At 32.7% G+C, this 144179-nt stretch overlaps 2 protein-coding genes across 4 annotated transcripts in view; both read left to right on the top strand.

Annotated features, from left to right (window-relative positions):
* The first annotated feature begins 36859 nt into the window (after positions 1-36859).
* MS3_00005463 (uncharacterized protein) lies at positions 36860-120917 on the top strand. Of its 2 annotated transcripts, XM_051213535.1 has the most exons (15): positions 36860-37285; positions 44898-45538; positions 47399-47701; positions 50240-50431; positions 53719-59316; positions 59964-60114; positions 62188-62333; positions 63797-64261; positions 100253-101376; positions 102527-102650; positions 103715-104075; positions 112546-112883; positions 114125-114175; positions 116641-116783; positions 118171-120917. In XM_051213535.1, the coding sequence occupies exons 6-15, from the start codon at positions 60038-60040 to the stop codon at positions 120274-120276; spliced, it is 4935 nt and encodes a 1644-aa protein (XP_051069524.1). In that variant the 5' UTR covers positions 36860-37285; positions 44898-45538; positions 47399-47701; positions 50240-50431; positions 53719-59316; positions 59964-60037; the 3' UTR covers positions 120277-120917. The 2 variants fall into 2 exon arrangements, with proteins under 2 accessions (XP_051069524.1, XP_051069523.1); XM_051213534.1 differs by lacking the exon at positions 53719-59316.
* Positions 120918-128939: 8022 nt separating this feature from the next.
* MS3_00005465 (uncharacterized protein) overlaps positions 128940-144179 on the top strand; it is a 23354-nt gene continuing 8114 nt past the window's right edge. The window contains exons 1-7 of one of the 2 annotated variants that reach the window (XM_051213538.1): positions 128940-128984; positions 130845-130996; positions 131036-131256; positions 131304-131442; positions 132044-132627; positions 136196-136554; positions 140595-141111. In XM_051213538.1, the coding sequence (XP_051069526.1) occupies positions 130966-130996; positions 131036-131256; positions 131304-131442; positions 132044-132627; positions 136196-136554; positions 140595-141111 (1851 nt within the window). In that variant the 5' untranslated portion in view covers positions 128940-128984; positions 130845-130965. Of the gene's footprint in view, positions 128985-130844; positions 130997-131035 lie in introns of both variants that reach the window. The other variant, XM_051213537.1, reaches the window with a different exon arrangement.

A 144179-nucleotide genomic window follows, 5' to 3' on the forward strand; every position in this document is an offset into this window, starting at 1 on the left:
TTAGTGTCATTTTTATGCTCAATAAGAAGTATAATGAATGCAAAGGAATCAGTGAATTCGTCTGAGAGGTCTTTAGACATATAAATATTTTTGGGATTCGGAAGGTTGGATATAGTTAAGAAATATATGTTTATATCATGATTCTTAGGTTTATGATATTTCATTGCAGGTCGTGATTCTCAGATATGCTTGAAATAAGTCTCATCAACTTTTCGTAAAGATGAAATTTCATAAATAATTAATTAATTCGCACATTTATATTGTTTTATGTGATTTATCCTTTAATGTTAGGTTGTCGCAGATAGTTGACAAGCTAACTTACTTTCTCCAACATTGACATAATCTAAAATCAAAACAGAATAAAAGCCTGATCGCTTCACTTCAGCTAATATGCGTATTAAAACATGATCGATAGACGTGGATCAATAATGAAAACTTGATACGCACGACACTAACCACTGTTAAGTGATCAGTCGTTGTTATCCTTTAACAAATGAGTTTACAATTTCATTTGAATGGAAGTTTAACAAAATACTTATATACAAAACTGCTTGCTAGGACATTTTTTATCGCATTAAAAAGGTCATATTGAGATATCTTTATATTCAGAAATGCCTTGTTGTCAAAACCAGTCGATACTTGCTGTTGACAAAATTCATGATGTATAAAAATGATCTTACCATTAAATAAAGAAAACAATTAATTTTTATTTATTTATTTATATTTAAAAAACACTAAGGGTCAAATCACATTGAACTCACTTTATTTAATCTTCGTGTAAGATTATACTATTAAAATATTAGCTGGTTGAAATTTGACCAGGGAAATTTTGCTCAAAGTTATGTGGTTTCTATTGGAAATAGGGAGGAAATTATAAAACAGTATTACATCAAGCGAGCATTTAGTGTAAAAGTTGAAATTCTATAACAGATTAGCTGTTGCTATAATAAATGGATGGAAAGATCTTGGCATGTTGAATAAAATCTTCACAGTTACATAGCACCTTTTAATAACCTGGGAATATGTTGTTGATAGGCTTCAGTGATCAAATAAAAGAACCCTTTTTATTTATTCTTGATACTCCTAATCACCGAACATAAAAAAGTTCACCCTAATATAGAGTCACTCATAATATTAATTGAAGTTTGATCAGAACGAAGGATTAGATTATATACTACTTGGTGATCAACTAGTCTATAATGTTGTAAATAACATCTTACCACTACATATAATAAATTAATTTTGTCGATTGGTAAGAGTTCTTAATTGATCTTATATATTCTTATAAAATATATTCAGTTACTAGGATTTGGTATAGGAATTTATTTTATTTGGATTCAGTGTGCTGAAGTTATTTATTTTCAGATCAGTCGGAAAGCTTAGTTCTGTTAAATTAGTCTTTGATCATAATCTGTTGGTTTTGATGTTAGTAATTATATGAGGAAGGTACTCATCTAAAACGCCGTAAGATGATCAGAGACTATCATGAATTGATTCGAGTTACTTTTATATACCACTGGATACCAGCTCAGTGATTTAAAGTTTGGCCATTCGTGCACGCGATAGGGGATATTACATCCGATTCCCAGTTGCTAGGTAGTGGATCTGCAATGCTTAAAATACCCATAAAAGGACGAAACGACCATCTAGCGTATCTGAATTTTTTATAGTTGTCTAACCTATATCAGTTGGTGATCTCGACCAACTTCAACAATCTCTACAAACCCATGCTAATAATTATGCAATACCAGGTTATTTAAGTTGATAACTTTCCATCCTAGTGGATCTGTGCAACATTTTACAGAAAACTAAAACATTGTGAAAATTTTCCCACAGGACTATATTCATTGTTTTCTACAGTTCACATTCATTATAAAATTGTATATTCAACCAAAAATTAAAGAAATTTCACAAAATAATTATCGATTTTGTACGATATGTATCTATGCAACAAAGTAAATTGATTTCATGTATTAAAAAAAGAATTATCAGCTGTTTGACGTTCATTTGCAGAAAAAAGAAATAGGGTTCTATCTGTTTGCCAATTGTCTATAGTTTGCTTATTTTTTTCCCTATAAATTCGAATATTTTCTATCCACAACTGTCTATATTATGATTTATTCAAACCTAAATTTAGACCGTATACATTTTATCATAATTTCCTTCTTATCTCTACAATAAAAGCTTATGAGAAAAACATTGTATTTTATTAAGAAGAACTATGACTTAAAAAGAAATAACTAGATGTGAATGATCTATTTATAGCCAGTTGTACCATTCTTTATAAGTTCATATTTATATCTAGAATAAATAGTTTAAATGAAATATACAGATGGTTGTCATTTACAAGTTTAACAATTTCACTCTAAATGATAAGTTTTATGCAATTAGTTCCCTTTATAAATTTAAATAAAGCAAGAACAAATATTGATGCAGAATAGTATAAACTCATAGTATTTCGAGGTTTCTCATCAGCTGCTTACAATCAAATATGTAATAGAATTTTACATTGAGATAAGAAATAGTGTGAAACAATTGACATAAATGAGTGTAAATAACTGGAATGACAAAGGTTTAGAATAATAACTATATATATATATATATATATATATATATATATATCTACATGCCAGAACAGGTCAGAGATTAATTGGTGTTAGAAATAAGGAAATAATTCAGGATGAGTGGTGTAATGGTTTAGTGGAGTTCATAAATTGTGTGATAATTTTAGAGGTAATGAAGGATTCATGGAATTAAAACAGTGATAAGATAGGTTACGTAATAATTAAATAAAATTTGAAAAGCTAACATAATTTAAGAGGACGAGAAACCTCGAAATATTATGAATTCATACCATTTCCATCAATATTTGTTCTTGCTTTATTTAATAAGTTTTATTTTGTAAGCAGTGATGGATCGTGGCCAGCAGTGGAATCTAGGACGCGTGTTTCGTCCTATTTGGGACTCATCAGCTGGTTGTACCTGCATCTCAGAGTTGATGTGTACTCTGGGACTCTAACCCAATACCATTCGCTCCAAACGCCATCGCGTTATCCACTTAGCTACTGAGTCCTGATAACCACTTGCTTGTGCAATGGGGTGAATTTCAATTCACTTGGTATTATTGGGCTTGTATCTTCCCATTGAGGTTTAAGATGGCAATTGATCAGTTTGTTATCGGCATATGTACATATGTGTTTTATCCAACTTATTTGTAATTTTTTTCATATGTAACATAGCCTAATGAATTATTATACATTGATGAATGATTTTATTGTAATCAGACATAAATTACGTAACATTACATTTCATAATGTTGACATTTAAAAATTACAAATGTTATAATGAAAAATACTTTTAGGGAAAATGTAATCAATAATTACTATGGTATAATAGTAAATTTATGGTGAAGAGTTAAGGAAAAAAAGAAGATATCGCATAATAAGTTACTAAGTAACAATGAATAAGTTAAAAGTAATATCGTTTTATTCATAAAGCTTTGATAACATTTTCTAAGTTTGAAGCAAAATGCTGGTATGCACAACACTTTTTTTACTCATGACAAATATTGACCCTACTTTAGTTAAGAAGAATTGACTTTAACAGATTAAGAATTTGTTTTGTTAGCAGTAACTCCCACTATGTGTTAAGTAATAGTTTCATAGTTTAAAGTAATTTAATTGAAGGGAAATTTCAGAGATTATTTATTTTATGTAGTATACATACTTCTTATTCAGAATCTAAATGCAAAAGAATTATAAAAGAATGGAAAATAATATTTGTTTTACATAACACCTGAATAATATCAGGAACTTTGTAAATTTATGGTTCAGATATAAAGTCACAATACATATCTAAATATCTCTGTGCAATTTTATTTCCCCTTTCAAATATCATAGCTGTCTCCGTGATAATCAATATGTGTTGTTTGTCTTACCAGGAAATATTCCTCATTTTGAAATGATGTATTGTTTATTCATAACTACTTCTCTACATTTTTATTTGTTGGGCTGATTAATCTTATCATAAAGATTATGAAAATCATAATTTATTTAATCCACATTACGATTCTTTTTATTAGTATCTTAAGACTTGGTAAAATAGTTACTATTCAAAAATACCAAAGAATTTAATGACAATGATTTTTGTAATAAAATGACTGTCCTGCTTTTATGAATATTTTCACTAGTTAACGACGATCTAATAGTTGAAAAATTAGAAGTATATTGATATATTACTAAATAATATTAGATATTCGTTGTTTGTGTGGAGATCTGAAAACGGTTCAACTTTTCAGAAAAAACATATATAAGAATCTTCTCTATAGAACATTTGTCAGTTATGATCGTTATAGTGGCAAAATATCATAGTCGACAATTAAAAATAGGTGACATATCTCCTTGAAAAACAATGATGAGAATATGAGACTGAATTAAACGACAGCTTTGGTTGTGAAGAAATATTAATTATCCTAAAGTATTTTATCTTCAATAATGACTGGGTTTAAAAACATCATAAAGTTATTTGATATGCTTATCTCAGAATTGCTTAGACAAATGTGGTGTCATGAAGGTAGCAAGAATTCAAAAAGCAGGAAGTGAAGGGATTAACTGATTTTATCTCAGAATAAAATAAAACTATACGTAATTTAGTATAGTAATAGCTGATTAGAAAAGCAATTAAGTAGTCACTGCCTATGGGACTATATTCCAAATCTGAAAGTACAACGGTATAAGAAGGCAACTTAGTCAAATCAATCTATGGTGTTCATACTGACATAGAAAATGCCAAATTGTTTCAAGACCTTCAACAAATGTATTCAAGAATTATTAATCATTATATTTTAGGAATAAAAAACTGCTTTAATTTGGCTCTTATTCATTCAGTTAGTTTGAGACAAGGATATTGTGCATTATAACAAATATCTTTTAATAAATAACATTCAGTTATTGAAAACCTGAAAAACAAAAAAGAAATCATCTTGTAGTGAGCAAGAAGAACAATGGGAACAACCTCATGTACTTAAATACAAAATTACAGAACGTATTACTAAAATCTGCAAACCATACCGTAAATACTTCATTTACAAAATTTCAATCAATTGTCTCAGACTTCATTGTTCCTTCATTTCCACACCAATCACTCTGTGTTCCCATTCTCTTCTCTCCGGTATTCTTAACTTACTGCTACCAGGCATTTCATTTTCGATTGGTGATAGATACTACTTATAATTGCCAACAATAGTAGCACACACCATAATTTAGGCAAAAAATAGTGAACTGTAAGTTGCATATTTGATTTCAGCTGTGTATATACAACTATTTTTCAGTAGAATGAATTTAATTGGCTAATTATTAGTTTCTCCCCATACGCTTTATTAATTAATAAATAAATTAAAAATTTGTTTTTGGCGCCAGCACTAATAGAACTGTTATCTAATATACTTAGTAATTTTATTGGATCCATAACTCTCAAAACTAGTTTTTAAAAAAAGTTTTATAGTCAACTGTGTCGACAGGTGCCATGCTAAATTAAGTCAACAATTCAATCAACAGAAGAAATCTTATAAGTGCAGATATGTGACTACGTTAGATTAAGAGGAAAATTGATGTATACAGGCTCTTATTTACATGTTTGTAATATAAACTATATATGACTCCTCTCTGCTTTACGCATTATTTATGTCTCTTTGAACCAACCAACATTAAAATTGATGATAACTAGATTTCAGTGTATTTTTCTATCAAGAGATTGATGTATGTTTGTTGTTTAAAATTAGATTATCCTGAAATAACCTTGATATTTCATAAACTTGTCCCATTTATTCAGGTTTGAAAGAAAAAACGAATAATACCTGTCATATTTTGGCATTTTAGATGTGTATACATAGTTTATAGTAATGTCAGTATTTCTATTAGATGATTATCATATTAAACGTAATTTCTTTGAATAATAAGTGAAAAGTAGTACTTCTGTCCTATTTATTCATAACAAATAAATTATGAAAAACCAGAAAACATTTCTAGTTATTTTTATAATAAACCAAAGTCTGTTGGCATCAAGATTAAACTACTTTATTAATTGTACTAACGATTTATTCGTGGAATATTCTTTACAGATCAACGTAATAGTAAACAGATTTAGGACTATTCTTGGTTATTTTCAACTCCAATGAATTATAACGCTTTTTAATTCTCATAGGAGGATATTTTTAGTTTTTCTATGTGTAACGTGAACAAACAAAATTATTAATCTGTAATGATGTAATCTAATTGATATGAAAATGTATTGTTCAAGAAGATTATAACAATTATATATTACAATATTTGAAGTCATGAGTCAATTGAAGCTAGACCAACATGGAAAATTTGCAAGCACTGGATGGCCGTTTCGTCCTAGTATGGGAATCCTCAGCAGTGGGCGTCCACGATCCTGGGTTCGAATCTCGCGAGTGGTGGGATCGTGAATGCGCACTACTAAGGTGTCCTATACTAGAACGAAACGGCCGTCCAGTGCTTCCAGTTTTTCCATGGTGGTCTAGCTTCAATCGACTCATGAGTTCAACTATTGAAATTACTGAAAGCTCCACAAAACCTCCTCTGAAAATATATATTCATTGGCTCAATTTCAAAACGGGATTGGTAATAGAAAAAAAAACAACTTAAAAATTATTGAAAAGTAAAGTTTCTAAAAGCTAATTATTCTGATAAAGAGCTGGGTAATAGATGGATAAGCGAATGTTTTAAAAATATATTAACGTTTTAGTCTATAAACTAAACATATGAACCATGGAGATAGTAACTGATTGAATTGCGTTATTTTAAGTTGCCTTGCTCTTATCAACTAGAAATTTAAGATGAATTTACTATTGGCTGGTTCAATGTTCAGATTTGTTTAATGTTCTTTTGAAATAATTTAATGTGTTTAACCGAGTATGTAAACTATTTAAAAATGATTTATTGAATAGAGTCTCTTTAATATTAATTTTTATCATTATATTCCGGTGTCATACTCTGCGATTCAAAGAGAACAGGGTTAACTTAATTGTGGACAAACCTTAATGCTGGTAAAAAAATATCGTTAGCTTATGGTTATCAAACAGGAAGAAACAAGCATTGTGCATACCTTTGCTAGCCACTCAGTGAATTTCACAAACAATCGGTCACGTGTTTTGCTGAAGTTTATCTTTACTCAGTTGAGTTCATTCATATCGGATATGAGACAGTTGCAAAAGATGGCATTAGAAGTTGATTACTCAATGATAGAATTTGACTAAATTTAGAAATGTAACTACCACAGGGCTATTGACTCTTCCTCTTTCTCTTTCTCTTGGTGATTGACTGAATTATGAAAACCTTCACATCTAAGATGAAGCATGAAATACAATGGATACCTTGGATGCAATTAGACGACTCGGACTTTGCAGATTACGTAGTTCTTCTATCCCATACAAACGAATAAATGAAGGTCAAGACAACCAGTATGACAGAAGCTTCTGTATCAGTAGGCCTCAACATACACAAAGGAAAAACCATGATCCTCAAATACAACCCGGAGAACATTAACCCAATTACACGATGGCAAAACTCTGGACGACGTGGAAACGTTTATGTACCTGAGAATCAATATCGATGAACAAAGAGGATCAGATGCAGACGTAAAGCCGAAGATCGGAAAAGCAAGGACAGCATTCTTACAGTTGAACAACATATGGAATACAAAACAACTCTCTGCCAGCCAACATCAAAACCAGAACATTCAGTACGAACGTCGGGGCAGTCCTACTGTACGGAGCTGAATTTTAGAGAACTACTACAACCATCATCAAAAGAGTACAAATATTTATAAACAGTTGTCTACACAAGACACTCAATGTTTGTCTGCCAGTCACCATCAGCAACAGTATACTGTGGGAGAAAACATACCAGCTTTGAGCTGAAAAGGAAATTAGGAAAAGACGTTGGGAGTAGATAGGATACACATTACGGAAATCCCGAAACTGCATCACGAGGCAAGAGCTTATCTGGAATCCTGAAGGGAAAAGGAAAAGAGGAAGGCCGAAGAACACACTAATTCGGGAGTTAAAAGCAGGCATCTAAAGGAAAGGATTCCCCAGGATAGAGTTGAATAGAGAATGCTAGTAGTAGGCCTATGCTCCTCCATCAGAGGTAACAGGCATACATAGGTAAATGTTATTTTAATGGTTTTAAAGTTAACTACGCACCACAAGATTCAAAGATACTGTGCTCAATCATATGTGAGTTCATGATTGAGTACCACTTTGGAATCCCATACTAGAACTGAACATCTAATTAATTTCTATTGGTTTTGAATAGTCGTCTAATTAAGATCAGTCTGTCATGTAAACTATGAAATTTCCATATAGTTGTGCCCCTACATTTCACTTCTCTACAAAATCTTTGAAATATATAGGTAAGACATTCATTGTGTAGTTTACAAAATGCATGACAACATTATCAAATCTAATGCAAATATTCCTTAATATTACAATAAATAGTTTGATTAACATTAGACTCCGAGTATATAGAGAAAACATTATTTATAAAAATTATATTTAAGATAATCTCAACAATTGAAATTTGAATAATTCCAACGTTTCAACCAACAAACTTGTCTGTTCGTCTACAAGGTAATATTCATTATTCTGATTTGATAAAATGTTGAGATTATCTAAATTTTAACCACTAAGACTAACTATAATTTCGACAAATAATGTTATCATTATCTTATCCATTGAAGTTTTGAAACATTCTTTATTACAACTAGCCATGAACATACATTTATAATCTATTACGTAAATATTTCTTCAAATTGTTTGTATACCTTATCAGTGAGTAGGAATTATTCATTATTTAAATCTTAATTCTATGATTTTCCTATTATGGATTTTATGGCTGGAACTTACTAATCTGCTAGTATATATATAATTAAAGCTTGAGATTCATATTTATATAAGAAGATAGTCTTTGTAAAAAGTTTTATCAACATTTTTTGTTGGTTATAAGAATACATTCGTCTGATTTTTCTTTAAAGTAATATGTTTGTAATATTACATAAGACTGTCAATATCCATTAATTCCTTAAAATTTAACCGTTATATGGTTTTATAAGCGTTACTATTGTGTTGTTTTTTTGTTTGGCCTCGTTTGATAATTAATTTTCAGTGTATAAATTAACTTAACATATCCATTTTAAAAAAATCCGATTTCGTATCCAGGTATAATAGAATAATTGGCAAGAGTCCAATTATTGTCTATTGATTATTGAGAAGTGTTTACTGATTATTTTCTGTTTTAACTAAAGCCTAGATTTTAACCATTTTTGTTATTATGAAAGTACTGAAGTAACTAATTATGATACAGTTAAGTCTTCATACCCATAATAAGTAGGATTTCTTAAATGAAGAAAAAGAAGAAGAAGAAGAAGAAGATTCATCTTCATTTAGATTGATAATATTGTACTAAATATCTTAGAATAAAATACAATCCTTCAAATCTAAATTAGTTTATTACTCAATTGTTTATACTCTTAACAAATAAAATACAGTAATTTCTTTTCTTTTGTTCTTTCTTTTCTTTACAAAACAAAATTATCATACAAAAAGATAAAATGTATTCTTAATCTTCTAAGATATATTAATCCAATAAGTGGTTAATCTATTTCATTATATTGCTTAAGGTAATTACAACAACTTCAGTGAAGGATTCAGTATATTTTTGACCACATTCATATATAATCTTGATTAAATTATTATTATTATTATTATGGGTTTTTTATATGAGAACTCATGCAACTAAGCACATCAAATTTATACTGAATTCTTCAAAGATTATCTATTTAGATGTATAGACATATGGAAGGATAAGCAAGAATCTTAATGGTAGATAGTATTGTATAAGAAAAAACAAATAATAATTTTTTTATTTTGTTTCAAATCTCTTTCTGAAATTTCCGACTGACCTAGATAGAAATTCTCGTGAGCTTTGTTACTATTACACATGATTCTTTTTTTCTTTTAAATATTTTTCTTTCGTTTTTTCTTTCTCATACAATCATTATATCACCTCAGGGTAAAGAAATAAAATAAAAAAAACGAATCAAATCTAATGGGATAAGTGAGAAATAAGTAGAAAAAATATTTTTTGATAAAAAAAGAAAAGAGGCGAAAATTAACTAATATCATTAGTTTACTTGTAATGACGGAAATATTCATAGTGAATAATCAAATGAATATATCAGTTATAGACAGGCGTAGATGTATGTATCACTGCAAATCGATTCGTTAACGAAATAAAACATTAACCTTTGAGGACAATACGTTAAAGTTATTATATTTTTTTAAAAAAAGCACAATACAGAATATATTGGATAGTTGTTATTATCACAACTCATTCGATAGAGCTAGTCATAGTCTGTATAGTTATATATAAACGAACAAAAAACCTAATTTCTATTATATACTTGAGTAAATTAATTTTGACATGGGATTATGTTTAAATTTTTCATGATTTTGTTTCTGAGATTAATTTTTACTATAGAAAATTTAGGTCAGAAAAAAAAGAATTACAATATGTAGTTGAATAGATAAAGAAATAGATAACGAGATTAAAGTATAATTCATTCATTCAATTGAAAAATGAATAGAACATTTCAAAAGATAACTTGATCAATAATGAATATTTATGGAAGTGGATTGGTCATTATGATTATGATTATCAGTATATAGTCCAGCATAAGAAAGTGACGAGTACACTTAGTTCTCGTTGAGTATTATCTTAATGAATGATAAATTATAGCATCGAAAATGTATATAAGATCATTCAATTTATTGATGAAGCGTGTAGTTTATTGTAGAACTTTGAAAAGCTGGCCTAATTTTTTTTATATGATCTTAGGATCTAATAGTAACAAATACTAATTTTTAAGCATGATTATGATAAAATTTACTGAACTCATCATATAATATACCGAGAGCTCATTTTTTTATATTTTACAAGTAAAGAATGCAAATATATTACATCATAATGGTTTATTAACTAGAGTTCTAGGTTGCAATCCAATACGCTAAGAGAATGTTAAATTTAATTATATGAGACATCTGGATGTAATCAAGCATAAAGTCTTTCAACTTGGTTCTTCACTAATTAATAACGGATATTCATAGTCGTAAAGGAACTCCTGTTCTATGTAGGATTTGAACTTGTATCAGCTAATATCATACTTTGACACTTTACTACTGAACTATCTTTGTTGTGTTGTAAAGTCAAAATGAGTACACTGATAGATTACTGAGTGATTTTATTGTTATGCTTTCTGTTTATAGATCAATGAAATTAGATCCTCATTAAATCTAAACAACATAACAGTAATTGCTACTCACTGATAAATTAGTGTAAAATCTTCATGAGATTCACTTATTTTAAATTTTTTAGATAAATCTATTCAGTTTTATGAGTTGAATTTAGTTTACCCCCAATGGTGGTCAAATGTCATTAGTTGATTGGAGGTTTTGATGTAAACCGTTAGGTGCCAACTTAGTGATTCAAAGGCTTACCACACATCATGTGGCCAGAAGGTACTGAAATCAATTCCTGTGATGTCATGAGCAAACACTAGTGAGGGGACCTACACTAAGATGGATTAGCTATCTAGTGACTCATAATTATCAACGATATTCTATTTAAGATTAGTCTGTGACGTGGATAGTAAAGCTAAGTAGCCCTCTGATTATTAGGATTGTTTGTAGGAATGTTAATATCTTCTGATTTAGTATTGTAAGAATACTTTTGAATGTCAAAAGTGTATAAAATTGAATTTTTTCATAAGATTTATACAAAAGATAGGAAAAATGTTAAACAGCTTACTAAAATGTTTTTTCACATACTTTAATCAAGTTAAAAATATAAAAAAATGTGGAGCGATATTGTGATTTGACGTCATGAGTAGCATTTTGTGTGGAATAAGGAAAAAAATGAGTATTCACAGTGGTCATACTTTGTCAATATACTCAGGACTATTGCATACAACTTATTGATCAAGTAAATACTATTATTTTTACAAGTTTCATCAGTATACAAGATTTTTGAGTGACTACATTTTTCATGAAGGCCCTTTTTCCCGGGAAATACCTATAGGAACTTGAGACAGTTGGAAAGATTTTAATTCTATTACAATACTTCCTACATGTTTAAATAAATCACCTGGAAGTATGAATAATACAAAATGTAAATAATACTTCAAGATCGTAGGAATTTCAGAAAGATTTAATAAATAACCAAGGTTAAAGGATTATCGGTAAAAGGGTTTGCGGCAACTACCGATTGTTATTAAGGTTATGATTCGAGGTAAGTTAGATTCCCATCGAAATCCAAAAAATTCAAGACAACTTTTTCATCCTACTAAGAGACTCACCGGCAGTACCTCACCAGGGATCGAACCTAACGATCTATTATTTGGTACACCACTGAATGAAGAGTAAGCATCACTGCTTACCATTCGTCTACCATATTTAGTAATATTTTTGATGATAATACTTCTAAATTCAGTCAAAATAATCATTTCATACTTTACTACTCTGCCATAAAGCTTATGGATCCTGGATAGATATCTCACAAGACTACTTGACAGTTTACTGATTCACTTATATAGAGAAGCAGTCATTTATTTACTTCATGAAGTTTTGATAAACGTTAGCATAATGCTGGATCAAGAAACGTTACTCAGTTTTTTACTTTATATGATGACAATTAGAAACAATCGTAAAATAACGTTCACCGGTATGCTAACATATACAATTGATGGGTCAAGTATATAATCAAACGTATATTCTAGTTTCATTGAGATTGTTAAAACAAAATCATTAATTTGAGATGGTATAGAAGATTTGTAGCTCAGGTGGATGATTTTGGTGGAGTTTTGTTCTCTGAGCTGGATGGTTTGGTCAGCTCAGAGAACAAAACTCCACCAAAATCATTAATTCACCAACGATTTGGTACAATATCGACGACAATTTACAAAAAATGACAATATATCAATACAATCGGATAAACGTTTTACAAACTTTACGATAAATCAACCAAGCAACTTAACCAGTTTTAATTTCTTAAAAAATATTATATATTTTGTAAACTTTTTGATATAACTTACAATGTGTATCAGTTAATTATGCCCTAACTTAGTTCCAAGCACCTAATATGTGGCATTAAGTAATATACATAATCATGTAGTACAGTTTGCCTGCAATCATCAGTCAACAAAACTTTCTAATTACCAGAAGTAAAGAACAATAACATTTTATATATCTCTCCCCTACTACCTCAATCGAACATTATCCTTAGAAAACACCAATAAAACATCAATATATTGATGAATTTCTTTTTAGTTAGTATAAGTCTGTTTACATTAGTAAGTAAACAAATGACAACAGATGAGAAAAAATTTCATCTCTTCAACTGTTATTCTTACTAATTCATTTAGTCACTTAAAATATATCCTTCAAGAGTGTGTGGTTTGGCGGCATAGATAATTAAAAATATGTTACCGGAGATAAAATAATTCTTAATTAAGAGATTAATTATATGTGTAATTATTGTTAATAATAATAAATCGATATATTTGAATGTTAACTATGTTAATTTTTATATTTGCGCCAAAACGTATAATTTAAAATTTGTTAATTATTAGAATAAATGAATTATTTGGTATATTATTACTTTCTTTATCTCTTAAATGATCTAAATGATCAGATCCTTAGTATAATTTTAATCAACATAAATAGGTAGTTGTAAGTGGCGATATATTTAAAAGATGTTTTGTATATTTGGGTCGTTGTTAAATGATTGTATGAATGTATGTAATAAATTTCAAAACTAGATTCGTTTTGCTATATGACACTCATCCACATGATTTTTTACCATTCTAAGAGTATCAAATAATTGTAACTTTGTGCCACATTCATTCACTGATCAATATTTTGTGGAACGTAGTGGATTTGTAATTATTAAAAAAATTACCCCAATTATCATTTATAAAGTTAATGATTAATGAAATCAATATTTTAACAGACTTGAATAAATTTATAATAAATAAAATGGTTTATCAAAAATCATCATAATTTTGGAGGATAGTTGAATCACTAAGTGAAATTTTGTAGTCACTAAAATAAAAAAAAATTGTAACATTTGAAGATAATAAGCTTATATTTACCAAAAAAATCAAGTTCATTACTTCTAAACGAAAATGTTCTTGTGAACAAGTGACTGTGTCATTTTTGAAAACGGTTCATACTTGATGATATATCTCAGAATACTATGTTTGCACACGTTTAAAGCCCATGATTACTAATGAACCTTCTGAAACTTAAAATTACATCATTTCACGATATTTTTAATAGTGATAAAGTTGAATAATGTCGAAATCGAGAACTTAAGTGAAGAACTATATTACATGTTCGTCATAATATGTTCAATTGTATAATGTGTACCATTTTATTAGAAATCAGTGATCTACGTGTATACTGATTATCAAAAAAACTAGAACATCTCATGTTCGATTATATTTGAATTCGTTTATATGTATCACCGTGAAAGTGTTCAATCCTATCCGGTTTGTAACAGTTCTCTGAGTTCATTCTATGACAAAAATAATCTACACACATACTTAATTTATTTTATTAGTCATCCAACTAATCAGTTATTAAAGTGAATTCGGAAACAAGTTGACGAGAATGTAATTCACAGACAAATCAGTTAGATAAAAGATAAAAAGTCTTGGATTTCGGCGCGGAATTCATTCACTCATTTGGGTTTTAAGCTGATGGCAGTTCGTGATGGAAACTTTAAGTCTAAATCCTATCACTAACTATCAACTGAAAGTCATAACTTTGATTCTTCACATTGGTTTAAAACCTTCATTTAGTCCTAAGTATTAGGTGGGCACTCTTAAGGTCATTTTATAATCGCTCAAAGATCATCCATAAATCATAGTCTCACCAAAATGTCAAATGACTTTCTTTCTCAAAACTGGTAATAGAAATTTTGTCAACTTTGTTGTTAAAATGCATAAGATATAGTTAGCTTCAATAAATTCACGTTTCACTATTATGGCAATTCAACTTAAAGAGTTTAAATGTACCGCCTTTGTATATATATGATCTTACTAAAATACCTAGAAATATCAACACCAACTGTATCCATAAATATTGCCAAAGTTTATAATATGTATTTTTTTCAAAGAATCGAACACATTTCAGTCTGGTTAAAAGTCATAATTTATTCTACAGATAACATATGTTGTTCGTATGGGGTTGTGGAGATTATTATGTAATTGATTAAGATTATCAACTGATTGATATTAGACCACCATTAAAATTCTGAAAGCACTAAACAGCCGTTTCGTCCTATTGCGGAACTCCTCAGCAATGTGCGTCTACGATTCATAATCTCAATTAAACACATAATAATCTCCCCAACCCCATACTGATAATTAACATGTGCACACTAGTGACTAGCTAAGTGAAGGAATCCTCGGAGTTCTGGTGAGAAGCCGTGACCAGTGGAGCTAATCCATGTCGCTTGAGACATGTATCTACCTCAGTACAATGGAAGTTGGTCACATAATTTCATGGATTGTTTTATGTTAGACACTAACACCATTGGATACCAGTTCAGTGATCTAGAGATTAAGCGTTCGCGCATGAGATTGAAGGCCCTGACTTCGAATCTCGCCAGCGGGATCGTGGATGCACAGTGCTGAGGAGTTCCACAATAGGATGAAATGTTCATCCAATGCTTCCAGGTTTTTAATGGTGTTCTAAGATTAATCAGTTCATGATTTTAATCAAAAAACCTATGTTGTTCCAAAATTATCAAGATTAATGATATCAAAGAATTTGTATGAAAATTTTCAATTCGATAACATGTCATAATAAATTTACATTTATTTAGTTTAAAGTTGTTTTTCAATTGTAAAAAAGAAAAACTTCGTAATTATTGAAAATAAATATTCGTTATTTTTAAATTTACTTCGTTTTTATTTTGAGCATCAATCACTGTCAAGTAGAATATGAATTTTTTTTCTTTCTTTTTGATTTATTGTTAGATAGAGATAAATGAAATGAGAAATAAAGTGACATAAAACTAATAAACATAAAAAGAAACATACAATGATATTTAGTAGTTTTATTGAATTTTCTGTAGTGATTTTCTGTAGTCAAGTCTTAATTCACAGTTGGGGGTGTAAATGATGATCTATTAAATTCTCATTACGTGATTTAATGTCATTGATTATGCTGATAAAACTTGCAAGTTATGAGTAGTATATCATGCGAATTAATCATTCAACAGGAATAATATGAATTTATAAAATATTAAACCGTTTAAATTTATAGAAAGTGATATTTCATTATACGATGACATTATTATTCTGGCCAAATTATCTGTTAGTAATTTGAATAAATATAGGCTAACAGTTAAGTCAGATTTATTTGATACATTCTTATTGTAATGAACGAACTCTCAAGATGTGAGACCACCAATTTACTGTTTAATACAAAATTAAATACAAAATAGTTAAAATACAAGAACCATACAATGAATACTTCATTTGTAAATTTTCATCAGTTGTCCTTCATATTCCGTATGATTCTCCTAGTTGACAATTTCTTTCTATTCCCTTCAACTCAATAGTTCTTAGTCTTTTGTTGTCAGGTTTTCTACTTCCGATCGGTGTTACATATTACTTATAGCGACAAACATAAGTAACATACATCATATTATCGCTAATTATTGTGAATTATGAAAATGATTTAATGGAATTTATTAAAGCATAAAATAACTGAATATCATCAACAAGAAATCTTTATGGATTTACATTAAATTAAACTTACTGAAAATTGAATGACTGAAGATTTGATAATATTATCATGTCTGTCAGTTATAGTTAAAGTGAAATATAGAGCATAAATAAATATTTATCTAAATTTACTGACATATATATATAGTCCCTGTCAGTTTTAACAAAACTTATGGAAATGTTTATGATTATATTATCGACAATAAAACCGTAAAATGATGAATATGAAATGGCCGCATTATATGAACATCGATTGTTTCCCTCTCTTTTATTATAACATAAACAAATGATGCTAAGTAGAATATAACTAGTTTCCTTTCGCGATTAAAAAAAAGACTTTTTTTTAATGAAGGAAAAATATTCCTCAGTCGATTCAAAACATAGAACCAGGAAAGTGACATTTAAAATAGAAAACAAAAACGTGTACACGAACAGATTAAATCAAGCTTATTAAATTATTTATACAATAATATGAAATGGAACAAAATAACTAATCACAGTTTCTTAACTTTTAGTGATTCATCAGGAAATGGAGGTGATTATGAGACAAAAACAAATGCAATTTATTCATTATTTATTTCTAGAAATTATTTATCTATTCGATAGTCGGAAGCAGTCATCGAACTATGTTTCATGTTAGTTGCCACTTGTAATTAGGACTTTTCTTTGATTCTAACCCATACAAATTATTTTCACAGTGGGATTGTTCAAGCTAAAGCATGATTTGATTTATTTTGATTAATGTATACCAAAATCCTAATTAATAAATAATGTGAATGAATTTATCTTTAAAAATGCATCCAGCTGGTACAGTGTTACATTTACGTCGAATTATAAGTAGTTGGTTAACTAATATCATAGAAATTAAGTTGCTATCGCTTCAGTAAAACTGTATTAATATAAATCAATGAATGATTACAATGTTTATAGGTATCTTCAATAGTGTTTACTTCTGATCACAGAGAAATATCTACGAAATTTAATAAAAATTAGAATCATACTACTTAAATGTTTACTTACCATTTATCAAATATATACTTTTAAAAAGCTATATGCCTGTTCACATTGTTAGATTATAGGTTCATAAGAAGTTAAGTGGTAGAACAGAACAAATATTTGGGGCATCTTAGCATTCATTAATCTTTTAGTCGAAATCAAATTGTAATGAAAATTACAAATCTTTCTGTAAAAACTATTTTAAATAATAAAAATAATTAAATAATTCAGCAGTGTAGTTCAACTCTCATCATAAACATAGTACTTCAAAAGCTTTAAAATTCAGCATTAGTTGAACGATGACTACGTTCAGAGTCGTGTAAATTGTACATAAAAAATTGTCCATTTCATCATTTTAAATGATTATCAATATTAATTTTGAAAAATGACATTTTTATCAGTTTCATCGAATAAATTTAAACAAACTCATTAAAATACTATGGTAACTGGTGAGCACATTGAAAAGTTGAGTTATCCTCAAATGCCAGCTTGGTAAATCAGTAGATTTAACACCTCCTGAAGTCTATATCTGCATAGGTCCTAACCCCACTTCTAGCAAGTGACTCACAGTTTTCACATAAACTTTTCTATTACATTACATTCAGTTGTCCCCGCTTGTGTTCTCGTTCACTACACTACTACTATTATTATTTACACTGATACTGTTTTATTTCTATGGATCTAGGATTTATCTAAGTAATTCCATCTTCCCTTAGTGATATGTTAGGAAGATCTGAATTGAGACACTTATGTTCTGGGTTCTATATTACTTATTAATAACTTTCTGGGTGAAACGTTTGAAGAACAACAACAACATTTTTAAAAATGTATATATGAAAATTACATTAAATATGTAAACGCTGGTTGAATAACTGGAAAACTGATTATTTTTCAACTTGAGCGGATAGAATGATCGAATATAAATATAAACAAATATAAATAATTTGGTGTTAAACCGAGGACTTTAATCCAAGTAAGTTCACAATTTGTTAAATGCATATTTTGAGTACATATGATGAATGTTGTGTAACCCAGAACATAAATATTATATTAGTTCTATTGTGAAATACTATTAGGTACTGGTAAATAATTCTGAATTATAAAAGATAAGATTACGTCTTCATTGAAGTGAATAATTTAGCTCGACAAAGTGCTTAATTATCGACATTTAATTCTTTCTAATTAACCAAAGTACAATATATATTAATGATATTCAAGAACGTTGTGAACACTAAACAATGCTCATATGATAAATCGCCAAACTGAATATAATTTTATATGATGCTGAGTGAACAAATAAGTGACATAATTCTCAGGTGATATGATTACATTGCTAATTAAACTGCTTAAATTTCAATATTTATAAATATGGTTCTGTTATTCCGAAAATCTAATAGTCCTCTAGAGTTTGACATTTTCAAAAGTGACTTTAACGACATTTTTTACTAACTCTGTGAAACAATAATTCACAGAACAGCTAAATTTTATTGGTTAGAACATAAACATAGAAAAAAACAACTGTATTTTTAAGTGTTTACTACTCATTGGATTATGTATCATTCGCTAATTCATTTGACATTGAGTTATAAGTCATGAAGATTCAAGAGCGATCATGTACACCGATAGTACATAAACATATGGTCTACAAGTCACATGATAAATCGGTTTCTTTTAGAAGTATTGAAATTCCTCATTCAATCATTTATGTCTGTTAATTTGTCACCATTCATCTAATATGAAGGTCATAGATACAATGATAGGTTTATTGTTTACATTCTTAGCATAGTATAATTGATGTTCAACTAAAGTTATTTTCAACGAAATTATTTCAGATCACCTTTATTATTAGCTTTATTTTAAAGATTCCAGAGTGGAAGATTGACCAAATAAAAATGATCATTATGAAACGGTGGAGAAGATTTGTAGCTCAGATGGATAATTTTAATGAAGTTTTGTTCTCTGAGCTGAATGGATTGGTCTTGATGCTTTCATCGTTCTTCTGAACGACATCATCAACACAAACGTCTACTTGAACGATCATTATGTTTTGTTAAAAGAGCTACCAATCATTATGATTATCCGGATTCATTAATAGTTAAGTTTCATATTAGAAGTGTTAAATGATCTTGACTTGTTTAAGCTCATAAAAGTTTTAATATCAAATAGACGAAAAAAGTGTACATTTATTTCAGCAAAAAAGCCCCGGATATTCTGTTAATTTCAGTTTATTACATTTCTGATATGGATCTTAGTTCATCGTTCATAGTGTACTGTAAATTACATAAAGGTAACAATGATGTACTAATTAAATAAATGATCTAATGCTAGTGTAATCCAGATTGGTAATATTAAGAAATAAATCAGGAGAAACCAAATTAGCTGTTGACGTGTATTACGTCATTAGGCATTTTTAAAGTAAATACGTTTTTTACTTAAGTTACTATAAAACAAGTTGATAAATACTGATACTTTGATATGAAAACTTTAGATACTTTGACTAAACAATATACTTAACAACGTGCTATTTATAACTCGATTTTAGTTGAGTTTCTTTTGATTTCAACGGAATATATGTTCAGACCTTCGCATATTGTGATATACGGTTAGATGTTAGAATTATTCTATATTCTTGCCTGATGAAAGAACTTTATATATGTATAACTTTTACAAACAAATGGTTACTATTAATGAATAGCTTATTTTACAGATTATAATTAAAGTATAACAGCCAATAGTAAAAATTGTCATTCATTATATATTTCAGTTATCTTAACAACATTTTAATTAGTTAAGTTTTATCAAATTATCCGTGCTATAATCTCATGAAGAATGAGCTTTAAAGTAGACATGATACATTATCTAGATTTTTTGGAACTTTTAGTAATGGGAAATTAGTGTTTGTTTACTCAATCTTACATCTTTAAATAGAGATGCTGTTTGCATATTGGCGACGTATTTATTCAGTTCATGAATATAAAAAAGGGATAGTTTTTTTCTTTTAAATCATTGAGCCATGAAATAGGAAGTGTTTAATTGTTTTAATTTTGTAACTAAGAAATCACAATGATATTCTATAATATATTTAGCTTTACTAAAGTATTCTAAAATATTGTTTCAAGATTTCTACCTCTGCAGTGATGGTTTGAGTAAATCGAACTCATCCCACATAATTGACTCATTTATTTAATAAGGTGTGGGAAACTCAAAATCGACAGAAAATAATCAATACTAATGATTTGATCGGAAACATACCTTAATAGAATCAGTTACAAAATTGTAAAACCTGAAAAAGCATTAGTTATGTTGTTTTTGGTTTAAACAAAGTTCATTGATGTTTATATCAAAAATGAATTTCATATCCAGAGAAAATTAGATATCTGAAACTTTGCCTTATCAATAACTAAATGTTTTTCAGTTTGATATGAACCATACAATGTGAATTTATTAACTATCACAGATAACAATATGAGATACTTAAATCAGAATATTTAATATTTTGTGGAAGTCAAAAATTTAGAATGAACCTTTAGCTGATCCAATATCTACGAGTAACATTAAAATTAATCAATTTACTACAAGAGATAAGACGTTAAATTAATAAGATGGATTACATGAAAATATTTTTGAAATGGAAAGATACAACAGTTACAAGGCGGCCTGCTTGAATATCTGGGATACCTGTCCCTGCCATCTGGATAATTCAACAAGTTATCTGTTTTCCTGTTTGTTTTAACAAATAAGTATCCCTAGTAGTCGCATAACCTATTCAGGTGTGTTTGTGAGAAGTTTACCACATTTCGCTACACAAGTTACAAAAGAGTCCTATCAGAGACATCGTGATTACTGGCTATATTCATCGAAAAAAATATACATTATTCAGATGTCCATTCCTGAACTGATAACATCTAACTGACGACCACTCAATATTTATCGCAACGATCGGTCAAGAAATAAGAGAAGGAAACTTGTTGAAATACATTTTACTGAGAATTTTATATTGTATCAAAAATATATTATTGAATAAAGCCACTATTAATAATAATAATACATGAGAAAATTTACCGAACAATATGTACATATATGTAGTTGTACACCCTGTTGTTTCTTTTCTTTATTCTCTACACTCTTTATTTTCATGTGCAATTCTATGTTTTGCATAATTCTGGTACAATGTAATTAATTGTAATTATTACTAATGAAAACAATGATTTTCAATTAACGATTTACCCCTCACTGTTTATTACTAAAAATTAATGATTATTACAATAATGAATATAAACAAACACAATGTGATAATGATATATTTGACTAAAATAATTACTCATTATGATATAAAGTATAACTTTTTATATATCTGCTGAATAATTGTTATGAACATAGTTTCAACACATTCAAATCATGTAAATTATGGGGTAATTTATTCATTTTTAGTACTTCATAATTTGTCAGTCCATTAGAATAATTGATAACATGGAGTTAAAATAAATTAGGCAACAATTAAAAAACCAATGAAGAATAAAAAGGATTTTTCAAATCCTCTACGTTTAAGCACCCAAAATCTCCTTTAGAATTGAAATGGAAGAACTCCAATAGTCATAACGTCTTTCACTGAGTTTGAACGCAATCACATCTATTTTATGTATTGGTTATTTTATAAAATATTACCATCGTCATCCGATTCATACTAGCCTTCAACAAATAAGTTCTTTCAAAGAAATTATTTTATATTTCGGCGAGACTTTAATTTATGGACGAGCCAATCAGGAGCGTTTGAGGAATTTCAAGGTCACGGAGCCAATTTCAACACCTGATGCTCACATACAATCGGTTTACCGCGGATTTTAGAGAAGAGGTGATTATTGAGCGGCTACAACAAATGGGACTACTAAGAAGTTCCTGTACCTGTGACTGCGGTTATCAACTGACTGTAGTACGGTGTGGAAACCATCGTGATGAGATTGTATTTCGTTGTTCTTTATGTTGGAGAAAAAAGTCTGCTCGAACGGGGACTTTCTTCGCTCGGTCGCGACTGAAATTGAGGCGAATCGTGATAATAGTTGCAAATTGGATTATAAAGGCACCAGTAACACTTTCTGCGGCGTTTGCAGATGTTACTGAAACTTTAGCCATCCAGTGGTGTGAGTATTGTCGTGATATATGTGCACTTAAAATGACACATCTACACCAATCATTCGGAGGAGTCTGAAGTATTGTGGAAATAGATGAAACAGTGGTGCGAAAGCGAAAATACAATAGGGGACTTAGTATCAAGGGAGATTGGGTAAGTAGAGCTATCGTAAATATACTTGACAAGTACTTGGAATTTATGATCGCTCAACGCAAAAGGGGCATTTCCAGAGGGTGAAAAACCGTCAAGCAAGCACAATAATGCCAATTATAAAGGAATACATGCAGCAGGGCACTACGGTATATACAGATGATTGGAGAGCGTATAGATGTCTTCACAGACTTGGGTATGTCCATCATGTCGTAGTGCATAAACGCCATTTTGTCAACCCTACTACCGGCGTTCATACTAACAGGAAGGAATTTTTAAGACCACGGCTCCAGAGGACGACTATTATGGAACCATATGGACGAGTTCCTATGATTTCAGAACATCTGAACCTTTATCAAACCTTAGCACGTTTTTAAACACGTAAAAGAAGAATATCCACTGTAATTCATTAGTTTCTTATAATATATTTTTACTTTATACCAACTGTCTTCTGATTGGCTAATAATTGTCAAGGTCACTTAAAATTCGTTCAAGGTTCGTCCATAAATGAGAGTCTCGCCTATATTTCTTCTTATTCTATCTTAGTTCTATTATAATAATTTTTATTTTACAAGACTAAATTGGAATTATCATGCTGAACAGAATGTTATTTAAATTAAAATAAACATTTCATCATTGTATAAAGAAGTCTCTAAAAATAAACAATTATACATGATCTTATAACATAGAACTCATAAAATCAAAGCATTAAATTATCACGTTTCCGATCACATAAACATTAAAATAAGCTAGTTACATGTTTAGTAAGTTATAGGGAGCTTATAACAGGCTTTTATTTATTTGACTGAATACTATACTAATCTATTATATCTCAAAGCACAAACAATACTAATAAACAGCTTGTAAAATGAATGTGGTTGACTAAAATTAGTAGTTTATCAAATGTTTTGTCATTGACAATGTTCAGCTTCTATTGTCCTTTAATGCTTTTTTTAATGATCTGTGAGCTACTTAACTGGTAATAAAGTGTAAATGAAACATTAAAAATTTAATGATACGTGAAATTCCTGGAGTTTCCGTTGAATATTTAACCGACCAAAGATCACATTGTTCCGGGAATTGGTGCCACATATTAATTGAATGAACAGCATTTAAAAACAGCTGGAAAAAGAGCCCAGAATAGAGTTGGCTCGCGAATTCTAGTAGGAGGTCTATGTTCCTTACTAATATAACACTTTTAAACAACCGCGTTCTTCATATATCAAGTTGTGGTGTGGATTCTAACCATCATAGTTTTCGTCATTAATGTTACTTGAAGATCAACAAATCCAAGGAGTATTAAATAGCTTTTTTCCATAGTACATACCCTTGAGCACAAATGTAGTAAAAACTATATTTTTCAGGTTTTGTAATCTGGACGGAAACATGAAATTACTTCATCAGAATTCAATAATTAACGATGATATTCCTCGGTTTGTTAAGTACTTACTTAATTACTTGCTTACACTGTTACTCCCGATGAAGTATAGGCCGCGGACCAGCATTTTCCAACCCACTCCGTCCTGGGCCTTCCTTTTTAGTTAGGTCGTGCAAGCGAAAATATAACGTTCAAGAAATTATTGAAAGATTAGGAACGCTTTGGTAAGAAATTAGGATTTTCGGAGCTTATCAGCTGAAAACAAGGATATTCACCACCCTAAACATGATTTGATCGTTACATAATACTATAATTTAACTCGAGTTCAAAATGTGAAGTAATGGCTTCCAGCCTCGTTACTTAGATATATGTTTTTCTTATCAAAACCAGTTTTCAATGATAAAATATATTTCGATTTCAATAATATCACAAGTAAGAAACAATTGACTGTGTAGATTTATTGAATTTTTTAAATAAAATCTCTGACGAGACTATGGACTACCTTTGAACGAATCTTAAGCAACCTTGTGAAATATTAGCCAATCAGCAAACAGTCAACATAGAGTAACAATATATTATGCACAACCAAAGAAATGAGATGTACACACTTCTGATATATGGTTCAAAAACTTGTCAAGGTTAGAAAGAGGTTCAGAGGTTCTAAAATCGTAATGCATGCAGTAGAGGAAATCATCCATATGGCTGCAGAATAGTCAGCCTCTGGAGCTATGATAAGGTCGCAAAAACTCTTTCAGCCTCGACCACATAGCATCAATATTGTTAATGTGCATTCCGGTTGTTGAGTGCACAAAATGCTACTTGTGAATAACGACACGATGCACATAACCAAGCCTATGTAAGTGTCTGTACGCTCTCCAAACATCCGTATATATTGTAATACCTGGATGCAGCCAGTGTTACTGGTGCTTTTGTTATCCGGTTGGCAATGATTGTTGTAATTTGCCTTAGTTAGGAATTTTATATGGGGTTTTCATCACGGACTGACATCAGCTATAATGCCAGAAATTTATTTAGCCAAACGGATGGAAGACTTTCGCGCCAAAATCCGAGATCTATTATCTTATACCTGATTCGTCCACAAATTATAGTGTCACCGTTTTATCTGTTATAGCCGCTCCATTATCATGTTTTGTATAAAATCCCCTGTGAACTGATCGTACGTTAGCAGTAAATGCTGAAGTTGGCGCTATGACCTTGAAATCCCTCAAACGCTTCTAATTATTATAATGATAATAGTGAACAGCATGATGAAAAACAGTACAATTGTAAACTTGGTTGAAAGTATTTCCTTAATACAATTCATATAAGTAATTTGCATTACAATAAACAACACCATACATTTTTTTACACACTATTCATTTGATCTTCTGTGTGTTTTTATTTATTAGAATTTACTGAATCAAATCAAAATCTTTTTTTTTTTTAATATTTTGATCATAGTGTTCGATAACCAGGAGTATGTAAGTAAACAAATCCAAATTATAATTATAAATACATTTATGAAACTGTCATGATATATTTCATTGTTTTATTCCAATTGAAGTGAATATAAACATTCAAATGATAATTTATTAAATCCTAAATAGTTTAGTATTTCAAAAATGGTAAAAATTATAAATAAAGAAATGGTTAGGTTATTAGCTTACTTTTATTTTGCATGGAGATTATAATGATTAGGTGTTATAATAACAGACTATACTTTAATAATGATTTTATGTTGAATATAATCGTGACCAGTAGAGTCTAATCCATGTCGTGTAGAGACAGGTATCTACCTCAGACAATAGATGAATGGTTGCGCAAGATCATGGATCGATTGAAATTAGACGTTAACACCATTAGACTCCGGCTCAATGATCTAAAGATCAAGTGTTCACCCGCCAAATCGAAGGTCCTAGTTTTAAGTATCATGTGCGACATCGTGGTTGCGCACTGCTGAGTAGTCCCATACTAGGACGAAACGGCTGTCCAGTACTTATAGAATTTAAATGTTGGTCAAGCTTTAATCGACTCATAAATTCAACTACTAAAAGTTCTTAGCTGAAACTGGTAGCATTTAATGAATTTTAAATGATCGGAAGCCTATAAATAATGTTCTGTAAGCAGTGGTAATTCTTCAACCTCTAATGAAGAAGAATTTTTGACTGATTTCTAAAGAAATACTTAACTGCCGTTCCTAGGTTTCATTATGTAATCAATTATCAAGCATTTGTTGTTCATAATTTTATCATTAAGTAATAACGATTTATATCATTATAGGGATTTGTAGAGATTGTAGTATTTTCACAGTTGAATTCGTCAGTCAACCTAAGCTAGACCACCATATATGCTTCAGGAGAGAAAGATATCAAGTAATAATAACCGCAATAATTGTAATCAGTATTGGAAAAAAAATATTCCCAGTTCTACGTTTTGTGGTAAAATCTTCCTTTCAGCTAATTTTGTCGAAAATAAGAAAAAATCCCTGACTGATAGTAAATGCGAATAAAAAAATAAGCCTAATGTTAATTAAAACAGGATAAAAGGACAAAAAAAGACGAATAGCTTAAGTTTATATTATATAAGATGATAAAAGCATTTGTATATTTCTGCTCATATTAACAGATGTGGTTTCTATAATTAATGTCTCAGATGATATTTATACTTGTATCTACTACTTATTATAATTGTACATCATTAGTAATCATGCATTCAGAACAAAGAAATGTATATGTTATTAGATGATGAACATGTTTATAAATAAAAGACAATAAAATGTTTGCTTTCATTGCTTTCATTTTTGTCATTTTGTAAGTAGTAATATTAATAGGGATCATTTTTATGATTTACATCTTTTGTTTACATCATGAAGTGATCTTTGTCAAACAACCATTAAAGATCAGAATTCATTAGACGATTGTTTAGTTTTAATATGAGATTACTTAGAAATTCACATTCACAAGTTCAATATGAATTGAACCGATAATGTTTCAAGATAGTGAGCAAAATTTGAATTATTCATAGAAATGAATGTGGATGTAGATTACTATCATTATTTGATAAAACGTTTTATAAATTAGAGAAGACTGAAGAGTATTGCAAATTTTTACTATACCTGAGAGAGGATTCTAAAGCATACACTAGGATAGTAACAGAAGAACATTGAGATGGATTTAGTGGCTACCTAATGAAACACCTTAAACTAAGCTACTGATGAATTAAAATGGAATAAATAGAGCTTAACTGGCTAATCATAAAACGTGGAACTAGGAGAAAATGAAAGGTGATGCCTTAAAATGAGGGTTATGTAATTGAGAGAAAGAAAAATTAAAAATTATTACTTTTTGGCACATAAATTAGGTCTCAAAGGTTTGATAACTATAGGTTTAGTAAAAGTGAGGCGACTAGATTTTGGTTATTTGGTTCTATGGTGTTCATCTGATTCCTTCTAAGTGCGAACATACTTTCAGAAATCCGTTATGTTATTACTTTCACTTTCACGGTCTGACTTTTTAAGATTACCCATACAAATATCTCGCAGTACAAAATTTAATGAGAAACAGATCTTAATAAAAAATATTATTTAAAGTTGACAAAATTGACATTTTTAAAATTAGTTATCCACTCACATCCCAATTGAAATAGGTTTTCTTACCCGACTTATCTAATGATAGGTTTTTTCTCAATCGGAAGATAATTCTGAGGGAAATGAGAATGGATGAAATTTCCATATTCTGACTTACACTACTACATAGTCTGGGTCAGAACAATTTGCAATAAAACATTCGAGTAACTTTCCAATTTTAATTTTAGATTATACAAAATAGCATCTATAAAACAAGTTTTTTCATGTTTGTGGAGTATAAAATGCCTTATACTGTTTGTGTTACTCAATCAAAGCTGATGATTTCTTAGTTCCTTCTGTAAACTTGAGTATCAACTGTAGTTTCTCAAACAGATTCACGAAATACTAATACTAATTGAGTTTAGTTTTTAAAATGGTAAAAATAAAAAAATTGTCAGGGTAATTATTCCTTAAGCAATTAGTCTCATAAATTTGAACAGAGTAATAAAAAAACGTAAACTATCAGAGCCATGTGATATATTGTACACTTAAACCGCAAGAAATGAAATGATCAACTTCAAAATCCGAGATGCAAACTTCGTAGATACCTAGAAATCAGTTAAAAGCAAACTATAGTTATGGTTATGAAAAACATGAATTAAATTGATCATAACTTAGGATCTAGAAAAATGTACACCTTTATTGGTTACTACAACACATCAGTAAAATGAAATGAAGTTCATCAGACGATTAGCAAATTAATTTTCAAAGACGTTGTATTGATAGTAGTAAAACAAACTAGAAATGTAAAATATAGTCTGGATAAAAGTTATGAATTCATATTTATTCCAAAATGTCAAAGTTACATAGAATCAACCGTTGAGATGTTCAAAAGTGATTTGCTTTAAACATATTTGAAATTTGAAGAAAGTGGATGTTATTTCTGTGTACCGAACAAACACTACCTACTATCGCAAGTCTGAACAATATTAAAGAATCTTTCATTCAATAAAATTCCCTTTATATCATTTTTACCTTAAAGTATTTTAATGAAGTAAGAACATATGTTATTTACCGATCCCATTAAATAATAATGAATAAAATCTCTTTATTATAACATAATGACCACAGTACAATATGTAGAAGGCAATTGTAATGAATGTTCTACTAAATTTGTCTGAATTTAATAGTGTTTTATTAAGTGAGAAGTCATCTCTAATAGTTGAAGCAACTATTACTACACTTTTTTTATAATCTTAAAATCATTTATTCAATAAGTAACCTATAGTGAAAACGTTTTGTGTCTAAATAATTTTAACATACAATATGTTACATCCGAACAAAGAATAAATGAATAGTAACAGCTAAGAATTATATATGGACTATTATTACATACATTCTTACTGAACAAGTAATTATATGTATATTCATATTCCTTTTACCATAAGCTTTTATTTGACTTTTTGGCTATTATTATACGATTTACTGTTCTTAAGTTATTCCCAATTTATAAGTTACAATCTCTTACAATCGCAGTCACTGTTGGAATGGTCATGTATAATTGCTACTTTTTATGTTATGGCATTATGCGATCTGGTTTGCTTTTATACGAACCACTTATATCTGAAATATACTATTCATACAGTTGAGATTGTATTCTGAACTCGAACGGACAGTGTTGGACAAGAAGAACCAATAAGGACTCAAAGTTAAATCTAGGCTGCACATGCAGGTAACGTATCATTGGTTTGATATAGTACTATGATCATATAAGTCGGTGTTCTGATCAGCAATTTAGTCACATGATAATTAACAGGGCAAAAGTCAAAATACAATGTTATTTTTTTATTTCACCAATAGAATGCTAAAGATACATTTAATATTACAAAGATAATGAATTGAACTTGCAAACATAAAATAATTCCATACATTTAAAAATCAAACTTACATGAGAGTGGAAAGTAATTATCATTAATCTACTTAAACATATCATGAATAATACACATCACAAATATTGCTTTCGTAAAATAGTTTATTTATACAAGTCACTGCGTATAGTCAAGATCTAAAGTACAACCAATGAAACTCGTTCACTTCACCTTATTTGATTGTTTTTTTCCTTTATTGTACCATAATTTATACTTATTTGTTATAAATGTACCATTTAAACAATTAATCATAGTGATTAGTTGGCTATTGTTGAAAAAAAAATTTAAAAAAACAAGTCAATATTCAATTATAAGAAAATATTAATTATGATGATTCTCTATTATATTGTCCAAGAAAGGATCATTGGAATAGTTTTTATTATTAAAGGTTATCATAGAATAATATAAAACTCAATTGTCTGTATGAGAAATCTTTCAGATAAGTTTTATTTGATAAATAACTTTTCGTCGGAAAGGGTTTTGTGGAGATTTTAGTAATTTCAGCTGTTAAAATCATGAGTCAATTGAAGCTAGACCACCATGGGAAGCCTAAAAGCACTGGACTGTCGTTTTGTTCTAATATGGGACTCCTCGTCAGTGCGTATCCACGATCTCGCACCCCGCCGGATTTGAACCCAGGGTCTATCAGTCTCGCGCGCGAGCGCTTAACAATTAGACTACTTTAGATGAGTTCAACTATTGAAACTACTAAAATTTCCACAAAACCCCTTCTGATAATAATCATCTGTTCACTAGTGATTGACTCCAAGAGGCATTTCCTGAAGTTCTAGTGAGAAGCCGTGACCACTGGAGTTCAATCAGGTCTGTCGTAAGATATCAGCTCAGTGAAGACAATGGTGGACGGTGGGGAAATTTTGAGGATTGGCTGAAGTTAGACATTAACACCGTCGCATGCCGGCTCAGTGGTCTATTGGTTAAGTGCTCACGCGAGACCAGCAAGTCCTGGGTTCGAATCTCACGGGGGCGGGATCGTGGATGCACACTGCTGAGGAATGCCGTATTTGGATGAAACGGCCGTCCAATGTTTCCACGTTTTCCATCGTAGTCTAGCTTCAATTGACTCATGACTTCAACTATTGAAATGACTTATCAGTTAATTATGCAATTTTCTTAATTATTTTTATATTTATAATAAAAAACCATGAAGGTTATCATCGTCAACATTAGAATATGAAGCTACTTTAGTCATAAATTTCAAACCGTCTTTAAAAGATTCATATCATCTGGTCAATAATAATATATTGATAAGAATGATGATTAAAACAGGTTAATTTTCCACTCAAGTTTAAATAATACCAAGTAGAAAAGGTATTTAATGAACAAAAATTTTAGATCTAGTACTTAATTTACTGAAATAAAATGTTGCGAAGTATAGAAATGACGTTTATTGTCAGTATATGATTACATAATATTGATAATAGTGATATTATTTGGATAGACTAAAATTAACAAATTTGATGTCTGAAAGTGTATCATTTACCATACCTTAATGTTTTGATTCATAACAACTTTCTATATGACAATATGATTAATTGATTTAATAGTTTTGTAATGAAAGTTTTTGTTATTTCAAGCATTTCTGTTAACAGAATGGGTTTTGTGGTCTAGCTTCAACTGACTCATTTCTGTTAACTCATGTAGTTGAACGTTGTATAATTCCTGATATTTATGTTATCTTAATACTAACGTATCTGTCAAATTGACATTAACTTTGTACCTATGTCTTAATTATATTTCTATCTACATGCTGAATTATGTAACAACCATTGAAAGTGTCATACCTTCCAGCAAATATGAATGTATTGAATACAATAAATAATAATTCCATGAATTTTTACTACTGAAACGTTTTTATCTTAAACAATGAAACAATCATCCAATGATCTTTCCACGTGTCAATCTTCAATTGATATTGTTCCATATTGATTACTAACTTTAGATCCAACAATTTCCAAAAAAGGTTCATATTTCATAACTTCTGATTTTCGTTTATTTAAAAAAGTAAAATAATTTCATTCTTAGTTGTTATTGATATACCTTTTATTTCATATAAAATAATTTCTGAACAAATTCCTTTGGTACTGTTTGCTTGTATTGCCTCATTATTGTTTAGGACTGTAATTGATCAGTTTATGTAGGCATATGTGCATCCTATGCGGATTCTCACGATATTGCCTTAAGTCATAAGCTTTATAGGCAAAGATGGATGGTGGATACCAGTGCAATCCAGGAAACGCGTTTCGTCGTGGATTCCACATCTAGCCACTATCCATCTTTGTTTATCATCTCCGAACACTTTCTAAAACAACCATTATGATTAATTTAGATTTGTAGTTATCCACCCTAAATTTTTAGACCTATTTGTTGAATACGAATCAATGCTATATCCAACTTTGCTTTGTACACTGTTAATTAAACATAAAATGTAGGTATATTTTGATGGTGCCTTTAATTAATTATATGTAACTAATTTAAACAAAGCACGAACAACAATGTTGACATAATACAGCAAATTCCTTTTTATTTCATTGTCTTATTAACTAACAGTATCGTTCTTTCTATGTTTAACATTTTACAGAGAATCAAATGCACTAAATAACTCCGCCTGTAGCTCCTCTAGAGTTACTGTCGGTCAGAAGTCCGCGTAAAGAGGAGTGTTGAGCATGGGGTTAGCGTCCCCCCCGTAGAAAACTAACTCGCTAAAAAAACGCTTACCAGAAAAAATAATTCAAACCATTTTAATTCTGCCCTGAGAGTTAGGTCTTCATTTAGAAGAATTATGACGATTCATGGTGAAAGCCGAGTTCCTTCGAAAGCCACGAGACCGATGCCCCTTCTAACAACCAGAGCAACAATTTTTATAGGTACATGGAACGTCCGAACAATGTGGGAGACCGGGAAGACCAGTCAAATAGCAACGGAAATGAGGAGATACAACTTAGCAGTACTGGGAATCAGCGAAACCCATTGGACCCAAGCTGGACAACAAAGGCTAAATACGGGAGAGATGCTACTATACTCCGGTCATGAAGAGGAAAACGCTCCGCACACTCAGGGAGTTGCTCTAATGCTGTCCAACGTAGCACGAAATACGCTTGTAGGATGGGAATCTCACGGATCCAGAATCATCAAAACATCATTCGAAACAAAGAAGGAGGGGATCACAATGAACATTATCCAATGTTATGCACCCACCAATGATAGCAACAATGACATTAAAGATCAATTCTACGAGCGGCTGCAATCAATCATAGAGAAGTGCCCAAGAAAAAACCTCACCATTCTGATGGTAGATCTAAATGCCAAAGTTGGAATAGACAACACCGGATATGAAGATATCATGGGACGACATGAACTGGGTGAGAGAAACGAAAATGGGGAAAGATTTGCAAGTCTATGTTCATTCAACAAATTGGTTATAGGAGGCACAATATTTCCACACAAACGTATACACAAAGCTACATGGATCTCACCGGACCACACTACAGAGAACCAGATAGATCATATTTGCATCAATAAAAAATTCCGGAAGACAATGGAAGATGTGAGAACCAGGAGAGGAGCTGACATAACTTCAGATTACCACCTAGTTGTGGCCAATTTAAAACTGAAGCTAAAGAAGAACTGAACAACTGGACAAACAGCACTACAAAGGTTCAATACAGTCTTCCTTCGAGATACTGACAAACTCAATGAATTCAAGATATCTCTCAACAACAGGTTCCAAGCCTTACAGAATCTACTGAAGGAAGAAGAAACTACTATGGAGGACAACTGGAAAGGTATCAATGATGTATTAACTTCAACGCGTCAAGAGGTTCTGGGCCTAAAGAAGAATCATCATAAGGAATGGATCTCTATAGGAACACTGGACAAAATCAAATCAAGGAAGAACAAGAAGACAGAAGTTAACAACAGCCGAACACAAACAGAGAAAGTCCAAGCACAAGCTGAGTACATAAAGGCAAACAAACAAGTGAAGAAGAGCATCAGAGCCGACAAGCAGAAATACGTGGAAGAATTAGCAACGACGGCGGAAATGGCTGCAAGAGAAGGAAATATGAAACAACTTTACGATACAACGAAGAAACTAGCAGGGAAATACAGTAAACCAGAGAGATCGGTCAAAGACAAAGAAGGCAAGCCAATCACTGAAATTCAACAACAGCGTAACAGATGGGTAGAATACTTCGAGGAACTCCTGAATAGGCCGGCTCCAATGAATCCATCAGACATCGAAGCAGCACACACAGATCTTCCTATAGATGTCAATCCACCAACGACGGAAGAAATCAGAATGGCCATCAGACAAATCAAGAACGGGAAAGCAGCAGGACCCGACAACATTCCAGCTGAAACACTGAAGTCAGACATTGAAGTAACTACAAACATGCTTCACCTTCTGTTTAAAAAGATTTGGGAGGAGGAACAAGTGCCGATGGACTGGAAAGAAGGACACATCATCAAGATTCCAAAGAAAGGAGATCTGGGCAAATGTGAAAACTACAGAGGCATTACACTACTGTCAATACCAGGGAAAGTCTTTAACAGAGTTTTGCTGAACCGGATGAAAGATGCAGTAGACGCCCAACTTCGAGATAAACAGGCTGGATTCCGTAAGGATCGGTCATGCACAGACAAAATTGCGACAATACGGATCATCGTCGAACAATCAATTGAGTGGAACTCGTCACTGTACATCAACTTCATTGATTATGAAAAGGTCTTTGACAGTGTAGACAGGAGGACGTTATGTAAACTTCTTCGACACTATGGAGTTCCCGAGAAGATTGTCAATATTATCCGGAACTCATACGACGGACTACAGTGCAAAGTAGTGCATGGAGGACAGCTGATTAGTGCATTCCAAGTAAGGACCGTAGTCAGACAAGGCTGTTTACTCTCTCCCTTCCTCTTTCGCCTGGTGGTCGACTGGATTATGAAGACCTCGACATCTGAGGGAAAACACGGGATACAATAGACAGCTCAGAATCAATTAGACGATTTGGACTTCACAGATGACCTAGCCCACCTATCGCATACACATGAACAAATGCAGATAAAGACAACCAGTGTAGCAGCAGTCTCTGCATCAGTAGGCCTCAACATACACAAGGCGAAATCCAAGGTCCTCAAATACAACACGGAGAACAGCAATCCAATCACTCTTGATGGCGAAACTCTGGAAGATGTAGAATCCTTCACATACCTGGGAAGCATCATCGATGAACAAGTAGGTTCAGATGCAGACGAAAAGGCAAGGATTGGCAAAGCAAGGGACAAATTCCTACAATTGAAGAACATATGGAACTCAAAACAACTTTCAACCAATATCAAAATCAGAATCTTCAATACGAACGTCAAGGCAGTCAGTTCTACAGTACGGAGCTGAAACGTGGAGAACTACTACAACCACCATCAAGAAGCTACAAGTATTTATAAATAGTTGTCTATGCAAGATACCCAACATCCATTGGCCGGATACATCCAGCAACAGCCTTCTCTGGTAGAGAACCAACCAGCTTCCAGCTGAAGAGTAAATTAGGAAAAGACGGTGAAAATGGATAGGACATACATTACGCAAATCATCAAACTGCATCACGAGGCAAGCCCCAACTTGGAATCCTGAAGGAAGGCGGAAAAGAGGAAGGCCAAAGAACACATTACGTCGGGAAATAGAAGCAAATATGAAAAGGATGAATAACAACTGGAGAGGATTGTTGAGGACAGGGTTGGATGGCGAATGCTGGTGAGCGGCCTATGTTCCTTCACGAGGATTAACAGGCGTAAGTAAGTAAGTAAGTAAGTAAGTAAGTAAGTAAGTAAGTAAGTAAGTAAGTAAGTAAGTAAGTAAATGCATTAAATGATTAATTTGATGTTTTTGTCTGAAAAATATTCACACATACTATCTATTGTGATTATTTAGTTAAATGAACCATCTACATTCTAATATGTAAATAGAATTCGTGAATAACGTTAATATAATTGATCACTTATCGAATTATAACTGATCACTGACCTAGTGAATTAATATTTACTAAAACTGTATGAAACACATAAATTAAAACATGACAAGTTAGATCTGATTCTATGTTTTGTTTTGCTTTCTAATATGACATTTTCTTAGTAAATAAGAATGATATTATTGTAGTGGATGCGCATTGCTGAGGAGTCCCATACTAGGACGAAACAGCCGTCCAGTGCTTCCAGGTTTTCCATAGTGGTCTAGCTTCAATTGACTCATGATTTCAATCTGTGTATTATTGGTTTGTTAAAAAAAAGATTGTACAAAATTTCTTCAGTTAAATGGAACATCTCATAAGTATCCTTTAAAAATCACATATTGTTATTTATAGAACTGTTGTTTTTATTATTATTATTATTATTATTATCATTGTTATTATTATTTCATGGGTATACTCGTTTGTTTTCATGATTCAATGGTAGAAGAAAATTGGTTGTAAAAATACCAACGAATCCGATTACGTTTAACTATTGATTCTATAGACTAAAAATCTGTCACCAGCGTTATAGACACAAAATCGAAAATTATACATAAATATTCGTAGGTGGTTATCTATAATCGGATTTCCTTTCTATAAGATCTTATAGAAAGGATAAATATATAAACGTATATAAGCCTATATAGGTCTTCTGTGATTTAGCGAGCATCAATTATTCTTTTTATGATAGTTTCTGAACTGACGAGAGATTTATCCTATATATATATATATATATATATATATATATATATATATATATATATATATATATATATATATATATATATATATATATATATATATATATGATAGAAACGTGTCCATAATTGCTAGTTAGGATATGTCTAAACCCTGTCTATCTCACTATTCCGTTTTTCAGGCTAAAATTTAAGACCAACTATGGGGAGGGGAGGAGAAATAGATGAACAAACTAGTATACCTGATTGGTTTTTATTTTGTTGGTGATAAAATATGAACATTTTCTTATTCCCAGAAATGTTGTATCGACCAGTTAAAAATAACTGGAAGTAAATTCATTTTTAGCATACCAGTTACTTTTACTACCGAATAAATATATCTAAAATCAAACTGTTTGTTTATTTGGCGTATGTTTGGAATAATGCAATGTGGAATATTATAATGATGATATCAATCAAGTTGACTTTCAGTGTTGTTAAACTTTGGTATTTGGATGTTGAACAGTCAACAAAATGATTCCTAAATAGCAACTATATACAACTTAAAGTAAGCAATATAGATATACGATTAATTTAACATTCTGTACTCAAAGTTTTTCTGACAAAATGAATAAACTATAATCTACCTAATGAGTAGCGAAGATAGGTTTAATAATAAGTAAAGAATAAAGACATCGCTGGTTTCAGTTTTTTTCTCTCGATAATTAAAATGAGATCGAAGATTTATCCTAGTACTTATTAAATAAATTCTTATGTAACTTGTTATAGATGTATGCATCAAAACTTCTTAAACCGACCATTCAAATACTGAATCAGCATTTGTCTTCAAAGTTTTTATTAAAAAAACAAAGGTTATCATAAACAGATGATTGTAAAGCAAATGTATTTAACATTATTTAGTCAGTAAGCTTATAGATTTATTTAAACTATCAATAACAAAGCATAATAAGAACATATTACTTAGTATTGCTTGCAAGTTGCTTTCATACTGTACATTTGAAGCTGTAATATAGCAAGATGAAATCCAAATGTTTATCGGTATACTGTCAAATAGTTTATGGTAAAATACTTCTTGATCACTACTTTGTGTACGCTTTTTGTTGCTGAACTTACAATCAATCACTAGTTTCCACAATATCGGTGTTAGTGTAAATGAAGTGAATAAATTCAGAAATAAAGATCCATTTCGTATCGATTTGACAATAAATTTATACTTTCACTTATCTGGTTTTTCAGTGAGTTCATTAATTTAAACCTATACGAATGCTCATGTGATTCGTTGATATATTACCTTATTAGGAAAACTGGTAATCATGTGTAATTAAATTAATTAAGATTCTAAATGGTAGGAGCTGTTTAAATATTTATACTACTGCTGTTTTCTTAATAGACAATTATTGGAAACCCAGACGTATGTCTTATTTGAGTTTCCTTTTCTGAGCTGCATGGTTTGATCGTATAACTTTCATTGACATTCTAGACATCATCAGTATAAATTTAGACAAGATTGATCAATTCGACTTTTTCTCAACGTGACTAATAACTCATTTTGTGACCCTTGATTTTCGTTAGTCGTTGTTGATCTTTCACCTGTCATTGTTCGAATGTTTGTTTTGAATACTTTCTTCTCTGAACTAATTTGTGACATAATAGTTGTTCATAATTTTAATAATTAGTTGATAAATTGAGTCGATTCCGATAAATTTATTTAATGCTGGTTGATTGGTTTTGATTGCATTCCTTCTGTTCATGATTTCTCAGGTCAATATATGTTCAGAAATTTTCAAGTGCCTTAATTTAAAATAATGTGCACTTTGCGTTTGACATTTGGCTTGTTTTTATTCAAGCGGTGATGAAGAGGAAGGCTAGTTTTTCAAAGCACTTCATTTCGTTAATGAATTTCAGTTTTCCTCTTTTATTATTTCATTATTTGATTTACTTAGAATTGATTAAAGTGATTTTGATGGATTATACACTACGCTTATTCTAAGAGAGTTTAATAATCATGTAATTTCCGATGTGTCGCAAGTACAAATATGATCCGTTTGTTACAACAAACAGAAATCAAAAATTAAAATAAGAAGATTGTAACGAAAGCAAAATACATAAGGATATTTCTATTCATAAAATGAACACTGTAAATTAAGCTAGGTTTCGACTGTGGTTTATTCTTGGATAGAATGAAGTCGAAATCAACATTTATCTTAGTTTGTTATCACACTCAACAGTACCATTTTTAATAAGAATTTACACAGTATGCTAGTAATTACTTTGAATTATGTAAACAACTTGCTTAGTTATTACAAATTACAAAATGTAGGCTTTATGCAAATTCACATAGTTAACTTTCATAGTTATTTAATTACTGAAACAGTTTGATTAAATCTGCCGTCATACGCACTAGATAAGAAATACAATAAGAATTAAATTTCCCAAAGTAATCAATCTTCTGCATTATTCAACATTTGTACAGGCTTACCAGTAATTCAGATAGACCTGAATTTCTCGGGTTCTATTCCTGAAGTTTCATGGATGCACCTTATTAAGGAGGACGAAATAGACATCCGGTGGTTTCTAATTTCCAATGTTCGTCTATGATCAGTCCGCATTGTTGACCGTTTGTTAGTACCCGATAAACATAATGAATGGTAACTTTGGGATCCTTTTTGGACCAATACTAAACGTATATTTTTATCGTATAATTGTTAAATAACTAAACTATTCATATTCCTCTTATTATAAACTTTATTTTGACCTATGAACCATTATTATACGTTTTACCATTCTTGAATTATGCCCTGTCTATTAGTCACTGCCTCCCTCATTCACAGCCACATCTGGCTAATCCTTGTACAAATGTTGTTTTATATTTTATTAGCACTGTGTGATCTGTCTGATTGGTATATAAACTCAGTATGTTTGAAATATAAGGATTCATATTGCAGAAGCTGAGACTGGTATTCTGAACTTAGCTGGCTGGGTGGAAAGCAGGACTAATCAGGGCTCTAGGCTTCTCGTGCATGCTTTACGCGTCCTTGGTCCGATCGATAATTCACTGCTTCTGATTGGCGGCTTTGGGCTATAACACTGTTAAATATAAGCAGGACTACTAGTCACTTATTTCTGGACGATTGTATATAACAAACGTTTTAGTACATATACTGAAGTTTAGTCGGTCCAATCCACGGAAAATTGTTAAATGCGTAACATGATTAGTTGTACTTCAAATGTGTTCATCTTTACGTTGTCTCACAGTTCAATAAACAACATTATTGGATAATGTGAACTGTTACATAGAGAATTGCTAGTATTTTTCAATACACTGATTTTGACAGAAACATGTATAATATACTGGTAACTGTATATCATTTACATTCACTTGGTCTTGTTCGTTTGTATCTTCCCATTGATGTTTAGGACTGCAACTGATCAGTCGCTTATTGGCATATGTGCATACTGAACGCATTGCCTCGATATTGCCTTAATCCATCTTTGCTTATAAATCATTTAAACAAGAAAGTCTGTCGACATCAAAGGATAGTCAAGTAAACTGTTTTATATTTAATGGATTAATGTGAAAATACCATAAATCTCGTGAATTAAACATTCTTATATAAGTCTATTGACTTGTTGATCAATAAATCTTTTAAGAGTTATTCTATATGAACACATTTAAACCTGATTTACGTAGCTGCATAAAAATGAAAAAAAAACTCATTTATGAAGTGGAAATAAGTTTCTAACTGATAATATTCTTGAACACTTTATTTATAACTTTGTATAATTATGCTTCCTTGTTGTGTTTTTTCCCTTGACTTAATTATACCACTGATAGAGTTAATAACAACGGTATTTGTTTTATGACTACTTCCGAATTAGTGTATAATTTGAGCTTATAAACTCTAGCATAAGCAACGTTTTTCAAAAACATTGAATTTCCGAAAATACAATATTAGCTACACTAAACATTCCTGGAATTAAACCACTGCAGTTTTGGTTACAAAATCATGTGCTCACTGGCTACTAATATTCTAAAAAATTCTCGAGAATCTGCGACTGATTAACTTTGATCACGTTAGATGCAAAACAACCATTATCATCAGTGTTGAATGATATATGGAGAAAATCACAAGACGACTAAATTAGCCGTTTGATGTCAGTTCAGTGGTATAAGTTTGTGTGCAAGATTCAGTTCTTAATTTGTGGTTATATCATAGGTGAACTACACTGAATAGTAAAACGGCTACTTGGCGTTTTCTGGTTCTCAATGGGTGCATATTCGACGTTGGGACTTGACGAAAACTACCTCTGCAAACCCTTTATACTAACAATAATCAGTATTTAATAAATAAATATATGATTAAAGAAGGTGATTATAGGCAGATATCTAGTAAAACAGTTGAATCCGATAGTCTCAATGAAACAACAATGACATAATCGATCTAAGTGAATAATTTTCCGAATGGAATGAGGGGCGAGCATACTACTTAAGTAGCCATCCGCATGAGCTAGTTGTTTTTATACTGCATTAAACAGTAAGCTAATGAATTATCAATAGTGACAACTACTTTGTTTCAGACATTTTTGAATTTGACTATTGATCAATAAAAATAAAACCTATAAAGTTGACGTATCGTGACATACTTTAGATCTATTTTGGGTATGACCATAAACTTTTATCTGTTCATCAGTATTATTCTTTCTTCGAGGATCTGTGTAATTGATATCACTTTCAAGAGATAACTTATGAAACAGCATATTTGGTTAACATTATTATGATTTACTACAGTCTTAAATACGTGTACATGCTAAATGATTATTTCACTTATCTATCAACATATTTGAAATGAAACGATCAATTACGTAACGTCTGAAGGAAAATATAAATCTATTTGAATCCTATTATAAATTCTTGTATTCTGATTATCTTTATCTTCGGCTAGTCCCATTTTAAGCTATTGAGGAAAATTTCCTTAAGAAATTTCGAATACTTATTGACTTATTTTAATAAGATTGTTAAAGACCATTTTCAAAAAGCTTTTGGCTCAGCTATTTGTGACTCATTTATATTTAAAATGCAAGAATCGTTTTGCTACTTTATAGTGGTTATTTCACTGTTTTCGAAAAAAACAAAATTTGAAATGAGATACTCAAGGAAAATATTCTAGTTAACACTTCATAATGAACATGTTCTTCTCAGTGTACAAATAACACAAGCGCACATAGAAATACGTATGCATTACGTAGTGTGTTTCAAGTTAATTCCGCATAGTACTATGGTACTGTATACACATATTCTCCAGTGTCAACTCCCATACTCTTTTCAAATGCTCTTTTCCACCCGAATAGTCACCAGGCTCCCTTAATTGTTGAACGGGATTACAAGTTTTAAAATATGGAGATTCAAATTGTAATAAATTTCAAAATATTACTTAACAGTAAATTGGTTATTGACAGTCAGGTTTATAGAGTCATTTATTTTCTGTATCTACCATAGAAACGATTAAACAGATTAGCAATTTGAAACAATCCCCTTTCTTTCATATTTCATATTATAATGTATTTTATGATTAAGAGAAACATGTTTTGTTCTAAGTCGATTGTTAAAACAATAAAAAAAATGGATTAATTATGTTCTAAGATGTGTTTAACAAGTCATTAATATGATAACAACATATGTACATAACTGTTTTTTCATTAAAAATAATTAACAAAACAAGATTAAACATTAGATGAGTATAAACAAGGAAATAAGTCTTACTAACTAATTACATGATAATATTGGCAATAATAATGATAATATAGTAATGCCATATATGTGTTATCCCAATAAGTAGAATTTTGAATGACTGATATTTTACAACTTAATTTTATAATCGCCTCCACAGTGTAAATAAGCATATAACCGAAATTAAATTGACAAAAGTTTACATGTTAAGGAATAATATGACAGACTATACAGTTTAATGAAAGTCGGTATAGGTCTGATTATGTTAATGTCGTATTAGTTTTGGTCGAGAAGATTCTGTGTGAGATATCACAATGAGCACTTGTGTGTATATTGGTATGCATGAAATGTATAGAATTTGTAGTGTGAAAGAGTAGGGTTGTGGAAAATTCATAAAATTAAATGTACTCTATTGAATAAACGACAGAAGTTGGTCAGAATCAAATGCTTACAATATTGGAATGCCTGAATGAAATCTCGAATCATGCTAAGAAACACCTGAGCTTCACAAAATGAGCTCCTACTAATCCTGTAGCACTGGCAAATCTACAAATCAAATTGGTAAAAGCAATATATGCTATTTCTAACAACCACTAAAGCGATATCAAAAATATTAAAATATTTCGGAATAGTGTTGTCTAATTGTAAAAGGAAGTATATGAAGCGTTATATACAACGGTAAATTTCTCTGTCCTCAGTAAGAAAGAAAATTTGACCATCCATCCAACTTCTATCGTTTATTCAATGGACCACATTTAATTCCACTAATTTTCCACATCACCAATACAAGGGCGTACAAATTTCAACTCCACTCTTTCACACTACAAATTCTATACATTTCATGCATACCAATATACACACAAGTGCTTATTGTGATATCCCACACAGAATCTTCTCGACCAAAACTAATACGACATTAACATAATCAGACCTATACCGACTTTCATTAAACTGTATAGTCTGTCATATTATTCCTTAACATGTAAACTTTTGTCAATTTAATTTCGGTTATATGCTTATTTACACTGTGGAGGCGATTATAAAATTAAGTTGTAAAATATCAGTCATTCAAAATTCTACTTATTAAAATAACACATGCCTATTATTATCTTATTAATTAACATTCTACTCAATAGTCAGTTTATCTGAAATTTTCAGGCTCAGACGTGATAATAAAATTCTTATAATAGTTCGATAAACACGTATATAATTACTTATTATTCAATTAAGTAATTTTAGTTATATTCAGTAAGAAGTTTCATTTTATAATTCACTAAGCGTTTGGATTAGTTCCGCTTCGAACATATGTATTATGTCTAGATAACGTGATTAATTTACTGCAATTTATCTTCATTTTGGCGTGATTATATGGTTTTATAAATGCCAATCAGAACATATCATATTTCATTCTATAGTATTTGATTTGTTTTAGCTCTATGAGTTTGTTTATATCTTTCTTATGCAAATATCTATAACACAAATAATGTAATTGACGCTTGATGAATCAAATATGAAAATGTGCTATATTTAACATGTTTTTTAATGAAGTAAAATCTGTAGACAATACTTCCTGTAGTCATTTTTCATGAACAAGATTAATTCAATATTAGAAATTGTTCATCGCTGATAATTGTTACAAATAAAGTAAATAATTTATATTTTTGTTATTCTGATGCGATAGGTAATTTATTTTATTCTTCAAACAACGAATCACAGATGATTTACTTGAAGATCGAATTTCAATTTATCAATTAGTTGATCTTTAAGTCATTTATCTATTAATGTAGACCAAAAACAATGACAATCACTACTAAAAGTCGAATCTGTATACGCAAACAAGTAACTTGAGCAAAAACTTAATAATTATTTTGATCAAGTCACTGTACATTAGAAATATTAATTCAGTTTGCTTGATTCTATTAATTTTGATAAACATCTTAATAGTATTCAACTAAAATAGTACTTAAATGTTAAAACTCATTTACTTTCGTAGAAACCAGTATTATTGGTTTGTTAGAATTTAATCTATGCACTAAAATCGATTTTGTTGTGTTTCCATTTGTAATATATGTTCAATATAGTTAAAATAAAAATAAGTCATGAGATCATTCATCCACTCCTGCATTAGAAAGACATAAGTTAATGGGTTCGATTCCCGAATATAGAAATCCTGATTTCAACCTGTGAAAAAATACAATTATTTAGCCTTAATACCTTCGACATATATGTCACATATATCCAAATGTTAAACTGTAGTAATAAATCACTAAATTTAATGAGTTGAGTTTTAATTAGTGATTAAATAATCGTATGTTTAAGTAGCTGGCAGACTTTACGGCTCAAAGTAAGATTTTGGGACCATTAACTAAACAGTCACTGATATTTAACGTCAGCTAGTTTTATTGATGCCTTTTATAATAATTTTTTATAGGTCAAGTGAGGTTTATCCAAATATGCATCATTCACACCTCAACTCAGCGATGACTCATGCACATCAAAGGCTTTCACAACAAAACTCAATTCCTGGATACATGAAACATCGTCATCGCAGAGAACAATCTTCTGAATCTGTGACATCAACGAGTCGAGATTTTAGTACAAGTCGAGGTATGAATCGCGAGGTTGACTATCCTCAGAAACAGCTCACAAGAAAACCGCGACCAGTAAGCTCACATACCCTTAAAGAAAAATATGCTTCCCAAACTAGAAGACATTCAAATTCACGTCATTATCCATATACTAACTTACATGACATGAATGAAGATAAAAGAAAACGAATAACAGATAAAGAACAATTGTATTCTGGTAAAAGATTTTCAGAGATGCAATGCACCAATGATTCATCTGGTTCAACTTCGAATCCAAATAGAAAGGAATTCAACAATCACAGACATTTTCGCCATTTACCAATTAATACAGAGGATGCTTATTTGTATAGATGTGAACAAATGCAAAATGCGTTACAGCATTTAAATCAAAAAAGAGATATGTACAATAATAGACAAATGCAGTCAATGAACTCAACATATTCTCAACCTAAGAAGTCTAATCTAGATGAAATTGTTGGTCTCGGTATGTTTATAACTAAGTATAAAACATAATGAACATAGTGTTTTTTTGTGACAGCTACTGGTTATTATGTATATACATCACAGAAAAACGTGAAATACGTTCCAACTCCTTTTAAGTTGTCATTTGCCATTTTTGTCAGTAGTTATCTAGCGGACGTCTAATTATCTAGACAGCTACCTCAAAATCACTGATTTCATAACCACAACCATGTTAAATTTAAACTATTTTGATATTTTAATCATAAACTCTATATACCTATCACTGTCTAGTTGTTACTACTGAGGTATTTTACTTTACATTGATTATAAAATGAGCACTTAAAGTTATTTTCGCTTTAATATTATTCTTCCTTAACGTAAGACGAGCTTACACAATCTAATTTAAGTACTACTATAAAAGCCAACTTTAACAACCTTCAACTAAGTACAAAATATACATAATTTAAAACAATTAACCCCTTTTGATAATGCAATAGAAGGACGAAAGCTATTGCGAATGCATGATGTGGGTCGCACTAACATATCCTACATGTCTGATAGACTTCGTCTTTTCACCACATCAACTGAACTCATTTATTATTCCGTGTGTGACTGCCTTGAAATATGGATTAAAAAAACTACTTTAGTGTTATATGTCATACATAATAACAAGAGTACATCTGAAAGCCCGACGATATTCCTTATAAAGACGTGTTGTTGTTTATGTTTACAAATTATTACCATTATTGTTAGTAGTAGTAGTAGTAGGAGGAGGAGGAGGAGGAGGAGGAAGAAGAAGAAGAGGAGGTGGAGTCGTTGTTGTTGTAGGAGTATTAGGAGTATAGATAGTGAAAGGGCAGTTATTCTTTCGTTAAACATGAAGAAATGTTTAATAAAATGGTAAGTAATTTAGTCACTTTTGAATTTTAGATATTTAAAGCTTATTAGCTTTGAAGTATAAACCGTTGTGATTAATTCTACTGAGATAATTAATTTACTTTAATGCTATTGGTTATTGTACTGAAGTGTAAACAAAACAGTCACATATAATGAGCTTTGAGATCTTCTGTCTCTATATTGTAGCTAGCAATGGATTGTGTACGGAAAATGTGCTGAAATAACTTTATGACACTTTATCATGTATATTCATATCTAACAGTTTAGTTATTGTTCATTATCTAGTAAACTATGAAATGGTTTAATAGATATTGATAAGAAATTCACTAAACATAATGAGAGGCTAAATTTCTCTGCAACCTAAGACATCGTTGTAGTTAATCGTTAATTCTCGTCTCCTTTGTTATGTCGAGGAGGAAATTGATAATTCTGTGAACAGGTTTTGGATTGAATGAATAGAATTACTGGTCGACAGATGAAAATAAATACAATAGTTTGGTGGAATGATGACTGTTTGCAATACGGGGTTACCACTGAATGAACTGATATCAAAGGCAAAACTACTAGCCAGAGAAATATACTTTCTTTTTTATAAAATAACATCGTTGTATATGAATTACCAAACAAAGGAATAAATATTCATAAAAATCTGGTTGGTGAATGACTTAAAAATACGGATTTCGTAAGTCATGCAATTAAAAGTAAATTAACACCTGACCCCTGACCATCTGACTTCATTCTTGCTTATCATATAAACTGGTTACATTGTGTAGACTACAGGTACTTTGACAGTTAATTACCAAGATAATAATTTTTTTTTTAATTAGCAGAAGAAAGATTTTTCTAAGTGCATCCCAAAACAAATGACTCTTTTAATATCATAGGTTAAGTCAATACCTTCAGATAATTTAAACAACTATCACCTTGTTTTGTTATGTCATATACAATATATTTCGTATGTTGTTATCCTTTATTTTTGATTTAGCTGCAAACGACTGTCATTTGTTCAGTTATCATCCTTATGGATTCAATGGTATGACTGAACCACCTACTGATTGGAACTCAACTAAATCTCAAATGTTTCCGTCATACAACACAAACACCATAGGGGGTAACAAGCATAATGGACAACACTGTCAGTTTGGATTAAATACACTTGAAAGTTTCCAACAAGGTTGTTTAACTTCTCTAGCCAGTATGTTATTGTGCCCTCATACAATTCTACCCATAATGGTTGGATTGTTTAGTAATTTTGGATCATCTACTGATTATGTACAAAAGTTAGGCGGTGAGTTGATTATCTTAATATCTGTATGTTCATAAGCATTTTGAGTGGTTTCACTCAATTTGGTAAACATATTGTTAATAGCTAGGAGATAGATTTAAAAAATTTTTATTCATTATTGATGACAGTAAAATGTTTGATTATTTCGAAAACCTTAGCGGTTTTGATAATTGAAGTTTTTATAAATTTTCATAACGTAGGTTATAAACAGTTAAAAGTAGATTGGTTAAGCAAAAAGCTGAGTTTATACATTAAGTAAGAGTACAAATTTCTGAGAAATTCTAAATGAAGAATAATCAATCATCCATTGCCCCCTATTTTGATTTAATGGTTCTAAAACTTATGTCAAGTGTATGATTAAAGAAATTCAACCTCAAACCATACGATGTCTATTATCCATTAATTATCTTAATGATGTAATGGCTGTGTTATGATACGTATACATTCAAAATATACTCATCTTACTGCTATAACTATTGATGCGTGAATTCTTATAAATATATGAATAGACCAATTGTTCATATCATATTTAATGTTATGATCAACAAAATCTATCCAGTGTACATCCAATTTTTTTTTCTTTTATTAATTTAATGAGTTTATAAGTTAAGTGAATATAATATGCCAATCGATTTGTCGTCAAAGACAACATAAGTATTCTGGCAAGCATCTTTTAGAATAGTGGATAAAACAACAATTGCAGACTAAATGTTTAGTATGTAACTTCAGTATCAGTCAAAATCATTTACGTTTCTGTCCTATTTTGGAATGCTTAAAATTTATAAGTAAAAAAAAATCGAGACAAATAATTTTTAGTTCACTATTGTAATGGTTGTTTGAATCTTCCCACTGATATTTAGGACTGCAATTGATCCATCTCTTAAAACTATAGGTTCATTCCGTGAGTACTGACTCGATATTGCGCTAAATCTTAAGCAATATAAGCAGAGATGAATGATGGTTAAAAGAGGAATCCAGAAGGCACGTTTCGTTCTACTTGAGATTCGTCAAATGGATGTAACGGCATCCCACAATTGATGTTTACTCCACAGCTCGAACACAGTACTATTTGTAGGTATCATTACCAAGGTTGGATTTGATAATTTCGAATAAACTGAGGACTGGATAGATTGTTATAAATATATAATATGGTTATAATATCCCAATTAGTATAAAAATTAGATTTTCTGAGGATTCGTGACTTAGTGTAAGCCACTTCTTCAGGTAATATTTGTTTATTTATTCGCTGAAGAAGTAGCTTACAATAAGTCACGAAACTTCAGGAAATCTGATTTTTCTACTCATTGCGATATTACAAATACATTATTCATTTATAGAACTGTTCGCTTTAAATTCTAACGCTTTTTCCACTTAGCTACTGAGTCCAGATAGCGACTAGCTTGTGCAATGTGGCGAAGTTTCAATTTGTTTTAATACTGCTTGATTGAATCTTCCGATTGACGTGCAGGACTGTAATTGTTCAATCTTTTATTCAAACGAACAGTACAAAATGAATTAAATCTTCACCCGATTACACAAACTAGCGGATATCTGGACTTAGTACCTAAGTGGAAATCGTAATGGCATTTGAAGTGGACAGCAACATGTTCGAGTCCTGGAGTGAACATCAAGTGGGGGATGCAAGTACATCCAACTGACGAATCGCAGGTAGTTACCACTACTGGTTACCATCCATCTCTGCATATAACTTTAAGTTGAAATTCTACACAGTACTGAAAAATAAACTACGTTGTTCATATGTATGTCTAATAACCAGTCTGCTAAGCGATATGTTTTGACTATTTAGATTCAATATTGACTGAGATCATAAAATATTATCAATTTATATTGTTTTTATGCATGACTATTTATGCATTTTCTGAAGATGAATTCAAATGGAAAAAATTAATTCTGCTTAAATGATTTTATAAATTCAATGATCTATCATATTTTGTTCTAATCTACATAAAATGTGCACCAGGAATAATCAGAAAAAAAGGATATGTAGTAAATACTTGATAAGTCTTGCGGATTGAACGCTATATTCGTCTCCTAAGCTATTCTGTAACCCCCAAGCTAGAACTATACAGTGACCTGAACACGAGAGAGAAGACTCAAAGTATGCAAGAAGTAGTTTACTCCAAGGTTCATTTTAATACAGAAAATACAGAGTTTTTATAATATTTTAAATGTCCCTGGGTTGCTAGAAGATTCTGGAATGCTACTAAACATAGTAGCAGTGTAGCAGCCAGCCAATCAGAGCCTCTGCATGTGACGCTTCGCTTCCTTGATATTTTTGGCTAAGACTTCAAGTGAACGCTAATTGAATGAAACGCTTCTTAGTGTTTCCTGATGCTTGCTTGTCATTTGCAAGCAATCCTCTCGATCACCCCAACAATACTACTAATAAGTAAACTTATTCCTTAGAGAAAAGTAGATTCTTCTCGTAAATTTTATAAAATTACCAAATTCTGCAAAATGATCACGTGATTTTGAAAGTTTCATCTTTTCTTTTTCTTTTCATCTTAATTTATATTTCAGAGGAATTAGTTTATTTAAAACAATCAAATCCATATTATTATGATCAAGCACAAATTGGATTTGAATTTTGGCCAGGAATTCTACCACTTATAATTGTTAGTATATTAGGATATATATTAGGCTTATCATTGGGATGGCAATTAGGTTTTGCAGTAGCTGTTACAGCCACATTATTATACGCATTATTTTTTGGTAAGTTTCAAATTAATGAATATTTTAGTATTTAACCATTACGAATCTACAAAAAATAAAGTTTTTCTGATTAAGTGTATAAGAATCGAATATTGATAAAAAGAAAACAACGTGATACTGATTGAAGTACGGAATTGACATTATATACATAACATCTGTGTATAGCAGCAGTCTCTGCATCAGTAGGCCTCAACATACACAAGGCGAAATCCAAGGTCCTCAAATACAACACGGAGAACAGCAATCCAATCACTCTTGATGGCGAAACTCTGGAAGATGTAGAATCCTTCACATACCTGGGAAGCATCATCGATGAACAAGTAGGCTCAGATGCAGACGAAAAGGCAAGGATTGGCAAAGCAAGGGACAAATTCCTACAATTGAAGAACATATGGAACTCAAAACAACTTTCAACCAATATCAAAATCAGAATCTTCAATACGAACGTCAAGGCAGTCAGTTCTACAGTACGGAGCTGAAACGTGGAGAACTACTACAACCACCATCAAGAAGCTACAAGTATTTATAAATAGTTGTCTATGCAAGATACCCAACATCCATTGGCCGGATACATCCAGCAACAGCCTTCTCTGGTAGAGAACCAACCAGCTTCCAGCTGAAGAGTAAATTAGGAAAAGACGGTGAAAATGGATAGGACATACATTACGCAAATCATCAAACTGCATCACGAGGCAAGCCCCAACTTGGAATCCTGAAGGAAGGCGGAAAAGAGGAAGGCCAAAGAACACATTACGTCGGGAAATAGAAGCAAATATGAAAAGGATGAATAACAACTGGAGAGGATTGTTGAGGACAGGGTTGGATGGCGAATGCTGGTGAGCGGCCTATGTTCCTTCACGAGGATTAACAGGCGTAAGTAAGTAAGTAGGTACATAACATCTGTAGTGTACTCAAGAACTGATAAGAATGATATTTTAAAATGTTGCTTTTATTATTTCATTATAAAATAATAGCTTGGCAAAATAAACAATTTTTGTAATGAAAAAACATTCAGTTTAATGATTATAAAAATATAAGAATAATTTTCAATAAGATATGTGAGACATACAAGTAGTTGTTAAATGTATTTGATGTGTTTGTAACTTGTAAGAGTTTTACTTAGAATGCATTGAAAGGTATTCATATGATGATTCATTCCTTCTATTATATACAGTTTAATAGATTTACAATATAAGGATTATGATTAAGTTATAAATCAGATAGAAATTTTCTTCAATAATACTAGACCATAGTTAAAATAAGTGGATGCGCACTGTTGATGAGTCCCACAATAGGACGAAATGGCCGTCCAGTGCTCCCAGGTTTTCCATGGTGGCCTAGCTTCAACTGACTCATGATCTTAACCATTGAAATTACTATAATATCCAAAAAACCCATCTGAAATTGAAAAAAATCGTTTAGATTTCAACAGTTTTTATCCCAACGTTGTAACTTGTATTGTAATTTATTTTAAGTGATGTCTTTTATCCATAAATAATAAGGTTCGCACATAATAATGAAAAAGCAACTTTAATTCCAATTAAATACCTAAGTTTCAACAGCTAATTTTATTCTTGTAAAAACACTGTTCTTTACAAAATGTGCACGTATTCAACTGAAGAAATTATTTTTTGAATAGATAGTCTACTTTAAAGATATTACACTGTACCATGCACGGAAAAAGACAAAATATATGAAGGAAAATTATCTTCTGTAATTAAATAAGGAAATGTTAATATCATGTAATGTACTTTTGATATAATTCTTGAACGTGTCACAAATTTTCTGAACTAAAATTAATTGATGTTGATAAGTGACGAGACTATAATTTATGGACGAGTCAATCAGAAGCGTTTGAGAGATTTCGAGGTCACGAAGCTAATCCCAGTACCCGATGCTCACGTACGATCGGTTTATATAGGATTTTAGAGAAGACATTATAAATGAGTGGCTACAACAAATGGGATTACTAGGAAGTTCTGTTGTGTGTATGCTGCTGATGTTGACAGATATATCATCAGTAGAAAGTGAAATGCCTAATGTCAGAAGGTTAAGAAGATTGAAGAAAAGAGAACGAAAACAGAGGATTATTGGTATGAAAACGAAGGAACAATGAAGTCTGAGACGATTGATTGACACTTTGCAGATGAATTTTTTAGTGTACGGTTCTCAAATTTTACTAAGAGATTCTGTAATTTTGTGTTTAAATACATTCGATTGTTCCCACTTGTGTTCTCGTTTACTACAGTTCCTTTATTTGTGACTGTGGTGATCAAATGAGTTGTGGGCTACCGTGATGATGTCTTTCGACGTAATATATGTGGGAGGAAGAAGTCTGCTAGAAGAGGAACCTTGTTCGCTAGATCTATATTGAGACTAAGGCAAATTATGATAATTGTTGCGAACCGGGTAATAAAAGTACTAGTAACAGTGACTGCAACATATACAGATGTTACTGAAGCTTCGACTGTTCACTGTTATGAGTATCGTACAGATATATGCGCAGTGAAAATGACAAGCTTACATGAGTCGCTTGGGAGAGTTGGGAGTGAAACAGTCGTCAAAAGACGAAAATTGAAAAGACGACGTAGTGTTAAGGAAGGCTGTGAAAGTAGTACTTCCATAAATGTACCTCCTTGGAATATACGACAGCTTATCTCAAAAGAGACACTTCTGACTGGTTAGAAACCTTTAGGTTACAACGTCAATACCAATTATACGGGAATATGTTCAGCCGGGTACTACAGTATATACGGGTGATTAGGGAGTGTGTCGATGCCTACATTAATTTGATTAAGTGCATGGTGTTGTGGTCCACAAGTGGCATTTTGTGGACCCAACAACTGGAGTGCACATAGACAATATTGAAGCTATGTGGTCGAGGCTGAACGAGTTTTTTCCATCTCATCATGTCTCCATAAGTCAGCTGTTACGGAGTCATATGGATGTGTTCCTCTATCGTATGCATTAAGATTTTAGAATCTCCGAACCTTTTTCTAACCTTGAAAACTTTTAAACCATTTAAAAGAAGTGTATCCACTCTAATTCCTTGGTTTTGTATAATATATTTTTACTCTATACTCTATCTTCTGAAGGTCGTCCATAATTTATAGTCTTCCCATAACCTTTTATGTTTCTTAGTAAATTCAATCAAACATATTTAAACCGTTCAAAAAGCTTATAAGTAAACGTTTTTGACATTATAAAAGTTATAGTTGTCTACGTTTCAAATACAGAGTTGTATGCAAAACAGTTTGTTACATTTATTATTTTTATTGTGTTTGTAGATTTTTTTCCAGCAGATTTTACGATTATCTGTCAAATAATCCCTTGGTACTAATTGTCATACAAAGAAACGTTACAATGGAAAATATTTATATACCAGTTACTCAGAAAGTTTTAGTTAGACTTCATTGTCTTAATTTCAATTAACGTTTTTATTTGTAAAAATGATAAACACTTTAGTTTCAGCTTACTTGTCAATAGTTTTTCAATATTTTACTCAATTAAGTACTCTAATTTGTAATTAATATACTATAATTTGACAGAAAAATAGCTAGATATAATTTTGCCTCTTGTTCACATAATGAGGTTGTTGGACAAAGTCGTCTTTAATTTTTTGAGTTAAAATGGTAGTGACTAACTTTATGAAACGAATGGATCCCGTTTAAGTGCTTCTGGCATTCAAAGCATCCAATAGTATACAATATTATCTTTTTGTATCCACATTTTGCAATGTTGAATTCATATATTTCACTGGGTTGTGTTTGCGGGTTTAACAGATTATAAAATTTCAAAAAAATAGAATTTTACGTTCGTATGAAATGAGAGTCGTAATTAGTTACAGCTGAACTTTTGATGGGATAATTTTACTTGCTTACTAACGCCTGTTACTCTCAATAGAGCATAGGTCATCGACCAGCATTCTCAAACCCACTCTGTCCTGATCATATCTTTCTAGTTCTATCCTATTTTTGTTCATTCTTTCCATGTCTATCTCCATTTCTTGAAGTAATATGTTCTCTGGTCTTCCCCTCCTACTTTGGCCTTGAGGATTACATGTGAGGGCTTGTCTTGTGGCGCAGTTGGGTGATATCCTCAATAGGTGTCCTATCCACTTCTAGCGCTCCTTCCTCATTTCTTCCTCCACTACAATCTGGTTTGTTCTCACCCATATTGGGTTACTGCTGATAGTGTCTGACCAATGGATCCGAAGGATTTTGCGTAGACAACTGTGAACAAACACTTGTATCTTCTGAATGATGGCTTTCGTAGTTTTTCAAGTTTCCGCCCCATACAGTATAACTGTTTTGACATTTGTATTGAACATTCTGACCTTTGTGTTGGTTGACAGTTGTTTTGAGTTCCAGATGTTCTTTAATTATCGATATGCCACTCTTGCTTTGTCGATCCTCACCTTCACATCTGCATCAGATCCACCGTGTTCATCAATGATTCTGCTCCTATATGTAAAGGTTTTTACATCCTCCAATAGGATAATCTACTTCTTACTAATAAAATCTACTTTCAATCAGAATATTTTTGATATGTCAAATAGATTCATTTACTTATCTATCTATTTCACATCTATGAACACTACATCAACAAAAAATATTTAACAACCTCTTGAATCACATATCACAGAAATGACTATTCGGATTTGTATTGTTTTTCTCTCTTTCATTTATTGTACAATGAATGGTTTACACATATCTAGTTGCACATATTTTTAAAGTTGATACTTCAACGAATAAGAAATATTCGACGTTATTTAGCCTTCATACTATGTATGATTAAATTAACCTCTGAATTCAATATAACCATTGCAAGATAAATATAATGCATAGAAGCTTTTTTTCATTACAAAACACATAAATGTAAAGCAAATTCTATTGGGATATTGCAAATATACTAGTTCCACTAAATACCACTTTAATTATGTTCCATATCAGAAATAAATTTATTGACTGACTTTTCTACCCAATGTATATATATTTATCAAAGTGCATAATACAAATGATGTTACTACACCTGAGATGAAATATTCATAAAATTGTAGAATGCCAAATAGATACATAGTGACTAATAAAAATTATTGTGTTAAATAAGTAACATAGTATACATCGTATTATTATTATTATTAAATGAAGGTTGATTTCCTTTTGTATTAATGCATTTGTATATTGAAAAAATATAGATATTCTAAGGATTTACTTGTAAAAACCGACTATTTTGTCGTTATCCAAACTAACAGATTTTAAACTAGAATATTTATCAGGGAGTTTGTTTCAAACAGTCCTATTCTGCTTATTGTTTGCGTCTTTTTATTTGCTCGAGGTTAGACATTGCGATTGTTGGATGCGGACCAGAGGTTAAACGTTTGCGTGGGGAGCCGAAGGCGCTGGGTTTGAATTCCGCGAGCAGGATTGTGAATGCGCACTGCTGAGAAGTCCCATAATAGAAAAAAACGGTCATCCAATGATTACAGGTTTTTAATGGTGGTCTAACATCAATCGGTTCATGATCTCAATCAAAGACTTAGTGATTTCTACAACCCCATACTGATAAGGCCCTATAATTGTGTAGTGACAAAACACTAAGGTATGGAAGACCAATTTTTTGTTCAATGCAGAGTCACACGGTGGTTTAATAAAACGTAGAAATAATACATCAAGTGCATCATTTGCTCATCTTCGAGTTGTCTTTTATAAACTTCGTGGATCCTTCATTCCTCTCGTTATCTTGATTACTTTCAGTTTCCTTCTCTTCATTTCAATCTTCTCAACCTTCTGCTCTCTGACATTCCACTTTCAACTAGTGTTACATACTACATATATCTTTAATTATAAGTAGCATACCTTACAAGTGTACAAATAATCAGTCACGCTGAATGATTTTTTTGTTTAAAAGAGATGTTTCCAGTTCCACTGATAATAATTAACACGGTAGTCATCATTGGAATTTTTCAGAAACATCAGTATTTACACAGATGAAAATATAAACCTGATTGATTTTAATTTATCCAACTGAAGTCGTGCTATGGTATTAAGGTTTTGAAAATGTTTATCTACTTTGACTAATCTGTATAAAAAGTGAAAAACCTAATTAAACTCTAGTTTCACTTGAATTCGATTACAAGTTCTGATTTCCTACATGTATTTCTTAAAAACAGAATTGAATCACGAATATTTAAACATTTAGAGGTAATAGTGAAAATTCCCATTTTGACATTTGGTAAATAAAGTAGAAACGAATCGAGCGAAGAAATTGCTTTTCAGTTAGTTTTTCATCGTGACTCCACACTAATATATATATAATATATATGATTTACAATAATGAGATAATACTCATTGAGTGAATACGTTACGTAATAATTACTTAATGACATTTCGATTATAAATTAACATTGAGTAATTAGAAGAAAGAGGATTAATAATAATCAAAGTAATTATTCGAAAATCAAGAAGTTGCTACGTTGCATAATATATGAAAAAGAGAGGGAACAGAATATTTTGATGCATGGCCAGTAGAATAGTTGTTATGTAAGAATCAAGAGATGAATGTTGAGGATAAGTAAAAGACAAAGTTCAAAAAACAAAAAGTAAAAACAAAATGGAAGAAGTACGAAATTATGTTATCAATGTTTTGATACAAACGCCCCTATACCGATGGCCAAGGTAGTGAAAGTGGTATTACAACCTTCTTTTGGATGCAAAGGTTAGGTTTGTGAAGATGGATTGCGATGGCATCAGCAATGTGCAAAAGACGCACTCGTAAATCATGTGGCAAATTTAATGGGATATGGTAGATAACCTTAAAAGCTTTATTCAATTCAACTTGATGACCTGTGTCAACCAAGTGAGCGAGAATAGAACCTTTAATCACTCTTACCTGTCCTTTGCTCAATCACGACGGATGATGCTCTGTTATACGATGAATAACTTGGTGAATTGTACGCCCTACATAACTGGCTCCACAGGAGCATTTAAATCGACAAATACGCATGGATTTGGCGAATTCAGGCCGTCTGTCTTTATTTACAGTCCTTATTGTGGGGTGGTTGTAGAAGATAGCACAGTCTGGCTGCATTAAGTGTTCTTTGTATCGCTTTTCTTAGCTTCTGAGTCACGATTTTTTCAGTAGTTTCATTTAAAAATTGTAATTTTGAGAACAATACTTTCTTAGAAACGGTTGATATCTTTGTCCTTCTTTTCATCTCCTTCATGTGTTTGTCGATGAATTTCGTTGGGTACTCATTCTTACTAAGTAAGTTACGAATATTAACCAATTCATCTACAATAGTATCATCCGAACAAATCATTATGGCACAATGAGTCTTTATCAAGTTCCTTTTGTATATGATTGATGTAGCACTACGTAACTACTATTCTACTGGCCATGCATCAAAATATTCTGTTCCCTCTCTTTTTCATATATTATGCAACGTAGCAACTTCTTGATTTTCGAATAATTACTTTGATTATTAATAATCCAGACTGGTTTTGAATATCTTCAGTTAAATAAAGTACGTTATCTGAAATATCCTTTAAAACAAAACAATATCATTATGTTTATTAGGTGTTCTAAGAATAATAATTCAAAATATTTTGATTCATTCTATACAGTTTAGTTTAGATTAAATTTGAGATTACAATTTAGGATTTCTGAGATTTAGCCATACAATAAACTTGATAACATTATAGAAGTAACTCAATGAGGCATTTATTATTATTATTGGCTTTATTCAATATTATATTTTCGGTACAATATAGAATTCCCAGCACAAATTATTTCAAAAGGTTTCCTTTTCTTACTTCTTTGTCGAACGTTGCGATAAATATTGAGTGGTCGTCAGTTAGATGTTATCAGTTCAGGAATGGACATCTGAATAATGTACATTATTTTCAATGTATATAGCCAGCAACCACGATGTCTCTGATTGGACTCTTTTGTAACTTGTATAGCGAAATGTGGTAAACTTCTCACAAACGCACCTGAATAGGTTATGAGACTAATAGGCATAATGCTGTGTTAAAACAAACAAGAAAACAGATAACTTGTTGAATTATCCAGATTGCGGGAACGGGTAGCCCAGATATTCAAGCTATTTGAACGTGACAGGTGTAATAAATTAATTAAACAAGAAATTTGGAAATTTATACAGAGTGATTAAGTTTTATTTTCCGGTTCGCCAAAATAACTTTATACATTTATACTGATATTTACAAGTATCTTAGTTCGATATCATCACTAGTTATTCTGTATATTACTGTTATCATATTTTCACTGAAATGGGCATTGTCATCATTCGATACTGTTAAATTCAGTTTAAATGTCATCTTTTATAATTATAACTAACTGATAACCAATGACTGTTTTATCTTGATTTTAACGTCTTCTGTTACATAATAGATGGTACCTAGAACCTTCGTTTTCATTTGATTATTAATCAACTGTTTTCTTACAGAACTGAATTAATCTTCATTATTTATGCCTTGAAACTGATTTTTACATTTAAAAAAATATTGGACTTTGTACTAATAAACGCATGCCGAAGAAAAATTTCTAATTCAAATTACTCGAATTTAATTCAGCTAGACAACCATGGAAAACCTGGAAGCAATGGAAGGCCGTTTTGTCCTATTGTGGGACTCCTCAGCAGCTTCAATTGACTCATTATCTCAACTATTGAAATTACTACAATCTCCACAAAACCCCTTCTGACACGAATCCATATTATTCTGCACCACTCTTTGTTCTTGCTGTCTTTAAGATAATAAACGGAACTATGTGCATGAAATAACTCAGTAGTGTAGAATAGTCAATATTTGTAAACACTTTCAAGTAAATAAGGAAAAAAATAGAAAACTAACTTCTGATTGACAGTAAGAAAGATTAACTTTTGAATATAGATTAAAGATAATAAACTCATTTGTGTTTTTTTTAATGAAATTTTATCTCTTATGTACTACTGTTTATTGTATTGTATGTAATTGGTCCATCTATGAATGTTTGAAACAAAGTCTAGTGATAAGCTTAACAGTTAGTTATATATTAAATTCCCTGATATTGAATGTTATTCATCAATAATAATGTATGTCAAGTACTTTTAATAAGACATACAGTCTGTTGCATCTCATCCACAAATGAGTTAACATTTAGATTTAAAGTATAGTAAAAGGATTATCAAGCATTTAACAAATGATGATCAAATTTGAATGAAAAAGATGAGACCTTGGTATATTTGTTAAAATGTGTAATAAGCAAAACTGATGAAATCATGTTTAATAAGCCTAACAAAGCTTCAAATGTAATCGCAACCGAGTCCAGATAGCCACTAGCTTGTGAAATGGGGTAAAGTTCAAATTCCTTTTTGTATTGTTCGTTCGAATAGGGGATTGATCAACTGCAGTCCTGTACTTTAATCGAAAGATTCGAACAATCAATAAAAAATTATTCATTCATATTTACATTCATGTTAGTCCATTTCAATATAGACTTTGAACAACTATCTACTATCTTCACTATTTAGGTGTAATTATATTTGGAGTTCGTATTAAACACTGGTCGAAAACTATTGAATTAGCTGAAACAATATCTCGTTATATGAGAGGGTGTAATTTATTATTTAATATACTATTTTATCGTTCTCCACAAGCTCCTCGTGTTGCTCAACCTGTACGGTAAGTTAGTTGATTGTTAATTTTGACGAAATTCTAGCAGAATGACTTTTAAAGACTTTAAATTTTACAAAAAAAAATCGAAATATGTGCTTCTGTGCTATATACATAGAACATTTGTAGTTTGTAACCGGTTTGAAAATAAATAGTATACAATTATCTAACTCCCAGAATTTTGCTTTGATAAGCTAATTAATCTTTATGTAATTATTCTCAGTTTCTATTGAACACTGACTATATGTTTGCTGGCTAAACTTCTAAGTGGTATTTAATGTTTTCATCACTAAACATGTCTCTAATCTTTCACTTTTCAGTTTAACGTTTATGTATGACAACACATTTTCGGGAGTTTCACATCAATGCGTCAATTGTTTCTTGATATTATTTCATTGCTGCTTCTCACAAGCAACATTTTCTAATAGTTTTCTTCCTTATCTTCTAAACCGAAACCTGTCATATCGTAAACAGTAGACAGACATCAAAGTATGTGAAACATACTATGCAAGTATACTCAGAAAACTTACGTTTAGTTCTGTAGTTTAACAGAAGCGTCCAATCCTTTATTCTGCTATCCTGGTTGAATGTTTATGAGAAATATGGTTAGTAAAGATAACTGTCATATTCACTATGGGTTATGAAACAAGAGAAACCTGTGTGTTTTGCTAAACTTTTATCTCATAAAAAAAATTAAAACTCTCTTAAAAATATTTACCATTAATTGGTGAGTTTTTCAAATATGATAATAACCAAGTAAACAGCTAGTAGCGTTATTTAAACAAAGTGATAACATTATTGTTAAGCTAAAATTAACTCAGTCCACTCTAAAACCTTACATCAGTGGCAAACAGAATAAAATTACAATAAATGTTTAGTATAATTTAACTAGCAAAGTTTAGATAGATGCTCAAAATTACACGGCAATCATGAGAGAAGGGAGAAAATCCTAAATCTTATATTAAACTAAGCAACTAGGGTTTTTCAGTGTATATATGTCGAACAACATCACAAAATATGTAGAGTCAAGTTATAATCAATAACAAGCTTCATAAAAATGGAGAGGATGACACAATCATGATGAAAGTAAAGATTGGTTTCCTAGCTAGTCGATAAAATTAGGATTAATATAAATTTAGTGGATGAATATCGATGGATAGTTGAAAAAAGATCATACAATCGAGAAATTCACTCGATTACTATTATCTCAATAATAACAGACGTTTATCACGCTTTCCACCATACATAAGGTCGGAAATATATAATAGAGATTGCCTCTCTAACATGAAGTAAATTATCGATTGTCATGTGTTATTTTGAATACTTTAGAAATATTTATATGATCCTTTCTATTTAATACTGTTAGGTCCTGGGTTCGAACCTCGCGAGAGGCGGGATCGTGGATGCGCACTGCTGAGGAGTCCCACACTGGGACGAAACGGCTGTCTGGTGCTTACAGGTTCTCCACGGTGGTCTAGCTTCAATTGACTCATGATTTCAACTATTGAAATTTCTAAAATCTCCACAAAACCCCGTCTGATAATACGGTATACGTTTTACGAGCGTATCTTAAAAACGTATAGCCAATTCTTTCACTTATACCTTCCTACATACGCGCCCACAAGTATATGCAAATTTATAAATGCAACTAGAGGTAACCTTAGAGAGATAACGATTGGTTTTTAGAGTGGATTAATGAGTAACTAGTGTTATGAAACAGGCTGAGTTGGAATAAGGGTCGTTTTTAATCCCTTCCTCACTCAAGTTTAAATAATAAAGGTACCTCATTCAATGAGATTTAAGTGATGCACGGTTTTTACTAATGGGAAGATCCTTACTCATTATAACATTAATTCTTGTATTATTTGCCCTTAAAATTTCCCATCATTTGACTGTAAGTCGGTTGAAGAGAGTTTTTCACTATGATTGGTTAATGGTGATATTTAGGATGCTCTCTCCATTATTTTATAATAATATTCCTCCATTACTCATTTTCTACAGAATTCTTCCAATGATACTAAAATTTCTTATACTAACCACCTCTTACCAATAGCTATTTCTCTTCATACATTTCTTTGTTAGATTGCTACCAATCAGCATAAATTTGTCCACCTTTTCTACCAGTACAGAGGCAGCAGTACACTTAGCTGAGAAAATGTGGATTTCCATTGAACAAAAATATGGTTGTTTGCCTGTTAGATTACAATGGGCAAGTAAAGATGTATATGGTAGGTAAACAAAGACTTAGACAATTATTTTCCATTCTGAATTCTTGACGTCATTTTAAATATATTATGTCGTAACCATTTAGTTTGAACTATTGTTGTATGTTTGCTAATTATTTTCACCCAATAACGAACTATCAGCGGCAAATTTGTATATCATAACTGTTATCCAATAACACATTATCAGTATGTGGTTAGTCCAATGAGTAGTAACTAGTTGAGAAGAGATATAAACCATTTCCCTAGAATTACTGTCATATACCAGTAGAAATCATAAACAGACGACGCGACACAGAAAAATAAATAGAAAAATCGACAAACATAGATTTATTGATCGAAAAAATAGAACAACCCACATGGACAAAGCATATTAATTTTATGAGTTCCTTCAGAATATTTTCGGAATTTTCGAACACTCCTGGTTGGGCAGGACTTTCCACCGATTGGTTAACTGGATCATTTCTATTCAAACTACCAAACTCACATGTAGTTACTGCATGTTTTCTCACTTTAAAACGTCACACATTGATAATGATAATTAGGTACTGGAAACGCATTTATATATATATATATATATATATATATATATATATATATATAAATCTCCAGACTATTTTCATTGCTTGTCAAAATTAAGAAAAACTAATGAATGGCATCTACTGTTCTTATTTAGTACTTGAAATAATTCGATTTTCTTAACTTATTTCTTCTTTAGATCCATTGGGATTTCTTCTCTATATAGTTCATACTAATTTTTAGTTTGGTTTAAAGATATGTAAAAAAAGATCACAAATATTTGAGCTAATTTAATTTAGAATCTTATCAAATGTACATTACCCTCAGTTCATATTCGTGAGTCTTATAAAAGACCGTTTTCCCTATATTTTTTAACCGACAACATATTTAGATTTACTTAATACAAATTAAATAAAGAATTTCAATTATTCTAATTATATTTAGTATATTCTTATCCAGACTTAAATTCAGTGTCTTTCGATTCAAATGTTAACTGTTTTTCACCGAATTTCTGACTCCACACATTTGCTAACATTTTTGCAAGATATGCGAGCATTAGGAAGGACTGTTGTTGATATCCAGGACTATGAATAGTCAGTTTCTGCTGTCAGATATGAATCAAGTATAGATCGTATCGATTTAGTATTGTCTAACAAGTGTATACAGCTCTTTTTAAACTTTGAGATTTATCAAAAGAAGAATACTTACTCAATGTTCATGTAACAGTTTATTAATATTTTAAATTCGATTCTAAAGGCTATCACCACACTTGAATCATTCAGTTCATTGACAATACTTAACTATGATTTCAAGAAGAAAGTCTATTATTGTATAATGATATATAATATCAATAGATATTCATTCATTATAACCAAGACCTAACAAACTATCACACATTAAAAATTTCACTACTTAAACTCATTCATTTCAATATTATTTATTGATTTCAGGTGATTCAACGAAAACGTATCGTAAAGTTTGTTGTCTTCCATCATGTATATGGGTATTTGTCAATGTGATCACTTTACTCAGTATGGCTACATTAATTGCTATTGATAATTCATTTTCATCAATTGAAAACAAAGATAGTAATAGTAATCCAACTCCAAAAATTGATGGTGATGTAAATACTTTGACAGAAAATTTAAAAGTATTCATCATTGTCTGTGCTGTTATATCTGGATTAAGTTTTCTCATCTTGATTGCTGCTATTACACCAGGTGTATTAAAATTAATAAGAGGTCGTCCATTTCAACATCCAATTAAAAAACCATTCTATCCAGATCTTGAAAGTTACACAGATATAACAATGGATAGCTGTTATGGTAGTAGTCTACGTAAATCTTATCCTTTCCCTAATTGTATCGAAACAGGCCAATGTGGTACAGAATACGATACAAATTGTTTTACGCATGGTAAGTTTTGTCTAACTAACATTTCATTTAATCTGTCATCTTGTTGTGCTAATGAGGTATGGCAACTTGGACCGATGCATATATGTGCCTGATCCTACGTCGTAGCTGACTGATTGACTGACTGAATGTGTGAACAGTATAATGATTTCCATTTTAATTTTAAAGTTAGTAAAGATTAGCTTCATGACAAATTTTTGTAAACAATCAACTTACAAAATGTATAGTTCTGAGTGAGTAAACAAATTTTCTAAAGTTTAAAACTCATGTTACTGAATACTAGAATCTGGATTAAAAACTGTAATTTATAATCAACCTATGCAGAAATTATTACACAAACCCAGATTGAAAATACTTGAAAGGCTAATTGACACAATATCAGTAAATAAATAAATCTGCAGGTAATCAAAATTACGACAGTGAATTTGAATGGTCTATTAGACAAATAAAAAATAAACCTCCTCTAAATTCATACATAAATTGAATTCATTCTTAATATTATTTCCTTTTTTTAAAAAAAAGATCAGTAAATTAATTTAACTTCAATGTCTTAAATGTATATTCAGTAACTACGGTTATTAAAACCGGACTATCAATCAAGAAAATGCCAGTAAAAAAAAATTTTTTTGAATTTTAAATTAAACTATCTTCTCTCTCCCATGGTGAATGACATTGACTTCAAAAGTTTAATTTGTTGTTATACAACATAAGTGATTTCCATGAAATTCTGATTGTTTAATTCTATTCTTGTCTTGTTGTATTGAATCCTAGTAGTATGTATGTATGTATGTATGTATGTTTGTCTAACATAAATAATTGAATAGGATTCTTGATACACCATATTACTCCTGCAGTTCAATACAGTTGTTATCAATTTTATTTATAATATAAACTAACTATAAGGGTTATTTTTTTATAAAAAATTATTCCCACCATCCTTTTGGATCATATGAAACTAGTTTTTATGGTTCAAAGCTAATTCGGTAAAATCAATTTGTTATTAATATTACTATTATTACACTATCTTACTCTATACATAAGAAACGATAAGAAAATGTTAAACTATCAAACAAGAACTCATAGTAACTAATTTTAAATTTGTCGAAACAAGACTTTGGATTCACCGTATGAACTGATCATTAGGGAGTCATCATAGTTGTATTATATATGAGGATATTTTAAAAAAATATAAATGAAAATAAGTAATAAATAAAAATATTTAATGTGCATTAGATTCATTATTCATTATATAAATTATTTAGATTATCTTAGTTATCTCAAAGATAAACCTGTTTCATAAGTCTTCCAACAAACTAACTAACTAAACAAAACCATAATTATAGAAGACTTACCCCAAAAACTATCCTCCCCCCTTATTTGTAAACAGTTTGCACTGATGACCAGCCTTATACAATACAGTTGACTGTATTGTTCTGTGATAACTAACATTGATTTTTTATCTAGTGTTAAGTTAACACCACACTACGGTCTTGTTGTTCATTCCAAGTTACTGAACTAATTATAAAAATTACATTAGGATAACATAAGTCTATAAATCGGTAACTTTATTATGGATCAAATCAACAAGTCTTACAAGCAATAGTTCACAAGCAATAAAACACCTTCAATACATTCTTTTGTTCTGAAACATTTGATTTTCCAACTGTTCAGTAATGAATGTGTTCATAATTTTAACTTAAGGTAGGTTGCTCCATCCCTTAATAGGCTCCGAAAAGGTAGTTCATAATTCTGAGATATTTTTCAAGTCTGACATTTCTTTAAAATTACTTCCTTATCACAACACGATTATTATTCACAAAATGAAGATTAACATATGATATAATCCTTAAGTGAAGTACTATGTAAATGCCACCATAAAATATTTATAACATAATATGAATCAATAGAATGCTGTTCTTCAAGGAATCCAGCCTAATTTTTATACTCAAAATTTTATAGTTGAGTTTTCACGCTTAGTTTTATCACTTCATCTTTTAGTTCTGCATATGTAATCAAATTCACTACTAAACACTTTCACATTAATTTTAGTATTAGAGCTATTTAGATTTCAAATATCTCTATTTTGAGATCATTTTACTAAACTATATCAGACTCCTAAAGTTAAGCGAGGTTAAAACTAACTGCTATGAACTTGGATGTCTGGTTTTTCTATCGCACGATTTATCTACCAATCCGAATACGACTTATACGAATCTTCACACTAGGCCAACCAATGACGTTCAACCGGTGTGGGCAGTTTAGCGTCCTTATTGGTCCTATGTCCTACGAGCCCTTCCACTTGAGTACAGAACACAATACCAGCTTCCGAATCAGAGCAGATCGTTTATTTCAGGCATACTTGGTTTATATATCAATCACACAGACCACAACGTACCATAAAATAGGAAATAATATTTGTACACAAATAAGCCCAAAAAGTGGCTGTGAATGTGGGAGGCAGTAGTTAATAAACTGAACATAACTTAAGAACCGTAAATCGTACAATAATAAATTATAGGTCAAAATAAAGCTTATCATAAAAGGAATATAAATATACATAGTGTAATTGTTGAGTAGTTATACAATAAGAATGTTTATAGAATATTAGTCCATGAATAGTCCTCGGAAGTTACCTGTTATTTAATCTTCACCGGATATAACACCTCCCCTTTTTTTTAAGATTCCAAGTTTAGATTCTGATTTTAGAAAAAATTATGTGTAACTATAAATACTCCAACATTCTCCTCCTCCTCCTCCTCCTCCGCGAAATAATGTTGGGTCCTTATGTCTCCAAATTACAACTAATAGGACTTTGATTAAACCATGTTTCTCGTATTGAATGGAGAATCCACTAAAAATGACTAGATGATGATGAACGACCATCGACTTGAGGTCATTACTTCCAAATTCATTATGAATCTCGTTAGTAGATAATGAGTCATTAAGAAAGTCAACGCCTAACAAAATTAAATTAGATTTTTGACCATCATTTGAAACAGCCGACATATTTTCTTCATTGTTATAAGAAGTTTCATTAAAATTATATGTATTATTCTGAGAACCAATATTTGGTACATTGTCATTAGAAATCGGATAAGTCGACTCAATATCAATTTCTGTCTTCCGGTGATTTCGAGTAACATCTGGTACAATTGGGTTCATCGTGTTGCTCCAGTTATTTTCTGAATACGAGTCCCCACAGCTTTCTCGACTAATAGCACGTGGATCACAATTTTGTTCGAGCTGGAGTTTATTTTCAGAGCTAGACAGAACCAGTAGCGTTTCATTCAATTCTGGACTCTGGGCTTCATCTACAGGATCTGGTTCTTGATCATCTGGTATTGTCACAACTTCATGAGCATTTAGAACAGTATTTTCTTGCTGTGAGCCGGATACGTTACAAATATTACGTTCTGATTCAGGTATAAAGGGATGTGAATCCTCCACAGGATATGCTTCTGAATTGTCCATTGCTGCACCATTATCTGCAACATAAATAGATTCCTTATTTTCTGGTTGAATGAAAAGTCTGCCCAAAACTGTTTCAAATAGTTGTTGTTGCAAGGCTAACATCTGCTGGTGCTGTAGCTGTAATATTAACTGCAACTGTTCTAAAGAAATCGACATTTTTTGTGCCAATAATAATATTAACTCCAAAAATCACCGGCAATTATTACAGCTAATTTATTTCCAAAATCTGAGTCACCACTTGTCGTATTATTATTTTTTCGTTGTTGCCAAAATCCCCGTCGCCAATTGTTATGACCTTGGATGTCTGGTTTTTCTATCGCACGATTTATCTACCAATCCGAATACGACTTATACGAATCTTCACACTAGGCCAACCAATGACGTTCAACCGGTGTGGGCAGTTTAGCGTCCTTATTGGTCCTATGTCCTACGAGCCCTTCCACTTGAGTACAGAACACAATACCAGCTTCCGAATCAGAGCAGATCGTTTATTTCAGGCATACTTGGTTTATATATCAATCACACAGACCACAACGTACCATAAAATAGGAAATAATATTTGTACACAAATAAGCCCAAAAAGTGGCTGTGAATGTGGGAGGCAGTAGTTAATAAACTGAACATAACTTAAGAACCGTAAATCGTACAATAATAAATTATAGGTCAAAATAAAGCTTATCATAAAAGGAATATAAATATACATAGTGTAATTGTTGAGTAGTTATACAATAAGAATGTTTATAGAATATTAGTCCATGAATAGTCCTCGGAAGTTACCTGTTATTTAATCTTCACCGGATATAACACCTCCCCTTTTTTTAAGATTCCAAGTTTAGATTCTGATTTTAGAAAAAATTATGTGTAACTATAAATACTCCAACATTCTCCTCCTCCTCCTCCTCCTCCGCGAAATAATGTTGGGTCCTTATGTCTCCAAATTACAACTAATAGGACTTTGATTAAACCATGTTTCTCGTATTGAATGGAGAATCCACTAAAAATGACTAGATGATGATGAACGACCATCGACTTGAGGTCATTACTTCCAAATTCATTATGAATCTCGTTAGTAGATAATGAGTCATTAAGAAAGTCAACGCCTAACAAAATTAAATTAGATTTTTGACCATCATTTGAAACAGCCGACATATTTTCTTCATTGTTATAAGAAGTTTCATTAAAATTATATGTATTATTCTGAGAACCAATATTTGGTACATTGTCATTAGAAATCGGATAAGTCGACTCAATATCAATTTCTGTCTTCCGGTGATTTCGAGTAACATCTGGTACAATTGGGTTCATCGTGTTGCTCCAGTTATTTTCTGAATACGAGTCCCCACAGCTTTCTCGACTAATAGCACGTGGATCACAATTTTGTTCGAGCTGGAGTTTATTTTCAGAGCTAGACAGAACCAGTAGCGTTTCATTCAATTCTGGACTCTGGGCTTCATCTACAGGATCTGGTTCTTGATCATCTGGTATTGTCACAACTTCATGAGCATTTAGAACAGTATTTTCTTGCTGTGAGCCGGATACGTTACAAATATTACGTTCTGATTCAGGTATAAAGGGATGTGAATCCTCCACAGGATATGCTTCTGAATTGTCCATTGCTGCACCATTATCTGCAACATAAATAGATTCCTTATTTTCTGGTTGAATGAAAAGTCTGCCCAAAACTGTTTCAAATAGTTGTTGTTGCAAGGCTAACATCTGCTGGTTCTGTTGTTGTTGGAAGGCTAACATCTGCTGGTGCTGTAGCTGTAATATTAACTGCAACTGTTCTAAAGAAATCGACATTTTTTGTGCCAATAATAATATTAACTCCAAAAATCACCGGCAATTATTACAGCTAATTTATTTCCAAAATCTGAGTCACCACTTGTCGTATTATTATTTTTTTCGTTGTTGCCAAAATCCCCGTCGCCAATTGTTATGACCTTGGATGTCTGGTTTTTCTATCGCACGATTTATCTACCAATCCGAATACGACTTATACGAATCTTCACACTAGGCCAACCAATGACGTTCAACCGGTGTGGGCAGTTTAGCGTCCTTATTGGTCCTATGTCCTACGAGCCCTTCCACTTGAGTACAGAACACAATACCAGCTTCCGAATCAGAGCAGATCGTTTATTTCAGGCATACTTGGTTTATATATCAATCACACAGACCACAACGTACCATAAAATAGGAAATAATATTTGTACACAAATAAGCCCAAAAAGTGGCTGTGAATGTGGGAGGCAGTAGTTAATAAACTGAACATAACTTAAGAACCGTAAATCGTACAATAATAAATTATAGGTCAAAATAAAGCTTATCATAAAAGGAATATAAATATACATAGTGTAATTGTTGAGTAGTTATACAATAAGAATGTTTATAGAATATTAGTCCATGAATAGTCCTCGGAAGTTACCTGTTATTTAATCTTCACCGGATATAACACCTCCCCTTTTTTTAAGATTCCAAGTTTAGATTCTGATTTTAGAAAAAATTATGTGTAACTATAAATACTCCAACATTCTCCTCCTCCTCCTCCTCCTCCTCCGCGAAATAATGTTGGGTCCTTATGTCTCCAAATTACAACTAATAGGACTTTGATTAAACCATGTTTCTCGTATTGAATGGAGAATCCACTAAAAATGACTAGATGATGATGAACGACCATCGACTTGAGGTCATTACTTCCAAATTCATTATGAATCTCGTTAGTAGATAATGAGTCATTAAGAAAGTCAACGCCTAACAAAATTAAATTAGATTTTTGACCATCATTTGAAACAGCCGACATATTTTCTTCATTGTTATAAGAAGTTTCATTAAAATTATATGTATTATTCTGAGAACCAATATTTGGTACATTGTCATTAGAAATCGGATAAGTCGACTCAATATCAATTTCTGTCTTCCGGTGATTTCGAGTAACATCTGGTACAATTGGGTTCATCGTGTTGCTCCAGTTATTTTCTGAATACGAGTCCCCACAGCTTTCTCGACTAATAGCACGTGGATCACAATTTTGTTCGAGCTGGAGTTTATTTTCAGAGCTAGACAGAACCAGTAGCGTTTCATTCAATTCTGGACTCTGGGCTTCATCTACAGGATCTGGTTCTTGATCATCTGGTATTGTCACAACTTCATGAGCATTTAGAACAGTATTTTCTTGCTGTGAGCCGGATACGTTACAAATATTACGTTCTGATTCAGGTATAAAGGGATGTGAATCCTCCACAGGATATGCTTCTGAATTGTCCATTGCTGCACCATTATCTGCAACATAAATAGATTCCTTATTTTCTGGTTGAATGAAAAGTCTGCCCAAAACTGTTTCAAATAGTTGTTGTTGCAAGGCTAACATCTGCTGGTGCTGTAGCTGTAATATTAACTGCAACTGTTCTAAAGAAATCGACATTTTTGTGCCAATAATAATATTAACTCCAAAAATCACCGGCAATTATTACAGCTAATTTATTTCCAAAATCTGAGTCACCACTTGTCGTATTATTATTTTTTCGTTGTTGCCAAAATCCCCGTCGCCAATTGTTATGACCTTGGATGTCTGGTTTTTCTATCGCACGATTTATCTACCAATCCGAATACGACTTATACGAATCTTCACACTAGGCCAACCAATGACGTTCAACCGGTGTGGGCAGTTTAGCGTCCTTATTGGTCCTATGTCCTACGAGCCCTTCCACTTGAGTACAGAACACAATACCAGCTTCCGAATCAGAGCAGATCGTTTATTTCAGGCATACTTGGTTTATATATCAATCACACAGACCACAACGTACCATAAAATAGGAAATAATATTTGTACACAAATAAGCCCAAAAAGTGGCTGTGAATGTGGGAGGCAGTAGTTAATAAACTGAACATAACTTAAGAACCGTAAATCGTACAATAATAAATTATAGGTCAAAATAAAGCTTATCATAAAAGGAATATAAATATACATAGTGTAATTGTTGAGTAGTTATACAATAAGAATGTTTATAGAATATTAGTCCATGAATAGTCCTCGGAAGTTACCTGTTATTTAATCTTCACCGGATATAACACCTCCCCTTTTTTTTAAGATTCCAAGTTTAGATTCTGATTTTAGAAAAAATTATGTGTAACTATAAATACTCCAACATTCTCCTCCTCCTCCCTCCTCCCGCGAAATAATGTTGGGTCCTTATGTCTCCAAATTACAACTAATAGGACTTTGATTAAACCATGTTTCTCGTATTGAATGGAGAATCCACTAAAAATGACTAGATGATGATGAACGACCATCGACTTGAGGTCATTACTTCCAAATTCATTATGAATCTCGTTAGTAGATAATGAGTCATTAAGAAAGTCAACGCCTAACAAAATTAAATTAGATTTTTGACCATCATTTGAAACAGCCGACATATTTTCTTCATTGTTATAAGAAGTTTCATTAAAATTATATGTATTATTCTGAGAACCAATATTTGGTACATTGTCATTAGAAATCGGATAAGTCGACTCAATATCAATTTCTGTCTTCCGGTGATTTCGAGTAACATCTGGTACAATTGGGTTCATCGTGTTGCTCCAGTTATTTTCTGAATACGAGTCCCCACAGCTTTCTCGACTAATAGCACGTGGATCACAATTTTGTTCGAGCTGGAGTTTATTTTCAGAGCTAGACAGAACCAGTAGCGTTTCATTCAATTCTGGACTCTGGGCTTCATCTACAGGATCTGGTTCTTGATCATCTGGTATTGTCACAACTTCATGAGCATTTAGAACAGTATTTTCTTGCTGTGAGCCGGATACGTTACAAATATTACGTTCTGATTCAGGTATAAAGGGATGTGAATCCTCCACAGGATATGCTTCTGAATTGTCCATTGCTGCACCATTATCTGCAACATAAATAGATTCCTTATTTTCTGGTTGAATGAAAAGTCTGCCCAAAACTGTTTCAAATAGTTGTTGTTGCAAGGCTAACATCTGCTGGTGCTGTAGCTGTAATATTAACTGCAACTGTTCTAAAGAAATCGACATTTTTTGTGCCAATAATAATATTAACTCCAAAAATCACCGGCAATTATTACAGCTAATTTATTTCCAAAATCTGAGTCACCACTTGTCGTATTATTATTTTTTCGTTGTTGCCAAAATCCCCGTCGCCAATTGTTATGACCTTGGATGTCTGGTTTTTCTATCGCACGATTTATCTACCAATCCGAATACGACTTATACGAATCTTCACACTAGGCCAACCAATGACGTTCAACCGGTGTGGGCAGTTTAGCGTCCTTATTGGTCCTATGTCCTACGAGCCCTTCCACTTGAGTACAGAACACAATACCAGCTTCCGAATCAGAGCAGATCGTTTATTTCAGGCATACTTGGTTTATATATCAATCACACAGACCACAACGTACCATAAAATAGGAAATAATATTTGTACACAAATAAGCCCAAAAAGTGGCTGTGAATGTGGGAGGCAGTAGTTAATAAACTGAACATAACTTAAGAACCGTAAATCGTACAATAATAAATTATAGGTCAAAATAAAGCTTATCATAAAAGGAATATAAATATACATAGTGTAATTGTTGAGTAGTTATACAATAAGAATGTTTATAGAATATTAGTCCATGAATAGTCCTCGGAAGTTACCTGTTATTTAATCTTCACCGGATATAACACCTCCCCTTTTTTAAGATTCCAAGTTTAGATTCTGATTTTAGAAAAAATTATGTGTAACTATAAATACTCCAACATTCTCCTCCTCCTCCTCCTCCGCGAAATAATGTTGGGTCCTTATGTCTCCAAATTACAACTAATAGGACTTTGATTAAACCATGTTTCTCGTATTGAATGGAGAATCCACTAAAAATGACTAGATGATGATGAACGACCATCGACTTGAGGTCATTACTTCCAAATTCATTATGAATCTCGTTAGTAGATAATGAGTCATTAAGAAAGTCAACGCCTAACAAAATTAAATTAGATTTTTGACCATCATTTGAAACAGCCGACATATTTTCTTCATTGTTATAAGAAGTTTCATTAAAATTATATGTATTATTCTGAGAACCAATATTTGGTACATTGTCATTAGAAATCGGATAAGTCGACTCAATATCAATTTCTGTCTTCCGGTGATTTCGAGTAACATCTGGTACAATTGGGTTCATCGTGTTGCTCCAGTTATTTTCTGAATACGAGTCCCCACAGCTTTCTCGACTAATAGCACGTGGATCACAATTTTGTTCGAGCTGGAGTTTATTTTCAGAGCTAGACAGAACCAGTAGCGTTTCATTCAATTCTGGACTCTGGGCTTCATCTACAGGATCTGGTTCTTGATCATCTGGTATTGTCACAACTTCATGAGCATTTAGAACAGTATTTTCTTGCTGTGAGCCGGATACGTTACAAATATTACGTTCTGATTCAGGTATAAAGGGATGTGAATCCTCCACAGGATATGCTTCTGAATTGTCCATTGCTGCACCATTATCTGCAACATAAATAGATTCCTTATTTTCTGGTTGAATGAAAAGTCTGCCCAAAACTGTTTCAAATAGTTGTTGTTGCAAGGCTAACATCTGCTGGTTCTGTTGTTGTTGGAAGGCTAACATCTGCTGGTGCTGTAGCTGTAATATTAACTGCAACTGTTCTAAAGAAATCGGCATTTTTTTGTGCCAATAATAATATTAACTCCAAAAATCACCGGCAATTATTACAGCTAATTTATTTCCAAAATCTGAGTCACCACTTGTCGTATTATTATTTTTTTCGTTGTTGCCAAAATCCCCGTCGCCAATTGTTATGACCTTGGATGTCTGGTTTTTCTATCGCACAATTTATCTACCAATCCGAATACGACTTATACGAATCTTCACACTAGGCCAACCAATGACGTTCAACCGGTGTGGGCAGTTTAGCGTCCTTATTGGTCCTATGTCCTACGAGCCCTTCCACTTGAGTACAGAACACAATACCAGCTTCCGAATCAGAGCAGATCGTTTATTTCAGGCATACTTGGTTTATATATCAATCACACAGACCACAACGTACCATAAAATAGGAAATAATATTTGTACACAAATAAGCCCAAAAAGTGGCTGTGAATGTGGGAGGCAGTAGTTAATAAACTGAACATAACTTAAGAACCGTAAATCGTACAATAATAAATTATAGGTCAAAATAAAGCTTATCATAAAAGGAATATAAATATACATAGTGTAATTGTTGAGTAGTTATACAATAAGAATGTTTATAGAATATTAGTCCATGAATAGTCCTCGGAAGTTACCTGTTATTTAATCTTCACCGGATATAACAACTCCCCTTTTTTTAAGATTCCAAGTTTAGATTCTGATTTTAGAAAAAATTATGTGTAACTATAAATACTCCAACATTCTCCTCCTCCTCCTCCTCCTCCGCGAAATAATGTTGGGTCCTTATGTCTCCAAATTACAACTAATAGGACTTTGATTAAACCATGTTTCTCGTATTGAATGGAGAATCCACTAAAAATGACTAGATGATGATGAACGACCATCGACTTGAGGTCATTACTTCCAAATTCATTATGAATCTCGTTAGTAGATAATGAGTCATTAAGAAAGTCAACGCCTAACAAAATTAAATTAGATTTTTGACCATCATTTGAAACAGCCGACATATTTTCTTCATTGTTATAAGAAGTTTCATTAAAATTATATGTATTATTCTGAGAACCAATATTTGGTACATTGTCATTAGAAATCGGATAAGTCGACTCAATATCAATTTCTGTCTTCCGGTGATTTCGAGTAACATCTGGTACAATTGGGTTCATCGTGTTGCTCCAGTTATTTTCTGAATACGAGTCCCCACAGCTTTCTCGACTAATAGCACGTGGATCACAATTTTGTTCGAGCTGGAGTTTATTTTCAGAGCTAGACAGAACCAGTAGCGTTTCATTCAATTCTGGACTCTGGGCTTCATCTACAGGATCTGGTTCTTGATCATCTGGTATTGTCACAACTTCATGAGCATTTAGAACAGTATTTTCTTGCTGTGAGCCGGATACGTTACAAATATTACGTTCTGATTCAGGTATAAAGGGATGTGAATCCTCCACAGGATATGCTTCTGAATTGTCCATTGCTGCACCATTATCTGCAACATAAATAGATTCCTTATTTTCTGGTTGAATGAAAAGTCTGCCCAAAACTGTTTCAAATAGTTGTTGTTGCAAGGCTAACATCTGCTGGTGCTGTAGCTGTAATATTAACTGCAACTGTTCTAAAGAAATCGACATTTTTTGTGCCAATAATAATATTAACTCCAAAAATCACCGGCAATTATTACAGCTAATTTATTTCCAAAATCTGAGTCACCACTTGTCGTATTATTATTTTTTCGTTGTTGCCAAAATCCCCGTCGCCAATTGTTATGACCTTGGATGTCTGGTTTTTCTATCGCACGATTTATCTACCAATCCGAATACGACTTATACGAATCTTCACACTAGGCCAACCAATGACGTTCAACCGGTGTGGGCAGTTTAGCGTCCTTATTGGTCCTATGTCCTACGAGCCCTTCCACTTGAGTACAGAACACAATACCAGCTTCCGAATCAGAGCAGATCGTTTATTTCAGGCATACTTGGTTTATATATCAATCACACAGACCACAACGTACCATAAAATAGGAAATAATATTTGTACACAAATAAGCCCAAAAAGTGGCTGTGAATGTGGGAGGCAGTAGTTAATAAACTGAACATAACTTAAGAACCGTAAATCGTACAATAATAAATTATAGGTCAAAATAAAGCTTATCATAAAAGGAATATAAATATACATAGTGTAATTGTTGAGTAGTTATACAATAAGAATGTTTATAGAATATTAGTCCATGAATAGTCCTCGGAAGTTACCTGTTATTTAATCTTCACCGGATATAACACCTCCCCTTTTTTTTTAAGATTCCAAGTTTAGATTCTGATTTTAGAAAAAATTATGTGTAACTATAAATACTCCAACATTCTCCTCCTCCTCCTCCTCCTCCGCGAAATAATGTTGGGTCCTTATGTCTCCAAATTACAACTAATAGGACTTTGATTAAACCATGTTTCTCGTATTGAATGGAGAATCCACTAAAAATGACTAGATGATGATGAACGACCATCGACTTGAGGTCATTACTTCCAAATTCATTATGAATCTCGTTAGTAGATAATGAGTCATTAAGAAAGTCAACGCCTAACAAAATTAAATTAGATTTTTGACCATCATTTGAAACAGCCGACATATTTTCTTCATTGTTATAAGAAGTTTCATTAAAATTATATGTATTATTCTGAGAACCAATATTTGGTACATTGTCATTAGAAATCGGATAAGTCGACTCAATATCAATTTCTGTCTTCCGGTGATTTCGAGTAACATCTGGTACAATTGGGTTCATCGTGTTGCTCCAGTTATTTTCTGAATACGAGTCCCCACAGCTTTCTCGACTAATAGCACGTGGATCACAATTTTGTTCGAGCTGGAGTTTATTTTCAGAGCTAGACAGAACCAGTAGCGTTTCATTCAATTCTGGACTCTGGGCTTCATCTACAGGATCTGGTTCTTGATCATCTGGTATTGTCACAACTTCATGAGCATTTAGAACAGTATTTTCTTGCTGTGAGCCGGATACGTTACAAATATTACGTTCTGATTCAGGTATAAAGGGATGTGAATCCTCCACAGGATATGCTTCTGAATTGTCCATTGCTGCACCATTATCTGCAACATAAATAGATTCCTTATTTTCTGGTTGAATGAAAAGTCTGCCCAAAACTGTTTCAAATAGTTGTTGTTGCAAGGCTAACATCTGCTGGTGCTGTAGCTGTAATATTAACTGCAACTGTTCTAAAGAAATCGACATTTTTTTGTGCCAATAATAATATTAACTCCAAAAATCACCGGCAATTATTACAGCTAATTTATTTCCAAAATCTGAGTCACCACTTGTCGTATTATTATTTTTTCGTTGTTGCCAAAATCCCCGTCGCCAATTGTTATGACCTTGGATGTCTGGTTTTTCTATCGCACGATTTATCTACCAATCCGAATACGACTTATACGAATCTTCACACTAGGCCAACCAATGACGTTCAACCGGTGTGGGCAGTTTAGCGTCCTTATTGGTCCTATGTCCTACGAGCCCTTCCACTTGAGTACAGAACACAATACCAGCTTCCGAATCAGAGCAGATCGTTTATTTCAGGCATACTTGGTTTATATATCAATCACACAGACCACAACGTACCATAAAATAGGAAATAATATTTGTACACAAATAAGCCCAAAAAGTGGCTGTGAATGTGGGAGGCAGTAGTTAATAAACTGAACATAACTTAAGAACCGTAAATCGTACAATAATAAATTATAGGTCAAAATAAAGCTTATCATAAAAGGAATATAAATATACATAGTGTAATTGTTGAGTAGTTATACAATAAGAATGTTTATAGAATATTAGTCCATGAATAGTCCTCGGAAGTTACCTGTTATTTAATCTTCACCGGATATAACACCTCCCCTTTTTTAAGATTCCAAGTTTAGATTCTGATTTTAGAAAAAATTATGTGTAACTATAAATACTCCAACATTCTCCTCCTCCTCCTCCTCCTCCGCGAAATAATGTTGGGTCCTTATGTCTCCAAATTACAACTAATAGGACTTTGATTAAACCATGTTTCTCGTATTGAATGGAGAATCCACTAAAAATGACTAGATGATGATGAACGACCATCGACTTGAGGTCATTACTTCCAAATTCATTATGAATCTCGTTAGTAGATAATGAGTCATTAAGAAAGTCAACGCCTAACAAAATTAAATTAGATTTTTGACCATCATTTGAAACAGCCGACATATTTTCTTCATTGTTATAAGAAGTTTCATTAAAATTATATGTATTATTCTGAGAACCAATATTTGGTACATTGTCATTAGAAATCGGATAAGTCGACTCAATATCAATTTCTGTCTTCCGGTGATTTCGAGTAACATCTGGTACAATTGGGTTCATCGTGTTGCTCCAGTTATTTTCTGAATACGAGTCCCCACAGCTTTCTCGACTAATAGCACGTGGATCACAATTTTGTTCGAGCTGGAGTTTATTTTCAGAGCTAGACAGAACCAGTAGCGTTTCATTCAATTCTGGACTCTGGGCTTCATCTACAGGATCTGGTTCTTGATCATCTGGTATTGTCACAACTTCATGAGCATTTAGAACAGTATTTTCTTGCTGTGAGCCGGATACGTTACAAATATTACGTTCTGATTCAGGTATAAAGGGATGTGAATCCTCCACAGGATATGCTTCTGAATTGTCCATTGCTGCACCATTATCTGCAACATAAATAGATTCCTTATTTTCTGGTTGAATGAAAAGTCTGCCCAAAACTGTTTCAAATAGTTGTTGTTGCAAGGCTAACATCTGCTGGTTCTGTTGTTGTTGGAAGGCTAACATCTGCTGGTGCTGTAGCTGTAATATTAACTGCAACTGTTCTAAAGAAATCGACATTTTTTTGTGCCAATAATAATATTAACTCCAAAAATCACCGGCAATTATTACAGCTAATTTATTTCCAAAATCTGAGTCACCACTTGTCGTATTATTATTTTTTCGTTGTTGCCAAAATCCCCGTCGCCAATTGTTATGACCTTGGATGTCTGGTTTTTCTATCGCACGATTTATCTACCAATCCGAATACGACTTATACGAATCTTCACACTAGGCCAACCAATGACGTTCAACCGGTGTGGGCAGTTTAGCGTCCTTATTGGTCCTATGTCCTACGAGCCCTTCCACTTGAGTACAGAACACAATACCAGCTTCCGAATCAGAGCAGATCGTTTATTTCAGGCATACTTGGTTTATATATCAATCACACAGACCACAACGTACCATAAAATAGGAAATAATATTTGTACACAAATAAGCCCAAAAAGTGGCTGTGAATGTGGGAGGCAGTAGTTAATAAACTGAACATAACTTAAGAACCGTAAATCGTACAATAATAAATTATAGGTCAAAATAAAGCTTATCATAAAAGGAATATAAATATACATAGTGTAATTGTTGAGTAGTTATACAATAAGAATGTTTATAGAATATTAGTCCATGAATAGTCCTCGGAAGTTACCTGTTATTTAATCTTCACCGGATATAACACCTCCCCTTTTTTAAGATTCCAAGTTTAGATTCTGATTTTAGAAAAATTATGTGTAACTATAAATACTCCAACATTCTCCTCCTCCTCCTCCTCCGCGAAATAATGTTGGGTCCTTATGTCTCCAAATTACAACTAATAGGACTTTGATTAAACCATGTTTCTCGTATTGAATGGAGAATCCACTAAAAATGACTAGATGATGATGAACGACCATCGACTTGAGGTCATTACTTCCAAATTCATTATGAATCTCGTTAGTAGATAATGAGTCATTAAGAAAGTCAACGCCTAACAAAATTAAATTAGATTTTTGACCATCATTTGAAACAGCCGACATATTTTCTTCATTGTTATAAGAAGTTTCATTAAAATTATATGTATTATTCTGAGAACCAATATTTGGTACATTGTCATTAGAAATCGGATAAGTCGACTCAATATCAATTTCTGTCTTCCGGTGATTTCGAGTAACATCTGGTACAATTGGGTTCATCGTGTTGCTCCAGTTATTTTCTGAATACGAGTCCCCACAGCTTTCTCGACTAATAGCACGTGGATCACAATTTTGTTCGAGCTGGAGTTTATTTTCAGAGCTAGACAGAACCAGTAGCGTTTCATTCAATTCTGGACTCTGGGCTTCATCTACAGGATCTGGTTCTTGATCATCTGGTATTGTCACAACTTCATGAGCATTTAGAACAGTATTTTCTTGCTGTGAGCCGGATACGTTACAAATATTACGTTCTGATTCAGGTATAAAGGGATGTGAATCCTCCACAGGATATGCTTCTGAATTGTCCATTGCTGCACCATTATCTGCAACATAAATAGATTCCTTATTTTCTGGTTGAATGAAAAGTCTGCCCAAAACTGTTTCAAATAGTTGTTGTTGCAAGGCTAACATCTGCTGGTTCTGTTGTTGTTGGAAGGCTAACATCTGCTGGTGCTGTAGCTGTAATATTAACTGCAACTGTTCTAAAGAAATCGACATTTTTTGTGCCAATAATAATATTAACTCCAAAAATCACCGGCAATTATTACAGCTAATTTATTTCCAAAATCTGAGTCACCACTTGTCGTATTATTATTTTTTCGTTGTTGCCAAAATCCCCGTCGCCAATTGTTATGACCTTGGATGTCTGGTTTTTCTATCGCACGATTTATCTACCAATCCGAATACGACTTATACGAATCTTCACACTAGGCCAACCAATGACGTTCAACCGGTGTGGGCAGTTTAGCGTCCTTATTGGTCCTATGTCCTACGAGCCCTTCCACTTGAGTACAGAACACAATACCAGCTTCCGAATCAGAGCAGATCGTTTATTTCAGGCATACTTGGTTTATATATCAATCACACAGACCACAACGTACCATAAAATAGGAAATAATATTTGTACACAAATAAGCCCAAAAAGTGGCTGTGAATGTGGGAGGCAGTAGTTAATAAACTGAACATAACTTAAGAACCGTAAATCGTACAATAATAAATTATAGGTCAAAATAAAGCTTATCATAAAAGGAATATAAATATACATAGTGTAATTGTTGAGTAGTTATACAATAAGAATGTTTATAGAATATTAGTCCATGAATAGTCCTCGGAAGTTACCTGTTATTTAATCTTCACCGGATATAACACCTCCCCTTTTTTAAGATTCCAAGTTTAGATTCTGATTTTAGAAAAATTATGTGTAACTATAAATACTCCAACATTCTCCTCCTCCTCCTCCTCCTCCTCCGCGAAATAATGTTGGGTCCTTATGTCTCCAAATTACAACTAATAGGACTTTGATTAAACCATGTTTCTCGTATTGAATGGAGAATCCACTAAAAATGACTAGATGATGATGAACGACCATCGACTTGAGGTCATTACTTCCAAATTCATTATGAATCTCGTTAGTAGATAATGAGTCATTAAGAAAGTCAACGCCTAACAAAATTAAATTAGATTTTTGACCATCATTTGAAACAGCCGACATATTTTCTTCATTGTTATAAGAAGTTTCATTAAAATTATATGTATTATTCTGAGAACCAATATTTGGTACATTGTCATTAGAAATCGGATAAGTCGACTCAATATCAATTTCTGTCTTCCGGTGATTTCGAGTAACATCTGGTACAATTGGGTTCATCGTGTTGCTCCAGTTATTTTCTGAATACGAGTCCCCACAGCTTTCTCGACTAATAGCACGTGGATCACAATTTTGTTCGAGCTGGAGTTTATTTTCAGAGCTAGACAGAACCAGTAGCGTTTCATTCAATTCTGGACTCTGGGCTTCATCTACAGGATCTGGTTCTTGATCATCTGGTATTGTCACAACTTCATGAGCATTTAGAACAGTATTTTCTTGCTGTGAGCCGGATACGTTACAAATATTACGTTCTGATTCAGGTATAAAGGGATGTGAATCCTCCACAGGATATGCTTCTGAATTGTCCATTGCTGCACCATTATCTGCAACATAAATAGATTCCTTATTTTCTGGTTGAATGAAAAGTCTGCCCAAAACTGTTTCAAATAGTTGTTGTTGCAAGGCTAACATCTGCTGGTTCTGTTGTTGTTGGAAGGCTAACATCTGCTGGTGCTGTAGCTGTAATATTAACTGCAACTGTTCTAAAGAAATCGACATTTTTTGTGCCAATAATAATATTAACTCCAAAAATCACCGGCAATTATTACAGCTAATTTATTTCCAAAATCTGAGTCACCACTTGTCGTATTATTATTTTTTCGTTGTTGCCAAAATCCCCGTCGCCAATTGTTATGACCTTGGATGTCTGGTTTTTCTATCGCACGATTTATCTACCAATCCGAATACGACTTATACGAATCTTCACACTAGGCCAACCAATGACGTTCAACCGGTGTGGGCAGTTTAGCGTCCTTATTGGTCCTATGTCCTACGAGCCCTTCCACTTGAGTACAGAACACAATACCAGCTTCCGAATCAGAGCAGATCGTTTATTTCAGGCATACTTGGTTTATATATCAATCACACAGACCACAACGTACCATAAAATAGGAAATAATATTTGTACACAAATAAGCCCAAAAAGTGGCTGTGAATGTGGGAGGCAGTAGTTAATAAACTGAACATAACTTAAGAACCGTAAATCGTACAATAATAAATTATAGGTCAAAATAAAGCTTATCATAAAAGGAATATAAATATACATAGTGTAATTGTTGAGTAGTTATACAATAAGAATGTTTATAGAATATTAGTCCATGAATAGTCCTCGGAAGTTACCTGTTATTTAATCTTCACCGGATATAACACCTCCCTTTTTTAAGATTCCAAGTTTAGATTCTGATTTTAGAAAAAATTATGTGTAACTATAAATACTCCAACATTCTCCTCCTCCTCCTCCTCCGCGAAATAATGTTGGGTCCTTATGTCTCCAAATTACAACTAATAGGACTTTGATTAAACCATGTTTCTCGTATTGAATGGAGAATCCACTAAAAATGACTAGATGATGATGAACGACCATCGACTTGAGGTCATTACTTCCAAATTCATTATGAATCTCGTTAGTAGATAATGAGTCATTAAGAAAGTCAACGCCTAACAAAATTAAATTAGATTTTTGACCATCATTTGAAACAGCCGACATATTTTCTTCATTGTTATAAGAAGTTTCATTAAAATTATATGTATTATTCTGAGAACCAATATTTGGTACATTGTCATTAGAAATCGGATAAGTCGACTCAATATCAATTTCTGTCTTCCGGTGATTTCGAGTAACATCTGGTACAATTGGGTTCATCGTGTTGCTCCAGTTATTTTCTGAATACGAGTCCCCACAGCTTTCTCGACTAATAGCACGTGGATCACAATTTTGTTCGAGCTGGAGTTTATTTTCAGAGCTAGACAGAACCAGTAGCGTTTCATTCAATTCTGGACTCTGGGCTTCATCTACAGGATCTGGTTCTTGATCATCTGGTATTGTCACAACTTCATGAGCATTTAGAACAGTATTTTCTTGCTGTGAGCCGGATACGTTACAAATATTACGTTCTGATTCAGGTATAAAGGGATGTGAATCCTCCACAGGATATGCTTCTGAATTGTCCATTGCTGCACCATTATCTGCAACATAAATAGATTCCTTATTTTCTGGTTGAATGAAAAGTCTGCCCAAAACTGTTTCAAATAGTTGTTGTTGCAAGGCTAACATCTGCTGGTTCTGTTGTTGTTGGAAGGCTAACATCTGCTGGTGCTGTAGCTGTAATATTAACTGCAACTGTTCTAAAGAAATCGACATTTTTGTGCCAATAATAATATTAACTCCAAAAATCACCGGCAATTATTACAGCTAATTTATTTCCAAAATCTGAGTCACCACTTGTCGTATTATTATTTTTTCGTTGTTGCCAAAATCCCCGTCGCCAATTGTTATGACCTTGGATGTCTGGTTTTTCTATCGCACGATTTATCTACCAATCCGAATACGACTTATACGAATCTTCACACTAGGCCAACCAATGACGTTCAACCGGTGTGGGCAGTTTAGCGTCCTTATTGGTCCTATGTCCTACGAGCCCTTCCACTTGAGTACAGAACACAATACCAGCTTCCGAATCAGAGCAGATCGTTTATTTCAGGCATACTTGGTTTATATATCAATCACACAGACCACAACGTACCATAAAATAGGAAATAATATTTGTACACAAATAAGCCCAAAAAGTGGCTGTGAATGTGGGAGGCAGTAGTTAATAAACTGAACATAACTTAAGAACCGTAAATCGTACAATAATAAATTATAGGTCAAAATAAAGCTTATCATAAAAGGAATATAAATATACATAGTGTAATTGTTGAGTAGTTATACAATAAGAATGTTTATAGAATATTAGTCCATGAATAGTCCTCGGAAGTTACCTGTTATTTAATCTTCACCGGATATAACACCTCCCTTTTTTAAGATTCCAAGTTTAGATTCTGATTTTAGAAAAATTATGTGTAACTATAAATACTCCAACATCTCCTCCTCCTCCTCCTCCTCCGCGAAATAATGTTGGGTCCTTATGTCTCCAAATTACAACTAATAGGACTTTGATTAAACCATGTTTCTCGTATTGAATGGAGAATCCACTAAAAATGACTAGATGATGATGAACGACCATCGACTTGAGGTCATTACTTCCAAATTCATTATGAATCTCGTTAGTAGATAATGAGTCATTAAGAAAGTCAACGCCTAACAAAATTAAATTAGATTTTTGACCATCATTTGAAACAGCCGACATATTTTCTTCATTGTTATAAGAAGTTTCATTAAAATTATATGTATTATTCTGAGAACCAATATTTGGTACATTGTCATTAGAAATCGGATAAGTCGACTCAATATCAATTTCTGTCTTCCGGTGATTTCGAGTAACATCTGGTACAATTGGGTTCATCGTGTTGCTCCAGTTATTTTCTGAATACGAGTCCCCACAGCTTTCTCGACTAATAGCACGTGGATCACAATTTTGTTCGAGCTGGAGTTTATTTTCAGAGCTAGACAGAACCAGTAGCGTTTCATTCAATTCTGGACTCTGGGCTTCATCTACAGGATCTGGTTCTTGATCATCTGGTATTGTCACAACTTCATGAGCATTTAGAACAGTATTTTCTTGCTGTGAGCCGGATACGTTACAAATATTACGTTCTGATTCAGGTATAAAGGGATGTGAATCCTCCACAGGATATGCTTCTGAATTGTCCATTGCTGCACCATTATCTGCAACATAAATAGATTCCTTATTTTCTGGTTGAATGAAAAGTCTGCCCAAAACTGTTTCAAATAGTTGTTGTTGCAAGGCTAACATCTGCTGGTTCTGTTGTTGTTGGAAGGCTAACATCTGCTGGTGCTGTAGCTGTAATATTAACTGCAACTGTTCTAAAGAAATCGACATTTTTTTGTGCCAATAATAATATTAACTCCAAAAATCACCGGCAATTATTACAGCTAATTTATTTCCAAAATCTGAGTCACCACTTGTCGTATTATTATTTTTTCGTTGTTGCCAAAATCCCCGTCGCCAATTGTTATGACCTTGGATGTCTGGTTTTTCTATCGCACGATTTATCTACCAATCCGAATACGACTTATACGAATCTTCACACTAGGCCAACCAATGACGTTCAACCGGTGTGGGCAGTTTAGCGTCCTTATTGGTCCTATGTCCTACGAGCCCTTCCACTTGAGTACAGAACACAATACCAGCTTCCGAATCAGAGCAGATCGTTTATTTCAGGCATACTTGGTTTATATATCAATCACACAGACCACAACGTACCATAAAATAGGAAATAATATTTGTACACAAATAAGCCCAAAAAGTGGCTGTGAATGTGGGAGGCAGTAGTTAATAAACTGAACATAACTTAAGAACCGTAAATCGTACAATAATAAATTATAGGTCAAAATAAAGCTTATCATAAAAGGAATATAAATATACATAGTGTAATTGTTGAGTAGTTATACAATAAGAATGTTTATAGAATATTAGTCCATGAATAGTCCTCGGAAGTTACCTGTTATTTAATCTTCACCGGATATAACAACTCCCCTTTTTTTAAGATTCCAAGTTTAGATTCTGATTTTAGAAAAAATTATGTGTAACTATAAATACTCCAACATTCTCCTCCTCCTCCTCCTCCTCCGCGAAATAATGTTGGGTCCTTATGTCTCCAAATTACAACTAATAGGACTTTGATTAAACCATGTTTCTCGTATTGAATGGAGAATCCACTAAAAATGACTAGATGATGATGAACGACCATCGACTTGAGGTCATTACTTCCAAATTCATTATGAATCTCGTTAGTAGATAATGAGTCATTAAGAAAGTCAACGCCTAACAAAATTAAATTAGATTTTTGACCATCATTTGAAACAGCCGACATATTTTCTTCATTGTTATAAGAAGTTTCATTAAAATTATATGTATTATTCTGAGAACCAATATTTGGTACATTGTCATTAGAAATCGGATAAGTCGACTCAATATCAATTTCTGTCTTCCGGTGATTTCGAGTAACATCTGGTACAATTGGGTTCATCGTGTTGCTCCAGTTATTTTCTGAATACGAGTCCCCACAGCTTTCTCGACTAATAGCACGTGGATCACAATTTTGTTCGAGCTGGAGTTTATTTTCAGAGCTAGACAGAACCAGTAGCGTTTCATTCAATTCTGGACTCTGGGCTTCATCTACAGGATCTGGTTCTTGATCATCTGGTATTGTCACAACTTCATGAGCATTTAGAACAGTATTTTCTTGCTGTGAGCCGGATACGTTACAAATATTACGTTCTGATTCAGGTATAAAGGGATGTGAATCCTCCACAGGATATGCTTCTGAATTGTCCATTGCTGCACCATTATCTGCAACATAAATAGATTCCTTATTTTCTGGTTGAATGAAAAGTCTGCCCAAAACTGTTTCAAATAGTTGTTGTTGCAAGGCTAACATCTGCTGGTTCTGTTGTTGTTGGAAGGCTAACATCTGCTGGTGCTGTAGCTGTAATATTAACTGCAACTGTTCTAAAGAAATCGACATTTTTTGTGCCAATAATAATATTAACTCCAAAAATCACCGGCAATTATTACAGCTAATTTATTTCCAAAATCTGAGTCACCACTTGTCGTATTATTATTTTTTCGTTGTTGCCAAAATCCCCGTCGCCAATTGTTATGACCTTGGATGTCTGGTTTTTCTATCGCACGATTTATCTACCAATCCGAATACGACTTATACGAATCTTCACACTAGGCCAACCAATGACGTTCAACCGGTGTGGGCAGTTTAGCGTCCTTATTGGTCCTATGTCCTACGAGCCCTTCCACTTGAGTACAGAACACAATACCAGCTTCCGAATCAGAGCAGATCGTTTATTTCAGGCATACTTGGTTTATATATCAATCACACAGACCACAACGTACCATAAAATAGGAAATAATATTTGTACACAAATAAGCCCAAAAAGTGGCTGTGAATGTGGGAGGCAGTAGTTAATAAACTGAACATAACTTAAGAACCGTAAATCGTACAATAATAAATTATAGGTCAAAATAAAGCTTATCATAAAAGGAATATAAATATACATAGTGTAATTGTTGAGTAGTTATACAATAAGAATGTTTATAGAATATTAGTCCATGAATAGTCCTCGGAAGTTACCTGTTATTTAATCTTCACCGGATATAACACCTCCCCTTTTTTAAGATTCCAAGTTTAGATTCTGATTTTAGAAAAAATTATGTGTAACTATAAATACTCCAACATTCTCCTCCTCCTCCTCCTCCTCCGCGAAATAATGTTGGGTCCTTATGTCTCCAAATTACAACTAATAGGACTTTGATTAAACCATGTTTCTCGTATTGAATGGAGAATCCACTAAAAATGACTAGATGATGATGAACGACCATCGACTTGAGGTCATTACTTCCAAATTCATTATGAATCTCGTTAGTAGATAATGAGTCATTAAGAAAGTCAACGCCTAACAAAATTAAATTAGATTTTTGACCATCATTTGAAACAGCCGACATATTTTCTTCATTGTTATAAGAAGTTTCATTAAAATTATATGTATTATTCTGAGAACCAATATTTGGTACATTGTCATTAGAAATCGGATAAGTCGACTCAATATCAATTTCTGTCTTCCGGTGATTTCGAGTAACATCTGGTACAATTGGGTTCATCGTGTTGCTCCAGTTATTTTCTGAATACGAGTCCCCACAGCTTTCTCGACTAATAGCACGTGGATCACAATTTTGTTCGAGCTGGAGTTTATTTTCAGAGCTAGACAGAACCAGTAGCGTTTCATTCAATTCTGGACTCTGGGCTTCATCTACAGGATCTGGTTCTTGATCATCTGGTATTGTCACAACTTCATGAGCATTTAGAACAGTATTTTCTTGCTGTGAGCCGGATACGTTACAAATATTACGTTCTGATTCAGGTATAAAGGGATGTGAATCCTCCACAGGATATGCTTCTGAATTGTCCATTGCTGCACCATTATCTGCAACATAAATAGATTCCTTATTTTCTGGTTGAATGAAAAGTCTGCCCAAAACTGTTTCAAATAGTTGTTGTTGCAAGGCTAACATCTGCTGGTTCTGTTGTTGTTGGAAGGCTAACATCTGCTGGTGCTGTAGCTGTAATATTAACTGCAACTGTTCTAAAGAAATCGACATTTTTTGTGCCAATAATAATATTAACTCCAAAAATCACCGGCAATTATTACAGCTAATTTATTTCCAAAATCTGAGTCACCACTTGTCGTATTATTATTTTTTTCGTTGTTGCCAAAATCCCCGTCGCCAATTGTTATGACCTTGGATGTCTGGTTTTTCTATCGCACGATTTATCTACCAATCCGAATACGACTTATACGAATCTTCACACTAGGCCAACCAATGACGTTCAACCGGTGTGGGCAGTTTAGCGTCCTTATTGGTCCTATGTCCTACGAGCCCTTCCACTTGAGTACAGAACACAATACCAGCTTCCGAATCAGAGCAGATCGTTTATTTCAGGCATACTTGGTTTATATATCAATCACACAGACCACAACGTACCATAAAATAGGAAATAATATTTGTACACAAATAAGCCCAAAAAGTGGCTGTGAATGTGGGAGGCAGTAGTTAATAAACTGAACATAACTTAAGAACCGTAAATCGTACAATAATAAATTATAGGTCAAAATAAAGCTTATCATAAAAGGAATATAAATATACATAGTGTAATTGTTGAGTAGTTATACAATAAGAATGTTTATAGAATATTAGTCCATGAATAGTCCTCGGAAGTTACCTGTTATTTAATCTTCACCGGATATAACACCTCCCCCTTTTTTAAGATTCCAAGTTTAGATTCTGATTTTAGAAAAAATTATGTGTAACTATAAATACTCCAACATTCTCCTCCTCCTCCTCCTCCTCCGCGAAATAATGTTGGGTCCTTATGTCTCCAAATTACAACTAATAGGACTTTGATTAAACCATGTTTCTCGTATTGAATGGAGAATCCACTAAAAATGACTAGATGATGATGAACGACCATCGACTTGAGGTCATTACTTCCAAATTCATTATGAATCTCGTTAGTAGATAATGAGTCATTAAGAAAGTCAACGCCTAACAAAATTAAATTAGATTTTTGACCATCATTTGAAACAGCCGACATATTTTCTTCATTGTTATAAGAAGTTTCATTAAAATTATATGTATTATTCTGAGAACCAATATTTGGTACATTGTCATTAGAAATCGGATAAGTCGACTCAATATCAATTTCTGTCTTCCGGTGATTTCGAGTAACATCTGGTACAATTGGGTTCATCGTGTTGCTCCAGTTATTTTCTGAATACGAGTCCCCACAGCTTTCTCGACTAATAGCACGTGGATCACAATTTTGTTCGAGCTGGAGTTTATTTTCAGAGCTAGACAGAACCAGTAGCGTTTCATTCAATTCTGGACTCTGGGCTTCATCTACAGGATCTGGTTCTTGATCATCTGGTATTGTCACAACTTCATGAGCATTTAGAACAGTATTTTCTTGCTGTGAGCCGGATACGTTACAAATATTACGTTCTGATTCAGGTATAAAGGGATGTGAATCCTCCACAGGATATGCTTCTGAATTGTCCATTGCTGCACCATTATCTGCAACATAAATAGATTCCTTATTTTCTGGTTGAATGAAAAGTCTGCCCAAAACTGTTTCAAATAGTTGTTGTTGCAAGGCTAACATCTGCTGGTTCTGTTGTTGTTGGAAGGCTAACATCTGCTGGTGCTGTAGCTGTAATATTAACTGCAACTGTTCTAAAGAAATCGACATTTTTTGTGCCAATAATAATATTAACTCCAAAAATCACCGGCAATTATACAGCTAATTTATTTCCAAAATCTGAGTCACCACTTGTTGTATTATTATTTTGTTTTTGCCAAAATCCCCGTCGCCAATTGTTATGGCCTTGGATATCTGGTTTTTCTATCGCACAATTTATCTACCAATCCGAATACGACTTATACGAATCTTCACACTAGGCCAACCAATGACGTTCAACCGGTGTGGGCAGTTTAGCGTCCTTATTGGTCCTATGTCCTACGAGCCCTTCCACTTGAGTACAGAACACAATACCAGCTTCCGAATCAGAGCAGATCGTTTATTTCAGGCATACTTGGTTTATATATCAATCACACAGACCACAACGTACCATAAAATAGGAAATAATATTTGTACACAAATAAGCCCAAAAAGTGGCTGTGAATGTGGGAGGCAGTAGTTAATAAACTGAACATAACTTGAGAACCGTAAATCGTACAATAGTAAATTATAGGTCAAAATAAAGCTTATCATAAAAGGAATATAAATATACATAGTGTAATTGTTGAGTAGTTATACAATAAGAATGTTTATAGAATATTAGTCCATGAATAGTCCTCGGAAGTTACCTGTTATTTAATCTTCACCGGATATAACACCTCCCCTTTTTTAAGATTCCAAGTTTAGATTCTGATTTTAGAAAAAATTATGTGTAACTATAAATACTCCAACATTCTCCTCCTCCTCCTCCTCCGCGAAATAATGTTGGGTCCTTATGTCTCCAAATTACAACTAATAGGACTTTGATTAAACCATGTTTCTCGTATTGAATGGAGAATCCACTAAAAATGACTAGATGATGATGAACGACCATCGACTTGAGGTCATTACTTCCAAATTCATTATGAATCTCGTTAGTAGATAATGAGTCATTAAGAAAGTCAACGCCTAACAAAATTAAATTAGATTTTTGACCATCATTTGAAACAGCCGACATATTTTCTTCATTGTTATAAGAAGTTTCATTAAAATTATATGTATTATTCTGAGAACCAATATTTGGTACATTGTCATTAGAAATCGGATAAGTCGACTCAATATCAATTTCTGTCTTCCGGTGATTTCGAGTAACATCTGGTACAATTGGGTTCATCGTGTTGCTCCAGTTATTTTCTGAATACGAGTCCCCACAGCTTTCTCGACTAATAGCACGTGGATCACAATTTTGTTCGAGCTGGAGTTTATTTTCAGAGCTAGACAGAACCAGTAGCGTTTCATTCAATTCTGGACTCTGGGCTTCATCTACAGGATCTGGTTCTTGATCATCTGGTATTGTCACAACTTCATGAGCATTTAGAACAGTATTTTCTTGCTGTGAGCCGGATACGTTACAAATATTACGTTCTGATTCAGGTATAAAGGGATGTGAATCCTCCACAGGATATGCTTCTGAATTGTCCATTGCTGCACCATTATCTGCAACATAAATAGATTCCTTATTTTCTGGTTGAATGAAAAGTCTGCCCAAAACTGTTTCAAATAGTTGTTGTTGCAAGGCTAACATCTGCTGGTTCTGTTGTTGTTGGAAGGCTAACATCTGCTGGTGCTGTAGCTGTAATATTAACTGCAACTGTTCTAAAGAAATCGACATTTTTTGTGCCAATAATAATATTAACTCCAAAAATCACCGGCAATTATTACAGCTAATTTATTTCCAAAATCTGAGTCACCACTTGTCGTATTATTATTTTTTTCGTTGTTGCCAAAATCCCCGTCGCCAATTGTTATGACCTTGGATGTCTGGTTTTTCTATCGCACGATTTATCTACCAATCCGAATACGACTTATACGAATCTTCACACTAGGCCAACCAATGACGTTCAACCGGTGTGGGCAGTTTAGCGTCCTTATTGGTCCTATGTCCTACGAGCCCTTCCACTTGAGTACAGAACACAATACCAGCTTCCGAATCAGAGCAGATCGTTTATTTCAGGCATACTTGGTTTATATATCAATCACACAGACCACAACGTACCATAAAATAGGAAATAATATTTGTACACAAATAAGCCCAAAAAGTGGCTGTGAATGTGGGAGGCAGTAGTTAATAAACTGAACATAACTTAAGAACCGTAAATCGTACAATAATAAATTATAGGTCAAAATAAAGCTTATCATAAAAGGAATATAAATATACATAGTGTAATTGTTGAGTAGTTATACAATAAGAATGTTTATAGAATATTAGTCCATGAATAGTCCTCGGAAGTTACCTGTTATTTAATCTTCACCGGATATAACACCTCCCCTTTTTTTAAGATTCCAAGTTTAGATTCTGATTTTAGAAAAAATTATGTGTAACTATAAATACTCCAACATTCTCCTCCTCCTCCTCCTCCGCGAAATAATGTTGGGTCCTTATGTCTCCAAATTACAACTAATAGGACTTTGATTAAACCATGTTTCTCGTATTGAATGGAGAATCCACTAAAAATGACTAGATGATGATGAACGACCATCGACTTGAGGTCATTACTTCCAAATTCATTATGAATCTCGTTAGTAGATAATGAGTCATTAAGAAAGTCAACGCCTAACAAAATTAAATTAGATTTTTGACCATCATTTGAAACAGCCGACATATTTTCTTCATTGTTATAAGAAGTTTCATTAAAATTATATGTATTATTCTGAGAACCAATATTTGGTACATTGTCATTAGAAATCGGATAAGTCGACTCAATATCAATTTCTGTCTTCCGGTGATTTCGAGTAACATCTGGTACAATTGGGTTCATCGTGTTGCTCCAGTTATTTTCTGAATACGAGTCCCCACAGCTTTCTCGACTAATAGCACGTGGATCACAATTTTGTTCGAGCTGGAGTTTATTTTCAGAGCTAGACAGAACCAGTAGCGTTTCATTCAATTCTGGACTCTGGGCTTCATCTACAGGATCTGGTTCTTGATCATCTGGTATTGTCACAACTTCATGAGCATTTAGAACAGTATTTTCTTGCTGTGAGCCGGATACGTTACAAATATTACGTTCTGATTCAGGTATAAAGGGATGTGAATCCTCCACAGGATATGCTTCTGAATTGTCCATTGCTGCACCATTATCTGCAACATAAATAGATTCCTTATTTTCTGGTTGAATGAAAAGTCTGCCCAAAACTGTTTCAAATAGTTGTTGTTGCAAGGCTAACATCTGCTGGTTCTGTTGTTGTTGGAAGGCTAACATCTGCTGGTGCTGTAGCTGTAATATTAACTGCAACTGTTCTAAAGAAATCGACATTTTTTTGTGCCAATAATAATATTAACTCCAAAAATCACCGGCAATTATTACAGCTAATTTATTTCCAAAATCTGAGTCACCACTTGTCGTATTATTATTTTTTCGTTGTTGCCAAAATCCCCGTCGCCAATTGTTATGACCTTGGATGTCTGGTTTTTCTATCGCACGATTTATCTACCAATCCGAATACGACTTATACGAATCTTCACACTAGGCCAACCAATGACGTTCAACCGGTGTGGGCAGTTTAGCGTCCTTATTGGTCCTATGTCCTACGAGCCCTTCCACTTGAGTACAGAACACAATACCAGCTTCCGAATCAGAGCAGATCGTTTATTTCAGGCATACTTGGTTTATATATCAATCACACAGACCACAACGTACCATAAAATAGGAAATAATATTTGTACACAAATAAGCCCAAAAAGTGGCTGTGAATGTGGGAGGCAGTAGTTAATAAACTGAACATAACTTAAGAACCGTAAATCGTACAATAATAAATTATAGGTCAAAATAAAGCTTATCATAAAAGGAATATAAATATACATAGTGTAATTGTTGAGTAGTTATACAATAAGAATGTTTATAGAATATTAGTCCATGAATAGTCCTCGGAAGTTACCTGTTATTTAATCTTCACCGGATATAACACCTCCCCTTTTTTAAGATTCCAAGTTTAGATTCTGATTTTAGAAAAATTATGTGTAACTATAAATACTCCAACATTCTCCTCCTCCTCCTCCTCCGCGAAATAATGTTGGGTCCTTATGTCTCCAAATTACAACTAATAGGACTTTGATTAAACCATGTTTCTCGTATTGAATGGAGAATCCACTAAAAATGACTAGATGATGATGAACGACCATCGACTTGAGGTCATTACTTCCAAATTCATTATGAATCTCGTTAGTAGATAATGAGTCATTAAGAAAGTCAACGCCTAACAAAATTAAATTAGATTTTTGACCATCATTTGAAACAGCCGACATATTTTCTTCATTGTTATAAGAAGTTTCATTAAAATTATATGTATTATTCTGAGAACCAATATTTGGTACATTGTCATTAGAAATCGGATAAGTCGACTCAATATCAATTTCTGTCTTCCGGTGATTTCGAGTAACATCTGGTACAATTGGGTTCATCGTGTTGCTCCAGTTATTTTCTGAATACGAGTCCCCACAGCTTTCTCGACTAATAGCACGTGGATCACAATTTTGTTCGAGCTGGAGTTTATTTTCAGAGCTAGACAGAACCAGTAGCGTTTCATTCAATTCTGGACTCTGGGCTTCATCTACAGGATCTGGTTCTTGATCATCTGGTATTGTCACAACTTCATGAGCATTTAGAACAGTATTTTCTTGCTGTGAGCCGGATACGTTACAAATATTACGTTCTGATTCAGGTATAAAGGGATGTGAATCCTCCACAGGATATGCTTCTGAATTGTCCATTGCTGCACCATTATCTGCAACATAAATAGATTCCTTATTTTCTGGTTGAATGAAAAGTCTGCCCAAAACTGTTTCAAATAGTTGTTGTTGCAAGGCTAACATCTGCTGGTTCTGTTGTTGTTGGAAGGCTAACATCTGCTGGTGCTGTAGCTGTAATATTAACTGCAACTGTTCTAAAGAAATCGACATTTTTTGTGCCAATAATAATATTAACTCCAAAAATCACCGGCAATTATTACAGCTAATTTATTTCCAAAATCTGAGTCACCACTTGTCGTATTATTATTTTTTCGTTGTTGCCAAAATCCCCGTCGCCAATTGTTATGACCTTGGATGTCTGGTTTTTCTATCGCACGATTTATCTACCAATCCGAATACGACTTATACGAATCTTCACACTAGGCCAACCAATGACGTTCAACCGGTGTGGGCAGTTTAGCGTCCTTATTGGTCCTATGTCCTACGAGCCCTTCCACTTGAGTACAGAACACAATACCAGCTTCCGAATCAGAGCAGATCGTTTATTTCAGGCATACTTGGTTTATATATCAATCACACAGACCACAACGTACCATAAAATAGGAAATAATATTTGTACACAAATAAGCCCAAAAAGTGGCTGTGAATGTGGGAGGCAGTAGTTAATAAACTGAACATAACTTAAGAACCGTAAATCGTACAATAATAAATTATAGGTCAAAATAAAGCTTATCATAAAAGGAATATAAATATACATAGTGTAATTGTTGAGTAGTTATACAATAAGAATGTTTATAGAATATTAGTCCATGAATAGTCCTCGGAAGTTACCTGTTATTTAATCTTCACCGGATATAACACCTCCCCTTTTTTAAGATTCCAAGTTTAGATTCTGATTTTAGAAAAAATTATGTGTAACTATAAATACTCCAACATTCTCCTCCTCCTCCTCCTCCGCGAAATAATGTTGGGTCCTTATGTCTCCAAATTACAACTAATAGGACTTTGATTAAACCATGTTTCTCGTATTGAATGGAGAATCCACTAAAAATGACTAGATGATGATGAACGACCATCGACTTGAGGTCATTACTTCCAAATTCATTATGAATCTCGTTAGTAGATAATGAGTCATTAAGAAAGTCAACGCCTAACAAAATTAAATTAGATTTTTGACCATCATTTGAAACAGCCGACATATTTTCTTCATTGTTATAAGAAGTTTCATTAAAATTATATGTATTATTCTGAGAACCAATATTTGGTACATTGTCATTAGAAATCGGATAAGTCGACTCAATATCAATTTCTGTCTTCCGGTGATTTCGAGTAACATCTGGTACAATTGGGTTCATCGTGTTGCTCCAGTTATTTTCTGAATACGAGTCCTCACAGCTTTCTCGACTAATAGCACGTGGATCACAATTTTGTTCGAGCTGGAGTTTATTTTCAGAGCTAGACAGAACCAGTAGCGTTTCATTCAATTCTGGACTCTGGGCTTCATCTACAGGATCTGGTTCTTGATCATCTGGTATTGTCACAACTTCATGAGCATTTAGAACAGTATTTTCTTGCTGTGAGCCGGATACGTTACAAATATTACGTTCTGATTCAGGTATAAAGGGATGTGAATCCTCCACAGGATATGCTTCTGAATTGTCCATTGCTGCACCATTATCTGCAACATAAATAGATTCCTTATTTTCTGGTTGAATGAAAAGTCTGCCCAAAACTGTTTCAAATAGTTGTTGTTGCAAGGCTAACATCTGCTGGTTCTGTTGTTGTTGGAAGGCTAACATCTGCTGGTGCTGTAGCTGTAATATTAACTGCAACTGTTCTAAAGAAATCGACATTTTTTTGTGCCAATAATAATATTAACTCCAAAAATCACCGGCAATTATTACAGCTAATTTATTTCCAAAATCTGAGTCACCACTTGTCGTATTATTATTTTTTTCGTTGTTGCCAAAATCCCCGTCGCCAATTGTTATGACCTTGGATGTCTGGTTTTTCTATCGCACGATTTATCTACCAATCCGAATACGACTTATACGAATCTTCACACTAGGCCAACCAATGACGTTCAACCGGTGTGGGCAGTTTAGCGTCCTTATTGGTCCTATGTCCTACGAGCCCTTCCACTTGAGTACAGAACACAATACCAGCTTCCGAATCAGAGCAGATCGTTTATTTCAGGCATACTTGGTTTATATATCAATCACACAGACCACAACGTACCATAAAATAGGAAATAATATTTGTACACAAATAAGCCCAAAAAGTGGCTGTGAATGTGGGAGGCAGTAGTTAATAAACTGAACATAACTTAAGAACCGTAAATCGTACAATAATAAATTATAGGTCAAAATAAAGCTTATCATAAAAGGAATATAAATATACATAGTGTAATTGTTGAGTAGTTATACAATAAGAATGTTTATAGAATATTAGTCCATGAATAGTCCTCGGAAGTTACCTGTTATTTAATCTTCACCGGATATAACACCTCCCCTTTTTTTAAGATTCCAAGTTTAGATTCTGATTTTAGAAAAAATTATGTGTAACTATAAATACTCCAACATTCTCCTCCTCCTCCTCCTCCTCCTCCTCCTCCGCGAAATAATGTTGGGTCCTTATGTCTCCAAATTACAACTAATAGGACTTTGATTAAACCATGTTTCTCGTATTGAATGGAGAATCCACTAAAAATGACTAGATGATGATGAACGACCATCGACTTGAGGTCATTACTTCCAAATTCATTATGAATCTCGTTAGTAGATAATGAGTCATTAAGAAAGTCAACGCCTAACAAAATTAAATTAGATTTTTGACCATCATTTGAAACAGCCGACATATTTTCTTCATTGTTATAAGAAGTTTCATTAAAATTATATGTATTATTCTGAGAACCAATATTTGGTACATTGTCATTAGAAATCGGATAAGTCGACTCAATATCAATTTCTGTCTTCCGGTGATTTCGAGTAACATCTGGTACAATTGGGTTCATCGTGTTGCTCCAGTTATTTTCTGAATACGAGTCCTCACAGCTTTCTCGACTAATAGCACGTGGATCACAATTTTGTTCGAGCTGGAGTTTATTTTCAGAGCTAGACAGAACCAGTAGCGTTTCATTCAATTCTGGACTCTGGGCTTCATCTACAGGATCTGGTTCTTGATCATCTGGTATTGTCACAACTTCATGAGCATTTAGAACAGTATTTTCTTGCTGTGAGCCGGATACGTTACAAATATTACGTTCTGATTCAGGTATAAAGGGATGTGAATCCTCCACAGGATATGCTTCTGAATTGTCCATTGCTGCACCATTATCTGCAACATAAATAGATTCCTTATTTTCTGGTTGAATGAAAAGTCTGCCCAAAACTGTTTCAAATAGTTGTTGTTGCAAGGCTAACATCTGCTGGTTCTGTTGTTGTTGGAAGGCTAACATCTGCTGGTGCTGTAGCTGTAATATTAACTGCAACTGTTCTAAAGAAATCGACATTTTTTGTGCCAATAATAATATTAACTCCAAAAATCACCGGCAATTATTACAGCTAATTTATTTCCAAAATCTGAGTCACCACTTGTCGTATTATTATTTTTTCGTTGTTGCCAAAATCCCCGTCGCCAATTGTTATGACCTTGGATGTCTGGTTTTTCTATCGCACGATTTATCTACCAATCCGAATACGACTTATACGAATCTTCACACTAGGCCAACCAATGACGTTCAACCGGTGTGGGCAGTTTAGCGTCCTTATTGGTCCTATGTCCTACGAGCCCTTCCACTTGAGTACAGAACACAATACCAGCTTCCGAATCAGAGCAGATCGTTTATTTCAGGCATACTTGGTTTATATATCAATCACACAGACCACAACGTACCATAAAATAGGAAATAATATTTGTACACAAATAAGCCCAAAAAGTGGCTGTGAATGTGGGAGGCAGTAGTTAATAAACTGAACATAACTTAAGAACCGTAAATCGTACAATAATAAATTATAGGTCAAAATAAAGCTTATCATAAAAGGAATATAAATATACATAGTGTAATTGTTGAGTAGTTATACAATAAGAATGTTTATAGAATATTAGTCCATGAATAGTCCTCGGAAGTTACCTGTTATTTAATCTTCCTCGGATATTACGGTAACGTTGATAGCATTATGGTAAATTTTGGAGATAGTAGAGTTTTCACAGTTTAAATCGGGAAATTATTTTAGCTACATTATCATTAAAAACGTGGAAGCGCCGAATGACTGTTTTTTCTCAGTATGGGACATATCAGCAATTTGCACACACAACTCCACTTCAGAGCGTCAAATTCAAGACTTTCAGTTTGACGAGCCAACGCTTAACCTCTAGACCTCTATAGTATGAAAATAATGGTGGTAATCATATATTTCTAATCAGCCTTCGAGGATACTAACGGACTAAAGCAAGGGCCGTTTGGTAAAACACAAGCGTATTTTTTTCACATAGTTGGTCAATATTTCAATATTGGTAGTGGATGTTCCACAACTATCCTTAATGATATTCTTCCTTCTTACTCAGTGGATCGTTGAATCTTGATTGAGTTATTTAACAACATATAACTCATACAAAAAAATTCTATGTATTATACTTTTCATAAAATATCTGTGTTATTCACCGGTTTTATGTATTTTATAAATTGTCTGCAAGCTGATGTTGTGTTTTATCATTTTTTGTTGAATATTTAGGAGCATACTATAACAATGATTCAAGACCATTTTTAAGTGGCTCAAATAAGTTAACATCAACTGCATCAATGGCTGCAGCAGCTGCAGCCGCGGCTGTTACCGCAGCTGATCGTCACTGGAGACAAATGGAAAATATTAAATATACTAATCATCACCATCCACAACAAGTGTATGAACGTGGTCAATTTAAGTCTAAAGATGAATTTGATCTGCAAGGTAATCTAAACAGAATTAATTCAAAAATGGATACCAATTTCAGTGGCCATGATGATGATGAGGATTCCAGTGAAGAATCAAAACAATCCGATTCAAACGAACATAGTTCTAATGAAGATGAAGAAAGTTCTCCAGCTGATGGACCTTTATTTAATTCAGGAGAACATTTAATAAATGGTGAAAACATTCCAAATTCAAATCATGGAACGTTTCATAAAAAAAATCTGTTAGGAAATCACCAAGGTAAAGAGTACTCGGAATCGATAAGGAATAACAAGCGAAGAAAGACTATATCTATTGAACGTCAGAAAAACGAACAACTTCTGAGACAATATGTATTAGATGCTTGTTCGGTTTTATCTATGTTAGACCGTCGAATCGGTGGTCGACAAACTCGTTTGATAATATGTGTTAACGCGATCACCGGGACAGTAGAAAATTCAGCAGCGACTAAAAAACTTTTGGATTTTATGCATCTCTTAGATCATATTCTAATGAAGCCACCAACTGGAGGTAAAAGTTATGATGTCCCTTTAATTCTTGCTCCAATTGGAGCTACAGAAGGTGTAATGAATGACATACCACCTACAGTCTGGGTACCTAATGCTGTTATGATTATCGCAGCTAATATCTCAGGTATCAGTACTAATAATTCAAGAACACAAACTCTCGATTCAGTTAGTCTGAATGATCTTAACCAAATGCACCGAATGTCTTCCGCTTTGAGATTGTCTTTGTCAAATTCTTCAGGAGGATTCAATCCTAAGATTTGGTATTCTATTCATCAGTTGTGTCATTTACCCATATACATAGAAGATGAACCACTTTGTTTCAGAGTATATGATCAAATCAACGAACAACCATTTATTAGCCCTGCACGCTCAGCATCAAATGTACAACAATCGCACGTAAGTTTTAAAGTAATTGTGTAACAATATACATTGATTTAAAAATAATGATTCGTCTAACGAGTTTTATATTTAAACCCAGTTATGTAGTCCTTAAAAATTACATCACATCAATTATTTTTTGATTAGGTAAACTTCTTTCAAACGAAATAACATCTTTTACTAGCCTTCAATTTTTTCTATATAGTGATTTTGTTAAGTTATTTGAATTATGTTTTCTAAAAGCATTTTATTTCAATAATCTATAGTAGTTTGTGAAGCTGAGTATTTTAATAATTGTCAGGCACATCTTTAGGTGTTAAAATTAGATATGCTTTTGTTAATATATATATATATATATATATATATATATATATATATCACGTGGGATTCACTAGTTGTAATTTAAATGTCCGATATATTGTACATTCTAGACACTCATAAGACTGTTCTCTTTTGCTGGTGATTATTCGAGGCTGAAGTTAATTATAATTTTAAAAATAAACATAGAAAGGATATCTACTAAAAATTCATTGCTTACAATGACATTTTGAAATAATTTTCTGTATCAGCTTATTATTATTGAATCAATGTAAGAGGTATGATAGAACGAGGACACTTTGTCATACTCCGAGATGTGAACTAAACGTTTTCCAGTGCTGACATACTTCAGATCATGTTTGTCATTCATTTCCATAATTACAGCCCATAGTCCCACTAGATATAGACTTAATAACAGGATTCTAATTGGATTTCAAAGAAAATCATTTTCATATCCCTGACTGTTATGTTAATGACAGTAACTATATTTACTAAGCTACTTACTGCAAATTAAACCTCGTTTCACATGTACTTGACATACATAAAAGCTACGACTTCATCATTAAAAACAGACAAAATACGATGTTCAAAAAAATCTATGTTGTAAATCCCTATGGTATTCGAAATTTGATGAATCTACCATTTTCGCAAAAATAGTTAAAGTAGACAAAATCATACTGCCATTAATATTTCGAAAAAAACATCTAATTTTCAAATGAAGAACTAGATTCCTGACTTTATTTTATTGGTAAATGTTCTTGATACCTACCACATACATGATTACACTTATCATATTCCAAGCAATTACAATAATATACTTTTCATGTAATATTGTTTTTTTATTTTCAAGCAAGAGAAAAAGACTGAAGTGTCTCAGCCAAAATCAATGATCGATCTTTATGTGGGCAAACATGATTTATTGCATTTCAATAAAAAAAGATTTCGTCATCTTTTGACACTGACAGCTTTTACAGGTTGGTGTTTAATTCCATTTCGATTCAATATATTGGTGTTTTATTTTTAATATATCTGTCAGTCTAGTAACGTATGAATTTCCGAGAATTTTATGAATAAATAAACATCACTAGAATTCTCAGAAGGGGTTTTGTGGATATTTTAGAAATTTTACTGATTGAAATCATGAGTCAACTGAAGCTAGACCATCATGGAAAACCTGGAAGCACTGGACGGCCGTTTTGTCCTAGTATGAGATTCCTCAGCAGTGCGCATCTCCACAAGACCCCTTCTGATAATAATCATCTGCTCACTAGTGGCTGACTTCAAGAGATACTCCTGGACTTCTAGTGAGAAGCTGATACCAGTGGAGTTCAACCAGGTCTGTCGTGAGATATCAGCTCACTGAAGACAATGGTGTACGGCGGCGCAATTTCGTGGATTCGTTGAAGTTAGACATTAACACCGTTGGATGCCGGCTCAGTTGTCTAATGGTTAAGCGCTCGTGCGCGAGACTGATAGATCCTGGGTTCGAATCTCGTGGGGTGCGGGATCGTGGTTGCGCACTGCTGAAGTGTCCCACAATGGGATGGAACGGCCGTCCAGTGTTACCAGGTTTTCCATGGTGGTCTAACTTCAACTGACTCATGATTTCAATCAGTGAAATCAGTAGAGTTGTTGATATTCAAATTCTGGTTTTAACGCGATTGTAATCAAACTCATTTTGAACAAAACCGATTATGTATCAATTAACAAATTTTTCGAACAAGAAATACATGTTCAATAATGTGAAGTCATCCTCTGGTTAGAAAAACAATTTTTAAGTAAATAATAAACTAACTACCTTAGTTCACCTAAGTGTTTACAATGTGGGAAACTTAATAACTTTATTTGTTTCACAATAAACTGTAATCATTATCTTAAACTGGTTCATGTTCAGCTTTCTGAACAAATCATATCTTGTTACTGGAACTTATGAAGGTTTATTCTAAAGTAACCTTTTAATGATATTTACACGGATTCCCATTTTTCGAAAAGAGAGAAATGATTGAATTGAAATTTCTATTTTTGTGCTTTTGTTTAGGTCGTATGGTGAAACTGGATAGATTATTCACCCAACGGATTATTTATCAAAGTGGTCAAAAAAGTTTATCATATCTAAGTGCTTTACAATATTTTGCTAACGAACCTTCGTTAAATACACTTGTGATGTGGTTATGCTTTTTAACACATTGGCCATTTCATGCTGCATGGTTAGGTGTATTTATTGGAAATTATCAAAAGTGTGAAATCAAAGAACGTAATAATTATTTATTAATTAATCAAACCTCGCGTTCACAACCTGAAGGTCTTAATCGAACACTAAATGATACTAATCCGTCACAATTTGGAATGGAACAATTGGCTCCAAGTTTAACTGCTCTATATTCACGTGTAATAAAAAGGTATTCAAAGACATTTCCAAATATTTCAAGTATGATATTTATTTTTTGCTTATGTTTTATATAACTGCATGTTTTCCAAACAAATTCACAATAAAATCACACGAGATCTAATACATAAAACGCTCGAATGAAATCGTTGATAATTTTGCAACAAATGGGAAAAAATCACAGATTTGTAAAATCGATGTAGAAGAATGTCCTAGATATTTGCAGAAACACAAAAACCTTTATAACTCCCATCGAATCATAAAAACATTCAATTCGAAGATTCCAGGGTTCGGCTTTTTTCATTCATGACTGGCATATTTGAGAAACACACCATTCTTGTGATTCAATGATTTTATTAAAATTCTTAATACCTAGTTAGATTTAAATAATCTCTCCACACTTTTACTACATCCTTCCTTGATTTGACTTACCCGTCTTCTATCGAATATATAATTCCGATGATGTCGTGGTAATGACCTTTAAATGTTTCCTTAACCATAAACGGATACATTTGATACATTTGATCAATAATCAGTAATATTGTTTACACACCTGCCTAACTTGATCTAGACCACGTTTGTAGGGTTGTGAAGTCATTATACTGAAGAATTTCACATTGAAACAAAGCAGCTGTCTAATATTCACACACTTCCAATGGTTTTCCCCTAAAGTTAGTCCATGATGAACAGCCTCCACAAACCACTAGCATTAATTATGCTCATTAGTCTGAAACCTACTTAATATTGAGGAGATTGTAGTCATATACAATAATGACCATTGACAAAAAAGGTAAATATTAATCTTAAATGATGTTTCTGATCCACTACATTTAGCTGATATACGCTTCGCGTATTTCCATGGTCGGACTTTTTTAAAAAAGACAATAAGTATTAATACACAATGTGTACATGGACATAATTATGAACAGTCACTGTTCATTATGATCAAGTCAAAAATATCCTATTAAAAGTATTGTATTGAATAAATTAATTCAGAAGATTGAGAGAAGTGCAAAACTCACCTATATATGTAGACTGCTAGCAAATTTTCCAAGGTTTTTCGGAATCCGTTTCTGAAGCTTGGTATTGGTCTAAATTTTAGTCACAACTCTGTGGATAAACGTGTCCGCATAAACACCACTAATTTCCTTCCTTATCTTTATTTGACCTTTGCCTACCATTCAAAATAATGATTTTCTCTCACCTTGTCAGATCAGATCAATGTCAATACAATCTCCCGATGTACTTTCATTACTACTAATAATCGATTTTTAGTGACTAATCTATCTTGTTATTTATCAAATAAAATACAAACTCACATTACCCTCTAAGTTGGATACATAAACTTAATCCCTTCCACCAAGACATTATGACTAATATCAACATTTTTATGATTTATAATAAATCTATTTTTTGTTATAATCCAATAAATAGAAAACTTGTATTTCTGAGGTTTTGTAACTTAATGTAGGCCACTTTTTCAGAGAAAATAAACCTTGGCATTGATACCAACAAATTCGCTGATTTTTAAGATTTTCCATTTCAAATATGATGCCCGTTACCACCAGCCATATACCTATACCATAATTCAAAGTTTAAATGTTCTAACTAAAGATTTTTGCTTTTAGTTCTAAAGCCTGTTAAGAAATTATCGAAATTGCGTTATTCCCATAAACACCTATTATTTAGTCATATATAAGGTTTGATATAGGAAACTTTTCTGTATTATTGACTTGTTAGAACTGTTACGATTTTGTAAGGAATTTATTTTTTTAATCACAAAATGCTATCAGAGTAAAATAATTATGACTAATCTGTAAAGATGGGATGGTTGATTCAGAATCATAGACTGAGTTAAGTTAAAACTATAAACCACATAGATTCCGACTTTAAGATTTAATGCTGTCATGCTTGGTACGTAACCTGAAGCTTACGTAGTCTATACGATCAATGAGTACGAAATTAAAATAAATAGCTTTTCAATTAACCTTATCTTTCAATGGTTGTTAAATTTTAGTCAGACTATGATGCTAAACTACATAATCTAACAATCTCTAAACCTCCTATTAACCAGAGTTAAGACTAAATAATAGTTTAGGTACGTATGCCTTTATAAAACGTTGTAAATACTCATGAAGTCAACTGGATAAGTATCCATCGCATAACTTTACAAAAACTATGAAATCTGGAAAGATTTTAAGAAAGATTGGGTAGTAGCTAGGAGTGTAATTCATGAGGACGAAACTGCCGTTCAGTGCTTCCAGGTTTTCAGTAGTGATCTAACATCAATCGAATCATGATCTCAATCAGAAACGTAATAATCTTCACAACCCCATACTGATAGATATGATGTATTAAATATTTCAACATTAACAAATTCATCTCACTGGTAATCCTAAATTCATATAAAATAACTACATATATGTAAATACGTCGGATTTGGCTTCTCTTATAGACGATTAATCTAAAGTTATGGCTATAAAAACTGGTAATTTCTTGTAAGGAGTATAATAAATTCTGATTTCTACGTTTTAATGTAAAGGAAAAATTTTTAACTAATAGTTTCTCTCATGTTTAGGTAAAATTCATCAATGGTCGGATAATCTTTTGTAAAGTCACTCACTGATTTTAGATATAATGAACGAAATATATCTTTTGTCAAGTTTAAAACTAGTGATACCTTTGATAAATATAAAAACTACATTTCCCATATGTTGTTCATCTGTAGTTGAACTTATTTAATAATTAGTAAGGAAGGGGTTTTGTGGAGATTGTAGTAATTTCAACAGTTGAGATCATGAGTAAATTGAAGCTAGACCACCATGGGAAACCTGGAGGCACTGGACGGCCGTTTTGCCCTATTGTGGGACTCCTCACCATCGCGCATCCACGACCCCGCCCAGCGGGACTCGAACCCAGGACCTATCAGTCTCGCGCCAGGCGCTTAACCAACTAGACCACTGAGCTGGCATCCAATGGTGTTAATGTCTAACTTAAACTAATTGACGAAATTGGGCGACACATCCACCATTGTCATTAGTGAGTTACTATCTCACAACTGACCCGGTTGAACTCCTCTGGACACTGCTTCTCACTAGAACCCCAGGATATACTTCTTGATGCTAGTTCAGTGTTTCTAGGTTTTCCATAGTGGTCTAGCTTCAATTGACTCATGATATCAACTGTTGAAATTAGTAAAGAATCATATGAATTGATAGTTAAATCAAATAATACTGGCAGATTTGTACAAAAACATTACATGATATCATAATCCTGAATGAAAATTAGGCATTTTGATAGCAGATGTTTAAATTCTAGACATTGTTGTACCAATGTTGATTAAACAGCAAATGGTTGTCTGACAACGTAACTATTGAAATAGGAAATGGTCTACTTGATATTGACCACGTCCCAATAGAACATTATAGATCTATATGGTGTCTTCTGATGTATTAATTTGGTATATGAAATAGCCATTAGATTATTGTGATCAAATGATTGAACTCTACCTTTTTCATTGTACTTTAATGGTCATTCTATACTAATTTACCTCGTATTGTTCACATATGAAAATATATACATTGTTGTAAATAAGTTAATAAAGTGTGGATGTTATAAAAAGATGTTTTTGAAGATCCTGAAAGGTCTATCTTGCATACGTAATCAAAAATTAGTAGTGAAACCAATCAACAAAAATATATTATATTGTGAATCAGACGTTGCTTCAAACGCAAGTGCACGAGTCATCTATGAGCTGATAACGGAAATTAACTAAACTGGTAGAGAAGATAAAATAATCTCAGCTGCATCATAAAAGGAATAGAAAATATCTATCAGATATTAATTTACTGTTAAAGATTGGAAATATTTCTTTTGTATCTGGGATTCATCTTGTAGATAACGAGTATGAGAAATTGTGAAAGTGGAAACAAAATCCATGTAATCAAAACTATTTGATTTTTCAATAGGTGACGCTGACGCTGTTTTTTCTTGAGTTACAACATGTTGTATGTGGTCTTCGTTCTGGTGTTAAAGTTAAGTGAGGAAAATGGCTGCTGCAGCAGCTAATAAACTTACATAAGCGCACAGAAATAATTGGATGAGAAATTAATTCTTCGTGATAACAGTGATGTTTTAAAGTTAAAGGTGTGCTAAAGTATAAATTCGTAAGACGTTCTTCAAGTTGATTTGAAAAAATGCCTTGAGTTTACATGACCAACGCGGTCTCCCGTAAAATTACTTTGGAAATGAAATCTCAATTTTCCGTTATTCCATATTGTCTTTATACCTTTGACAATGAAGCAACCGACTACGATTTTATAAAACAATGCTTCTTTAATGACTTACTTTGCTAGCTATTGCATCTGTTCTATACCTGTTTCATGCCTAACGAGTTTTCTCCCTCTGTCGATAAATGTCCAACCACAAACCTGATAAGATTCCTTTTTCATACTGCTTCATGCAGATGAATCTTGCAAACAATGCACTACTGCTTTTAGTGAAAAACATGTAGAACAAGGAGAAGAATGATTTTGAGTGGCGCTTCTGAGCGAATTTTTTTATACAACCTTGGAACTGTCAAACATAATCAAGTGTGCTTAACTACTAAACAAATCTGAATATCTTCAATGTCGGGTATAAAGTAGTTTTCAAAAAGCAGTACAAATATAATGTTCATCTCAAACCATCGCCAAGTATATATAAAATTTGGTAATAAGTTTAAATGCTTATTTAAGAGATCTCCTATTTATACTTTCTAAGGTAATATGGCTCCAGTATATTGTATGCATTATCTGATCATCATCAGCCACAAATATGACAAATTATTTTATTAGTGACACACAAATAAACAAAACGCCAATATTGATTTAAAACATAACTTTCAATAAATATATCAGCGTCTTTAAAATGATTGTTCCATGTGTAGTTTCTACATTTAAATAAATGAGTTCCGAACTGATTAATGACGATTATTTACCCTGGGATAATAAATACTGTTAACCTCCAAGTGATCAGTAGATATATATTCTTTTTTAGAAGATTGGTCTTTTCATTAAAACATACAAGGAAAATACCACCTGGTGATCTACTCTATTTGATTCAAAAGCATTAAAATGAAAAAAATTATCACAGATACCTGCTATTAATCTAATTTTCTTATATTAATTTGTATTTGGTAATGTTCATTATTCACTATTGGGTTTATTGTTTTAATCAAAAGAACCATAGTAACATTGTTACTCTAAACGATGGAACAATATTCACTCATTTCTATCACTGATTCATAAAGGTTTTGAAACAAAAAAGCAACATTATAATTTAGAGCATATCCAGTGTAAGAAACTGATCATTTGAGAAATAAATTGACCATATAAAATAGTTTCTATGGTGTGCAAACCAGTATAAAGATGTTAAATGAAAGGAAATAAAAATGTATGTATATACATACACGCACTTCACTTAAAAAATACTTCATTATATAAACTATGATTTCTGTTTACTCACTTATGAGGATGATTTCCGTTTGTATTTCGTATACATTATTAGTGTTAAAACACCAAGAATACAATATTTACAATCTTTATTCTTCCTTTTATGTATGAGAAAAATAGTATTCATTTCAATTATTATTATTATTATTATCAGCTTTATTCAATATTATATTTTTGGTACAATATAGAATTCTCAGCACAAAGTATTACAACAAGTCTCCGTTTCTTTCTCCTTGGTCGGTCCTGGCGATAAATATTGAGCGATCGCCAGTTAGATGTTAGCAGTTCAGTAAATGAACATCTGAATAATGTGCATTACTTTCGCTGTATATTGCCAGCAACCACGTTGGCTCTTATTGAGTTTTTTGTAACTTTGACAACGAAAGGTTGTACACCTTTCAGAAACGCAGCAGAATAGGTCATGCGATTAATAAACATAATGATATATTAAAACAAACAAAAATAGATAACTTGTTGAAATATCTAGATGGCAGGAACAGGTAGCCCAGATGCTCAAGCAGGCCGAGGAATGCCAAAACGGTATTTTACCAAATGGATGAATGAATTTTGCGCTAAAATCTTAGACCTGTTATCTTATATTTGATTGGTTTATCCATCAATTATAGTCTCGCCGAATTATCTTCAGAAAGATTTATATCTACTTATCAAATGCTATTTCATTATCCCTAAACAAAATACAGTTGCACTTTTCAGATGTCACCTGAAAAAAATTATAAAAAAATCTCTCACAAGTTATTCTGCTGCACATATACTACAGAGTACTACGTCTTACCCTTAAAATGTAGGGAACATTCGCTTAATGTATGAGTATACTCTAAACACTAAATATTCTTTTTATAAAAAAAGCTTAAGTTGGAAACACTTATTGGTAGTAGATTATACAAATATAAAATAAACTCGGTACTTGTTGCTTATTTCATTCACTACTCACTATCCGTTTAGTTTTTCTTTATTATTTATTGTATTTAAAATTATCATGGTAACTAACTGTGTCAAAAAATTTTTTCATTATCATCCAAAAAGGTTTTCTTTTTTGTTTCCACATTAAATATGTACGCAGTCTTAATGTGAACAGAATACAAAACTTTGTTAATTTAACTAAATTAAGCTTTATTATTCTTAATTATGTAAATATATTTGAGAAAATATTTTCTTTTCTGATAATAATGAAGTCCTTAAGGAATTAAATAAACTCACTTCTTTAATGATTTGAATCTAGTTATGTAATTGTGTATATACATTTAAATTATATGACTATATTTAATCCAATGGTTTATAAACAATTCACTGTACCTCATTTGCATTTGATCAATTGGGTGTCAATTCTAAAATTTATTTAATAATAGTTACATTAAGTAGACTTGTCATTCAAGAGTTAATTTTGATTGTTTTAGCATCATAATATGTATTAAACTAATACTTCTTTTTTATCTGCGAGGGTACTTTAACTAAATTTTAGACTGTACTAGAATTATTGAATTCTTCATATATGATAATGAATTCATTCTAGTTTTCCCTGATAGTATCGTTAGTTCTGAATATTAGTTTAGTATGATTTCAAAGCCAAGTAGAAGTTACACATTCAATCTTCATAACTCAAATGAGATAATCATTTTAATTGTGTAAGGACAGACCATGGGTGAACTCGAGGAAGCCCTAAGAGCAAAAGATATTCCATTCAGTCATCTATTAGAAGAATATTCCAGAATCCCTATATGGAGCTTCCCTATTGGACAAATGCTAGTGACACCCTGTATACGGATTGGAGGACTTTATTGATGATTTTGTTTTTACCAAAAACTATAAATACCTCATAGTTTTGTATCATAATTGACACTATTTGGAATAGCATTCCTTGCACTTGTCTTCTGTCTTCTCATTCGCGACTTGGGAGTGTTCTAACGTTCAAGTGCTCAAGTTATACGCAGTATATTAAGAATCTAAGCTGTGGATATAACAATTTGAAATTCAGATTTCAAAACAAGTAATTTTCAAAACTAAATAAAATGTGGTACTTTAAACATAAACACAGTTTGAACCATAATTTAACAATCTTTAAATGTGATAACCATTGTTAAGAAAGTCTATGATGTATAACATGAATTCAATATTATTCATCACGACTATAAAGGATTGATCGTCTGTAAAGGTATGGATAAAATGATCATAACTCGAGTTATAGATTCAATAAAAATTTCAGTGGCTCATCAATTTAAATTAGGATACAGTAAAAATAACTAAAAACAAAGAAGGACACTAAAAGTGAAAATGAGCTTGTATATCATGATCCATATTCACAGCAGATTAAGTTAACTGATTTGTCAGCAAATTTTATTATAAAGTCATTTAAAAATCTAAACCTCAATAATGCATTTGTAAGTGCTTGTATCTTCGTGCTGTCGATATTAAAGACTCAAACAGATCAATCTCCTTTGGGAGTTTTACATCCTGAGAGGATTTCCTCGATGTCCCCACATAGTCGCATGTTTTAGGTAAATGTGATGACAGCACTTTGTCCTACATGGAACAGGTCAACACGAGATACCTACAGTCTAGTGTTGATATTTACACGGAGACTTCAGCCTAGTATCTTCACTGCAAGTCATCAACGCTTTGTTCGCTGAGATAGTGAGTACAGATAGCCAACTGTTTTGTGCAAAATCTATGTGTTTTATCTATAAGCCTTTACATAGTTCCGTCTTTGGTATTAAGGTATGCAACTGATGTGCTGCTCAGAGTACACCTAAAATATCATTTTATTAATTTATTTCTAGGTATTCATATTTTCCATTATTAGTTTTATTGAAACTTATGAAAAGTTTAATAAATAAACTAGCATAATGTCACAGATCCGTAGTGAGTTGACCTTCTTATTAATTTGCAGATAAAATGAACATCATCAATTACATTCACATTTCGTCGAAAAAAATAAGAATAACCTATTTTTTAATTCATTTCATAATTTTCTAGATTTGGACCAATTATTCAAGCAGTACGTTTAAAAGCATTGTCTGCATCATTTCTAGCTACTAGTGGAGTAAACTCAATATCAGGAACATTTCATACTAACACTGAACCTCCTCTCATAACCAATGAATTATTGACAAGCATTAATAAAACTTTAAAAATCTGTGAAATTGCTTTTTATGATAAAGATCCAACTAAACTTGGTGAATTTCTAAGATCATGTGATTCAAATAAATTAGATTCGACTATTTTACAAACTGGATCAGTTACAATTCATCAGCTTTTGAGAATTATGAAGTTAACGCCATTTTTAAATCCACAAATGAGCAATTGGATTGCAGGTACTTATTGAATTTATGATATTTTCTTGTTACCTTTTTCAACATGTTAGAATTAATTATCTTTTATCATATTTTACTGTTGAATTTTTTTTATGATCAATGAATTCAGTCAGCTACAACGTAGGGTCAGGCACATATATGCATCGGGCAAAGTTGCCACGATCTCGTTAGCACAACAAGATGAATACCAAATTTGTAGTAGTTACTTCAGTGGTGGTAATATATAAAAGAAAGATTGCATATAAGGATATAATAAAGAGAGAAAGAATTAGTTTATAGAAAGAAAGGTATAAAGCTGTTTTAATATCACGGTTTAAGGGAAGACAAAGAGTGTATACACGGACACCATTGTGATTGATTCTCAGCCATATGACCCAGAGTCTCCAACCATTGGTTACGGTAGTTGCGCGGACCCTAACCAAGTAGTCTACATCTACTAACATGGCTCATAGCATAAATTAGTGAATTCAAGAATTGATGTCATGTTTTAGTTTGGCCGCTCCTAACTTTCGTTCAGCCGTCTCCAACTTTTGAAAACTCTATTGACGTGATGAAAATGAAAATCATACTTATAAGCTTCTTTTGATACAATAATAAAGTAAAACCTCAGCAGATAAGTGTATTAGGTAATAATCGTAAAGATATATAGCTTCATTTACATTGCACAACCAACCTCACTTAACTAAAATCATTATTCCGTAAATTACTATACGTGCGTGTTTTTTTTCTATATATGTGTAGTATGTAATTTCTCAATTAGAATTTTTGGGATTAGTGGAACTTTGCCTAATTTATACAAAAGGAATTACGAATACATTTCCTGGGGGGGGGAGTCGTTAGTAATTTGTTTCCATTATAGGGAGTTATTTTTTAATTTTCCATTCGAAAAATCACTACTACTTGCAATTAATAAGTGCAATAAATAAATAAAACCTAATGAGAATTATAAATGTAAATATTTAGCGGTTTAAGAGCATTTGGCATTACAAATTTACTGATCGTTTGGCTGACATATATATATATACAAATACTCAAGTGAACGCTACACATAATTGATACACGCTTATGGCTTATACATAATATTCTAAAAGACTTTAACAGGCTATATGTCTAATTCGAGATAAATATGAAACTAACGTTATATTCATACATGTAATGAATTTCAGTGTAATATATTAATATTCAAAACTAACTGTTACAATTACTTGTATGTTTCTTTTATAAAATAAAAACTACTTTAGAATCACTGCTTCCTAAGATGAATAAACTCGAAAACAATAACGAACAAAATGGTAAGTATTCAGTAATTTACATTAAAATATTTTGATATATATATATATATATATATATATATATTCTTCTTTTCTAAGAGAATATAGTTTAATAGTTGAAATCATGAGTCAGTTGAAGTTAGACCACCATGGAAAACCTGGTAACACTGGACGGCCGTTCCATCCCATTGTGGGACACTTCAGCAGTGCGCAACCACGATCCCGCACCCCACGAGATTCGAACCCAGGATCTATCAGTCTCGCGCACGAGCGCTTAACCATTAGACAACTGAGCCGGCATCCAACGGTGTTAATGTCTAACTTCAACGAATCCACGAAATTGCGCCGCCGTACACCATTGTCTTCAGTGAGCTGATATCTCACAACAGACCTGGTTGAACTCCACTGGTATCAGCTTCTCACTAGAAGTCCAGGAGTATCTCTTGAAGTCAGCCACTAGTGAGCAGATGATTATTATCAGAAGGGGTCTTGTGGAGATGCGCACTGCTGAGAAATCTCATACTAGTGGCCACTGGCCTAAATCTCCTTTATATGTAATGTAAGATCATAAAACTAATTGTCATTTAGAAAGTTCACAAAATAATTTATATTCTGCACAGAAAAGTTTCATGAATTTAATTGGTACTAGAAAAATGTCAAGATTCACTAAAGTTGTTTACAATATTTCTAACTCAATAGTACTAGCATATCATCATGGATTATTCAAATTGATCAACACTAAAGACATTAGTTATCACTCAATGATCTATTAGCACACAAAATGTTCTTCTAGTTAAAATTACTGCTATCGACTGGATATATAAAAATACTCGAGCATCTGGACCTAACTGCCAGTTATTGGAACCTACCTGGAATATAGATTAGGCACATAAGCCGTCACAGATCCTCATTCATGTCAGCCAAACTTATTTAAGGATTTTATCGTCATGATATTTTACTAGTTTTTAATTCATACAACTCAAGCACTATCCAGCAGTGAAACTACCCTCTAGTCTGCAATAAAGTGAATGAGTTTAAATATATTTTGTTGGTTTAAAAGGGTTCTGACCACCAGGTACGTATTAATTCTGAAAGTCTCTGAGATTTCCGACGTCAAAAATCTCGAGGCAATCAATCTAGCTAAGTGAAAGGATGAATCTCAATATCATCAGAAGCAAAAACACACTTGATGCCATATCTTTAAGGGTTTTTTTAACTTTTAGCGATGCTAATCCTCATTACCTGAGACTCCCAGCTAATCTCTGGTCTGATCTACCTTACAAAAACAACATGGTTACTCAATGATTTAAAAATAACAAATTTGCTGTTTGTCGAAGTGAGCTAAAAACATTATATATATGGAGAGTTACAGAAAGGGGATGTTAATTACTAAATTGATTATGATTATGTAGTAATTACATTAATCAGCAGCAAATGATGGTAAATATTATCTGGTTTGTGACAGACAATTTCCCAAAAGGAATTCCACTGCAACTGGACATTTGGAATGCGCATTTATTTCTTGATTACGTATCATGAATTCCTCTGAGTAACCGTTGCTAACGAGACAAAATAGTTGATAGATGAATCAAGGCTAGCTTATGTCCAATGAAATTAAAAGTGTGTTTGTTTCTTTTGTCAGACAATTCCCGTTAAACATCAGGAGACTAACTAACGAATCCGATCTACTCAATCGGATTGTTTCTAACTTCAATAATTATTGTTTAACCGATCACAATAACATGAAAGATATATTTTCTCCAGACAAATAGAAAATATTCAAAGTACATCTGTACGGTTTTGAGTGTCTATGCCTAGTATAAGACAATTATCAATGCCTATCCTTTTAAATAATTGAGGCAAACCCATCTGTTGTCCAGTCTACTATCATAATGGCTCCAAATTTAAATATAACAGGTTTGAAAGTAATAAAAGATTTCATGTTTTTTTTACTAAAACTGTTTGATCAATATCTATGGTCTGAAAATAATTTATATTTCAAATGTTTGTTAACTAGAAAGCTGATTAGTTTGAAGATTCATAAACTCTTCACTTTGGTATATTCTCTGTTTAACTCAGATCCCTAGCATATTTAAGTAAAATACGAAACAAATGTCATTCAGAATTCCAAATTTTCCACTACTTATGGCTGGTGGAATTTTCAAAAATTACTTATTCATTGTTAGATTTCCCAGCATAAAATTCTATTAAACATAAATAACTGAGAATTGTAAGTTTAGTTGTTAATAAAACTAATAAGTAAGATAAACAAGTTTATGATTGACTTAGCAACGAACCTTGGGCCTGAGAATGAAAGGAGGAAAACTGATTTGCTGTTACTTTAAAAATGTATCTAAAGATTAATTATACAAATTAGTATCTGTTATAAATTAACTACTCATCGTTTGTTCCCTTAGACGTTTTTAACCACTATTTTTCATTATAGTAATTAATCCGTTCGCTTTTAAATGAAATTTTTATTCTAGTGATAGAAAGAAAACCAACCAGTTCAAGAAGTAGTCGACGTTCACATACATTTAATATGACTGAAGATCATGGTATTGTTTTACCAACTAATGTTACAGAAATCAAAAAGAATTCATTTAGATCATGCATTGCAAAACTTAAGGTAAGTTGCATCCGCTGTCTGTTATCTAGGTTTAATATAAATTTTTAATGACATTCTACAAAACTGTTTTTTGTGAAGTAATTTACATATTACAACAAACTAAACGTGGTTGTCGAACTGCTCGCGAAATTGTGACCGAACATCTATCAGAATATTATAAGGGTATTGAATTTGAAGCCTAAAAAGTATTATTTATGGAAATGTCTCTATAATGATATTGAATGTCTAACCAAAAACTGTTAGCATCTTGGTTGATCCAATTGTGAATGAATTAAGTTGTTAATTCAGACATATAGCAATTTAAGCATTTTTAGGCCCACAGACCATACATACAAAACAAAGTGAACTACGCTCCTACAGTAAATGGCTAAACAATTTTTCGTTAATAAAAAGTATGTAATATTCATACATATACAATAGATTAATTTAACATTGCGCTATAGCACAAGCTGTTTTATTTCCTTTCACTTTGTTTTTTTTCACCAAAGTTTCTTTAAAAGTATAAATGTCTCAATTAACATGCAATCACATTCTTATGAAACATGCAACAAAGTAATCTCTTTACTGTAGATAAATTTTTGTAAGTTCTAGTCTTATTAGTAAGAAGTGTTTTGACGTCCAGTCAAATATAATTGATTCAACTTAATGCAAAAGTGAACGAAATTATCTTCCACATATATTTATACCAGAAAAGCACTGAAAACAAAGTTGCATTGGTTCACAAACAGGACATTCTTTTCCTGGATTCCTATTAGCTTTTTGATTAATATTAAAATATCTAGGGTCACATTAGATTTTTAAAAAATGTTGCCTGTATTCCATGTTCTTCACTTTATTGTGTGACAGTATCGAGTATTATATAATTAACAGTACCTCGTTAAACAATCACTGATGCACAAATAAATAATATATTTTTGATATTCCAATGAGTAGAAAATCTAATTTTCTACTCATTGGAATATCAAAAATATATTATTTATTTATAACAATCTACCCAATGCTCAATTTATTCGAAATCATCAAATCAAATCTTGGTAATGATACATACAAAATCACTGATGCAGTTTCATATACACCAGAGTTATCTATTAACGTGATGCAGAATAGCACATTTTTAGTTTTTTAAGTCAGCTCTAAAGAATAAATAAGTAAATTTATTTGTGGTAATAATTATCACAATGAGCTAGTTCCTGTATTTAGTTGAGTTTAAGAGGTACTGTTTTCTTAACTAAGACAATACAAATATGTTGTGGTTATTGATTTTCAGTAGTTCATAGCTAAGTAATTACATAAGAAACTATCATTGAGTTGAGTGGTAACTATTCAGTTCGATTTTACATCAATAATAAAACCGGTACTTATTATCTTTTATTTCTCCGTTCTTCAGGAGACAGTTCCAAAGAAACCTTTAAATCAATTTACAGTGAATGAAGTATGTCAGTTGGTTGAAAGAATAGTGATTTTAACTAACAAATATTTCAAAAGTAATAAAATGGGCCTCTGTCAAGACTCAAGGTCACATAATCAATTAATTAACATTCAGAACAATTCAGATTTAACTAAAAGACTAAGTTCTGAAGAGTCTGAAACACTAATTAATGATCCAATGCCACCAGCAGCTGTAAACACAACACCGGATAATACAACTGTATCATCAACTATTAGACGTTATACAGATTCTATAAGAAAGTTTAATATCACGGGAAGTGTGCTAGATCTATGTCCTTTAAAGGATCTAGAAGTCAAGCTTAATATATCCCCTATTGACTGGAAATTATTTTGTGCGTTTATACAGCACTTGAAACAAACTGAATGTGAAGAAATGTTAATATCAGTAAAATCAAAAAATTCCAACGCACAATTCACAGTACCATGTAAACATTTAGCTCAAAATTATCCAAGAATTATTCAGAGTTCTAGAGATAAACTTATTGAAACAGACAAATCGTCAGTACTATCTGAAATAAGGAAAGATCAGCTACAGATGAACACAATAAGTGATACAAGTTTGACGGTAAAAAGTGCGCCATTAATAAAGCACTACGAATTGGACAATGAAGTAAGACAAAATGAGCGTAATGATAAAGCAGACCAAATCAGTGTAATGCATAACAACAGATCTATGAGCATGGTCGGTGTAAACAGATTAAATGATACTGAACATGCTATAAACAGCAATATTCATGTACCACGATACGATCGTATAATGGCAATTTCCAAACTGAAAACTAAATCGCATCATCATCCTAAGGCGATGGAACAAACAATTAACTCTACACAATTACCTTGTGAAAAGCATCACTATACGTTATCACCTCAATCAAGACAAACATATAATAATGATAAATATGTTAAATCACAGTATGAATCGAAATCACAACAATATCCTTATATTGTTCAGCCACATTTACATCATAAACCAACGCATCAAAAACCGTCTGAATGTAAAACGCCGTGTGATCAAAATGAATGTAACTGTTGCATGCACAATACAGTGACACAAGATGCTCTGACAGTGTGTCATGCTCATACTCTACCTCATAACTCACATATTTACCAACAGAAACAAAATCACCACCAAGAAACACGTGAGTGTGTCATACCTCCTTATCTATCGTCAAGCGCTGCCTTTTGTAATCATCACCGTAAGCTGATTACTGGTAACGATTTAGCGACGACAACAGCAGCCTCAGCAACAGAACAAGAAGAATCACCAAACGAAAACTTGGGAATATCAATTCGTCGATGTTTACAGTGCGAACTTCCATTTAATACTGAGCTTAACCATCAATGTGTGCAACAATATATTGCTGATTTGTATAATTCATATAAACAAGTCAGTTCAAGTGCTCTTTATTCTTGTAAAACTGCTGAATTGATGCATCATTCTCTAGAGTTACCACACATTCGTAGCCATGAAATTAAAAAGGTAACACAATCCCCTTCTATGCGTCATTTTAATACAGTCAATGATTTTCCGGAAATCAACAAAAAAGACTCAGCTTCTACCTCATTAGCTGGTGAAATCGGTGATGAAGTTGCTGATATGAGTCAACTTAGTAATTATGAAGATGATAATGATGATGGTTTTTTATTATCTGGTCAAAAATTAGAAGGAAAACGAATCAATAAATCCTCAGCCACCATTATAGATAGTGATGCAGTACTATATCAACATCCATGTGATTGTAATTACTGGTATGCACATGAACAACAAGCACAACATCAAGAACATAATCAATTAGGATTAATTCGAAATGAACCAATTAAACCTCCTGATTATAAAATTAATTCTAATCACCAAGATGATCAGCTAAATTCTAGTTTGGATACATTAAGTACTACAACAAATACTAGCAGTAATGGTAGCAGTAATACTAGTATAATTAATGATAATATAAGTAAACATAGTCAATTAGATATCAATTCAATAAACAGTTGTGATCAACTTACATCAGAATGTTCTAGTGATAATACAATGAATTCAAAATGATAATTTATTAACCTACTTTCATTTAATAAATGATTATAAACATTGGACAATTGAATCTTCCAGCTTGCATCATAATAAAATAAATGAAGTAAATCTAAATAAGAATGATTGAATTATTCTATGATTATATATATATAACACAATGATTCAATAGGTTCTTACTATTTTAATGAGAATATTATATAAAATAGTATATTCAATTCAATTTCTTTTTTAGTATTATTCATTACATTGTGAGTTTTATTGTTTAAATCTTATGAGTATAAATTGTACGATAATTTTATGAGTAATATCTGTAAATTTAGTATCTCTAGTGAAATGAGAAAAATTCGAATTCATATTTCTTGTGAAAAATTTATGTAAACAAAGCAAATTAAAACAAACATAAAGTTTAATAAAGTAATTTAGATAATTGCCTATAAACATATAACATATATATATATATATATATATATATATATATATATATTGTTCAATTGTTTTAATTGAACTATCTGTTTGATTAAGCTTTGAAATGTAAAATAAGTGGATTTCAACATGAATTTATAGTATTAATAATATTTATTTTCTTCTTAACTTTATCTTTTTAAATTTCATTGTCTTGTGGAATTTCTAAAATAAATGTTGTAAACACAATTATAATTGTTTGTACTGTTACTTATCAAACACGTAGATGAATTGATAAGTATATGGTAAATAAGACTTCTACATGAAATCACATGTTGATTAAGCATTACTCGTAATTACTGGTAATCCTTGATAGGACTTTGGGTTCGTAATGGAATAGATGCACTACTAAGCAATATAACGACGTATAATAAAGAAAAGTTTTGCTACTTAGGTTAACTAGAACCATATTTATCGAAATTTTTTATGTAGCTTTATTTCAACAATCGTTTGTGACTTTCACGTCCACTTAAAGTAATACGAAATATAATTAAGAGCAAAGCTACATTTCAACTGGGCATCACATAAGTGTATGAGAACTAGTTAAAGGAGAAAGTAGCTAGATATTAGTTTAAAATATTAATGAATTCCAACATACAATTGATAATACTAACAATAATAGAACAGCTACGAAATTTTGATTAATATTTCCAATTTACATTTGAACAAGGGGCATCCAATCTTGAAAACTTGCCATCTACAAAAATAGTAAATATGGATAAGCGTTATCAAAAAAAAAACGTGAACGACCCGGCACATTTAAAAAATGAGAACTTACATTTGACTCGTATACTCCAAACTTCTTACAATAACGACAACTGACAGCCAACTGTGTAACCAATAAAATGTATGTAAATAAGAAAGAATAGACTATGACACTTGTCGATTTAGTCTTATAATAATAAATGAACTCACTGTTTTCTTTAGGGGCTTCGTATGTGTTCAATGATGTTTCTGAAGAAATTTATAATATTCCTATTATCATCATATTAATGATAACTGAGCAACTAAAATGCGACACATGTTTCTACTCCTTGGAAAAATCCATTGCTTTCACGTACACATTACAACGTGGATAGCCTGTTTTGTTTGCCCTACTATTTATAACCAAAGAGTCTGTAATCAGTCCTGTTGTTAATCTGTCTCCATGCAGTGACAAATCTCGCCACATGTCGTTGTATATAAATACCAGTTTCACCCAACAGTAAGTTCAGCTAACGAAACTGAATTCCATTGATTGTTCTTACACCCAGTTCATCTTTAACAGTGCTGCATAAATAATACTCACCTTGACTACTGATTTTCACGTCTTCTGTAATCCTTTAAAACTAAAGATGCTTTATACGACGTCAGCAGTCCTAGAAGAGTTATTAAGGGAAATAAGCCAAAGCATTCCTTAGGCTGATACTATACTATCCGACTTCAATGAAATGAACCTAGTATATTCTAAAGAAACAATCCGTTCCCTAATATCATACTTGATCGGAGTACCTGTCGTACTAACGGGATTGCTAGCTTGTGGAATGCGACATAAAGAAATCTTTTATGCATAAGGCTAAGCTACCTGTTCTTCTATAGCGTATTCTATGTGCACTGTTCTCCCTATCTCCCTCATATAAAAATCCGCATGAACGATCAACTGAAAATCTAACACTTCAGGAAAACCCCAATCATTAGAAAGATGGTTTAACGTGCACACTATAAACAAGGCCTTCTGATCTAAAGTACCATGCTTAATCTCGAAGAGAAGCACTTAAATCATCTTAAGTAGAGTCAAAGGGACTGCTATGTAACCTAGGACTCAATTAAGGATGGAGTAATATCGAAACTACAATTTATGGATGAAACAATCACATTTAAGTTAGATCTTGGATTTTGGGGATAAGATCCACTCACTAATTTGGCTAAATACTTAAAGCGACAGTCAAGTGTCACTGTTCCCTAGTCAAATTATCAGTCACTTGGGTTACTGAATCTTGAATAACTCACCGATCCCTATCAAAGTCAAGGATAACCAACGTGCATCAGTTAATTGCACGCCATAGACTGGCCCATACGGTGATGGTCGCACACTATCATGAACCTACTCTTGCTAAGATACTTCTGTTATAACGCCGTTGGTATTGTTTGGTCATCAAGGTAGCCGTAGTGCCTGTATACGCCAAAAGGGTAGTCTATGTTAGTTGCCAACAGTGAAGTATGACTTTGAGGTTAGCTGGTCGCTCTAACCCGAGTAGGCCCCCAATCGTTCGTCACAGATCTTCTACGCTGGTGATCTACACATCATTTTGGAATCATAGACCATGTCATTTCGTGATGAAAACATTAAACCTAACTTCTTACCCTAACGTTCAACTGTAAATCCTAATCCTAATTCCTCACACTAATGTTTAATCCTCATTTAACCCTGGCAATTAAGAGGACACTCCAAAGTCATTTTAGCGTTGCCCAAAGATTGTTCATAATTTATAGTCCTACCTACCTTTGTTATGAGTTTGTACATATCAAATGATGTCTTTGAGCTTGCTTCACTTTTTTTATTTCTTTCCAGTTATTTGGTGATGTCTGATGGGTTGTAGTATACCTAATTGACTACACTAATTCCAGTCACTCTGATAGTTATTTGTGTATTTGTATGTCTTTTAATTCTGACGAGTGAGTTTGTCTAAGGTTAATGGAGTTTCTGGATAACAAAACATATCACATTAGAAGGTTTGTTGGTTGCAATATGAAAATTATAAAACGCGAATTCGGATGCCAAGAGAAGATTAATGTTTCCTGAAATAAATAAATAACTAATTAACTGGTAATCCGGACAATGTGTGAAGACCGAATTTCAAGAATAAAAAGCAAAAAAAGGGTAACTATGACCAAGATAAAAGTGGTTAATGATAAGTGACAATAACAACAGTAGGTAAGTTATGAGACATGTATCATGAACGGCCGTTCCAAGAGGAAGATATTCATCCGTGGATGAGTACATATTTGTCAAGTCTCCTCTCAGAGATATCCACTGAGGATGCTGTGGTCAGTTCGACTGGAGAGCACTTCAGGAGGGAACATCTATTAAGAATTTCAAATATTATACGATCACTTGTGTTCATCTAGTTCTACCTGCCTTACATTGTACTAATTTGAGAATTTTTAGTAAGCACATTAATTCGAAGACTTCTGATGATTATATTGGTATCGCAATGGAACCTGTCATTTTCAAGCTATCGAAGATTACATGGAAACGTTTGAAATCCGAATTGTAACCAGAAAAGTTGTTAGGGATGATAAAAATGTGGCTGTTTTCCTCATATTCATGAAAAAGTATTGCAGGTCATCAACGTCGATGACCTCTGTCAAATAATAAGGGGCCTGTGGTGACTCACTTTTATCACGAGAACACGATTGGTTCAATTGAAACAATTATTATTATAACCAACTGTACCGGTGCTTGTCTTAATGTGTTTTTGTTTAACTGTACTAATTATAGCCATTGTGTGCTTCCATTACCTCCAATCATTTGTTCCGCGGTTTTTGGTACTGTTCGCACGTACTCCTTTCTCCTGTTTCCACTTGTACCATTCCTTGGCACGATCTTGGTATTCGTTCAATACCACGAGATCGCCAACGAAATAAATCTGGTTACGTTCGACCTACGCCTTCTGATTTACTTGACACGTGTTTCTTGATAGCGGTGTTCATAGTTAATCTCGACTCGACGCCACGCTACAGGCCTATTGAAGTAGGACGCGAATGACGTGACCAACAGCTAACTTTGAAGTCACACCTCAGAAGCCCAAAAGTTTATTCCAAGAAATTAAAACATCGTGTAATAACCATGAGGTAATGAATAAGCTGGATTTTCATTCAGTGAAAATTTTTATTACTTTACTTAGCCATCGTGATGAACTACATTCTCAATGTCTCTCAAGCTCGATTTCATTCGAGAACTTGAAATCTTCGGATTCTAATGACCCACCAAAGTCTCAACATTGGGAGTTGCTGGGCAAAAATACGAGGATGCTATGAATTACTAACAAGAAACGATAATTCCTCATACATGCTTTGTGAGTTTTCAGATGGCGAAACATAACCGTCAGCGCTGGACTTTAAAAATTTGAAAGGGCTTGAACTTTAGTCGTTCTTATTAATTTTTAAAGACCATTTTGATGCTTCACTTAAATATTTGATAGCTGCGTCTTCTGAGTGCGGTGGAGGGATGAGAATTCAGCCTACAAAACTTCAAATACAATGTGTTCCAGTCTTTCTATAGGGACGAATAATTCGTTATGTGTTTGAGAAGCAGAGTGCAAGACACTGAAAGATTTGTGTGTGAAACAAACAATTCAGCCCATTCAGTCTACAGCACGGGGTGGTCCTCTTGAATAATAGTCCACTTCAGTATTGGTACTACTATAATAATAGATCTTATCCCAGAATTGTACATTTATCACGACGTAGCTACCTAGTCTATAAGATCTTGCGTGGAAGTCACATCACTATCTACACTGTCCCGTCCTGTAGTGAGATAAGCATTTCTAAAGAACACATTTGAGCTGGGAAGTGAGCGATGCATTTGTTCCGAAAGGTATGGTCATGATGATCGATCGTTAATGTATGAACCAACTATGCTATTTTGATTAGTTCTTCTCACGTTCACTATTGTTGACCTCTTCTTAGTGTTACATACTTAATGTAAATCTCAATAAATATACGTTCAGCTTCAAAGGAAATGTATTTAGGAACCAAACAAACCCTATTGCCACGTCCTTGAAGTCTGATGGCAACACCACTAGAATATTTGGTTGTAGCGGTAAATAAGTCCCCAAAATAAATAGCTCTGTATGTTTTCGACATTGGATGATGACCACATTAGTTTTAATGGACTCACCTAGCTGAAGGCGCTCGGTCATGCATCTACACCAGATCATGTGTGGGAACGCCGTGCTCAACATCTACTGCAATCGCTAGCCAGACTAGATCAGACAATTCCGATATATTGGCAGTCGTCAAATACAACTTCTGATCTCCTCGATTCTGTCTTTTTATTGGGTACAAGTTATATTAGAAGGTGTTACTGGTGAAAACGTTGTCAAACACTGAATACCTGTGCCATCTTCATGGTGATTATAGATTGACACTAAACTCCTGTTTGTTGAAGCAAACATGCACAACGGCGGAAGCTGAGGATATTCCTAATCTATTTCATGGTTCAAAAGTATTCCCAAGATTTCATTTAAAAGATGCTTACCTTCAAACACTTCAGATCAATCTTCATTTATTTTGACAAGTTTATTCTCCCTTACGTCTATTCAAATGCAAATTCATTCCATTTTGTCTAAGTTAATCTCCAGCTACATTTTAGAAGGTGATGAGTAAGGTAGTCAGTGATCTCGAAGGTGTTGGAGTTTATCAAGATGATCTCACTGTTTATGGTTTTGATAAGGTAGTTCATGACCAGAGACTTTTGATCTATTACGTCGTTTAATTGAGAAGAATAGTGCGGTGAACCCAAATGAGTGTTCTTATCGTGTATCTACTTCTGTGTGACTTAGATACCTGGTTGGTGGTTATAGTTTTAGCCCCGATAAGAAACTATTATCTCCACTGACAAATGCACCGTCTACTAAATTTTCTTCAGAGTGATTATGTTCTTCGAACTAACTCACCTAGTGTACAATCGGTACGTCTTGCTGATGCATTACCTGTGGGAATTGATGAAGTCTTGGGGCAGAAAGACAGACCAGTTATTTGTGTTCCACACTAACGTTATGTTGTTAAATAAGGTTATTCACAAACTCAGCGAGAAACAATAGCTGTGTCTTGGGCTGTTAAAAAACTTCATAAATATTTATTCGAAAAGAAATTCACTATTGTTGCTGATCACGAAGCTTTAAAGTTCATTTATCGTCCTGAAAAATTCTCAGGACGTTTCTCAGCTGATATGGTTAAACGATGGAGTATTGCTTCGAGTTCATATGACTGTAAGGCTCAGCATGAGAGTGCCAAACTGATTCAACACGTTAACTACATTTCTTAACAATGAATACAAGATAGACCTGTCTATACTTCAAACTGTTTTTTAGTGCAACCTATACGGGTGAGACATCCACATATCATCAGACAAACTCGTAGATACTTTGGATGTACACTCAGTGTCGCGCGAAAGGGTTGGGATGCTAGTCCGAAACGTAGATTTCCTCTCATAGTCACCATCTGAATAAATGGTAAAGCGTGATGACGTCTGTTTAATGCCCTCATGCACTCTTTCTCCAATGGTCAAGAAGAAAATGTCAGGACATTGAAAACTGCTAATAATTCCATTGCTGCTTCATCATTTGATGGAATGAATAGCGGAGTAGACACATTTCTATTGCATTTTAGAAGTACCAAAAATTCTGTAACGAAAGAGACACCATCAAAGCTACTAAAATGAAGGATTATTCGTTCGAATATGAGATGTCTGCATAAGTTATAAATCGTGGAAATGACCTTCGACCAGCTATGGGGGCTGCAGTGGAGGATTTTGTGGAATCTAAAATTCGAATTCTAGATATCAATGATTTAAGTACACACAAATGACATGTTGACCAAATATAATTCCAGTTTTGGTTATTAATTCTAATACCGATATGTATATTCTAGATTTTGTCATATATTTGTTGACTTTCAGGAGTGCAGAGATTCTAGTTTTACTTATTACTATTCCAAGAGTGCAGTCAAGTCGCAATCAAGGCAAATAAATGATAAATATTGAACATAAATATGTAAACACATGCACAAACAAAGAAGGGAGATAAGGTATTCTACAGTAGTTACAAAAATTAAAACTACGTGACACTATGGTTGCTACATTTTCACAAAGAGTTTGAAAGAGCATGGAAATGGGTGAAGCTACGTAAATACTTGCCTCCCGAGTGCGAAAAACTGAATGCAAACTGCTATCCAAAGCACAAAAAACGGAGAATCGATATATCTCATTCCTCATTATTAAGAAACCGTTAACAAATTTCCTTTGCAATTATATCTTAACATATTGATCGTAACCACATCTGTGAAAATAATATGCCTTCATGACTCCTTGTACAGATAGATCCTACCAAGCTTGATCTCACAGTGTTTATGATCAGCAGCTAGTACATGAAAGTGGCAAATACACGAGACAACCAAAATATTTCACAGATATACAAGGCTTGAGAGAAGTGTTGCCGGCAACAGCTTTTTGAGAGCGCATACAAGACCCGGTCAAAATAAAAGTAAAACGTAAAAGAGCTCTAAGATATGATAAGTATATTTTATATCACATCCCAATAAATGGAAAAATTGTGTTTCTGACATTTCGTCCTAGTTGGGACTCGTCAGTTGGATGTACCTGCACCTCAGAGTTGATGTTCACTCCAGGACACGAACCCAGTACCGTTCGCTTCAAGCACCATCGTGTTGTCCACTTAGCTTCTGAGTCGTGATAGCCACTTGTGTGTGCAATGGGGTGAAGTTTAAATTTACTTGGTGTTGTTTGTTTGTATTTTCCCGTTGTTGTTTAGGACTGCAATTGACCAATCCAACCTTAGCATCAATATGCATGAGGGGTGGGTAGTACGGCGTATTAAATGATGATGTAGTAAGGATAATTGGAAGAGCTAGCACAGCTGAGGTGTGTTTGGAAACATCACGTGGTCAACAACAAATCGGAAAATTTACAAAACTATTTGTTTTGGGGATTTATTTACCACTGTAACCTATTACTGCTTCATTTCGATACCCATTCTGAACTAAACTTCCTTCTGGTTTGAAAAGAACCCTCGAAAGTATGTTCTCAGTTTTATATCAGATGATTACTTCCATTTGAGCCATTTGAAGTGTGCTGATATCGTTTAAGAGCAACACTCATTTTGCTCATATGACGTGACCGAGATTGAAAGTCTTAGAGTCGTGTGGTGCACTAGAAAGGATTAAACTTACTGTCGCTGTTCTGATTTCATGTGCAAATGAGACTGAATGATACTGAACAGAAAGTGTCAGTAGGCTTTTAGTTTTAATACGCATGCTTTTACAATCGGTCATTTTCCCTCTAGACACTCTTAAAAGTCACTGTTTTTCATCCACAGGTCGCTGCAAGATACGTACAAAAAATGACATTTGAAATTTATAAAATTTTCATTTGGTATTTTAGTAACATATTGTTCACTGAATTTTCAGGCGTACATTGGTAATTGTACGTTTGTTTCGACAGCGCGCTGAACTCGGGGCAGAGATCTCGCGGTTTATTTGTATGTATTGCTTCTTTGGGTAGTTTTTATATGCTTAGTATACTCTTCATGCTGATGATCAACAGACCATCGTTGCTTCATCTCTTTAAAAACATTTTGATGCTCTCGAAAGAGAATTTCGTAATACATAAATATTCCAACCGAAACGCTGAATGGGGTTTCAAATAACATTATGAAAAGAGTAAAATAAAAGATAGGGGTTTGATACTTAGGATTCTCGGTTTGAAGTTGGTTTAGGCATGTTTATCTGAAAGAAAATATGCTTAAGGTGCTTATCACCCTCAATCTTTCTAACCTATACAATCCTTAATCTTGGTTTGGATTATCTTCATGGTTTTACGTTTTTCGTGAATATTGAGATTCCAGTCAATATTTTTAGGCGTTGAGAGCCGAACAATCAGTAAATCATGAAGCTAATGAACTCGTTTTGCCTACAGCATGATACATGCTGTCGATTGCTCAAATGTGTTTAAAAACTTGTGATTTTGTTCCTACTCATTCATCAATGTCAAGCACTCAGAACCTTTAGGTTTAGGTGTAGGGAAACAGTGTATTTATGAGTTGAAATTTATGATTATAGACTAGTGTCTACCTTTCTCAAGTCCATCTTAACCCATTTTAATACAGTTTTAACACCAAGACCTGGTTCCCAAACCTCATTCATAAGGTAACTAGAATTTCCTGGTGGTTTAAGCTTTTTTGACTTGAACAAGTGTGCGACAAATAAATTGTATCTAATCTGCCACCAATGACGAAGTCTTGTGACAATCAGGTATTAATTTTTCTTCATGAATAGTGATGTACTTCTAGGATAAGTGAACTCTTGGTAGTGTTACTGTTGAGATCGAACCGTTTCGTACTCTTGTTTGTGCCATATGGTGCTTTCGATCCCAGTTTTTTTTGTTTCGTACTAATAAATCAGCAAATGTCGTCCGATGTATACAAGATGAAAACCACAGGTTGGGACGGTATTTGTCTCAGAAAATATTCCTTGGTCAACGAACTGAAGAGATAATTATCCAAACAGCTATTCAGCAATCATGTTCTCATACTAGTGTAAAAGCTATCTAATTAACAAAGCAGTGCTAACTAAGCGGTGGACTTAAATAAGCCTATCATTTTACTCAGTCCATCTTTCTAAAAATTGTATTTAACCTTTTATCTAGGTACTGTTTGTGTTCAAAGGATATTGACATTCGGTACTAAGGATGTCTTTCATTCATAGCTGCTTAAGAAATGGGTTTATCAATTGTCTTACTTCTACCTACCAAGCTTGATATTTTGACTTTTTTTCGGCTAATAGTCCATTTTTATTGAGGAAATGTGCAGTTGTTTATAGGATTACCTTTACATGCAGAAATGTGACTTGATAGTACAATAGGTACGTCAAATATTAAGTATTTATTTAATTTATTTGAATGCCTACGTTCATACCTAAAGCTAGACCATTAAGTCATTACTGCACATTTTTCGTTAGGGAAATTTGAATTATTTTTAGCATTACCTTCAGATTCACCCTCTTATCTGAAGTAATAAATATTTTAATCTTTATCACTTGTTTTCACTTTTTTCGGTTTTTTCAACTTATTTCATCTTATTCCCTTACTATTAAACCAGTGTGATGTAGCGTATTGAAGTGTACATACTGAACTCCTAGCTAGCTGAATCGAAATATCCGTATAGCACTTACGTTTTTATCTATCTTGTTCTCATCCATGTTACTGGTTAACAAAGAGCATACACTTTTAAAATGCTTTTGTTTGGTTTCTCATATTTGGCAAATGTATAAATTAATGTCTCATTTTCGTATTCTTTAAAATATAGTTCTATTCAATACTGTATTTCATTATTTTTTTTCAGATAACTTGCAGACCAACTTTATTGTTGATCCTTATAAGTGTCATGTAACTCTTTTATGTATGGATATTTGTTTTCGTATGCTATTTTTGAATAATGCTTGAAGTACAAGCATGTGGTTTCTATGCTACATCATCTGTATACGTGTTTAACGGGTAAGATATTAGTTTTATATATTGCCGCGTATTTTCCAGATCACATGCTCATATTTGTCATGTTTTACCTGATTTATTTTACAAATTACGCTAAGGTTGACGGAATAAGTTGTGCTTCTGGTTTCCAAGCACACAGTGATGGCGTCAGAAGTAGACAATGCACTGCCGATGTACGACATTGTTTGATTACACTTAGTCGTGAATCAACATATGAACCTTACAACCCACATAGTTTTGATTGTTGGCCATGGCCAGAATTGGTAATTGTTGAATTTAATTCAATAACATCCATATTTCAATTACTTAGGAAAACAAGTGTCCTACCGTTAGGGGAGTATGCCACGTTCTTCATAAATCTAAGGATGATTTGCTCGAAACTTGCTGTTGTTATGATCATATGTGCAATAATGAAACTTTGACAATCGTACCTATGTCTGAAGATCTCGGTAAGTTTTCAGTATTTTTGGGATTTTACTAACGTCTATCAACTTTTGGGAAGAACTAAAAGTTGACTGGTGGTGGACCATTTTTTCTATAGTTAAGAAGTGTATCCAATGATCTCGGCAAGTTACATAGACTTGTACACTTCACTACTTGTTATCAGTATTAATCATTCAATTATGATGAAATGGTTAAATATGATCAATGCCATTTTTCGATCATTTAAATTATTATTTACTATAACTTCTGTTTTGCATATTAGTTTTTAAGTTGTCAATCGTATCGAAATTATTTAAGATGTGTAGACGTAACATTATTTACCGCTACTATCATACAATAATCGCATTTTTATGTTTGCCTCCGATGTTCAGATAGAATTACATCTTGGATCAAGAAACTGTTCTTTCTGACATCAAAGTACACTCATTTTATTTCTTACTTGACTAAAACGGATAAAATACGTTCCGTAGTTTCATGCTAAAAGTGTATATGCTTGATCATACATTCTCTGAATATTAAAACGTATTGTAACTGATTACGTTCACTTCCATTTCTTATTCTCTTCAAATGTTTAATTTTATGTCTCAACACTTTTATATCTTATAGTTCCAGGTGATCATCACAAAAGTGGTCTTGATCACTTTGGTTTACGGGTTCCTGATAATGATTTGAATGTAGTTGTAGCATCTCAGGATTTTCCAAACTCAGGCGTTATTTCCCCCCAGCGTTCAGATTCGTACGAAGATCCTTCAGATAATCGATTACAGATAGATGCATTAAGAATATTTGTCATTTGTGGTGTATTACTTTCAACTGTATGCACAGTTATTTTACTGGTGTTTTGTTTATCTCCTCGATACAAAAAAGTCCGGATGAAATTTTTCCTTGCATGCAATCATCCATCTCCATCTTCACAATATTTTCAAAACAGTTTAGACAGTCGTGTTCATGGCGCACTATCAATTGTTGATTGTTTCCATTGTCCAAAAAGCTCGTCTTTCAAATCATCCTTTGCCAGTGGTTGTGTTGTAACGTATCCTGTGAAAAAATCGGAGATTTCACGTCACAGTATTTCAAACGGTGATCATTTACACCAAGCGGGTTCCTGTATTGAATCACTAGGTAGTGGATTCGTTTTCTGTGATATATCGGAAACTGAATCGAATGTGAAAGAATTAGCTAATTTGCAGGTTAGTAATTATCGTTGGAATAAATGCATATGCACGTACTTGTATACACTTTACTTCGGATGCCCTCTTTTTGTGATATTTCTGGGGTGCACTTTAAAGTTAGGTAAACGAATACATAATACGATGTAAGAATAGGAGTTTTTAAAATATAAACGTGAGATTGAGTTGTGAGCTAGTAGTATGACACTCGTGTTTCGGACCGTCTCATATATTATTTAATATTATTATTCAATAGTAGTACACGAACCTGCGCTCGATGGCTGGGTTTCTGGAAAGTAGATGAAGAAAATCAAGTTTTTACCCAACACAGTTCGAGTCATAAGTCTGCAATTTCCATTCGCAACAAATGGTTTAATACTTCTTTTTTCCTATTTCGTCTCAAAGTTTAATCATTTAAACCTACATACATTTGTGACAACATTAGACAGTATTTTCAGTCACTAGAGTCTCATACTATTTAACGTTTCACATCTAGCATCTGTGTTTAGCTAGTTTTTCCTGATACTCCGTTGTCAAAATATGTGACAAGGAAGTTAAGGGTATCCGTATTTCGTTTTTGTTGGTGAGTTTATTGATGAAAAACTGGTAACAACGGTTAAGAAATCTTACATAAACTGATGAATTTTAAGTCTACCCATCATTCTATTGAATATCAATCAATCTACATCACTAAGCGTTATAATTTTCTCTTATTACAACCCAGCTATTCCTATTGCTTAGTATTCTTGGACACAGATTCACTCGACAAGTCTCCAAATAATAACACGGTTGAACAGGAACAAAATTACATTTTAAATAACAAAGGTAGATGGAAGTAAAAAACACAATAGGGGAAACGTTAGTATATTTGTAATTTTTAGATGAGAAGATTCTAGAGTCTTCTCCAAGTATCGACTAGCGCTGGTTGGATAAGAAACAGTCAATCAGCGTGCACCGACACAATCGTGGACGGAATGTGCTTCAATCCAATCTGTGTCCCGCTAACACGAAGACACCAGTATTGTAGTAAGTACCACTAACAAGATTGCTTGTAAGTAATATGTGGCGGAACGTTGTATGGAAGATATCACAGTCGACAGACGGAGAAGAGTTTTAGTTCGTCAAAAAGCATGGCATAGTCAGGACACTTGAAAATCAGTAGAGAAGACAATTTAGAACTAGCTTGATTGAAGAGCACACCACAAGATGCAAATGGATGATCGAGGGCTATGTATACATTTTACATAAACTTTGTAATTTCGCTAAATAAACATTGGATTTAACAAACAGCATACGAAATCGCAATATTTTCACAGAAAATTACAAGTAATATTTCCATGGTATGCATTTAGTTACCAGAGGGACATTAAGAAAGACTACGCAGTGTTTTGGGAAGATTGTATCTGCAGACAGCATTCTATTAGAAGAACGCGAATATCTGGATTAACCAGTTATTAGGTGATCAATTCATAGGTAATAAGTTTTGTTTAACAGATTTCCACCATGAACCTCATTTTGAGTGATGATTTCATTCTATTACACAATATTCCATCTCGTTTGTTGTAAAGCAAGCAACAGCAGATTTGTCCTAATTCTTGGCTTTCGATATGCAGGATGTATAAGGTTATACTTAGACAGTTATTGTCCAATGCTGGTGGATTCTGTTGAACTGAAGGATTAATTTCATATACATAGTTCCTTGACTGTCTTGAAGAGATCTAAAACAAAGATTTGGGCAGAATAACATGAATTCATTTTATATCATTATTAGGAAGGATCTGGATTATCCCGTACATATATATACCTGGCTGATGAATCTCAAGTAGAATGAAATGCACATCTTGGATTTCAGTGTTAGTTACGAATTCATCTGTTCTATAAACTAATTTTCTTTTGTTAGGTTCTCGTCTTCTGCTTACTACCCATAATATTTTAAATCCAACATTATCATAAAAGAAGTTAACATGGTTGTATAAGCGAGATTGATGAATATTTAACCCTATTATATCACAGCATAAATGCTAGTATTATTTTAAACTTGAAGATTGCACTTGTTGCTTTTTGTCTGTTACATAATCATTATTGAACTGATCTAAAAAACAGTGACATAAATTATCTTGAATTCACTTGATATTGTCTACTTGAATCCTCCCATATATGTTTAGCACTACAATTGATCAGTCTCTTATTGGCATATGTACATACTGTACGTACTGCCTTAATTCACAAGCATTATAAGCAAAGATGGAAATTGACTAGCAGTGGAATCCAGGACGCGTATTTCGTCTTATTTAGAACTCGTCAGCTGGATGTACCTGCATCTGAAATAAAGCAATATCGAGGCAATGTGCACAGTATGCACATATACCAATAACAGACTGATCAATTGCAGTGCTAAACATCAATGGGAGGATTCAAGTAAACAATACCAAGTGAATGTAAACTTCACCCCATTGCACACACAAGTGGCTATCACGACTCAGAAGCTAAGTGGACAACACGATGGTGCTTGAAGCGAACGGTACTGGGTTCGTGTCCTGGAGTGAACATCAACTCTGAGGTGCAGGTACATCCAACTGACGAGTCCCAACTAGGACGAAACGTGCGTCCTGGATTCCACTGCTAGCCCCCATCAATCTTTGCTTATAAATTATCTTGGTTTTCATTACAAGGTCCTTTAACTAGCTAAAAAAGCCACGAAAGATAATATAATAGGTGTTCAGTTTTTAATTGACTCCTAAGAATGGATGTCACTGAGTTTCATTCCTTTATCTCCTCAGTTATTCGTATTTGCATTTCTTTACGTTGTTAGTTGTTACTGATTAAATCTTCTCTAAACTGTAATAACTATGTACATTAAAGACGATTGATTTGAAATTAATGCGCTTTATGACGTTACGGGACTTTTGTGTTATCTCAGATATCTGAAAAATTTTCATTAATTGCGGCAGTTCAAAATGTTTGTTGCGTGCATTTCTGACACCTTAAGGCATTGAATTTTCCTCCATATAAAACTATAAATGTTTCTTAATGAACATTTTTATCATAAAGCTATGATCAGCAGCATTTACCGAATAAATCGTAATCCATTTGTTGACGAGATTGTGTTCACAAATTCAAGACCTTATTTGATACACGAATTCTTAGTAGAAGAAAATTATATAGCCAAGAACTACCTCTATTGTACAAGAACATAATGTACATCATTTTGTGATTACGTCAACACTATGTTTACATTTGAATTTTTCTACTTATCTCAGAATTTCGGGCCTTACAGCTTGTTAATTTTATAGTATTTATTTATGCAACTCATTTATCGTTCGTGTACACTTGGTGCTGAATCACACTCTAAGTGTCAGCAATAATATTACTAAATAGCTGCTCAAAGTGATGCAGGTGGAGCGGTTCTTGAGCCTGTGACTTTATAACTGAAAGTTAAACACCTTAACCATTTAGCCAGTGCCTTAAGGTCGTATAATTTTCGGTTAGATTAAGAACTCAGTAACATTTTATTTAACTGCGTTCGGCTTATAAACTCACCGGTTTTCGACATCGTTTTGTCACTCTTACTTCAATCTTATTCCATCAGCTTGTGGCTAAGTTGTGTCATAAAGAAAAACTAATTGGTCGTGGTCGTTTTGCAGAAGTATGGCTTGCTAATGTTCCTTCTTCATTATTTACACATCAATTAAAAATAACTCAAGATTTATTAAATTATAAAAATCATAATAACGAAAATGGTAGTAGTAGAAAATTTCATCAGTCGTCAACAAATGGATCTATTCTTGGTCATAATTCAAATATGAATTCATCTTGGCATCTGTTATGCTGTCAACAGGATAGTAGATTAACTACAATGCCTAATACTATGTTGAAATGTCTCAATCCAAATACATCATTTACATTTGTCGATACTCACCCGGAAACATCTCTGGATTATTTGTACAGGTTAGTTGATATTACTTCATGGTTTATTTTTAAATATTTCGGTGTATTAGACATATCAGAAGGGTTTTTGTGAATATTATAGTAATTTCAATGGTTGAGATTATGAGTCAATTCAAGCTAGATCATGGAAAACCTGGAAATACTAGACGGCCGTTTCATCCTATTGTTGGGACTCCTCAGGAGTGTGCATCCACGATATATACTGTAAACTAAATTAATCATACCTATTTCGTGTTTCTCAATTATCAATGTCTTGAAGCTACCAATTTGTTGTTTAATCTATTTAAATCACCACTGTCTCAATGTTTTTATCGATTGTAAATGTAAATACGGTAAATATGAAGTGAACGTAATCATATGACATCGTTTCACAGAACATTGCTATGAACCGTGACTACAAATATATATATACAGGGTTAACATAAAAAAACATCTACCAAACTGATGATTTTACTCTAGTTAGTGGGGCATAAAAAAGAAGAGGGAAGAAGTAGTTTCGTTCTCAGTTTTGGAAGTGGATTAGTGAATTCCTAACACAGCGCACGAACGTATCAGTTCTGGAAACTAAGACCAACTCACACCTGTGGCAGTCCCTCTGCCGGTGATATCTATCTGTCTCACAAATTTATCAGTTTTCGTTCAACCAAAGAAGAGAATAACGTATAATCATTGTTTTACTTTGTGCATAAAATACACGATACTTTATAATATTAGCATATTTAGATGGTCGTAAATTCAAACCCTGTCCCTCTCTACTTCAGTTTGAGCATCAAACTTATAAGCTTCGCTCTTACGAAATATATTTTACATAGACCTGTACTTGTTCACTTAACCCATATAGTTGTGTCATCTTATTGTCACTGATGGAAATTTGGGTTTGTAAAAATAGCAACTCAACTTCATTGTCTGTTTAATTACACACAAAACTTCCCCAGATGATTGAAGTAAAATGTTTGAATCAACAGTGGAAATCCAGCCCTATGTAGAAAATAAACTGAATTCGTGTTTAAGCGGTTTTCATTTTCATTCTATCTCTTAATTGACTTGTAGCTGGCTCAAATTCTACTGTTTGCCTATATTCTTCTTTTCAAATATTTAGGTGTTTCGAGTATCAGTGCTAATTAGTTGTACAACTCATTATTATTAATATTATTTAACTTTTCAAAATAAACTATTTCCTATTTAATAGACAGATTTTTTCGTCAGTTTATGTTGTACTTTAATCCAGTTAAACATTTTAGTACTGGCAATAATTATTACAGAATAATTAAATATAAGGTAATCATCTGGTTTAGTATTCATTGAATTATCATAGTTTGTATGAATGTATGTATGTGTTTGTGCGTGTGAGTTTTATGCTCACTTTTCATTGGTTTTATTTGTTTATTATACTTTCGGTTAATTGATTAATTGACTGCTAATAAGCGTGTCGCTTGTATACTGAATGCCTATTTTAATTGTCCACATAAGTAGGCTTTTCCAAATTGAAATGAAATTCTTCCAAGCCCATCTAATCAATATAAAATCGTATAAAATTCTTCCCTTCTTCTCTCCATGTGCATAATGTGTAGGTGGACTAATAATAATTATGCTTAATAATAATACAAAGTGGTTGATAGTTGTTTTGTATCTTGCTGTTAACATTTTCATTACTGCTATATTTATGATCAGATTATGGTTAAATAATCTTGTTAAATTTGGACACTGGTTATTATTATTACTTTCAATACTGACAATATTTAATTACACTGATAATTTTGTTGGAATTAGCAGATAATCATCACATAAATGCATTTCCAACTATTTAAGTTCTTGATTAGTATAATCCATCATGATAACTCTGCTATATGCAAATTATATTTCTAGCTCTAAACAATAATTTCTCTACAGAAAGCGTGTATTAATCACAATAAAATTATAAAATATACGAGAGAAAATTGCCTAATTCTCAAATGTTGCCTTAGTTTTTCATTTATTTCTTCATTCATATGCTTTGTTATTATCTTGGATAGAGATTTGAATTTTTCCATCTTCAAGGTTGTAAACTATCCAAATAAATTCATGACTAGTTCTGTTGTCTTGGATTTTTCAGAGTCCATCATTGATAAGCTTTGTTGCGAAGGTACAGGGATGTGTCGAAGCCCGATATGGAGTGTTAGAAAGCATCAGTAATAGTTGCTCAACATCTTATAGAAGTCGAGTGATTTTAAAATTTATTTAGCAAATGAGCCCCTTTAGTAAATGTCATTGAATTCTAAAGTCGTCGTAATTATATACTTGAAACAATTAGTCAACCTTACAATGCAATAATAATTTCAACATCTTTTTTATAAGTCTCCGAGAACTCCAAGGTCTGTTGTACTCTTATAAACAGGATTTGGTTTCTGTGCCTAAATGAACCTTAAAGTAATTTATATGAGTATTAGTCAATATTAGAACCAATAGTTTGACAGGAATTGGGCGCTGAGTATTGAGAATACATTATTTGTGAAAATTATATTTGAAATAAATTCGGAGATTGAGATTTAAACAGTCCCAATGTGTTTCGTCCAGCAAATTTATCTGGACTTCTTAAACCTCAAAGTAATACTTCAGTTTCATTACAGCCTTTTTATTCGTTCAGAGAATTCATAAATGAATGGGAATCTGGAATTCGGTATGGAAGTTATCGTTACATGCACTTAACGCTATTCTGTTTTTGTTTCATCTTGCTTACAGTTGAATTTTTATCCTTTTTTCCCATCGGAACTATCAAAACAAATGAGAATTTTTTTTATTTCAAATAACTTGTATATCTGCATATATTATATGAAAATTTACAAACTTGTGTATTTACCATATAGTGCTGAACTTGAACAGCGACGGGAATTAGGTGCATGATTCTAGATAAAGAAAGAAGGTATACCAGTCAATTAGCTGGCTCCTATGTACATTTTTCTGAACCTAGTTTTGAGTTGAATCAACTAAGTTTGTTTATCTTTGTTATAGAGAGGTACTTTAAGGTTTTGCTGAAGGATACACATTTGAATTATTAAAATGAATCAATAGAATGCTAGTTAATCGATAATTTGCACATGGATTCTATGTTTCCAGCAAATAGAGCTTCTTATGAGACCAAAGTATCGACATGAAGCTTGTAGAAACACTTATTCTCGTCCTGATATTTGATCCTTAGTTCCTTCGAAATTTGAACTTCATCATGTAAGAGATTGAGATGACTCATTATCGTTTTTTGTGGCCCCATGAATTGTGTTTTTCATCTGTTTTCTTTTGCTGAAAGTCGTTTTCAAACTAATTGATTTCTTAACAGAATCAACCACATCAATTTTGAGCTGCTTAGGTGAATATAATCCCAGTATTTTTGAGCGAAAACTTTATTGCTTTGATCGTCTGTGTTGAACATCGGGTTTTATTCTCAATGTATCCCGTCTAGACTAAAACCAGTCACGATATGTCTGTTGCTTTTTCCTGTGCCTGATAGATTCAGTCACCGTAAAAGAATTATTCAGTAGTTCTGTGGCAAGTACAGGTACGACTGAATACTTAAAGTTAATCATTCCAGTGCTAAGTATAACATAAATGATAAACGAAAACAAGTTCCACTTATCTCCCTCATCCGCAACTTATTTAAGCAAAGAAAAGTCAGGATTTAATATGTTTCGTTAAATACCTCAACAGTTTGCTAGATATGTAGCTGTTATGCATCAATGTACATATTTTTATCTTCCGTGCATAAAAACCATAAAATAGCCTAAAAGGATGTATCTTGCATTGTGTAAATTTAATGGTCAGTCGGTCATCCATTAATAGTTTGAAATTATAAACCATACAGCTCTAAAAACGCTATACACTAACAGACCAAAATGGTAAAACCGTCAGTTTTGTTAGCTTTATTTTGAGAGATGGTAACCACCCCACTCTTAAATTTATTCTAGCTTGAACGAAATTCATCTTTTAATACAAAGTTACAATGTCTTTTTGTTTCATTCGTGAATACGTGTTGCCCAAATCTTTTTTTCTCTCCATTTACTCAAACCCAGTGAGAAGAGTGAAACTTCAGTTTCTTCGAAAAAAGAAACAAAAGATCGTACTGATGACAAGGAAAATATACATCATGCGGAAACATCTACCTCTCCTTTATTATTATCAACCAGAACAGTTTCATCTATTGATGTAAAAAATTCACTAATAAACAATTTTGCTACGAGTGATGAGTCCCCTATGCCTGTGGCCGTAAAAACATTCACTGCTAATGAATATGATGCATGGAAAACAGAATTGGGGATTTTCAAGGCTATCCATTCAATAAACAGACGATTACCTGCAATTATTTCTAGTACTGCTCCTACTGCTCCAACTACTATCAATACTACTGCTACAATAACAATCACTACTAGTACTGCTACTACTAATAATAACACTAGTAATAATAGCACTACTACCACTGACACTGTCGGTACAACAAGCACTATGAATTCCTTCAGTATCAAATGTGTGCACCAAATGTTAAGACATATTGGGCATCCTAATATTGTTTTACTATTAGGAGCAGGATCGGTAAGTTGTTAAATTCACTAAAATCACTGAATGCTTTTATTATCCGCTTTCTCAAATAAGTATGTCGAATACTTTGGCTTTATTTTAGGATACCCTGTGAAAAATTGAATGAACAGAAATATGGATACGTTTATGAATTTAGATATCGACAAATTTCCATTGTGTGTTCGTAAGCATTCTATTAGATATCCTAGATCGAAGGTGGAATAATAGTAAAGCCTTTGCTTATCAATGAAAGTAACATTTTTGCACTTGAACATCTCTATTACATAATATTATAGCCGTAAAACATTGTACTGACAAAACTACCTGAATTTTTATTTTTATTTTTAAAGTGCTAAGTCATATAACTTGTTAGTTGGTGATCTACATAGGATCTCAGAGTTTTGGTTATTTAAGTAGGCGAATTCGTCAATATGTAATATAGTCGAACAGCTTGCATGCTGTATGTAACTCTCGTGCTAATGTCTTTAGCTTGTATTTATTTTCTCCAATATGTCGTCCATTTAGTCTTTTTGAATGAACATCAGTGTGTTATTGGTTCAGGTGTCTGTTAGTATATGTTAGCAATAAGGTATCCAACTTTCGGTCTGATTCAGTCAGTAACCTCAAATTACCGTTTATGTTAGAGTTATCTGTAGATTTCAAGAGATCAATAAATTACTACACTGCGCTACATTCCATGGAGGGAATAAATTTATTCTTATCGCTTTGATAAAAATCCTGACATTTTTGTTGTATAGCTAAAGGCAGTTATAATATTACCGACCGTAGGACCTTCGTCGATGTGGTGGTCAAGCATCGATACCATGATGAGCCGCCAACCGAGCTATTAGCTGGAACACTCATCTCTTTGAATCCTACTATGCCAGGCGTTTGTATAGTTTGCGAGCTGTAAACCTAGTGTCCGAGACCGAGGTCATACTCCTGATTGTATATAAGTGTAACAGCGATAGTGTTTCCATCGGGGCAACTAGCATCTTCAGCGATTCTATCTTTCCATAACAGGAGGAGAAGGTTTTAAAAGGTCGACCTTAAAATAGTACGTCTCACCAGATCTCTGGTGCCAGTGCTAAAGGTTGAATAGCACGGTGCTAACATATTAAAAGCTCCTCACAGGATAACTGTATGTGACCAGCCTCGAGCAGCAATTGTGCATATCTTACCTACTAAGATTCCAGTAACTATGTAACATTTTTTTACCGTCTAGTCTATTTTAAAAAACCGTGTTTAGTAAAGTACACCTCCAAAATACTTCGATGTATATATTAATAATCGTGCTATTATCAAACAGTATGATATTGCAGTTGTGCAGGTTACTAAGTCATTAGTTCTCATTTCCAACAGGAATGTTATGAATAGTTAAATTTGTTACTGTATAGAATAATAGTAAGTAATTATTTGCTGTTAAAATCTATGTAGTTTCTAGTTTGATCTTTTTGAAGTTTATTATTTAAATCAGTTATGTATGTTGTTTACGTAAACATCAGATAAAATTTTAATTCAGCACGGTGACTTTTATAACAACGGATTACATGCTTATCTGTTATTCTGTAAAATTTGAGATGAGATAGATTTGGTGATTTTTTTAAAGATTTTTAATAAATCAGCTGATTTACAATCTAACGTTATTTCTCGCTTTATGATTTTCTTAATATATACTTGTCACTATTGTCTAATTCCTTCTTTGTCATATTGTATATTTTAAAAGTGCAAACAAATAATTTCCCCATCCCATTTTTGTTGGTTTGTTTGCTAGTCATTTAACTTTAAAAGAAAGATATTTATCCATTCAATCTAGTGCAGTTTTTGCTTGTGTCACTTGACAATTGTTTTCTGTTTTTTAAAAAAAAGTCGAAATCTCTTTGTTTCTTTCAAAGGTTTATATTTATTCGTTACTTTTTATTTTCTTCTTTTTATTGTTTTATATTCATTAGTTATTTCTCCATATGATTTTGTCTTCTTCCTTGAAGACGAAATAATTTCTTTGTTCTATCCCTCTTTACACTTAGAGCTATGCTTAATTTATGCGTCTTACATAATGTTGACGTAATGATTGACTTTATATTTCCTACTGAAATTATTCCTGACTAGTAATCGGTTAAAATGGCGCAGAGATGATGGATTCCTGAGTTTCAGAATTACCTTATACTTATTTTATTCCATGAATTCATGTTTTCTTCTAATCTTTTATACCACCACTAATACTGTTATTACGTCTACCACTTTTGGATCTCTTTTTACTGCCATGGTGTGCGGGGAACTTGAAACAATAAACATTTCGCCAGGTTCGACCGTTGTGTATGAATGACCAATTTAATTATCTTTGAATCATTTATCAAGTTTACCTCAGTCTAGCAGTGTTAATAGTAACTTAATTGTACTCAACTTAGAGACTAATAATACGTAAGCACATCCAACGTAAATAGAATGAATTAAGCAACTAATACACAATGATTACAATTTACACAAGTAGTAGGTGAGAAGTAGACTAAATTTTACAAAAGAGCTTTTATGTTCAATAAAATAAATGAACATTACTGTACGTATATTGTTAAGTAGGATTTACAGGATCTCAGGAAAAGTGAAACGGGTAATCAAAGTGATGAATTACATTTAGGGTTTTATGATCAGTGTCGCGTTTAGTGGTGTCGTTCGCTGTTATTCTTTCTCACTTTTGTTTATATTACTATTGTCTAGTTTGTTTTGTTGTTTTTATTTGTTATTCTTAAACATGCATACTGTTCTTACCAAGTTCTTGACATTCACGTAATCTTAAATGATGTGTGGTGTGAAGTTTTCTTTTTTTTGGACACTTCACATCATTCGACTGGTTCTCGGGTGAAAACGCAACCTGAACAGGAACGTAAATATGTTTCAAAGTAAACATCGAGTTAAGTTAATATAGTAAGAAAATGTTCAATGTAAAGGAAATTCCTAGTGTTTTCAACTCATCTACTATCGATGATTGAAGTTGAAGCAATCAGCGCGCTTCAACGTGATCGTGTCTGAAACATGCTGTAATCAAGTAATCGTCCTGCTATCATATGGTCGACTGATAATCACTT

The sequence above is a fragment of the Schistosoma haematobium genome, chromosome 3 (genome assembly GCF_000699445.3).
Source record: "Schistosoma haematobium chromosome 3, whole genome shotgun sequence".
NCBI classification, from domain to species: domain Eukaryota; kingdom Metazoa; phylum Platyhelminthes; class Trematoda; order Strigeidida; family Schistosomatidae; genus Schistosoma; species Schistosoma haematobium.

What these genes read in the sequence shown, in the direction of transcription:
- MS3_00005463 (XM_051213534.1), top strand. Translation starts at nt 44,920, where the DNA reads ATGCATCATTCACACCTCAACTCAGCGATGACTCATGCACATCAAAGG. An exon ending in ATTATACGCATTATTTTTTG is followed by an intron (nt 50,432 to 59,963) that starts GTAAGTTTCAAA and finishes TTCACTATTTAG; the next exon opens with GTGTAATTATATTTGGAGTT. An exon ending in GGCAAGTAAAGATGTATATG is followed by an intron (nt 62,334 to 63,796) that starts GTAGGTAAACAA and finishes TATTGATTTCAG; the next exon opens with GTGATTCAACGAAAACGTAT.